The sequence below is a fragment of the Trachurus trachurus genome, assembly GCF_905171665.1.
Source record: "Trachurus trachurus genome assembly, chromosome: 6".
In the NCBI taxonomy this organism is placed as follows: Eukaryota; Metazoa; Chordata; class Actinopteri; order Carangiformes; family Carangidae; genus Trachurus; species Trachurus trachurus.
In genome coordinates, this window is record NC_139897.1 from 14,817,927 (window position 1) to 14,962,105 (window position 144,179).

The window sequence follows — 144,179 nt, forward strand, 5'->3', positions numbered from 1 at the left end:
ACCAGTCATCAACAATGAATGTCTCTGTGCCATCACATTTCAGACTTCGCCGCGTCCAGAATAAAAAGGGTTTTGGTTCACGGCTGAAACATGGTTAGATCATGTTACTGACCAAATACATTGGATATTGTCTTACAAAATGTGTTCATACTCTATAGGTCAATGTTATAATTTCAGTGACAGTAGTATTTTTTGTTTTGTTTTTTACCAACATTGTGATTAAAACAAGATTTCAGCACAGAGATTGCATTTGTCTACGTCGTATATCTTAATCTGTTCGAGACGCTGTGTAATGAGAGGAAATATAGAACTGGCCTCACACTTGATGTTGTCATATAAATATGTGACATTTCTGCTCTTTCCTTTTTTTCTCATGTAGTTACAGTTTTAAAACAGGACCTGTTCTAAAAATATAAGGCATTTGAAGTGAGTGAACTCACTTCAAAACCTGTGGTGATAATTGACCTTAGACCCATGTGTATACGTGTGAATGTAGTGTGTATAGGTTTTTTTTTTTTTTCTAAGAGTGAAGGTGTTGTATTTCTGTCAACACCAGAGCCAGCTGTGACCCTTCTCTTAGCCTGCCGATGTGTCGTCATGTCTCCACGCTCAGGGAACACTATATGATTAAGATCTGTCTGCTTTTTAGAGCTGTTTGGTGTACAGAGATCTTAGCTGACCTTGTGTAAATGCAGTTGTTGCAGAGGTGACCTGGTTGTAAATGAGGGTCATGGTTCAGGTGTTAGAGGTCACAGGAGCCAGGCCTCTCTGTGCATGAGGGCACCTTAGTGGCTGCCACTACTTCGACCCCCAAATGCTGAACGTGCATTTGATTGTGTTAGGGCCAATAACGTATGGAGCTCCAAGGCAACAGAGAGGTCACCTCTGGGCCCATTGAGATGTGAAAGGTGACAGGCAGCAGGATCTAAGCCAATAGAACTCAGAGAGCATCTGTCAGATGTATTTGACAGGACTGTTTGCTCAGCAATCAGACAGCATTCTTTTAAAGACACACAAGTCCATTATGGATGGACAGAGATATTTTTAATACTATGATACTGTGTGAGATCCACGGGCTATTTAATGTGGGGTAAATTATTTAAACAGCAATAAAACTGTTGCTAAATATACTATATCCTCTGATCAATCTTCTATTGACTTAAGCCTGGTTTCCCTCACCTAGATGTTTCAGGGAAACGCAGAGGGGCTGTTAAAGAAGTGTAAAAGACTTTCAAGGCTGCCTGTGTTTGAGAATTTCAGAGCAAAGCATCACAACGCACAGCACTTAGGCCAAATCCCAAAGGCCGTGACTGGCGCAGCGTGTCCCACATTAGCTCAACCACAGCTCACTGAAATGGACTCGCCTGAGTGGAATGAAACCCATAAGGCACCATGCACACCACGCCAGCGGCTTTATCAGACAAAGATCAATGGACGGCAGCATTCACTCTGAGCACCCAAGCTGCAAGGACAAATACAGTATCTTGGGGGGTTGTGAGAGTCATTGATAGGCTTAGGCTGTGTATGTGTACGTCTCGCCTCCTTTAATCAGGTTTCCCAACAGCAAACACTGGGCGTCAAGTGATGCGTTTCAGGCAGTGAGGCCTTTCAGGCAGGACAAAAGGTGGGAGAAGCTGTGGGACTCAGGGCCCAGCCCTCTCATTCGGTGAATGTCTCTCAGTTTTCCAGTGGAGCTCAAAAGGCCTTTGCCCTTCCAGCTGTAAAATTGGCAGACAGGGAGCCTCTGAAATCCCCTACTACTGTGAGTCCACACAAAACTGCAGCGTTTACTCTGAAGAAGCTAACCAGGCTTTAGCACAGCCCATGCCAGACTGTGGTAGGGACTGCAAACAAGGTATTTAGCATGTTGGTAGTCAAAGGGACTACATGTATAAAGTGTTGTCTTATGCAGTGTGTTGTGTTGCCATCAAAGTAAGTTGGAAAAGAGCTTGGTTAGCCATGAAAGACATTAGTGAAATTTAATAGTAATGTCAACACCCCTAATTCAAACAACTATATTTACCTTTTCTGAGAACATTTTGAAGGACTTTGTCTTTCAAAAAGAGAAGATAGAATACTTTTTTGAAGCTTTATGGAGGGTTTAGATTAGAATTTACACAAATTTTGTGTTATAAGGTATATATACGTATATATATGGTTGTATGGCCTTACTATATGACTCCAGAAAAAAAAAACCTTTAATGTATGTATTCAAAATTTCTGTTTCTTACACCTTGTGTATATGCACCATTTGCTGCCTGGACACTGCGTCAGTATAGTGATCCTTATGGCGTTAGTCATTATACATTAGAGCACTCAGTGTGAGTGCTGGAGGTCTGCATTCATCATTATTGTATCACAAGCTGGAGAACTGAACTGAACTGAAGCCACATTGCCCTCACTGGAGAAAATCATTTATTTATGAAGTGGCCTGTGACTTAAGAGGATCATGGATCTTAGCGGGATTTACAGTACATACTGTAACATAAAACAGCTGATGTGCATTTAAACAGTGTAACAGGTCATCATTACAAAGCTGTTTATTTCAGCTTCAGGAATCCATCAGGGTCCTATGATCTCATCTGATAAGTAACACTCACATGTGAGCCAACATCAGACTCTTGTTGCCCTCTGTGTTTTCATATGCTTTGATACTTTAACAAGTCTTCATAATACAGATTGAAGTGTTATTTTAGGCTATGAGCAAGAATGCTAAAGTAGTTTATCTTAACAGTGGGATGTTTTAATATTATCAAGCATTTAATCGCCTAGTATGAAAGTTGCATATATATCTGAAAATAAGTTATGTCAAATTGAATTGCTGTTGAGAATATATTACAATTACTTTATTTTGGTATAAAACCTCCCATGGTAATAGTTAATAGTTACCCAACTGACAGTTTTATATAGCATCATATAAGCTTAGATAAAACGTACTGTGAATGTTTGTTCATTACTTCTTATTATTCCTATATTCGTAGTTAGGGGCATCAGATTGTAAAGCAGCCTTTAAAATTGACACCATGGAGAGAAAATACAGCAAAATGACTACTAATTAGAATAGTAGGTGGTCTTTTCTAACCTTTCATGAAATTGGCTAACGACAAGGTTACGACAGAGGCACCAGGACACTTTGAAGGAAGACAGTAGCGGAGATGTGCAGTTGACACAGAGCATATCAGCCAGGGCCTGGCCATGTTGTTTACATGATTCATAGGACTCGCTGCTCATCACGGCCTGTGGCAGACTGTCAGGAAAAGAGAGAAAGGATTGTAACTTTGGCCCTATTGTTTAACAGCTCCCAAAGACGGAGGACACAGAAATTATTCTGAAGAGCAGGAGGCACACGGTGGAAAATGACCTTTAACTGCACTTCCTTAGCTGAATCTCATCCAATTAGAGCACTGTATATTTTCCCTAATAGCAGCTGATGAGGCAGGGCGTATGAGCGAGCACGCCCGACCGGCGTTGCTATGCAGCGAGATGGCTGCTTAGCACCAGAGGAGCGCTAGGGAATAAGTGAGCAGAGAGCTTTAATTTGATAGGGTTAGAATCCTGCAGGCTCCAGGGTCGTGGGTCACCAGGAGCTCGTCTCACACTGAATATGAAGAAATCAGAAGTAAATTGCTTACATCTGCTGCCAGTGGCTGTGAAGGCTGTGATTGGCTCCCAGAGGTGTGCACTATCTAACGCAGGCAGCGGAAGGGGGCCTTGGTGCAAAGAAGGCTTGTAATTGGAGTAATTCTGCATTAATAGATGTTAAAAATCCTCCAAGCAGCTGGTTTGAAAAGCAGTGCCTTCATGAAATGTTCCAGGATCACGGGGTGTTTTTCCTTTCTTTTCTTTTTTTTTTCTTTATTTAATCTCCGTTCTTCTTCTTCTTCTTCTTCCTCCTCTCCTTAAAATGTCTGCACTACATTGCAATCACAGCAGCCAGCTGTAAATGCTCAGTCTCCCTGATGAAGGCAATGATGGTCATGTCAGGCAGGAGAGGAGATAAATAAGGTAAACAAAAGTGCCATGTGAAAATTACAATCCATCAACATTGTCCACAGCCTGGAATGAGAGGAAATAGCTTGTAATATTACTGCCAATGAATAATGTTATATCAGGTCAAAGTTTGAGATGCTCTATATTGCATCCACAATGTTTCCAGCTATAGATTCCATAGCAGCTATCTGGTTTGTTTGTCTTGTATTCCTTGTGATTACTGCAGAGCTATTTCACCATGCCACAAAAACTGTACATTTTCTCTTGTCAGTGTGACTCTGTCTAGTGGTTCATGTTTCTCATCACAGCCCCTACTTTGGGACTGTGTCCAACAGAAAATGGGACAGGCTGTGAATTATCACAAATGCTCTGGCAAATGACACTTCATTGGAAGGTCTTTGTCACCAATTATGTGTCTATTAAGAAACAGTCAATCAGTCAATGTGCAAATAGCTAACCCTCCAAGGGCTCAGCTATTGACAGGATGTTGTCAATAGTCCATCTGATATGATTTAGCTGTGGAGAAACTATGCGCTCACCACAGAAGCTTGACAATCCCAGACGACCGTTTGGAGGCTAACTTTTACTCCGACTAGTTTATTGACCAACAATTATTTTAATGAGCCTTTTTAATGGAAATGTATTATTCACATTGGATTTTCTGAGCAGCTTGCTGCGTGTGTGTGTGTGTGTGTGAACCTTTTGATTACAAGGTCCTCAGTACATCAAGCATAGGTCATTTCTTTGCCTAGCAAAATAAAAGTTTCCATTTCACATCAAGAGCAGCACATTTTTGTGTTATGTAACACAAATGAGCCACTTTCCTCTCATCTTGTGGCCTCCAGCATATTATGCAGCAGCCACATTTGACTAAACCAAAACACAAATTGGATGTCTGGCAGACTAATTTGATTTCCCAAAAACCCTGAAACTGAAACCCTGCTAGTTACCTCAAATGATGGACACTAATATTGTGTTTTCAGCATGTAACTGCAGCTCGACAGACTATCCCATCCCAATCAAAACAGTTGCTTCCCAAATGTTATTACATTATGTTGCCATTTTCAGATAAATGACTGTAAAACAGCTCTGCCTCACCATTGATGTCCATTCACAAACACATTACATTTACTGCCTTACTCTGGTTTCATAGAGTCCCACTGTCATATTAAAGTAACTTATATACTTTAGATAATATGCTACAACATCGCTACTGTGGATTGTAAAACCACAATACACACAGCAGCAGCGGCATGGAAGCTAACACTTTTTGATCATGTAAACTCAGAATGCAAAATCCCTGAATCCCTGCCTTACCATGAGCAAAAGTATGTTTTCTGTGTAGAAGGCGTCATACTGCTCTGAAAGCTGTCATCTGACATGTTGAAATGGGGGGTGGGGGGCTGCCTTCATATAGGCACTGAGAGATGTTGGCTGCTGCTTTCAGACACTCTGCCCGTCAAGGACTGGCTGGATTGTCAGTAAGCAAATTATGAAATAAATGAAAAAATCTGTGGCATTGCGCTTAAACCAGTCAGCTGGTTACAGTTGCATTCACTCTCATCCTGACACAGCCTTGTGGATAATCAAACGTACTGTAGCAGCTGAACATGGCCATGGGCCATGCACTGATACTATACCTCAAATACAGTTATTCCTTGCCATAAAATGCATATGATTTGCCTCAGCTATTGCCATTAGGTAGATAAGTGCATCTTTTCAATTTCCCCCAAGCTCACAGGAGACTCTTTACATCCAGGATAGATCAGACTGGCAGTGAACGAGCTGAGCACCTGATAGTCCTCAACTATCCACCATAATTACCGTGACAGACTCACTTAAGCTTCTCCTCCATCTAGCAGCATTACTGACATGGATATATCTCAGAATTCTTGTTGTGCATAATGGTCATACAGTGCCGGAAAAAGCAGAGAGGTGACTCTGTCTACAGTTTAGACCTTGTTCTTGTAATGAAAGGTGTCAGAGGAACATAGGTGGGCTGAATTCATTCCACTGGGACACTGCTTAAAGACTGTCAGGGATTAGATTAATTAGTTATAGGGTGTACAGGGAGTCAAGTATATTGACATCACTTTTTCATGTCTTTTTGTACATAAACAGGTTTTAAAAGACATACATATAAAATGAAAATTAAACCAAATGAGGAGTTAACTTCAAAAGAAGCTGACTATCCACCTCCCCAGGAGACTTTCAAAAATATTCCCCTTTCCAACATTTATTTTTGCACTTAACATTTTGTCTCAACAAGCCAAAGACTCAAATGATGCGATCCCTTTGATTCCTTTATTTTCTGGCACATTTGAATAATAATTATCATTTCCTTGTTTCTGATATGATTAGTGGGGGAAAAAATAAACAGATAATCATTAAAAGCTGAGTGGTCTCCTGCTCATAAATCAGTGGTGGGTGTTCCAGCTGAGGTAGCTCAATAAGCTTTCCCTTAAACATTGGCTCATGGTAATGGGAATATCTGAGGGTCAATCGGGGTTAGGCAGTCTTCCTCAACAGGAAATGAGCTTTTGGTGGGCTGTGTTCCCAAGGTAATGAGCAATGTGTGTGTGTGTGTGTGTGTGTGTGTGTGTGTTTAATCTTAGCTAATATTGTTATAATAACTGGATAAATGATTAAAAACAAGCAAATGGCAACACTCCGAAGACCACCAATGCAACTTGAGTTTGTTGCAGTATTTTACAACTTATAACCGAACAGCAGAGCTACATTGTGGCGACACCAAACACTCTCAATAAGATCTGTTTTCTTGGATTAAAGGTTATTGCTACATTACTTTTAAAAACTCCTGCACCTCCGGTTAACTTCCTCATCACATAGCTGCATGCATGTTTTACCCTCCTTTAATTCTTTGCACAGGCTACAGTCATTTTTTCCCCCCACAAGTGAGCCATCAAATCTTTGTTCTTTTCATCTGCTGTAAGGTCATTATTACCTCGAATCTGCCGGGAAGCAGCAGCGGTGAGGGGGTATGAAATTCATGTCCTAATATGTAAATTAATTCATGAATGCTCCATATTGTATAACCACATGCATCTGGCATGATTGGGCAGTGTGGGACAAACTGTCCTCAGCCAAGGCTTTTTGCTACTCAGCAAAAGCTAACGTTGAGGAATGGAGCCGTGTTCACAATTACCGTGATAAAAGGTGAGCAGGGGGGGAATAAATTGTGAAATTAGAACTTCTGTATGCAGGGCAAAAAAAGAAAGAAAGCAAAAAAAAAGAAAATAGAATGGGGAAAAAAAATCCCTATATAAAATACAATACAGACCTAGCCCTGAAATCACAGAACAAATGCATCAAATAAATACTTTATTCATGTGGAGCTAATTTCACCCTGCCATTTTGATCACGTCATTCCCTCTGGAAAATTGCAATTAAGTTTGGAGAGATAAAACATGCCAACTACTCTGCATTTCAAGGTTTGATTGGCCTATCAGCTAGTCAGTATGCCGCCATGGTTTTCATCACTGTTAATTGATCCTTTCTTTAATTAATCTGGAAAGGAAAGCCCATATCTCTATCCTGTCTGATCGTCCCCTCTGTCTGTCATAACACAATAAAGGCCCTATCCTACTGCTAGTAACTCTGCCTTAGCCTCTCCCTCTGGCTCTTGGCCAAATGGACTATTTATGGTGCACCTATCTAACGACAAGCCTGCTGTATGGAGTTCAATGGCTGGGTTCATTAACAGTGCTTTACCCAGCTACTTCTAATTTGCATGCACTGACACCTTGCTTTTAATATGGATGTGAAGGTTAGTGTTCAGGCCAAGACACTTCCTCAACTATCACTGGTCTAAATATTGTTCTTCCAGCTTCTTGCCCCCCTCCCAGCACCACTAATACCGCCATGTTTTCCCTCTGATTCAATTATACCCCCCCCCCCTCCCCTTTTTTTTCATGCTTTGTTCCTCTGCTGGCATTCGTCATGTATGTTAGCATACATGATTTTAGCATACCCCACTGCCACATGTAATAAAACTTTGATTCACATGAATGAGGGCAGTTAATTTCTTTAATTTCTTTGATTCTGAGGAAAGCAATGGGCAACGACAACATCATACAACAGCATAAGTTATACAAGTATCATTTGTGTAACAAAATTGTGTAATAAAATGAACAAATCAGTGCCTTCACATCAGTGTATTAAGAACTCATTGTATTCATGTCTTAGCAAGAAAGGTTTCTATACGTCTTTGTTTGAGTAGCATGGGGTGTGGTCCTCAGTCAGGAGGATACCTCAAGACTTTTAGAAAATACTTTCTTTATCCATCGAAAAAAAAAGTCTCTGCCCCCTCTTTTGTGTATTTTAACAGATGGCCTGTGATTCTGACAGCTCTACCTGCTGTAATGGTTGCCTCTAGGAGGTGTGAAACAAGGTCTTAACACTTGGCTTTTCACTATGAATGTGTGGTTCTTTCTGTGCTCACAGTTAAAGTTACAATTGGACCATAAAGCGTTTTTCCCCAACAGACTGTAAAGAAATGGATGGGAGGCAGCTGAGAAATGAACATGTGAGTATCTGTTTCTGTCTAATTAAATCCACAGAACAGCCTCAAGCCTTCCTCTGCCAAGACTGGATTCAGACAACTTGCAGATACTGTAGCCACCTTCTGTGGTAGCACACTGCCACCTATTGTTCAAAGCACTCATGTCTGACTCTGAAACCTTTGTCTACCTTCTCTCTTGATTGCTGAAAAGACAAGTTAGCTGGTAACAGATAACTGATGATAGTGACATCAGTCATCTGCTGGGATAAAACAGTCTTTTAAGATCACATATCTCTTTTGAAGGCTTCTTTATTACTATTTGTACAACACATAGGGTACCTCTAATGGCACAAATCATCTGAGCAGGAGAGTAATGCAACCCCAGCTCTTATGTGTTATCATTGTGAAATGTGTTTTCTTAGTGTTGGATTCTGCAAAGGCCCATTTGTTGTTGTTGCTCTTGAGAACAAAGCAAAAGAAGAAGTGGCAGCTGGAGGAGCAATTTTTGTCCATCAAGGGCTATTGAGAGTTCAATTATTTATCTTGTGAAGTGTTCCAAGGATGTGGTCAGCTCATCAGGGTTATAATGCATGGAGTGAGAGGACATGTGCATGGAGCAAAGGGAGGAGGATGTTGTTATAGTCTGAAAAAAGTTAGCTAAAGCTTGTTTCCAGATACCAGCACTCCCACGCTCTCTGAAGCTGATGAGGAAGTCTTTAGAAACGGACATTGTTCCTATCTCTGCTGGTGAGGAGGACAACTCAGCCAATGTTCAGCACATTACAAAGTATGACAACAACAAGTAGAAACAGGAGAGAATGAGTTAATTTCTCCTTTGATAATATTTATTTCTTGCGAGTGTACAAAGTGGAACTCAAGGTCACGCCTGCTGGCCACTTGCACACTGCAACACACAGTTTGTCCTTCAGGAAAATGCAGTGGGAGTCTTCATGACGTTATATGTGTACAGTACATAAAGTGTGAGGAATTCTTGTCTTCTCTTCTCTCAGTAAAGTATCTGTGAGTTCTCCAGGGCCATGTGAATGTTAAGGAAGTCTTTATCTGAACAAAATTAACGTTAAGAAAATTCAAATCAATCAAAATGTTTTAAAGCAAAAAATGAATGTTATTTTGTGTCTGGTACTGATTTCTTTTTTTTCTTTCTTTCCTTTCCTTTCCTTTTTTTTTTTTTTTTTTTTTTTTACACTTGAGCTATAAATTTCAGTGAAATAAAGAATGAATGAGCAGTTTTGGACTCAGAATAGGAGGAAAATCCCTGCTAGCAGCCCCTAGAGGCCAACTTGGTACACATTGAATGACCTGAAGTCAGTGTTTCCATTCTTTGAAGGACTTGATCTGGTCAACAGGGCAGAAGTGAGTGCATTCTTAACCACTGTAGCATTCCTATTCAAATATTTGTAGAGTGTGCTATTATCAAGGGAAAATTTACCATCTACACTTTAAGCCAAGGATCCCTGGGTAGTATTTTTTTCAAGCAAAGATACTTGCAGAGAGGTTGGCAGAAAAGGGAAAACATATTGTGTCCATAAGAAAAGTTTTTAGTCTGTCTTGTGACATTCACCATGACATAGTGTAAAAATATAGCATGTGTCACTGATATCATACTATCATAGTGAGCAGGTTTGCATGGACTTATGTGAAGCTACGTATATACTGTATCAACTGTAATATGATGCTGTATTTGCATCTCTTACAGAGAGAACAACACTTTGAGCTCTGATTAAACAAATGGTTACTCACAAACCTCACAATACCAGTCCATCGGCCAGACTCTGTGATGCACCAGACCTTCTGGCTCCTCACATCAAAGAGAGAGAAAAGCAGTTTCAAACCCCCCAACACAACATGTCTCTCAGACTCCTCGTCTTCAATTGTTTAATTTAAATGTCAGAACTTGTACAAAAACTTTCGAAAAAAATGTCCAATTCTGTTGTTACCCAAATGCATTTGAGGAAAAACAAACCAGAGCTGAGATCCGGTGAATATCATAAGACTGTTACGACAGTGCCCGCGGCAAAATCCATCACTAGTTTATCCCCCCAAAAAACTGGATCACTTTCAGAATTCCTGCTAATGTTCATCCATTTCTCCCAGTCAAATGGACTCTGGAGAAGTGACTGATTTTACACTGAACTCAATAATCCAAAGACTGTGCTGCTTCAGTCATGGAGCTCCACTGTGCGTATGTTAACACCATTAAATCACCTCAAATGTCTACATGATTCAATCTTTTTCACAGTGGACGACAACTGAATTGAATTTCCCCAAAGTGGCTGTCCATTTCCTGTCTGTGTGTGACGAGTGGCTATGGTTGCTGGGGAATTCGGACCCACTCTCACATTCACTTAACTCCCATATCACATTTAGCGCAAAACATCTGCCTGTCCATTTTTCAAAACTAAAACTAAAAAAAAAAAAAAAAAAAACGTTACATGAGAATCCACCTGAATGTATGAGATTCAAGTATTTCAGATTTTAAACTTTAATTCACTGGGACGCTTTCTTTCTTTTATGAAACCTTTATTTATTTATTTCCAGCTAAGTGCGGATATTCCGGATAGATATGGGTATTCTTTTTCATTTGTGCAAGGATATCTTTTCTGTGTCTCAACAGTAGACCATATTCAGCTCCTAAATTTTGGCACTGAAGCCAGATGAGGCCCTGGCCTTGTACAAGCCTGTCAGTGGCACTCTATAGCACAGCGGCTTTTAGTGGCCGTGACTCTATGACCTGCTTTCCCGCTCCATCGTGAATAGCTGCTGGCACTTCTCCCCAGCCTGTCTAGATGAGGAGCAAGTTTAAAGAGATACATTTTTTTCCCCCTTTTTTTTCCTGGTAACATTACATTTTTGCTTTGATTATATTATTACACTATATGCCTTGTTCGCACAGTTCTTTACAGTTTGACAACGCCCTCGAGGTCAGGTATGAGAATAACAAAAAGGAACTTCCCTCTGTCTTCCACAAGTCTGTATAGTTGTGCATAGTTTGCATTTGTTCATGCAAATAAGCAGCAGAAATTTGAACAAAACAGAACAGAACAGCAAAATCAGAGAAACATTGCCATAAGATGATTTCGCAGGGTGTTTTCCACTTAACAACCTTTATAATTAGCAAAGGCACTGAGAAAAGAAATAACATAAAGACATTGTATCGCTGTGTGACATTGCTGTTCCCAGTAGCATTTAATAAAGCACACGCTGTTGCACTGTTTTTATTTTGTTGTAACAATTCAGCTTGTGAAGTCTCAACTCTCTAATCAATTGTGAGATAAAACCTTCCACCATGAATGCAGCTGAAGACAGGCTGAGACAGACAATACACACACAGTCTGGGGAACACTGATTTCCTCTGACGGACTGGGCCTGTTTGCTACCTGCTTAATCCCCAGCATTTTAAAACTGTGTTTGGAATAAACGGACTAAAGGGAATAGAGCACCTAAGAGCTCAAGAAATGGAGAGCTCTGTTGGCTTGATTGGCAGGCCTTGTCAGTAAGTCTCTTCCAGTAAGAGGCACCTGCCTCAGTCCTGGTGGGATCCCGGCTCCAAAGTGAAGCGCAGAAAGGCATTGTCTTAATTATCCCCCCTACCCAACCCGCATCCCCCACTCCCCCCAACTACATCTCAACAAGGAGGAGGGGAGAAAAAAAAACACAATTAATGGTAAGCGTTTAGGGGAGAGAGATTATTTACTGGGGCCCATCCAGTGGAGACAGACACTCAGTGGTCCTGAGAGACAAGCATGTCCATCAGCTTGGGGAAGCCAAGCAATCCAATTAACGTAGAGATCTTTCAGGCGGTCAGCGCTAACTGGCGGTGTTCATCACCCAACAATAGCATTGCCTTAATAGTTTATAATTTAATTCCAGAGTCTTTTGAGGGTAAAAATGCATATTTTGATCGTAAGAGGTGCAAAATATGCAAGGTCATCTGTTGAAATCACAACAAGAGGAAGTGTAAAATGGAGCAGAACACATCAGTTACACTGGCATATTCATGAGATTAAGTTCCGAGGAAGAAGTGATGTTTTTGACAACGTGCATGGAGCGTAACAGACTGGAGTCAGTAGATATGTACTGTAAGTGTTACCAGTCGTTACTCATCTGCACTGAAGGCTGACCACTCGGCTATGAACAAGGGGATTCTCATTAAGACAACAAAAGGCATGTGAGGATGTGACAGCAGGAAAATTCCTGTGCTCTCTCTGGTATGCAAGCTTCACCACAGACCCTCCAGGCTGAGGCAAAAAAAAAAAAAAAAAGATTGCTGCAATTCAAAGAACAGGACTTTACTTTGAGAGAGGCAAACCAAATGAGAGTCTGGGCCTTGGGTCCCCAGGTCACCTAGCAGGTGGGAATGAGATGAAGCAGAGTAGGGGGAAAAAACAGGATGGCAGAGTGGGGACATCACATCTGGGCTGAATTAGGAAAGTAATACGGTGGGCCCAGGAAAGTGTTTGAGGATCTGGGAGGCAGATCTCCTTTCCCTAGGAACAGCAGGTTAGTATGTCAGCGGGGAGTCCAGATGAGAATGATTAGAGCTGGCCTTTGAGGAGCAGGTGCCTCTTCTACCTCTGCTGCCTCGCTCTGAATGGACTGTCATTAATCTTACATTGTCATAAAGCATTTACGCAGATGATACTTTATGAGCTTGTCAAATTCCACCTTGTATGTGGTTTGTTTAAAATGTAGACATTTTTTTTGCGCGCATATGGATCATTACAGAGAGGTGCTTCATTATGAGCCTTGAAGTTGAGACTGGAATCTGCTGGTGCACCATGATGGAAGAAAGACGGAAACAGGGCCTCATAATCACTGTAAGTGGATTACCTCACCTAACATTACATCATGGCTGAATTTGTGAACACATTATTTGACAATATCGCAATTAAAATCATGTGGCCTGCAGATTCAACATTGCCTGACTAGTTTGCTTCCAGCTATTGAAATTGAGAAACATCCAGTGACAAAATGCTCTATGAAGCCAAGAGTAACAACAATGTCTCCTTAATAGTCTCATTATTTCCCCTATGGCTCTATCATACTCACTGTCTCTCTCTGTTCCCACAGTCCTCCTGCTCTGTATAGCAGGGACAGACACATTTGAGAATTGATTCAGCGCTACATTAAGTAATCTAGTAATCATTTACACCAACTGTTTTTGGAGAAGCATATTAAACAGGCATTAATGTCACTATGAGGAGAATGGAGCCGTGTGGGTGCGCTGGCTGATTTGGACGGCCCACGTTGGGGTTTTGCTCTCGGTTTACCTCCTCGAGCTGTACAATGAAGTGGAAGATCTCCTTTTTCACGCCACCACTTCCACCCCATTTCTTTGCATTTCATTGTTATCCCCTATCTCCAAAACAATTCAGTCAGTCATGAAGCTCTACCCAAAAGAGCAAAGCATGCATCTGCACGCAGGCGAGTGGGAAGAGCAGCTGTGGACGCAGACCACTGCATGAGAACTACAGTGTAGGTGTTTGTCAACATAAAAGGCTCTGGACAGACAGAGATTCTCTTTCACTGTTTTTGATCCGCAGTGGAGCACTGGGTTGTTTTTCATTCCACCTCAAGACTGCGTGCGTATTCAGCACATTCAACTCCACTTAAGCATTGTGACAGTGAAGCAGTGGTGATATAGTTGACTGGATTATGGGGCTTTTATTGTTTGATAAATTCTCCATGATATATTTTACTAGTTTTTCAAAAGAGGATTTTAAAACAGACCACACAAACCTGTAATGTGCATGAAACCGTATAGTACTTTGATAAGAACTGTACGGTTTAAAGCTGTGAGCTATCTTAAACCTCAAACCCTGGACAAAGACAGGGATCTAAGCCAAAAGCAGTCCGGTTTGAGCAGCTTCATAGACTTGCCTGGAGTGCATTGTGCAGATTTTGGGGTGTAAAAACCCACAATGCTAAATTTTCACTTTACAACTGTATTGTCATAAACCAAAGGTGTTGTATTGTTATGGAGGATTTGAGAACATTTCTCTCTGTAAGATATAAAGTAATAAAAATAGACAGGTGATCAACATTTAAAAAAAAAAGGTTTACTTAATAAGATGATTGAATGATGATAAAACCATAAGAAGCTAAATATATGTCTTCATTTAACTACAACTGAAATAATATTGAACATTTCAATCATTTTCAATTTGGATATCCTGACCCTAAAAATGTACACGTGGGATATTTGAATTAATATTTGCTTTGCTTGTCAGAAAGAGAAGAAGCCTATATCTAACTTTTAAAAAGTATATTTGATATGATTCTGCTGCCCAAAACTTTTGCTTGCTTTCTCACCCTCTTGCGTAGGTTTAGGATTGAGGTGTGGGTGGCTGCAGATCAGTAATGATTTACAAATAATAAGTAGAGGAATGAACAAATCAATAAATCAGTAGAGCTCTGGATATTTGTGAGGCAACATTATTTCTTTATTTATCTGGCTGTTTTATTTGTTTTCAGCTCTCCAAGGCAGGAGCAGGAATCCCAAATTATCCAGGGGGTTAGGGGGCGCAGTGCCCCTGAGCCCTGAGCCCCATAGCGGAGGTAACGTATTCAATGGCCTGGGGCGAGTGGAAGAGAGGAGCGGCCCTGCTGCATACTGATGGCAGGGAGAGAAGCCAGTAATTGGAGCTGCAGAGGAGAGGGGAGAGGAGGGCAAGCACTGGGAGATGATGGCTTTGTTTTCTCTCTTCCTGTCTGTGCTGCTCAAACTCCTCCCCCCAGACCTCTCTCTCCCTCACACTCACTAAGTAGAGATATGGAGAAATTGAATAGAGATACTTGCTAATTGGTCTCTTGCTGCTTGCTTAAAGGACCATAGACATTCTTTTTCATTGAAACTAATAAACTATGTCTGTCCATGTGTGTGTGTAATGTATGTTTGTGTGTGTGTGTGTAGTATTACATGAACCACTCTGTTGTTCTAATGGAGGAAAGAAGAAGGTGTGAAAGATTGCTATTACAGTAGGTTTCAGAACGGTTGTTATTGTTATTGAGACTAAAAAGAGAAGCTGCTCAGTAAAATGAGCAGGTCCTTTAAAAAAAAAAATCTAAGAGCATTTATAAAACCATATCAAAGCTAGACTAGATCATTTCCTGCATTATTTCTGTCTCTTGCCGTAAAACACACGCATTACGTCCATGAAAGCCAATTTAAAGCCAGTGCTGCCTGATATGATGTAAATTGGTAAATACTATTTTAATCAGAGCATATCGCAGGTAATTAGGAAAATTACTTTGACAAACAGTTTGAAGCTGGTGTAAGAGCTCAAGCCAACATTGCAATCAGGCTCATTGCTTATGGTGGTGCTCCCTCATGTGGGTACGGGACGCTGAGAAGGCTGTTCCATACATCACAGAGGATCACAATCAAATCAGGACGGAGAAAGTGGTTTGTGGAAGCGCATGTCTTGCCTAAATATTTCCAAAACTGGCGCGTTATCCCAACGGCATCCTCTGCTGACACAGTTAAATGATATGAAATCTACTGGCAAGTGGCCTAAAAGATGGAGGAGGAAGGAGGAGGAGGAAGGAGTTCAAGTCACTGCTGTTGGCCAGTCTCCCCTTAACAGGTTGAAGCCCACAGGTCACCAGAAGGACATAAGCAAGTGGAGCTTTCATTTCCTGTCAAAGAGAGATGCTTTCCGAGGCATGAGTCGCAGGCTAATTGGGCCCCGGTGGGTGACACTGCAGCATCATAAATAAAACAAACAGTTGTGGTGTTTCTGCCACTGGACTCTTTAAACCTTCATCACAGAGCAAGCGGTTCCGATGAAACACCCAGCCTAATTACTCTGGTACGGGGCTGTTATCTTTTCTGCCTTGCTGTAATTGATCCTTTTTTTCCGTATGCATTTATGTTTTTAATCAGAAATGAGAGCATGCTTTGCCTGAGAGCTTGAAGACCTTGTAGGAGCCGATAATTAGCCGCTCTAGTTAATGGGCCTGACTGTGCTTCGTGTGCTACATGACTCTCTGGTGTCATAATGTGGCAGAGCTTGGAGGAGACAGTGCTCAGGGGTGATACACATGTGATTAGTCTCCTCACTTCGCCGCAGCCCTCTTCACACCTTGGGTTCGCAGTCAGCACCACAAAACTCTCACTAATCAAGTTTGCTCTTTGTGAACCGCAGACCGATCCATGACCAGTGTTAGGGTTTAATCATTGTTTTTAATTCTCTTGAAAGGAAGAGAAATACCGAAACATGCAAATAGTGTCTATCAGTTTTCAAAGTATGAGCGGTAATACTTCAAGAGCTCCAGATAAAAGTAATGTGGCCACTTTATGTGTGCTGCATTTGTGTGTTTGTATAGTGGCACATATGCTAATTTGGATAAATATACAAGTTGCCCTGGGCCATGAATTATAAAACGGGCTAATAATAATACACTTAGAGTCCCTTGCATCTTTTAAATTCACATTGGATCAAAATACATCAGCTCCCCAATTGTCATGTTGTGCATTCTTCATTCTGCTGGGCTTGCTGGAAATTTCACTTTGTTATTCAGCCAGTGGCTCCTTCCTTGGGACCATATATTCATATTCATTCAGAACCTATAGAATGTGTCAAATAGAGGTGTCCTAATTGTGTCCTTGATGAAAGGCTATTAATATTGAACACTTTCACATTCACCCATGTGCCAGCATGGAGGAAATGTGTTTTCCCCTTCTTTCACGGAGACAAAAAGCAGATCTGTTCATATCTCTAATGATACCTGATTCCCCAGGGGTTAGTGGCGAGACTTGCTGTGGCTTCAGCAGATTCATCAAACAAAATATGGTGCTCTTTCCTCAGGAGGCTCAGAGTCACATTGCGTTATATCACTGTTAATTAGAATGAAATATGCAGTTCAATTATTCTTTGTATTGTTTCCTGACGCGTGTGCTCGTGCTAACTATAGAGCACTGATGTAACACCAAATGTTAGAAAGCTTAACACTTTATTTCCTCTCTATTTTTTCAGAGCCACAGTGGAGTTTTTTTTCTTTCTTTTTTTCCTCCTACTGTTTATCCGTTCTCCAACAAACTATGCCTGTAACTATTCCCCACAGTGGTTATAAAAACAAAGAATTTGAAGGTTCTTGTTCTCATAAGCAGTACTGTCATGACTGTGGCAGGCGTAGGCCTGATTGGCTGGGTGGCCCGTGGTGTCTGTTCCCATGTGACATTGTTTTTGAGTTAGGCAGGAGCTGTCCTGTGGCCGGTGTCAGAACCCAACAACCTCTGATCCTGGAACAGCACCTGTCAGGCCTGCACCTGTAACTCTGAGACCTTGTGTCCCCCACCTCATCCACAACGCAGGGTTGCACTCAGACATGCTTTGCATCTCGCCCGGCTCTCATTGGCCCAAGCAATACTCCTGAGACTGGGCATGATCCCAGCTGTTGTCTTCATTTTAATGCACTCTGAATAATATTAAAGCAGAATCAGTTGAATTTATTAATGCAGCTTGCCCCTTAGAGAGATGCTTTTAAAGGCCAATGATTTAATTTCAGCTCTTAAAGGCCATCTTCTATTCTTGATGCTATAAAGAATTATGGCTTTTGCCATGTCTTAACACCAGCGTGTTCTGTGGCCCGCCAAATGAATTATTAGTAAACTGGAGCTACTGAAAACAGCTGCTATTAGCGACCATTTTTCTCTCTGTTGTTATCTCAGTCATATTCCCACCCCTATTCCCAGAGACAACATCAATCCTGGTTACCATGATTTATATCATCGGGAGAGACTAAAGCAATGTGCCGACTGGTTAAGTTACAAGCCACAAAAGCAGACTAGCGGGTCATTTTAAAAGCTCCCCATGCAGCTTCCTCAGGTATATGTGCTCATATAGATAAAACACTCAGTTAACAGTTGCGAACTCAGCTTGGTCTGTTATTTGTTTCCACTGAGCTGATGCCTGGCAAATCCTGCTCTTTATTGGTGTCAGGGTTCTGTCTGGAGGCAGACCATAACCTCTGCACCTTTAATTTGGGCTAGTTGGGACTTGGAGCGCAGCCACTGATCTCCGTGACCCGCTTCTCAGGTGGTACAAGCAGACCAAATAACACATGCATAAGCGCTTTAACACATGTAAGTCAACTATGAGTTGTGCTTTTGTTACTTTGTCCTACTGTGCGCATTATGTCTCTCAGAGAGGAGGTCAGAGAACCTTAACAGCACTGCACATGTAACAATTACCAAGGAGGTGCTGAGAATAGTGGCTTATTCAAATGAGGAGAGCTCTTTTTTTGCTATGCATCCCCTTGTAAAGCAGCACAGAACTGCAACAGAGAAAGGGTGCACTGTTCTCTCTCTCCGCACTCGGTAGTTTGACGCCCGCTCCGGGGCTGAACATCAGAGGAGCGGCTGCTGAAAAAACAGGTTGTATGGGTCCTTGCACACAGCCTGCCTGTGGTGCTGCCTGAAGGACTGCCATGGAAACAAGGAGTGTGACAGGCTCTGGGGGGATCCGCCACAGCTGCAGGCACTTCCTTTTTGACAGCCTGATGAAGACATCACTGCCACACCATGCACAACAACAACAACTACTGGAGAAAAAAATGTGATCAGACAATGTTAACTGCTGTGTGGCTCAAATGTTCATTAGCAAGCTTGTAAAACATCCAGGGATTTTCCCCACTGCATTCACGGGCCCATATTGCACAGTGACTTCCGCAACTGAGATTCATAGCCTTCCCTGGAGAAAACACACGGACAAATAATTCTTTAAATATGATTACACCTCTTTGAAAAGGGGCGTATTTTTGTTTGTGTGTGTGTGGATAGTACAAGTGTGCGCTGGTGCATGCAGCGCCAAATCAACAATTGTTGTAACCCTGTCAGACTCCTCTCTATGATCCATTGACTATGAATGATACAGGGAACATACAAGTGCACAACCTCAGTGCCACAGATTCAAAGATTTGACAGCTTGGAGGCAGGCAACCGTGGTCCCATATGACCCATCGTAATGTCACTGGCAGCATTTTCCTCAATAATATGTATTCCCCCATGACAAGATATTATTTCAACTTAAAAACTGCTATTCACCAAAGTGGGTATTTTGGTTCAAATGGGCGCTACGTGTCCACTAATTGCCAGGATCTTATTCACATATGATCTATCAGAGATTTAAATGGTGCAGCAGTTTGGTTGTTTGCAGAAATGTCGATTAAAAGTACCCTGGGAGTATGGCTTAATTGGTTTCACCTCTTGGGGACACTTCATCAGGCCTTGCCAGTGATCTGCTTGTACCCTCCACCTCCCCTCCTTCTTCAGCTCTGCTCTCCTCTCCCAGCACAGCCAAAACCAGAACCCCCCTCTCGTCCCCACCTCCTCCTCAACCCCAATGGGGCCAAGAATGTAGGAGGGTTTCAGCCAGTGTGTGGGATTTAGCTCGTCAGAAGCTCAGGGTCACCTCCACACCCTCTCACTTTGAAATGGACCCCTGGTGGCAGCTCCTGGGAGAGCCCAGTGATGTCTCTATCAGGCTGTCAAAAGAGATAGCCCGGGGCTCCACCAGGTCCCCCTGAGCCAATCAAACTCTTCACAAAGCACAGATGGATGCTCTTTCACCAGCATGCTACTGCTTAGGAGGGGAGTGGGAGGGTTTGGGAGGGGGTTTGGTGGGGGGGACACCCGGCCGTGATGCTCAGTCCCCCAGTCGGTTAGAACAAACTGCCATTGCTGGGGTCCAAGCATCAGTTCAGCCTACCCTCAGTTCTGACTATGTATATTTTAGACAGCAGGAGCCTACTCACTATTTGTCTACTATCAGAAAAAAAAAAAAAGCTGGTAAAGGAGGAAATTATTTTAGCAATGAGCTGAAATTGGTGCAATATGATCCAAAATTGCTTTATCAGGTAAATATCAATGACTGATTTGTTTTTGGCACATAAACTAAATATGGTTGAGAAAATTGATGGGGGGTTTTCTACTTCGCTCTACTTGGAAAAACTATTGTGAAGAGACAGATGGAAAAACCAGTGTGTGTGTGTGTGTAACCATTAGGTAGGCCAGGTGATTTTAGTGTAAATGTAAAGCACAAAGTGCTGAGGATGGAGAGAGTACTCTCTGTGAGATGAGCTTTTTCTCTCTCATCTGGACCCTGTTATTGTGAGAAGGCAACAAAGCAATGCATTAGGAAGCACACTGGAGCCACACAGCTTTGATGTGAGCTCGGTAACCAAGGCGCAGCGGTGGCCGGTGTGTGAGCTCTGTTCCAATGGCTGTGTTGTGTAATCAGATGTGTTTACTGTGTATTCAAGTAAAGAAGTGGTGTAATCCATCCTCACTAGAGTGCAGTTATTGCAAAAACACAGGCAAAAACAAGAGCTCAAACTGATCAAGATTCTTTATTCAGGATTCGTGCAAATGCTCCATTTGATGATGCAGACATGATACTGAGTAAAAATAAACTCTCATATTAATCTGGCTAACATGGCATAAAAACATAGAAACTGTATCTAAAAAATTAAGTCTGCCAGAGATAATACACATATAGTAGATAAATATATATTTGTATCTGAGATTAAAATGTAGAAAGCTGACAGCGTATATTCTATATACAATAAAGTCTTACAGCACCACTCAGTCTCTGTCCCAATATAATAAATGTGCAATAAAATACATTAATTGACGCTGATTATTTCAATATCTGTGACATGAATGACCTTTTACCTTTAACTATATTAATACATGGATAAAGAAAAAACATTGGCATGGTTTGTTTTCCATGAACTGTTATGCTTGCATTAACTTTACCTTTAGGCAAATTTCTCAGTTTCATCAAAGTCAAAAAAGGTAAAACAGTGGAAGTCTAAGGTAAACCAAACCCGACGCTTTTCATTCCTTTTCAAAATTATACCCAAAGATGAAGGCTGAGCCTTGCAGCGTTCTCTTTTCTTTACCTCCCGGCTTGTGATTGACAGCACCATGTGCTGCCCTCCTAGCTGCTGCAGTTCACAGCCCCTGTCAGGGGAGTGGCAAACACACAGGCCAGAGAGCGGCTGGCTGCCCCTCAGCAGCAGGGGGCAGCGTTAGGGTGGTATGGTGGGGTGCACGGGGTTATGGGCTCTGGTAGTGCTGGAGCATTGTTGTCAGGTAGACTGTGCCGTACCACATTCAAAGGGAGACCAGTCTTTCATCCAGTGCGTCCGCGGAGCCTACTTCTTCTTCCGCGGCTGACTCTGGCTGGTGGGCGCTTTCAGTGCGCTGTACTGCACCTGTAAAAACAAACATGAGTTTGGTCAGAGGCAGGTAATCCGAGCTCAGTGGAGCGCACGGTAATGGCTCCCCTGAGGAGAGCTGGTGCAGGGGAAAGCGAGGCGGGCTCGCCTGTAATGAATCATTTTTTAAACACAGGAGCAGAGGGGATTAATCACAGGGAGGAAGGATTTGAAAAGTCAAGGGTTTCGTACCAGTGTACGCCCCCCTCATTCTGCACCACAATCACAATATTAGAAACAGACATCAACTGTTGAGATGACCTGCCAGGCCAGTGAGGGAGCTACAAACTGCATAATCATTCACTGTAAGTTATGTCCCCTGAAGAAGAACTTTGTGAAAGCCTGAGAATAGTATAAAGTGAGTGTTGTTTAAGTTGAGAAGTTACCAACATCGGCTGATGTGGAACTTTCTTCGTGGCTTTCTTGACCCTTGGTGTGACTGATTTCTTCAGGCAAAACAAGGCCTGATATGACATTTGAACTTGCAACTTTGTTTTTTTCTGCCAGTTACATATGTAGAATTAAGCTCAATATTGATTCACTCATGTTTCAGACTTTCTCTGAGAAATTCCATGATGTTCAAAAGGATTTACTAAATAAATTCATGTTGTAAAATCATGTTCTCTTTGACATTAAAAAAAATATCCAGTGCCCTGTTTTCTTCTGCTTTTTTTTTTGTTTCAAAATTGCCACCATAATCTAAAGAAGACTGATCATAGGCTAAACTGAAAAGGAGAGGAGCTGGAATTTGAAAACTTGCTTTTGAAGCAGGCTTGCTGAGCTCAAACAATACGGTGAATCTTTTGAATAAAGGTAAGAACTCTATGCTAATTAGCTGGTCTCCATTATTAGAATGGGAGATGGAATGTGGGAACAAAGTGACTGCCTCCTGCATCAGAACATGAAACTGTCCTCAGAACTGACAGATGCTTCTTATTTCGGGACAGACACAGCGTTGTCAGAAGTCCCCGTTTGAGGCAGACTTTGTAGATGTGCACAGGCACTAATTGCCAAGTCACATTTGCAAGAAAGACAGGAGTCAATTTTCAGCCTTTGTGGTGTTTCTGTGTCCACACCTATCTGAGGATTGAAGTTCTAAGTCAACAAAAACAAAATATGTGGTCTATTGTTTTGGGTCTCCTGTGTATATGATGTTAAGGTTATTTTTCTCAGTACATAATGAAACATACTTATGATGAATCTTAAGGGTGTTTTGTTTTTTATGATTGGAGCTATTTTCAAGATGTAGTTTCTCTTTTAAACCGGGCTAAAAAGTATTGTTTCCATGGGATTTGAAAGTGAGTCATTTTCAAAGCTCAAACATTGTATCCCAATGGGGGAAGAAGACATACAAAGGATTCGGAATCAAAATGTATTCACCACCTTGTTTTGCCAACTCAGTCAGCCAAATCTCAAACAACACAGGCTCCCTCCAACATCACAGAGAAGTCAGCAATGGCTTGCTGCAGGAGGACATCAAGGGTGCAGCACAGAAACAGACTGGGGTGAGAGTGTCTTTCCAGATCCAGACTGTCAGGATTTCTCACTGAATTCTGTCTGGCGAGTTACCTGCGAGATGAAGGCTCTGTGTGGCACTTCATTTCCTGGCCAAGCAAAAAAAAAATCTCAGCGAGAGAACGGCGCTCACCCAGCACCACTTACAAAACCCTGACAGCTCTCCTCAGCCCTGTGATGTAAATGCAAATGACATATCAGCCATGGCTAATATGTAATCACATATGGCACCCAGCAAGACGACTGGGGCTCACGACTACATTAATTGACTCTACCACCCTGAAGTGACTGAGGCCACATCAGAGTTTCCGCGCTGACACAACAGCCAGAGACGTCAGGAGCCCTCTGCCAGCCCTCGGCCAATCACCAGCTTTAATGTCACAGCGCTTCAATCAGACGGGACAAAATTGCTAATAACCGACGAGGCTGCAGCAATATGGCTGAGGACAGATCTGAACATCTCCTTACTCATGCACCATGGCGACTACATGGAGCTCCACCGAGGAATAATTGGGCCAGGGCCGCTTTAAAGGCGAGAGTCCATTAATAATCAAACAAAGCCAGAGGATATATTTCCGCAACACTTGGGAATTCTGGTACAGCAAATAATGCAGACATCTTCAGGGAATTCCCTCCCTATCTGTATGTAAAACTGGACCCTTACCTTTTCAACATCAGAAGGCACCCTCTTGAGGAAATCCAGTATTTCATTACTGTCAATAGTATATGGGTTGCGCAGCTTCTTGGTAAATTTGTTAACGCCTGTGAAAACAAGAACACATTAATAAATAAAGGTGTCATAGCAACTGGCATATTTTTACACTGCTGTACAGTGTGAAAAATATCAATAATAATAATAAAAAGAATTGTGTAATCCTATCTACTGTATGCGCAAAATGTAGAGCCCACCAACATGTCAGTCATTGCACTGCATGATGCAGTTTCAGCTGATCCCTTTCAGCCAAAGTGGACTCAAGCATGTGTCAATAAAATGGTGACAAGTATGGATAAGGCAGTACTTAATCAATATGTTGCTATAATTTGAACAACAGGCTAGAGTTTCATTGCAACTTCTCCTGACTTTTGTGTGCTTCAATCTGATCATTTCCAGCATATCTATATTTACTTTGCACATGGCTACATACCACAGAGATAGAAATATCTCTGGGGTCTTGTAATGGGACCATTATATTCACAGCTTGGTACTGCCTGTACCTCAACATGCAGACAAAGAACCTAAGGACTTAAATATGTGCAAGCAACTTGAAAGGCCTGCCTTGCAACCACAGAGATGGGGGTTAACTGGGGAGGCAGTGGAGTGTCTCAGACTGTGTGTTTTTTGTTTGATATGATGGTTTTTTGGTATTGATTGTGTTGAAGGCAGTGTGGAAGTACAGTGGTTGTGGGCTTACAGCTGGAGGAGGAGAGCCTGTTAAGGGCAGCATATCTCCCTGACCACTGAGATGACTGTCTATTCTGTATGACTACAGCAGATAATGAGAGGCTAGACCAGGAGCCTACAGACTGCCCAAGGACATCATGTATTATATACAGCTTGCTGCTCTACCTCTGCTTTGTTTTCACACAAACCCTAGGCCTTGCCTCTGCCGGGCTCTGCTACATCAGCCCACACTGAGCAAAGCAAACCTCTGCAGCTGTCTGATCTGTGCATCTGCAGAGGTGTAGGGATGGCAGAGTTCTTAAATTACTGTACTTCATTAAATCTTGGATATGCAGTTAGGAAGAGTGAATAAGAGTTGTCTTTTACAACAGTGGAGTGGACATTGATTTTTATGCCATTTGTCGGGATGTTTTGCTCAGTAATAAAGGCTCAAGCAAGAAAAAGACAGTTGTTAAAATTGCTTTTGTTATTTTCCCCAATACACTTATATGTATACATATATAAAAGGACTTTTCTGTAAACAGTTTTACAGTATGAATTAAATTGTGCTTTTTTTACTCGAGAGAAGAAGAGTAGAACTTACCCCATATAAGCACAAGAAATCGCAGCGGGATAAAATACAACACTGCTGTTGACACAAACAGCATCAAGCAGGCCAGGCATGACATGAAGGGGACAGACCAGTTGAAGATGCTGTAAAAACATACAATAATGTCAGATTAATGTTTAGATATATTGAAACTATTATATTTATAATCCAAATAAACTGATAATCAGGTCAATTTTGGAAGACGAATGGAAGTGGCTGAATTACTTCTTGATTCGCTCTCCAATGTTTGCAAGTTCCTCCAAAACATTCTGGACGACCAGCACCACTTCCTGCACCATATGTATCTTATCCATCAAGCCCTTTTTTGCGCTCTCCTGAAAAAAAAATGAAAAAGAAAGAAACAAAAAATGCACAGACACTGATGAGGTACACTGTATGTCAATTGTTGGGCAGAGTAGACAAAGACCAGTTTATCTCTGCTATGCTATTATGTGTGATTTATCTATTGAATGGCCCATAATGAGCAAACACTGTACATCTTCAGTCTATGCTTTTGAAGATGAGACAGACTCAGTGCTCAGAAGCTGTTATGTGGATGGGTGAGAGATTTCAGCTTTTGTCTGCCACACACAATAGAGCTGTTGCACAAGTGCAGCACAATCAAGACTCTCTGGTAGATGAAAAGTACACAAAATGGCTATCCGCAATCAGGCAGACTAGACAACCGAGACAAGAAGTGCAGGGGCCTCACAACTTAGGAGAGATTCCATTCTAGCAGCCGACACCGGACAAGTTTGAACATGTTTTTACAAATCTGTCAGGTCTGGCTTTCTAACCTACTCCAACACTTTCTCTGCATGAGAAAAACCACTAGATCTTGACTTAGGACACCAGTCCGATGTGTGCTCATTCACTCTTTCACTCACATGGGTTCTGACCGCTAATAACATATTATTTGCTTTAAATGCACTACGGTAGTAATGACTGAGTCTGGCAAAGCAATAAGTCAACATAGGAGGGGGCTGGACGGTTGGTTTTCTCAAAAGAAAGTGATCACATCAAGACCAGAAATAACGAGTGTGAAGCCTTCCAGAGGCAGAGGAGTGACTAGAGATAACACGACTAACACAAGCTAAAGAGGGCTGAGAAGCCTCACATCAAAAGGAGGAAATAATGACAGGAATGATGACAGAGAGGAGGGTGGGAGAGGAAGAGTGAGACAGGGAACGAGAGTGTTGGGGGGAGGGCGCTCTGATGGACCCTAACAGGAGGCTTGAGGATGTCTATATGTTTATGTTACAAGTCAGCCAAAGCCGCAGCCTGTGTGCATTGACAGGGTCCAGACAGAATGCCTTTATCAGAGCTTCATGAGGCAGCCCCTGGGAACACACTGTCTGCCAGCACAGAGAGACTCCCCACTGTCAGGCCCGCTCTCCTCCACAAAAGGCGCAGGAAGAGAGCAATTCCCACACTAGTAGAGCCTCCCCCACTGGGCTCAGATCTGGACAGACACTGGAGGCTGAGCACTGTCCAAAAAAGGAAGAACTATCACAAATATGCTTTCTTTGAGATTAACATCTCATGGTCTCATCATGGGGAAAGAGGACTATCTGTGTGTACGCATCATCCCTCTCCGCTCCACTGCATCGGGGGGCTGAGTAAAAAACCTTCCTGTGTATTCTTTACTCCACATCAGGTGTTAATTGATCTTGTTATGCTAACTTTATTTCGTAGACTGGAAACACTGCTAAAAGCTATTATGATCTGCGTCCGTGAGCTACTTACGGCCCCACAGAGCCACGCTTTGAGTTTCATCTGTTAAGCTCAAACTCCTTTTCATATTTCCATTTAAAATTGCTTCAGTGACTCAATTACATGATTTAGAATTCAAACCTAATAAGAGATATAACTGCTGTGGATACAGTTGCAAGGTAAATTTAGCCAGAAACACAGCTCCAGCAGGAAAAAAAGAGAAGCTGTACTGGCTTTCATTCCTAAAAGGAAAAACAGACAAATAGATGTACTCTGAAGTATGCATCAAGAGACAGAGCTCTCGTGATTATCATTATTCAACCGCTTTAAGATTCTTGAAATCCTCCATCTCCTTAGCGACCAAAACTGAAGTCCTCCCTACATTAATCATCTGATGATATTCTTTATCTTTGTTCATTCCTCTTTTCAGTATGTACATGAGCGCAGAGACAACAAAAATAAATAAAAGATCTTCTTCTGAAATGGAAAAGGATGGGTAAACTAGGGACAGACTAAATGAATCCTAAATGTCTACTGATTAGAAAACCTGTGTGAAATCATATTCTCATTTCAGATAAAATTGTAAAAGCTTCCTTTTAAGGTGCAGTAATGGAGAACCAATTTGATCTCCTGCACAAAGGTAAACATACTCTCCCAGACATGTGGGGTGTTATCAAAGACTGGAAAAAGCTCATTTAGCATCATTTTAATTAGAATAAACGGTGCCAAATTTGAATTCTCAGACTGAATATTTTCCTAGTGACTTTTCTGACAAAGATAAGAAGTGCATCTAAATGAAAAACACCTGTGTTCCTGGCAAATCATCTCATATGGAGCTAAAATGAGCTAACAAACAATTTGTGGGGATAAGATGCACACAAAAAAAGCTTCTCCTCAGGCTTTAAAGTGTTTGTGGGTTAGTGCGCGGTGGTTCTCATGAAGCGCATCACAGATCATGACATGGGCAGTCTGTCTGACTGGTGTGTTCAAGGAGACCCGGCGGTAACTGTGGACTATCGGGTGAGAGATGGAGTTACCCCCACCCCCCTTCCAGCCCATTCTAGCACCCCCACAACCACCTCCTCATCCTCCCTGCGGCTCCCCTGGGCCAGTCTCTAGGAGCAAGTCAACCCCAGACCAGCACTGCCAGCCAGGGGGCAATAAGAGGGCTGTTTCATCTCCCATGTTCATTTCTATTGGAGATCTATGGACTTGTTTTGCCTCTCTCTGTTTCTTTATGTTACGATTAAATATTGTCTATCTGCACAATTGATACCTAAGGCCAAAGGGAAGTCACTTTGCCCACACATAATTTGTAAGCTGTCTCTTTCCCTGAGGACAGATTTGTTCACAGGCAGAGAATCTGTTCTGTATTATCCTGCTGTAACACTGCCTTGCCTTTCGTCTCTCTTTAACGTCATGCCTTCACATTCTTGCTGCTCTGTCTGAGGTTTACATATTTCCTTCCTCAAGGGGAAAAAAGGGGGATAAAAACATATTTGAGTGGTAATCATAACCTTCTCAGAGGGAAAAGCCTTTATTCACATGTTAGAGGAGAGACGAGGGGGGAGGAAGCAAAGGCTTTGAAGTCATCAAATTTAACACTGATCACTCTTTAACCCCAAATATTTTTAAAGAAGACTTTGATAGGAGGTGTAAAGCTACACTGCTTGATCTAACTGCATGATATCACATTCAAGTGACAGCAAGACCATAACAAGACTTTCAAATAAGCCACTTTAAATTAAAGCTGACAGCTTAAAACAAACATGGCTGAGTGCTTAATTAGTAAATGAAAGGAGATATTTCATTTCCTCTAAGTGTGAAAGGGCTTAGGAGTCTCATGGAAAACCTTTCAAAAAGCTTAAAGAGGCGAAGGCAGAGTTCGGAAACACATGCAGCATATTGAGAAAATCTTAAAACTCTCTGAAGACACTGGTTTTACTTAAACCACAGGAAAAAAAAATCAAACATCCCCGTGTTGAGATTTTAAGGTAAAGACAGATGAAGCACTGACATTGAATTTAATGTGATTGTGAGCATGAATTTTCTGCATCGCTGTTTGTTTAGGCACCAGTTCTCCTGCTAGTGTTCCTAGCAGTGATAGCAAGTGCAGCTTCCCACTTTGTGTGTGCAGACATATCATGCGAGTTTCATCTGCGAATTAGCCCATCCTTTCAGACAGGATTTGGTGGATGTGCCTGTGTTTTTAAAAGAAGCTGGCTTTTTTTCATAGCCCCAGGTCACCACAACAGAATATATTGAGCGCATTATGGATATGAATCCTGGGCCTAGACACGCAGCACAAGGGTCATTGCTTGGAGGCTTTGTGTTAGTTCCACACTTCATTGCCATAAAGCAATAATACACATCCCTGTTAACTCTTCCTTCTTTACAGAAAACAGTGGGATGAGTGTAATTGAATATTATTTGCTGTGGGGAAGTATAATTTTCAGGCTACTTAAAGATTTCCTGTTGTTTTTGTTTTTCAAGAGACACCAGAGAGATGTATTAATAAACATTATCATTTATGATTTCTCACAAACGTACAAGTAAAAATGACTGATAACCTTTGGGGCGGAGCATTCGGTTTCTGTTGTAGTGTTGTACTTTGTTCATTTGTTCTGCTAGTATAAGGTCATTCTCAACATAACTATACCATTTAGACAATGATGGCAGAGTAAAAAAAACCTACCGATTCAATCCCCAACAGCTGTGCAAAATCTAATTGATGGTGCTGCCGCTGTTTAAATTTGATTTATAGATTTTCAAAGGGCTGCAGTATCTCAGACGAGTGCATTTGAAGAGTGACACTGAATACCCAGAGGATCAGAATAAAGAGCTACATGCTACAACACTTTCAAAGATGTTGCCCTCATTTGGGATGCAGGAAAAATATTTCTATTCTTAGTTAGAAAAGAACTTGTGAGAGGAAACTGTCAGTGGGACTATGCTAAAATATTGACTAAAACCTGTATGGCTCTTTGGTCGAATATTTTCTGTTTTCAAAGAAGCATTTGTTCATGTGTATCAGAAACAGAGCTAGTTGCTCAACCAGGAATCTGTAGTATCCTGCAGCATGCAGAGATTGCCATGTGTTTAATTCAACCTTGGTTATTCATAAAAGAAATATAAGCTCTGATAAGTCTAAAAACCACAGAGTAATGTCACAGTTAGATGTTAGAACAGCCAGTGTTTATGGCAATGCGTAAAAGATATATCTGTATTTAGAGTGAAGCCTACGATGTGATAAAATTCCACCAGAACATATTATCCCATAAAATGTTAGAAAGAGACAAGATAAAATACCTTCTCGTCTTCCTCTTCGTCGTCACCCATGCTCATGTTCACCTAAGAGAAAATAAAGGGTAGAGGGTGATTTCAAACGAACGGGACATGTGGGCACTGGAGCATTTTTAACAAACACCTAGTAATGAAATTTTCTTTGAGTACATTCACCCCTATTGGGAGAGGCTTGTTTCCATAGAGACTGCATCACAGGGGTGACCTCACACAAAAGCAGAGGTGAAAGAGGGCCTTCTTCACAAGAGCACTGTCACACCAAAGCAATCTCATTTCTCCACAACATAAGCACACAGAAAAACAGAAAGAGGAAAGGGAAAAAAAAACACATTTAATTTGGATGCTGTTGCCTAGATCACTTTATATCAAGTCATCCCTGACCCCACTGTGGTGCACGCTGTGACATTGCCTGGGAACAGAGCTGTGTCATTGCCAGCTAGAGGGTCACAGAGGGGTGACAGAGTCTCCACACTGGATATGAGGGTGAGTCTGGGCTTTAACATTGCCTAGGGACGGCATCTTTTCCAGCAGCCATAAACACAATCACTGGGCCGAGGATGTTGCTTTGGGGAGGGTGTGTGAACAGGCCAGGCCCCTGGCTGGCCAGTGAGAAGGCTTACAACACAGTGAAATTGGGGGGCAGTCAGAAGTGTGAACAGTATTAACCTTCACAGACATGTGTAGGGCAAACATAATTTCCATAACAGTAGACAGAGAGGGGATAGTGGTATATGGTGGAAACAACTATAGTCGTGCCTTTTCAGATGTGGTGAGGGTATATCAACAGACTACAGGCTGTATATACATTTACCATGATTTAATTTCAGCTGCTTCTTTCTGCTCAGTGTTTTATTAGGCCTCTAGAGAGCCAACAGAAACTTGTCTAACTAGCTATAAAACACAAGAAGATACCACGTTTGACTGTACTATAGAGCTGTACTTTATAGAACAACCCCTGTATTTGTTGCAGTTGCGACAGTGGTTAATTGATATTACTATAACAATGCAGTTCACCAAATGTTTGCGAGCAGCATTTCATTCCATACCAACACAGGTAGGTTAACATATAGATTGAATTTGCACCAGAACAGCACGCATCTACGGATCTGTATGAATGAACTCTGAGGAGTTCAGAGTCTTCATCACTCACCAGGTCCTGGTTGGAGTTGGCCTTCCCTGCAGTGAGCTGGAAGTAGTTCCAGCCGACGAGCAGAAGCAGGAAGAGGGGCAGCATGAAAAGCTCCCAGTGCCACACCGTCACGAGGAAGATCTGAGGAGACAGGACATGACAGTATAACGCACCACACTATAGCACCGTCACCCAGCTTTCAAATCTCAGCAGGCCTGTTCCCAAAAACAAAATATATGACAGATTTAACCACGTCCTAAATCTCATGAAAAGCAAGCATGTAAAGCCTCTGTGATTTACAGCCAATGGCAACAGATTTTACTCTCAGTGGTTTTAAAGTAACAGACATTCAGGGACAACTTTTAATATCTTGAAATCCTATTTATATATACCAATAATACTGTGCTGGCAGAGAGCCTTACTGCTCAAAAGAAAGTATGACATGGATAGGCATGGTATGCTGTCTTTTAACTAGCACATCAAATCCTCTTAAGATTCGGAGGCAGCGAGGCTCTCTGACGAGGCACATATGGCAACTGGAGAAGCATTTGCAACATTTACCCCCTCCGTGGAGATGATACTGAGAAAAGCCAAGACCCCTGGTAGAAATAAGATGGATCACACTGAATGAGTAATCCCTCATAATTCTGTAAAGGAGTGGTGCTAAGCACGTTGCACAACACCCACTGCATTTCACAGCAGAGCACTAATTGGACGGCTGCATTTAAACCCATTTAGTGACAGCCTAATGAGTCTGTTTCCAACTGAAATTATCAGGAATGTGTGAGGAGGATCACACCAGCAGGTTGACAGGGATGAAATAAAATGTCCCTGACAGCAAGTTGAATCTTAAAATCTATTATAGTATGATTATGCGCCAATACACCCAACATATGTTCAACTTTTATTTTCACAATATAAATTTTTCCTCATATTTTATATTGAACATTCTCCATAATTAAAGCACCAATTGTAACAGTTAGATTTATTGTGCTAAACTTCTACTACTACTACTTTTTTTTTTTTTTTTTTACAAAGTTTATTTCAAAACATTGGATATAACTGATGCTGACCCCACACAATGGTTGCTCTGTGCAGTCTGGGCTCAAAGAGCTGCAGGCTGGTTAAAGTACGAACAATATGTTCGAGTTAAGCCCGAGACAGGATGTGAAGCACTGGGGCCTTCGGGCCTCAATAGCAGGCCTGTAAACAGCAGACTGCTCCTGTCATAGCAACCACACAGAGACCATGCATGTTGCTCTGGGGGCCAGTCTACCTACCGCCACACCAGGCCTAGGTTAAAACGGCCACCAGAGAACGTGAACCATGAGTAATGCAGACACCACTGTGGCCCTTAGGCTTCACCGCTGTACCGCTTATTATCACCCCATACGACCTGGGAGATGGTGGGCGAGCCGAAGCGTCATGCAGAAACACAGCGGGATGACCAGGATGCGCGGAAATGAACAATATGAACAATATGTTTTTATGAGCGCTCGTTTGAATTACGTATACGGCGACAAACTAGAGCTGGTGGGGGATATGAAAGGTAAACAATGAATATGCATAAGGTGCAGAGGTATCTGCAGTACATCTCCTCCCTGTTATGAATAACCTACGTCATGTGTTGTCACCTCAGTTCCCATGAGGCGATTCTAAAGCGACGCTCCCCTCACCCCAGAGGAATTCAGCTGGCTGGTGGACAGGTAGCTTGTCATATACCCAGCATTCTCATAAAAAAGGAAAAAGAAAGGTGGGGGAAATGTGCCTGGAAACTGACATGAGCCCAGCAGGAATGTTGAACCTCCTTGCCCTCCCTGCAAAAGCTGCTACATTAACCACTAAAGTCTAATTGCTTGGTCTCTGTCTTCCTGTGCAAGTCAACAGAGGGAGCCAATTCATTTCCGCCCAGGGAGCCGGCAGAGAGAATCTGTCACAGGTATTCATAATCGCCCACTAATGCAAATTTCTGCTCACCACGTTCTGGCTCAGTGGACAAGATAAAAGCCTACAGAAATACAATGCCTTGTGTCTAAACTGAGTGCTTAAATGAGGGTATAAACCAAAACTGTCAGAAATATCTTCTCAATTCCTCCCTCATGGTATGTCAGCCCATGTGTTCAGGATTTACATGCTTTTTTAACTGGGGAAAACCTCTCAGATTCCTTCACTCAGGTGCACAAACTGAGACTTTGCCGTCAGATATCCCACAGTAATGAGCAGAGGCAGGGCTATACCTTCCCCTTGTCTCTTCACATTCTCTAGAGTTTCTGTGAAACGGAGACAGAACTAATTCCCCCACTAAGTGGTTTATGTTTTATAAGCAAGCAGTTGAGTGATTAAAGGACATGTTGGACAAAGTGCAACCTTCCAGGCGCAAGTGTAAATTTGTAAAATAACTAACTAAATAAATAAATAAAAATAACCCACATTTTAATTGCCATCAAACATGAGCTCCATTTCAGTCTAAAGGGCCAGTCTGCATATTTTTTCATCCTTTCGGCAAATTACGCATAAGTAAAACCTTTTTAAACTCGGCAGTGCTAATATGTTGCTCAAGCAGTGAAGCAGTCATTTATTTAACCAAAAAGGACATAAAACAGCAAACAAACGCAATGGAGGTAATAATTAATGATATACCTGAGCATTTAGGTTTACACACAACAGAGGTGGATAACAAACGACTTGTAATTGAACAAGTGTTAGTATGTATGTCTGGAAGGAGTGTCTCTAATGTAGGAAACCTCCCTTGACAAACACCCTTTAGCTGAAAAATGCCTGTATGATTATGCACTGGGTGCCTGGGGAGAAAAAAAGAGAATGAATTAATAAAACTATTAGCACACGGTGGAGTAGATGATGGAGATGCACTCTCCTTAGCCACCTGTAAGCGCTTGGAGAAGGGGGCAACCCTGGGCAGAGCAATTCTGCCAGCAGGGTTAAGAACAGCCTGACAGATTTGTTTTATAGTGCCATTAATATGATTCCACTAAATGCATTCTGCGCCTTCTCATGCAGATCCCCTGGCCAGCAGAATCCAGCACCTAATAATAAAGCACTCAGCGATTAAAAGTGTGAATAAAATAACTTAAAGCTGAGCAAGCATGGCAGCTCCCACCACCCACACTCTCCCAGGAGATGGAGAAGGGATCGTAGCAGGAACAAAGGGACAAAGACACCCTCTATAAGAGTTTCTACCATCCTGTAAATTGATTAAGAGAGGAGGGGGTGGCCCAGTCTACCAACCCAAACTACTGACTGGCAGACGTACCACCAGACTGCAAGGCTGCCAAATGCTCCCCTTATACACCACAGCAGACAACAGGCTATAAATACAGGCGTCACATCAGTATAACACACATAATACTGTTGATGAGCCAAATTAGTGTAATGTCACAGCACATGGGACCATACAGTATAATTACTGTTGCTGTAAAAAAAAAAAAAAAACCTCCGCAAACTAAAAACACCCTTTACACTGTTTGATTTTTGTTTTTTTAAACATGGTAGGTTTAAAAAATACCCTTATTTTTAAGTTTTATGTACCATCCCAAAAACATGGGAGATTTAATCTTGGCTGTATCTTCACTATTTCTCTTCAGTTGCACTCCACTTGGAAAGCTAAACAAAGCGAGAAGAACGCCAGCCAGCATTATGAGGGTCAGTCATGGGGGCTGTGGACAGATGCCAGATTACGTGAACATATACTGAAAGAATTTAACAAGACTGACTTCAGGCTGCAGGGTGTGTGTGTGTGTGTGTGTGTGTGTGTGTGTGTGTGTGTGTGTGTGTGTGTGTGTGTGTGTGTGTGTGTGTGTGTGTGTGTGTCTGTGTGTATTTACGCCAGAAGACAGAAAAAGGACATATTTCATGTGCGTGAGTATGTGCAAGTATGGGCTATACAAATATTAAGACAATAAATTAAAATTATTATTATTTTAAAAAATGGATGGGAGTCTCTGTAGAACCTTTAATAGACTTTCCTGTGATAGAGATGTTCTTTTTCTGGGTGAAATCAAGGGCAGTGAAATTAATCTGCATTACTTCCTCAATTAAAATACAAAAAAGAGATTAATAATGAATCAAAAGCAGAAGTAGCAGCTCAGCTCACGCAGGTTTTTTTTTTTTTTTTTCCGCCAGGCTGAAACGTAGTCTGGCTGAGGGCTTATGTAGGGGACAGGAGCGGCAGGCTTTAAAGTAGCTGTAAACGCAGAGCAATGAGACATGTAATTTGTGTTGAGCTTGGGCCAGTGTGGGGACAGGCTTTCAGGGGGTGTCGGAGGCAGAGGAAGCACAGATAAGATTTCTCTTCGGGGCAGGTAGAGTGTGTGGGCAGCCATAGTGCTCTGAGCTAACGCTGAATAAATATTTCACATACGCTCAGCTCAAGTCTTATCGACTGGGGAGAGAGGGAGAGAGGAAGAGAGGAAGAGGGGGAGAAAGAGAGAGAGAGAGAGAGAGAGAGAGTGAGAGAGGCTACATTCGAGAGAGAGCAATAAAATGGGAAATTTCATGTCCCTCTTCAGCCGGTTGAAATCGGTTGCAACAGTTCTGGAGTGTGACACAATTTACAATTCAATTTTGAGATCAAACATGGATATACTAACTTTGATATTTACTGTACTTTACTAACTCAAGTTAAGAGGTTAGTTTTCCACTTTGTTTAAAATTACTACTATTACTCTAACCCTTACCCTAACCCTACAAACTTTAGTAATAAAACCATAAAATAAAATATAACCACAAACAATTTATGGTATGAAGAAATCTGAAACAAACAAAAAAATCTATAACAATAATAATAAAAAATAATATATCATGGTGTTGTGTAGTATAATTCCAGCTAATTCAGGATAAGACATTTTTTTAAATTTGTAAATGAAAGGTCAGCCATAGCAAAATGATAAGCAAATGCCACAGCTCATAAGGACGCCTGCACAGCACAGTGTAATAGTGATAGCAGCTCTTTATCAAAGCACTGAGGAAGACCAGCCATGCAGGGCGAAGCATTAGCATTTGCTCGCAGGGCCAGCGCTGGCCGTTGTCTCCCCGCCTGTCTGACACATGCCAGGGCCAGAGCAGCACCAGTTCGAGGCTGGAGCGGGGCAGTCGGCGGGGGCCCCGTGGTGCCTGTCAGTGGTGGCTACACTGACCCCACACTCCGGCACTGGCCACTAGTGTTTAATCCGTGTCGGGAGCGTTAACACTGAGCGACCTCCTGGGTGACAGATCTGCCATGCGAGCCTTTTCCCCTGAGGAGGTGGGGAGGGAGTGGCATGGACTCTCTCTCCCTGTCAGCTCGGCTCACACGCACGTTAACGCAGTGGGGCCAAGACTGGCGCCGGAACAGCCACACACAGGGGCGGACAGGTCGCCGCCTCAGCTGCCTGGGGAGTGGTGTCCTCTGTGACTGGGAAGGTGGCGAGTATGTTAAAGGCAGTCATTACGATACAGCGCACACAATGGGGTTAAACGCAGAGCACACTTCATCTAGGCTGGGAACACGCATAATATATAACAACAAAGTAGAACAGATGCACAGATAAAACCCTGTCATCTTAGGTGTCAACGCGCTCATTTAGTGCAGTGTGCAAAATATTAATCTGAAGACACGACTTAACCTGTTCGTACTTAAAATTTACTTTAAGCTGTTTAATAATGTTAAGTAATAATGATGAATTTGGTTAGTTTAAATTGAATAAAATGTGTTCTCAAAACTGAAACCCATGTCCTAAAACAAATCAAAATGGGAACAATTTCACAGCCCTAATGAAGTGAAAATTAGCACTGAAAGCTTATTAATCCCACTAATAAGGGGACATGTTTCAAGGTTACACGTTGCATTCAGCCGGCCTCAAGAGCTGTCAACTGACACAAATCCATTCAGGGCAGCTAAATAATAATACTGTGTGAAATCAGGAGGCACTGCTCAGCAGCTTGCGAGTAGTTATAGCCTATCATTTAATAATTAATAGATCTCAGATTCAGACCCATGAATACACAGATCGCCATCAGTGCCATCATTTTTTCCCCTCCTAGACACATTCCCACTGCGCAGTCTGTGAGAACTCCCACAGCCATAGCGATGGAGAGTGTAACCCCCATGAGACTGAAGAAACCCACTCCTTTAAGGCCTCCAACTTTTTCAAACAGAGAGAAAACAGATGCAAAGCAGAAGCAAGTAGACAATTCACAGGCTTGCACAGTCCTCTCGCTGTTCTCACAAAAGCTCGGCCACACTGCAATGCAGTAAACCACAAATGGGCAGATCCAAGACTCACAAAGCATCTCATTTTCAGGGACAGTGTTAACAAGAACAATTATGACAACTCTGATTATAGCTTTGATCTCGGCTGGGCTGGTGTTCTGGTTAATGGCCCCGACTGCTGTGGCTCCACACAGGTGGTCTCTGGAGACCTCTGGAGCCAGATCTGACCCTGTCCTGCCCTCATCTGGGGAGACGGTGATTCTATCAGCCCCCAAAAAGCGCCCGTTGCAGCTGCCAAGTGTGTTTACAGCTGCACCGCATCAAACATTCATCAAATGCCATCTTTACAGTGTGTGATGTGAGGCAATCAGCATTTCACAGGCTGTCAAATGATGTCTAAAGCGGGTGCTACCTGGCAGTGTCAAAAAGAAATACTCACATAAGGTATACAGGTTTCTTTCTAGTCTAACTCCTGACAGATGAGGTACCTCATATGTTAAAATATTAATTCTACTTAAATACTTAAAGCGGTCTAATGACAGCAAAGCTCAAAATCAGCTTTCAAGTGTAAATGATCTTTTTTCTTTTTTTTAACTTTCATCCATTTCATCTAAATCAAAATTGTTCTCAACTTTAAACTTCTGAAACAGATTAATTTGGCTGGATAATACATGCTCATTTAGCTTCTCTCCTTTTTTCTTTCCTTTTTTTCTTTTTTTTTTTGGTAGAAGAAACTTGTTTCTCTTAGTCTAATGCACAGAACGGAGGATTTCACTCCAAGTTGTTCCCACGAATGGCTCCTGTTGGGAAAAGTAACTGATCTCCTTAGCGCCTCCATTCATCTTTCCAGCAGTGCTGTAGCTCCATCTACAGGTCTTATTCTTGTGTGCAGCAAAGAACTCTGGGTGACCCCTCTGCAGTCACTGCTGATGTATAGCACATTCATCTCGCTCAGTCTTAGTGAAAAGCACATCTAAAGGCCGTTATTTTATGAAGATTTTAGCTGTCACATTTTCTCTCTCTCAGAGAAAGGAACATGCTGTTGTCAAACTCTTGAAAAGCGCAGATCCTAGGCTCATTACTGTAGCATAAACAAGCTGAGGGAGAAAAAAATCCAAATTTCTTGTTTGTATTTCCGTTCACTGATGAAAATGTTTATGAGGATTTGCCAGAACTTTGTTTAAATGCGTGAGAAAGATTTTTTTTTCTTTTTCAGTTTTTTTTTGTTACATTACCTAATTAGACTCTATTTTAAAACTACAACTCAATAGGGGAGGGGTGTGGGGTGTGTGTAGGGGGACTGAAGGCAACTTCAAACAGTATGGACAGTGCTGATGAGAATGCACAATCTGAACAGGTAACCTCCTGCACTCGCAAACGGTGACAATAAATGCAAGTGTTTCCATTTCCATTCCCTACAGAGTTTCCTCTCACACAGTAACATTCAGTGTAGCATAAAAACTAAATAACCCATCAATCTGTAAATGCTCAATTTATATGTTCCTGGATGTGCAGCTTTCCGATTGCCATTCATGAGGGAAAAGTTATTTTGGTATGAACAAACAAGACTTCTTCCTCTACTTAAAAAAAAGAGAAAGAAAGAAAGAAAACAAAACTACAAAAAAATCCCTCATTTTTCCCACATTGCCATTCACTAACGTGAACCAGAGTTGTGATCCCTCATGCAAAATTTGAATACCTTACACACCACACACCAACAACCACTTCATAATACATACATGAATCTACATAAACAGGATAAAAATGTAGACTCCATGCTGTGTGGAGGTCAGAAAATTGGCCTGTGGGACTGAGTGATATAATGGCTAAGTATTCCTGGTAAAGCACTACGCGAGCATCCCGCAGTCCCAGTAGAAACCACAACAGCGGTAATGCATTACAGGATGTATATGGTGTAAAAGGGTAAGACTGGTCTGCTTGCTTGATAAATAATGTATTGTAATGTATATTAAAGCTAGACCCACCACTGCAGCATTTCCTGCCGGCATACCCTGAGAAGCCCTGCGCTGCCTGCCACTATGGAAAAGAGCAGAGACTATTGGTATAATTATGCACATCTGAGAGGCAAGCAGAGGCCATCTGTCAATGTCTGAATCAGTTACCTTATTACCACTGCCTAAAGATATAAAGATAGGAGTGGGAGCTGCTTTCATTAAGGCACATGGTGGCATGCTGCTTTAGACAGCTCCGAACACTAACTTAATTGCAAATGATGACTTGGAGGAGGAGGAGGTGCTGTACAGGGGCTGGCCCTGGAGTGGGCAGGGGCACAAGTGTGGTTGGTGGCATGGCACCGGGCTTGTAATGACAGCCAGTCAAGACTGCGTTGTTGACTGTCAGACAGTAGTGTAAGTTCAGAGTTTATCCTGTTAATAGCAATTACATGCAATATTTACATGTGATTTGCATGTTTCACTGTGCTTCCAGCTTGTTGAGAATATAATAAACCATTGAAAAAAAAAAAAAAAAAAACTTTTCACTCGTTGAACTCTCAGTCTGCCGGTGAGTGGGTGATGAATGCACAGTGGCAGATTCACTTTGTTTGGGCGATCCTCACCACGCACCTTCGACACTTAGACTATTTGAAGCACACCTCGTTGCAGACAAAGGCATACTCCGACTACTCTGTTACTGTCTGCCTTTTAAAAATATCAACCACTATGCTGGTGTTAGTGTTTGAAAAGAGAGCTGTTGTTTCAAAGAAAAGGACAAAAGCAGCTACAGTAAATGTCACGAGAATTACCATTTCACTGTCAGGGAGCGCGTGACACACAAGTGACAAATATAAGACACTATGCTACAGTAACAACGATGATCATGATGAAAACAGTGCGTGTGTGAGTCTTCCTCTTTCATTCTACGATCTCCATTTGTGCGCTGCACTCCTAAACAGCAGGTGGAGTAGAAGTGGAAATGAAAGATTAGAGTGTGCCACCACACACTCCCATCGCCTGCGGAGGATCTAATTATAGGTGGAAGAAGATGGCCCCATCCCGCTGACCTGTCCCCTGTCAGCCTGCCTATCCTCCTGCCCATAACCCTGCCTCCAAGTCTCTCGCTATCTACCTTCATAGACCCCGCTCTTACTGAACTGTCTTCCTCTTTTCTGCGCTCCAACTTTCTTTCCCAGATAGCAGCCTGCCTCCCACTCTATCCTTATACAATCGCCTGCATTGTTCTCCGTCTTCCTGTCTGTGTGTCCGCCTGCCTGTCTGCGTGCCGCGCTGTTCTAAAGGCTGTGATACATTGAGCCTGGCCATTGCCTGGGGGGATTTGCACCTCAGGATCAGTGAGAAGGGCTTATAGAATACACCAGGTATGAATTGCATGTCATCCTGAGACAGCGCAGACAGAAGAAAGGCAGTGAAAGGAGAGTTCTTCACACACCCTGTCTGTGACCGCTTCCTCACCCTGACACGGTGCTGGCAGGGCTTTCATAGCAAGTGTACTCTCTTAATCATGACATTACATGTGCTGTACTGAGGGGGATTCACAGGGTGATTTAAGATTATTTAAGCTTAGGACCTTAGATCACATACCCTCATTAAAAACAGCTAAACAGAGACATTTAAACAAGGTTCAAATCTCGGAGGCAGACTGTCACTCCTCCACCCAAGGAAGCTGAGACTGTGATCCTCCTTACACCGTCCCCCGGGTTAGAAGGCTTTGCTAAGAAGTCAGATGTACAAACGCCCAAACCCCATCCCTTCAAATACACTCTAATGTCATCAGAAGTGAAGGAAAGCCAAGTGGGGTTTGATTTAAAGGATAAGGCACATCCATCACATACACATGGGATAAAAACAGAAGGCAGCCATTGTTTTTCATGGGAAAAAGACAAGCAGCGAGAGAAAACGGCTAAACCAAAGATTCTCCTCAACATCTAATTCACATAAAATGAAAGAGTTAAAACTGTGCTCCAGTGAAATGGGACAAAACTTGTTCGCCCCAAGGCTTAAAGAGAGTTCATTAACGTGAGGCAATGACTTACCAGAAAGGCTATTAAACTCCGTTGCCTGCTCTCCCATTGAAAACAGCTTTTAATGTACTGTAACGTGTACAGAACTGCTGTGCTGATTTTTCGAACCCGATATATATTCCGGGCAAGAACCTAATGGGAAATAATTGGAACAAAACAGCGGTTAGTATCATTTGATACTGGACATAATGTTTATGACTTTGCAATGAGGTTGAATCAGCTTTACAATGCATTATTTGCTACTTGTGAAGTTGGACGTTTAAAGCCAATTAGACTAATTAGCTTGACTATGACCGATCCAAACTGTGACCATGTGTAGCTTTGTTGTGGCTACTTTATTAGTGGGATGTGAGGGGAACCTTCTGGCAGGCGCTTTTTGTTCCAACTGCTAAATTCTGCTGAAAAACATCAATAGAGATAACCTTTTTAGAGAACTTCAGGTTTTCCTCCATTAATTTTTCCTCTTTCGGTTGGAAGCTTCTGATGCCGGCCCTGACCTGGGACAATGACAGAAAAAATATATAATGCTGCAGTTTAACTACGATATGATCAAGAGTCTTATCACCACTATAACAAACTTGACCCCATTTAGTGTGATCCTTACTTTGTTAAAGATAACGTCCAGCACCAGTGTGATGCTTCCTTTGGATGCACTTCCCAACTTTTCCTTCTTTAAGAGCAGACATATCTCCTGCCCATTCTGAACCTTTGAGAGTGTAACAATACATTCATCTTAACAATCTATAATATTGAAATTAATTTATATTTTGTATATATATCAGAGGTATAAATATATAATAAGATAAAAAAAAAACACACTGTCAGCAATGGAATAGCCACTTTCCCCAAAAAGCTTGGGGCTTTGTCTCCATTTTCTTCAAGGACAGTCACCTCTAGCACATCATGAATGTCCTTAATAGGCCTGTAACATAAGAGTTACACAAATGTTATTAGTATGAAAATATACAACACAAAATAGAACAGATGTCCTAATTTTCCTCCAGATGTCTTACTTACAATGTAAAGGCTTTGTACCACTCTGGATTAAGGGTCTTGTAGACTGTGTGAGTTTGAAGTTTGCTGTTACCAAGCTCAATAACACACAAGGGGTTACTTTTTCCTGCAAGTAAAAAAATATTTTTTAATTGACACAAACATGAAAGGGGACAAAGAAGTGGATTGTTGTTGGAAATTACCATTGAGCTCTGTTGATGGAAGATCATTTGCCTTCAAAACCTTGACCTGAAGGAGGCCGACCTCTCCCATAAATTTGTGTGAGTGTTTTAAGCCCTGAAAAAGAAATACTCTGATTAATTTTTTTTCTCAAAACACCTTGAGTATGGTTAATAAATGTTCCCTATAATTGCATCCTTTTTGCCACACTTTTTAGCAGAATAACATTAAAGTTGTTGAAGATCTGTCCATCAGCACTTCATACAATCCATGTGACATATTTGTAGTCCATCTCTAGACTTGGGAAATTTCTTTTTTAGATTAAAAAAATAAACTAAACGAAAAAAAACAGAAAAAAAACAGACTTACAAACTTCTTCACTATTGCATCTTTCTCATCAGGATTCTCCAAGGGAGCTGTTCCAACATCAGAGATGGAGACTCCCCAGCAGGGCCTCAGGGTGATCAGAAACATTAAACTGCCCTTTCCTGGATCTAGCACATGGGTGTAGAGCTGCCTCTCATTAGGTGAAACTCTTGATAGGTCGATCTCAAACCTGAGACACAAAAGGAAAATCACTCCATTGAAACACATAAGATCGCCTCTTTCTGTGAAGGAGACAAAATTAACACTGCCCAAGAAATACTCACATTCCCCATGATTCCTCCCCCTTCCTCCCCCTCTTTGAGCACACCTCCACCTGCAAAGGTTCCTGGTTATCTTCGAACTGATTGAAGTCAAACTGTTCTCTCCACTGGGGATTGGCCTGAATGCAAAGGTTCTGAGGGCAGTAAAGACACAGATTCAGCACATACAGTAATGTGGAAACACACACACACACACACACACACACACACACACACACACACACACACACACACACACACACACACACTCACACTTTGACGCAATGTCTGGTTTAATGCATTATCAGACTGAGCAGCTCCTGCATGACAGGTGGATTAAGTCTTCATTCAGTCCAACCAGAACAAGGCAGGAGAGGAGAAAGAGAGGCGTGTTGTGTTTATGTGTCTCTATTTGTGTGTGCTTGTATGTGTACACCTCAGTAGCCACTCTGGGATTGTAAACACTGACAGCTTCCAATTAGAATCAGCTTTGTTCAACAAACAAACAAGCAGGGAGGAAAGCAGAGAGGTTTACAAAGAAATGACACGACAACACAAGACAAGTGCACCATAGAATCATCAGGGGGGAGGCCAACAAGTACAGGTAGATGAACAGGGCATGCTGGGTATGCAAATGAAGGCAATGAAGCCCAGCACCTGAAGCACAGGGAGAAGTGAGTGGCAGCCTTGCCCAGTCTAATGAGCTGCCTCCGCCATGGCCCAGTGAGCCAAGGTGGAGGTGAGTCACTGACAGGCACCTGCTGAGAGAGAGAAGCAGGGAAGTAAGAGATAGGGGCTGGGAAGAAACACTTGAAGTATAAAGAGCAGACATTAAAGAGACAGAGGAGCATGAGAGAAAGCAGTGTAGGAGAAGTGCGAAAAGAGAGAGACTTTTTAGAAAACAAGTCCAACCTTGCTCTTGTACTTCTGAACACCAAGGCGGAAGCGGACATAAATGTCATCGTGGCCGTACTGCGGCATGTCCAGTCCCTCCACCAAGGTGATACGGAACACCCCACACCACATCTGGTTCTTCTGCTGGGTCCTCAGTGCTGCTGGTTCAGCTGACCGCTGGGATGGTGTGGCCTGGTTCTGCTGCGGGGCAAAGATACACACAGACAGTTAGGGTGTTTCTTTTTCTTTTTTTCTTTAGCACCATGTGCGTGGAGACTCCAGTGCGTTCCCCTCTGTTTACCTGCTCCTGCCTCAGCCTGGCACCTCATCATGTTCACAGAGTGCATGAAAGTAGGACAAAGGTTTACACTATACAGCACATCTCTGTTGGAGCACATTAGCACATCTCTACTGACAGGCAAGCCACACCACGGAGGCTCCTGGAGAGAGAGGAAGAGAGGGACGTCAGCAAGCAGCCAGATGTCCCTGGCTGTGACAGTCCCACTCATCACTGGCTCCCAGACTGAGTGTGGGGAGGCAGGACACTTGGCATACTGCACCAGAGACAGCAGGCAGCAGTGAGTAATGATGCAAACCCCACAGCTCTCTCATCAGCAAATTATGCATACATGCAGTATGTATGGCCAGCATCAGAGTTTACTGCGTGTTGGCTAATTCATTGGATTCTAATTTAACCAATGAAATAACAAATCTTTTCCTCTATCGCGAAGCCATGAAACTAAAAAGATGTTGTGCATTAGAGAACTCTGGAAATCAAGGACAAGCACAGCAAATAATCCACTTCTCCTGCCGTGTGTCACAGAGGGAGTGAGAAAGAGAGGCCTTGATGTGTTTCCATGTAAGAGTTCCCGTGAGGCCATGCGGTGATAGGCCAGGGCTGTAAAAACAAACAGCAGAGAGGTTGTGTAGGGCTGACTGTAATTAAAGAGCAGGACCGTAATCTGCTCTAGCCTCTTTGATTGCCCAGCTCCTTCAGCTGCCCCAGCGACGCTGCTTCAAACAGCCCCACTACAACTCCCCTGCCACTCCGGCCCCTCCTCCTCACTACGGGGTCACAACCCACATTGCCACCCAATCCGAAGGGGATCAAAGCACATCTCAGGGACCTGAATTAACATGGAATACCACAGGCACAGCCCTATAAATATCAGCCCCTTCAAAAGAAGAGGAACAGAGGGAGTGGAGGAGCGATATAAAACAGGCCTCAGCCAAGTCATCCCAAGTGTTTATCTTGGACACATTTCTATCTCAGCGGCCAATAAAACAATTCCACTTAACTGTAAGTGGCCCCTAAAGAGAATCTATTCCTGGTCCTAAAAGGGCTGTGCGATTGCTTCCATATGGTGGGACAGCATGGGGACAAGCACGATGAGCTCAGACCCTGGACCATTTGGCTAGTACCTCAGCACTGTCCATCCACAGCTGTGATATTACATCCTAACATCTGGGTTATTGCCCGCTATGCCTGGGAATTATCAGCCTTGCCGATCTTAGGCATCCCACACTGGCAACATGCCTCGAACAGCAGAGCCCCCCACCCCCCCTCCTCCTCCTCCCACTTCTACCATACGCCCCCCTCCTGTTTGAAACACTATCACACAGCAGAGTTTTACTTCGGCACTTGCCATTCCCTGTCTCTGTGGTGGTAACACAGAGGGAGAAAACGATGTTCTAAAAGAGGGGGAGTAGAGCCGCAAGAGCTGGGTATTCAGCACTTCCAGGATAGGTGTTAAATGCAATAAGATATTGTATGTTTGTCAAAAATGAAATGGGAAAAAAATGGCATTGTTACATTGTTAAATTAGCACTGTGATTTAGGCAGCGGAACGTTGTTCGGAGTCCCATCACACATTTCTGTCTCCCTTTGAGTATCTTTAACCATCTGTAGTGGATAACCTACAATGTGTATGAAAATGGCTTAATTCCTTTGTCATCTAATTTCAAAATGAGATTGTCTACTGGACCATCAAGAGACTGAACAGTGGCAGATGCAGTGACTACATAGGTGTGAATATAAACCCACTCGCTGCAGTGTGAGTCCCAGACAGCCACCCTCCTATTTCACTCTGAATCTAATTACAGCTGCAATATATTGAAAGCCACTTGAGAAGAGATGGAACTTTGTTTACTACAAAACCAAATACTGCTGTATAATACTCATCTAAGGGCTTTTTTATGACAACATATTCAGTCAATACTATTATTTTGGGTTTGATCAGAATGTAATATTGTCCCACACTTTTTCGCAGCAAATGATACCACTGAAAATAATATGCATTGCAAAAAAGGTTCACTATAAAACCACAAAAGAAATAGGCTATTCTGAAACCAAGGTTACACACAAAAGCCTGAGTCCACAGCATACACCTCATTCTTTGTTGCACTATAGTACAGTGAGCTACTGCCCCCTAGTGCTTTTGATCAGGATAGCTGCAAGCTCTGGGCTGTAAAATACACAAGTTGAATGCAATGCTAATAGCTTTCTGGGTATGATTTAGATATTCAAGTTAATAAAATAAATGTAATGATATCACAATCCATACCTTATTTTTCTTTTGTGGCCATCTCTATAAAAAGAAAATAATTATGAGAATCAGTGCAAAGAATTAAGAAACTGTGGACAAATATAATGGCATTGAAAATACTTTGCATGTTAGAAATACTCTTACAGGGCTTCTCTTGATGGTGGCATCTCTGAACATTAAGCAGACTTCAACAATAATTACTCCCATGTCATCTTCTTTACTTTTTGGATCATCAAGACGCAACTCCATTTCATAGGTTCTGATAAAGAGCAGAGAGGCAATGAAGATTGAAGCAGATAAAAACTGATGGTCACTTCTGAATATTTCAATGATGATCTATTCCTTGGAATATAAGAAAATATCTATATTACTCACTTGTACAAATCAAGATCTTTCAGGGGAATGGTGCCGGAACCCATGAACTCGTCAGCGGTCCGATTTTTATCATAGACCTGCAATGACATTACAAAAATAACTTACATTGCAGTGATGGCTCCTGTATTAGGAAGATGATAAAAAAAAGGAGAAGAAAAAAAAAAAGCTTACTCGAACTTCCACATCGTGCTCTCGATTTTGCAGAGGATAAGAGAAGGACTCGTTCCAACGTGGGTTCAGGTTTTTATACACCACTTTGCTCTTATAGAACTGTTTTCCTTCCAGCTTGAATTTCACGTAAGGATCACTAGTACCTAAAATTCACATATAAATAAGGGGAAATCAGCAACAGTGTGTCAACATAAAGTAACAGTAAAATCAAGGTGTAAAAACACTGCTTTCATAGCAATCCACGGCGAAAAGGATTTCTTTGATGCAAAGTATGTTTACTTTGTGTGGAACATATTATCACTTTAGAAATGTACACTGTGGATAAAAACACACACATACACACACACCCTTCCCCCATGCTGGTTGTGTGAGAGACTGAAATATGTGAGGAGGAGGCGCACCCCACACATTGCAAAAACAGAGGGATGTAGCTGTTTAATTGTGAAAGAGTAGAAACACTCGCCAGCATGAGGCAACCAGAAACCAAAATCTAGAAGCAACCAGTGTTAATCTCTCAAGCCTGTTAAGAAAGTCTGTTTGTGAGTGGGGTGGGGGTATGGGACTTCTTTGTTTCTGCAATTGCATGCAGATTGGCCAAAAAATGAAAGCCAGTCCCATGCCTTCATTTGTATAGGGGAATAAAGGGGTGCTTGAGAGAGCCTGCAGGGAAGCTTGAATCACATGACAAAGGCCCTGTGGGGATGGGCTGTCAGGCCTGTCAGCTCCCCACTCCAAATGAACATCTCGCAAAGGCAGGCAGGACCCACAGCAGCTCCACCCTGCCAGCCTGTGACAGGGAAACCTCCAGGCAACTTGACAGGAGGAGAATGTGGCAGCTAGCAAGGAGAAAAGCTCTGGCATGACTGAGAACGGTGACGATGGAAATTAATGGGGAAAAAAGGGGAGAACAAAAACCAAGGAGTGGGGGCCGGTGGCGTGGGTCCTTTCAGAATATGTAATGACAATGTATGCCATTGGTGGGCCTTTGGCACCGTGTTGATTGTTGGGCAAACAGTGGAAAGACAGGGGGCGTGTGGGGATTGCATCATCATGGTGCCATCTTGTCAAGGAAAGTAAGGTCTCAACTAGCAGGGAATAGGCCACTGGGTTTGGAGGGTGCCCTGCCACCATGCAGGAGAAAAACAGTTAAGCATCATATAAAAAAAAAGAAAGAAAAAAAAAAGGGGGTATAATACCTGCCAAGCCAAGGGTTTATATTTTAAACTACCTCATGGCTTTGAAATACATTTCAAGTTTCTGCAATGTAAACTATATTTAGTTTAAATAATTAAGTAAAATAATATAAATTTCTTTTTTTTAAATCATTAAAAAATTAAATATACAGTCAGTTAATAATCATAGATAATGAGACCACACTTAATCAATTAATTTACTCATGTGTTGTAGTCCCATTTATGCCCACTTGATGTCATTGCTTTCCCAAAGTAAACTCCACAGAGCCTCAGGGAAGGGTCATGTTGCATGTGAATTTGTGATTCACGGTGTCAGTCTTTCTCTCACAGATCAATATGATTGTTACTGGTATCCAAAATCTCAACAGGCAACACTGATTGATTTTATACCTGAATGTGTGAATAAATAATCATAAACAGTATAGCCTCATTTTCAATAATAAAAACCTAAAGAAATTTGTGAGCCATATGACATTAAGAGATACGAGTATGTCAATGTCAATTAAATTCACAACAAAATTTACCACCAATAATCCATGGCATACTGTTTTAAAATAAGCCGTTTAAACAGACGATAGTACCAGTGGTTTCTTGTAAGGAGTACCGATTGCTTTATCCCGGTCTGTCTTTTTTCATACTGGTCTGACAGCATACTTCTAATTTTTTTTCTGTCTGCATACACCACTTGACAAGAGACATCATCCTAACAAGTAAACAGGAGCATTAACTGAACGTGTCTCATCTTGCCTTTATACACAATAACACATTTTCCATTCACTACTTTCCAAAGTCTGATTGGTTCATAAACACAACAAGATTAACAAGATGTATACGTACATGCAGTGCTTCATCAAGGGTGAACCCTTGCTACAAGTGAACACACAAAGAACTGTGTGTTTTTAGGATGCACAAGAAGTTAAATACATTTTGGCATCTCTTGATATGTACCAATTCATCAAAAAAAACACCCTACAGTTAAGACAACAGTGTGACGTTGGCTTATAAAGAGATTGCATTTATCCTCTTAAGATCCCAGTGAGATCACTACTTCGTCTTTCAGGCTTTGAAAAGCCACTATACATCACCTGCGTGCTGTTGACCTACCAGAGCGCTTGTCCCTGATGACCAGGTTCTTTCCCTGCTTTAAGTTGATGTTCAGGAGGTATTTCTGGAGCGGGAAAGGTGCTTGAACCTCGGACCCTGCTGACATAACCTGTGGAGAGCCATTCACATTTATATGCTTTCTCAGATGCTTGCTTTACTTCAATGGGCATAGTAGTCCAGTAAGTACTCACAGAGATGTCTGAAGGATCCTGCACATTTTCTTCAAAGAAGTCATACATTTCGCTGCTCATCTACATAGAAAAAGGTTGGAATGACATTTTATAAAAACATCATCTGACTGCAAACATTTACAAGAGTACAGTGAAGCTGAGATGGCCAGGTTACTTGTAGTTTTCTTCTTCTTTTTTTTTTTTACATTGACGTTCCCTCTGACTAAGGAGAATGTCATTTAGGGACAATGTGTCTGCGGTGTGTAAATAATGTTAACATGAGAAAGAAGTGAGAAATGTGCAGTAATGTGAGATGTGAACATTTTTTATAAAGTTATGCATGCATTGTGTCCAACTTGTAACACTGGTTCTCAACTGGTTTCTATATCTAAGAGTCATCTAGAACAGACTTAGTTTCAGTTATAAACAGGAACTGTCAAATCCAAGATAGCCACCATTTAACATTTGACACTAACTTTATTTTTTGATATTTTGCACAAGTGAACTGATTGATTACTATCATAAAGTATATGCTTACACATAAAAAATGAATATCTACTTTGTGCAAGTCACCATTTTATAAAGTGAGGACACCTCTTAGCATAACATCTTGTGTGAAGTGTGTGAAGGAACTAACCAAGCCACTTGAAAGTAAAATGAAAGCATTTAAGTGAATGTGAGAAATGTTGAAATACATTTTGTTACTCAAAGTACTAACTGGCAGTGTTGCTTAATGGTACATTTTTAAAAGAATATGTGTTTTTATTTATAATGCCCGACTGCATACTTTTATCAAATTAGTTTCAACTCTCTATGTGCACTGTCTGTGACTGGATCAGTTTAGATCAGTGTTATTTCTCACTATACTAGAAAATCACTAAAAGACTATGCATATTTAAAATGACAAATCTACAGTGCATGTAAACTTTAAATAGAAATCCTCTGTAGTTAAATAAGCGTAATGAAACTGACCTCTAGGTCTTCCAGGCCCTCTTCATTCTGAGCTTCAAGTAGAGCCTCTTCTGTGTAGAACTGTCTCATCATAAAGGGCGAAAAGGGCTCACGGTCCGGTTCCTCCGGGTCTGTCGACCAGGGCATGTTGACTTGCTCCTCGCTGGGGGTACCACAGGCAGAATCCATTGAGGTACCATCACCACTCTCCAATGGAGTACCCAGGGAATCCAATGTCAAGGAAATGCTATCGGGAACAAGAGCATTTTTTCTGCGGGCTGGAGGTGATCCTTTATCAGATGACGACTTTCTCTGTTCAAATGATGGGATCCTCCTTTCTATGTTTGGCTTCACTTGATCTCCCAATGAGCTTGCTCTGGCCACTGCTCCTGCAAGAACGTCTGAGACCAATCTATCCTCTCCAGTGAGACTCTCTCTTTTTATCAGGTCTGGTATTGGTGAAGAAACTTGTGTGTTTGTAGAAACAGATCTTGGGGCAGGAACAGGGTCAAGGGTAAATGTTGGTACATTTCCCTGGCCTCTCTTATCCACTTGTGCATACAAGGCTCCTGGGGTTGGGTTCATCTGGTCCTCTGAGCCTTGATCTACCACATCATCAGTTTCCTCACGGAGCGTCGTCGACTCGTTAGGAACACTAAACCTAGTGAAAGCAGCTGAGTGATCTTTATGAAGCCTGGCTGATTCAGGAATTGTTTCATATAGTCTGTCTGCGAAATGTAGTCCATCGCCACCACTGGCATTAGAATCAGTATCACTCAGACGGGAAGAGAGACCAAAAGAGTCGGTATCTGTAGGAAAGGCTTCACCTGGCACCAAATTAAGGTCTGGTACAGAAATACTGCGTCGACTGGCCAGATTCCTCCCCTGCTTGGCAAGTGCCTTCTTACCAGGCTTCTTTAGGTGTGGAAACTTTGTCTTCATACGCAAATTCTCCAAGAAAGTCTTTTTCTTACCCTCCATCTTGAGTGATACCTTTCAGGTTGGAAAAAAAAAGTAATGTCCTTTGTTTTACAAATCAGGGTGCAACAAGGTGTCCTAAGAACTGTTCAGACTCAGTCAAGGGTTAATACAACAACAGCCAAATTTAGAATGTGACTATTGACATATCTACAAAAATGTTGGAAACAAACACAATTAGCTCTGAGCAAAAAGTATTAAACCTCTGCCAAACCTGCCAAAGTGATTACAACATTATTAGCCATGGAAGTAATCAGCATTGTCATAGTAAATGCTTATCATTCATGTTAAGGCTTGATGTCTGATCTTATTTTAACAATTCTGAATAAACTATTTCACCATAGTGACCATACATGACCTCACATCTTGGATCATCTCAATCCAACTTAGTCAAAGAAAACATTGTGCCTTACCTGTTCAGTTGACCTCTGCTGAAAAGCTTGACAGAGAAACAAGCTGATTCGCTTTCCACCAAGAGCAGCAGTAAATTATCCAACAAGCAGCTCAGCCATCCTAGCTATGATGAGAAAGAGGAAGAAGTCCAAAGCTCTTCAAAAGACAACTGAGTTACCTTTCCTGCTTGGGAGCAGCTTTGAAGAGAAGTGATTGGTGGAGAGGCCAAGCTGCGTTAAACTAGCCATACCAGTCTCACCGGGTCAGTTTCAACGACTATGATAATGCCAGTACATGATGTGTTGAGCCCTGCCCAGGTCTACCATGACGGATGGAGTGACAACAGTACAGTATGACAAGTTATGTGAGGTAAGAGTAACCAGATGACAAATGTCCAGGAAACTAAGACACTGTAACAACAGATTAAATAGACACTGAGTCAATGAAACTATGATGAAAACGTTGCTCACAATCCAGTTTTGTCAGTCTGTTTTTTGTTGATTTGAATATTTGACTGTTTATTTGCATTTGTTAGGCTATTTGCTTGTTTTAAGACTTGCATACACGTACACTTCCTCTAATATGGGTTCTCTTATAGGTCCAAGTATTTGAAAATGTACTTAATGCCATAATCTAGCCTAATTCTACAATACAACTGTCCTTCATATCTGTCCAAAACAGTCCCAAAATACTGCTGATGGATTCGGCAACATGACTGTGGCATATGAAATGCGAAATGATGAAATGATCTGTTCATCTTATCTCATCCCTCATCTTCAGCACGGATCTGGCACTCAGTGGCATCCTTGTCATACCAAACTCCATTTCTTTCACACAGCCACATATTTGTTTACAGTGGAACAAGGTTTAGCCTAAGCTCGTCAAAAGTGAGCATTTGTGTTTGTAAAGTATAAACTATAGCTGTGTGTCCACACATAGAAGCCACCCACTGGTGTTCACTCTCCCTCTCCTTGTCTGCGCCTAACGGCGGAGACTACAGTATATGACAACAGATGTGTTTGAGTTTGGACTGAGTCTTGTTCAATATTTGCTAATGTCTTAAGGAGATCAGGCCCACATGAAAGAACCCCAACTTGGCTCCTAGTTGAAAGGCAGGGCGAGGGATCTGAACAGGGCAAGCCCCTATGGCAGGTGGCCTGTCGCCCTCCTTCTCACACAACTCAAACATCCCAAAACCCCGCATGGTTACTCTAAACATGCATACTGGACCTGTTCCAGGTTGCAGCACAGCTGGTCTGATGGACAGGAATCCAAGAACATGCACTTGGGGACACACATAAAGAGTGATGCACATGCATGTCTACAGAGTGAATACATGATGGACTATTGAACTAGTCAGCTGACCTTTACCCGCTGTTCGTCTAGCAGTGTTTTATGATTTGCTACTCAGTTAATGGCAGAATAAAAAGGTATCCTACACATATGTGTGTTGCAACACAACAGTAAAGAAAACATAAATTAATTCAACTTTGACAAACAACTTTAAGTACCTAGTAAACCTAATATTTTACCGGGAGGAAACTTTTTTTTTTTAAAGTTAGCTTAATGATGGGGAATTTTCTCTAGCTAGCTGTGCTTCATATTTGGACGTAGGCTTTTATTCAACTGCTTTAAGAAACTCATACAATTGAATTCGGTAAATGTAAATGTAAATGTACTGTATAGTACACACTCCCCTATTGAAATGCCGTTAAATGAAAGGACTAAGTTTTATTCCCAAACGGAAAAAGCTACTCACCTAGGCCTACAAGTAACTCACAAGTAGCTCACTTCTGAAGTGATGGAACTTACTTTGTGTTCCTGATTCCCTGTGGATGTATATTGCCTTTATATACTGTAGGCAATATCTGACAGGTCCAGCCAGCTATTTTGTAGCTACCTGTTGTTTTCCCCACACAGTTGTTAGCTTCAGTCGTTGACTGATTCACCTGAGTTTAGCCACCAAGGTATCAGCTCATTGTGTTACAGTGCCTCCTGCTGGTGACACCCTGGAACTACACTGATGCCTCCTGCATGGTTTGCATTTTGTTCTGTAGAAATAATCTTATCACATAACCTTTCAGTTCAACTGAAGGCTAAGGCTAAGCACCAGTAATGGTAACATATATAAAATATTTTAATATTCCTGATATTCTGACTGGAGTTGTGTAATTAGGCTAGTGCTTTTACTTCTGCTTCTTTAATAGACCAGTGTGCTCTTATGAAACAAGTTCCGAGCATTTATCTGACCTCTGATCTCAGCCATTGAATCATGACATGTAGCCTCTGTTTATTTTTTCATATTATTTCATGAATAGGAATTTCTTTGTATGTCTGACAATCTTCTTATATAAGTCAAAGGAGTCGAAGATTTTAACAGGATTATCCTGTTTATCTCAGCAGGTTATGGCAGCGTCCTCAGGCTGGGTACCAACTGATCTACGCAGTCAACAAAATGCATTTTTTGAAGTGAAATTCAAAGATGAGTAGACATTGAGTTCAGATTGAGCATACACTGAGGTGTTTAATAAAGTTGACAGTTTCTACTGTTTGGGACTTCACATGAGAACAAATTCTATGTAAGAGTTGTTTACTTCATTTTATACAGAATAAGAGAGATAACCTAAATTACACATTAAAAGCCAATATTTGTACTTTTGTGAAGTATACAAATTTTGTACAACAATATCTAGCATAGTATCTTATTTGTTTAATAAAAAGTTCACTTGAATATTTATTGAATGATGAAAATAAAATAACACATTCAAGGGAAATAAAATGTAGATTAACTTAAAATCTCTTTCAATTTTGAAACAAATAATTTCATTATTGGCAACAAAGTCCAGCTTGTGCCGCCAAACGGTCTGAGCATCCAAACCGAAAACAGCTTCTTTAGTTAAGTGAACTATCAACTACAAACACTTACCAAACACGTAGTTCTGTTTATAAAAGCCATGAAGCAAAGCAGTGTACTCTTGCACAGCAAAGTGAAGAAAGTCTTCTACAAAGGTTCATTGATTACCCTTTCCTTTCACATTCATCAGTTGTGCACAACTTGGACATTGACCCAAAGAGCAAAGTCTATCACAGTGCATTCCCCATGCATTTTCTTGTGTGAGTCTTTTCTGAGAAGAGGCAGGTCTGGTCAAGTTTGAGTGATATCTGCATTTTTGTTTTGTTTTTTTCTTTAACTGAGAGAAAATAAAAGTGGTGTAATTCTTCTTTGGGATAAGGCATTTCCTCACTGTGCATATATAGACAAACTACAAAATTCCCTGATATGTTATCAAGTGCTAAAGTATGTGCTCAACTACGAGGTGATGCTGCCAAGACAGGCAGACAATTTTTGTTGTAGTCATATATTATTGCTATTTCCACCTGCTGTGTCATACTAGATAACATTATGAACTACTATACATCATGTAATGTCTACTAATGTATATGAATATGAAAAGACTGCCCTGGGGGGGATCCAAATCAATCAGTTTAATAAAATGTATCATATGCATCTTGACGATCGGGCACTTCAGGATAAGAGGCAAACAGTCTCTTCCTTTATTGATTATATGTGACCTGTAATGACATCATATTCAGTGTATGTCATGTGAATTGAGGTTAAAACTGCATAGATCATATGGGCTTATACTGAGAACTAGTGTGGAGTTGACGATGGGGGTGGGGGTGGGGAGTGGGGTGGGTGCTTGGACAGAAACCTCAGAAACACACACAAGATATGTCATGGCAAATGCAGAGCGATAACTTCACTTGTACAGCAAACTTCTCATACAAATGTGTGCAATCCAGCAGTGAGATTGAAGTCAATGACTTGCATTGTTGTTGTTGTTGTTGTTGTTGTAAATGATTTAGCTGCTGAATTATTTGCTTCTGTGATGGAGAAGAAAACAAGTCACAGCCTCTTTTCCCTCTCTGCAACGCGCGATGACTGAGGCATCAGCCTCGTGCTGCAACACCTTTCACATACATGACTTTAGCGCCTTCAAATTTTCACTTTTCTGGCTCCTAAGGTTCCTAGGCCTACAGTACTCCTACAAGTTATAGGGCATTGATATAAGATACAATTTCTGTAGCCAATTAAGGAAACACATGAGTATTTTTGTACATAATTATGACTGACATTTCAAGTAGACTGCGATATTTACAACCACATGTGGGCACAGGCAAGTTTTGTGTGAAGGTCAGCAGCCACTTTTCCATGTGTGTGTCCTCTGCTTAAATTCCATTAAACCAGTGACAGGATAGTGGAAATGGCCAGAGAAATGGCATGTCTTTCAGTTGAGCTACATGCAATAACAATAGATAATTCTTCAATGTGGGGCTGGGACCTTGGGATTGAATGTTGGCAGTGTATTCCGCAGCTGCTGGTACACAACTAACACGAGCTAACACAATAGGAGGGAAGAAACCCTATTTCCCCTAGCCTTGTGATCATCCTTCACAAATATGAAAATAGTGGAACTTCAACCTCACAGCATTATTATTACAATGTCTTAAGGACAAACAGTCACCACTAATAGAGAAAGAAAAAAAAAACAAATCGACCATCTGGAACTGAAACACACAGGAGATTATGTTGATAATTCAATTTAGAAGAGATGACAGTAAAATGAACACAATAGCAAATATGGACCAGTGAATGATCTACGTTTTTTTTAAGGGTCTACTCTTGTAAACTTGGCTGTAATCCACAAAAATATACTTTTCTTGAAAACAGCGATCGTGCAGTACTTTCAGTACGCACTCACACCCTGGTGATATATATTAAAGTCACTATTTACACAACAAAAGAAAATGTTTGGCTCAAATTTTCAATTATACAAACAGAACAGCAAATGTTCATGGCTTTAGATATCAATTCATGATCTGGTTTACACGACTTTACACTGTTTGTAATAAAGCACAATAAAAAATAAACCTATGGCGAGAGAAATGGTGCATTTGAGTGAACTGTTAGGAAAACCATAGCAACTGTACAAAACAACACAAAAGAACAGCTTTGGCTTATATTACTGATGAACTGTTAGCAAATGTGAACGTGTTGATTTTCTCACCAGTTCAACTGGATAGGTTCGCATTATCATAATTGCACATTTATATATCCTACTCTTTTAAATTAGAAAATGTCATTATTGCGATAAATTCTGTTGCCATTTTGTTTTTTTTTACCTCCCCAACAGCATTGTTTCGTTGATTCACTAAAGTAGTCTCAACTGTTGTTCTTTGTATGACCAAAATTCCTGTATAGCACTCATTAACCTCATGCTGTCTGTTTCTCCTGATCAACTGAATTAATAAATTACAAGAGGCCACTTGAGACAAAGGTCTTGTATGGTTACAGCATGATTTGAAAAGATAGTTCTTGCAGTGAATGTCATATGTAAGGGTCCTCAGCCTGAAAGCAACACAACTTTCTCTGATTGTTTGCAACATGCGAGCACAACAGCAAAACAGCAACTACATGTAAGTGTCTGACTAGACCAGTGACTACAATAATCTACTGCCTATTGTTTAACATTTTTCTTTCTTCTTCTTCAGCAAAAGTCATCTGAATTGCACCAAGTACCTGATACCACCTGCTTGTGCATATAATTCAGTCCAGCTAACCGACTTTTTTTTTTTTTTAATCTCACTGTATCAGTTTGAGAATTGACTTTAGATATGTCCTGACATGTCTTTTTACATTACATCTCAGCCTTACAAATTGAAATGGAGTTGAATAACTGTATCATAATGATAGCTCTAAGGACCCTTCTCTTTCTTTTATCGCCATGTCTAACCCCTCCCTCTCTGACTGGCTGGTGACTGGAGGCTTGATCGGGGCTCTTTATGTCACCCATGTGTCCATGCGCAAGCGCTTGACCGAGGGGCTCTCCCTGTCCTCAGAGCCAGCAGGGGGTCTTCCCAGCCCTAGCGGGGAGTGGAAGTCTGGCCGGTGGTCTTCACGATCGCTGCCGTCATATGAGCTACAAGAGGAGCTGAGGCTGTCGGCAGGTGAGCGTCCCAGAACTTCCTGTCGGCTGGACCCTTGCTGCGGCTGTTGAGGGGGGAAGCCGGACGGGGTTACGCGCTCCCGTGGCGGCGAAATGGGCTCAGACTTGATGTTTATGCTCTGGCTGGTGTTGATGGATAGGTTGGAGCCCTGAGGTAGGTGACCTCCACCACTGCAGGAAAGACAAGCAGGGTATTTTATGTTCAGAACAAAAAATGAGACAACAAATGTGAGGTGCAACAATGTGAAAAAGCCAGAAATATGTAGATGTGTGATTCAGCATAATATCACAGAGCGCAGTGGGTGTTGCTTTTATGTGAGGGCGTCTGGAGAGTGTGCTTTTGTTTGGAAGTGTGTTACTCACACCAAAGAATTAAGAGCTGCCTGGCCCAGTTGATGCTGTTGCCATGCCGACATGGAGCCCAGTGAGAGCCCAGGAGAGCTGAAGCCCTGTAGGGAAGAGATCTCTGCACTGCTCAGGGAGTACTCTGTAAAAACAAAAGCAGCCACACACAGTGAGAACTCACTCACATTTCAGCTAGAGCGCTGACAAAAGAGCAGGAACCAACAGCGTGTAGTGCAAACAGTCGCAGCTAAGGCGGTTGGTTTCAGTCTGAGGGGAGAGCAAGGCCAGACTCACCAGCAGGGTTGTAGGAGGTGGGCATGCCTGAGTAGACCAGGCCCTGTGGGGGTAAGCTGGGGGTGGTGACAGACACTACCGGAGTGGCCAGTGGCTGACTGGAGCTGCTTATCCTCTGGGTGTTCTGCAAAACACATAAAGGAACAATGAAAGTGAGCGTCACACTCATAATGCTAAACAACATATGAATTCTCTGTGATTTAGAGCCTACACATTTTTACGTTGTGGTAATCATGGATGTGAGTGTAATAATAAAAGCTGCCACAAGGTGGTGGTAAAGCTTTACAACAGTCAATAGTCTGATCCTTCTACTGTAATTCAGTATTTACTGTATGTTTTGAACAAGATAAAAAAAAAAGAGAGAATGAAAATAATGACATATCAAACTATCAATAAGTGTTTTTTTTATGTTTCTTACAGGGTATTTATGACATTTATTCAAATTCTGCTCACAAAAAGTATGTACAGGCTACATTTGCTGACTGAATGTGTACCAAAAACTGAAGATATACCTCAGAGTTTACCACACATCAAAAGTGGTCAGCATGGGCTTTGAAATGACTCGGTGGATTTCAGCAGTTACAATTAATAATTAATTAATTCCATCACTTTACGCTGGACAAGTGTCAGATGCAGTCAGTGCAAAACTCACAAGAACTGACATGCAACTATGGGCACAACAAATTATTAATCAGATTTATTAGAATCTGCTTAATGAGTTGTACTTTGTTAGTCATGAAAAAATGCTTTTATAGCAATAGTGCAGAAGTGAGACAATTCAAAGAGATTCAAGAGATCTTTCTTTTTTTTTTAAACTGCAAATCAAGGACTCTTAATTGAGAGCATGTTAAAAGATAACACAAATAACACATTTCAATTCCTAGGGTGACGTACAGTAGAGCTCCAGAGCTTCAGTGGTTTATTAGTGCACCGACTGGCATGCAGTCCACAACAACACACCTACAGAGCTCAGTGTGGTCATGCAGCAAACTATGCAGTGAGCTACCAATGCACACACTCCAACTACACTCATCAAATGCTGAGAACAATACCATAACAGACCCTCAGAATATAATGTAACAAGCATGTGTGCAGCTGCCACCAGTTACGTCTGAAGCAGAATTGCATCATAATCTAGTTGATGGCTTCCTTGCATTGTTCCAACACTCTCCAGCCAGATGACTTCACCAAACCCAAGTATCTCACAGAATGATATCATTTAAGATGATGTCATCTTCTCTTCCTTGGAAAAAATATAAATGACTTTACTGATTTAACGCAACACTCTTCAAATCCTCAAACTTTTCACATTCCGACTACAGTGTTATAATTCAAAAAAATTAAAGACTGATTTGTGCTTAGCTGTTTGTCTCTCTATTCTTCTCTCTCTCATGCACACGCTCATGCACACTAAGACACACACACACACACACTACTGGTGGTATATGACTAACACTGACGTGTTGGGAATAGAGGAGCCAATTTAACAGGCTCAGGCAATTTTCACAGGCCAAACCCAAAACATGCAGTGACAAAACGTTTTGTCTTTTTTTTTTCATTATTATTATTTCTGGCAGTTCTTAGAGCCAATCTCCGCTTTGAGCACTGCCTTTAGTCTAGCATGTGTGATTACCGGAAGCATGTTCACATTTCAGCCATTTGCCCAGGCATTTGTCAAAACTCACCAAATCCATTTCCTCCTCCTCCGACTGCCCTCAACAGAAGAAAAGAAGAGAGGCAGAGTTACAGGAAAGAAGCAGAGCAACTGTAAATCGCTCTGGAAAAAAGTGCCAGCTATCCAGATTTTACTGTAGAGGGGACAATAGGGGACACAAAAGTGTGGATGACTTCTGCAGTCATTGTAAAATCACACTCATTTTGTGTCTACAGTCTGTTCAAATACTCTTGAACCATTTTGTCCAGAGCATAGGGGTCCGATTAACACTGAAGTATGTGGCCACAATCTTCCAACAGTGTGGGGATGTGACATTTTGTGTATCTTGCAAATGATGAAGCAGTTAATTCCTGGACAAAAGCCAGTGAGGTTAAGAGCTTAGAGTACACTAAGGCTGAAAAATTGTTCTGGACATTTGACTAATGCTCACCTGATTGTGAACATGACACTGCAATCACCTCATAATAACCAGCAATTGCAGATAAAGTCTGTCCTCTGGTACCGATGATGACTGCAGAGCACTGTGCATTTCAAATCCTCTCTGTGCTGTGGGAAGGACCAGAAGCCCATCTTCCATCTTTCCCGTGCTGTGGGACATACTGCGACCAGACCAGGGCTGTCTTAATACCCACACTCAATCAATAGAGGCAGGAAGACACGACAAGGGCGACAAGATATTATCTGGCTCACACCCTGGGCCCCATGATTAAGTCTTCATCTACACTCTGTCACACTGAGATGTGATTAATTTAATACCATTATGTCCTAATGACAGGCTGTCTGCAGACCTGCCACAGCCAGCACCAAACTGCTTCCATGGCTCAGACAGAACAGAACCGACCTCCCACCCCTGCCTAACTGGTTTCAGACCTCTTACAACGCAACCTGTCCTGCTCCACTGACTTCACATGCCGACACGGTGACACACGGTTGTTCAAACACTGATCCAGGCTAGTCGAGGCTCGGCAAAAAGGAGGAGCACCCACAGTAACCTGAGGTTTATTTACCAAACACAATCATTTTCCTGGCGTGGCTCCTGTTGCTGACAACACCGGCAACATGCACATGTATTTCTGGCCGGTGGCTGAAAATCCCCCACTTACAGCATTTTCTGATTGTTGATTTATGACCGCCAGAATCTGGTTTAGCCTCAGGTGTTTACTGTGGTCAGAGCGCTCTGCTTATTCATTATTAGAATTAGAGAAAAGCCCATCCAAAATGGGAATAACAGCGCTAGAGTTATGACACCTGGGCTGCAGATTGCTGAAGAATGCAGCACAAGTGGGAACGGCTGCTCACACGAGGCCTGCACACTGTGAGACAGTTTCACTTGGCAGACAAACATAGTCCTCGGTGAGGTGACAACCTCAGTAGCACAGCATGCTACACTGAAGTGACAACATCAAAAATGTATGTTGGTAAAATCCTGCAAAGAATTCAGCTCTAAATGTCTAGATAAAGACACTAAACACGGCTCCAGTTTACCCTGCAGCAGAGCAACTTAAAGGACCTTTGGTTGGTGATGTGTGCAGTGGCGTGCTCTGTACTCACCAGTGGGGGCATCATCCCTTTGCTCGATGGAGGGATAACAACCCTTAGGTCTGGCTTACGGCTTCCCATTCCCATGTTCCCTCCAGGGGGTGGTGGAGACTTGGTGGGCATGACTTTACCCAGGCCATTGCCGCTGGGTGTGCTGAGGAGGCCCGGAGAGCCCCTAGGGTTAACAAAACCGTTCCCTGCAGAGGCACAAAGCGACAGAAACACATCATCAAACCATTGACTGTGACTGACAACACTCCCAGTCATCAAGCAAACCTCTCACTCCGTGTTGTTTCCAGCATGCTGCAGCACGCAGTGTTAAGTGTTTCCAACCCTCTGGGAAGTTTTAATAGACTTGGATAATTATCCTGCACATTTACAAAAATAAAATGTCCATTTCAAAATTGATGAGCCTTTTATTTTTATTGTAAATGATTACATCAAAGTCAATTCTTTGTATCTTGGGATGAGGAGCAGTTCACTGACAAATGTACTGTGACTGCTTAAAAGAAATAGCTGAAGCCATTACAGTTGAATAAAAACAATAAAAAATAGATGTGGTGTTTTTCTTCTAATTGAGCACACAAACAACAGCAAAGTGCTTAGACTCTCCCTTCAACTTTCACACCTTGATGTGCATGGCCATTAGTCATTTCCTCTTTTATTTTTTTTGAGAAAGTGAGTAAAATTGCCCACCAACTTATTTTAAGAGCCTCCACACACCCAAACCCCCGAGAAAAACATCTAATGAAAAGGATGAGTGTCATGTTGGTGTGGACAGTTTATTAAAATTCAGTTGGCCCATGCACTGTTTTTATTTCTTTTAATACTGGTTTCAGAAAAAAAAAAGATTTATTCTTCCTGGTTTGTCAACCAAGCAAATTTACATTAGGTGAGTCCAAGTAAAAACTATACAAACTCAAAATAAAAAACTGAAAAATGTGTAGAAAACAAGGGGAAGAGCAAATGAATGGTATCTAACACTGCATCAACAGATCAGTAACACTTCAACAAGTTGCTGACTTCTCCATTGTGTTCAGTGTATCCCAGTGAAACACAAAGTGTGCACAACGAGTAGGCTCTTGCGTAGGAACATAATGGAACAATAGCCCCTCTGACTGCAGATAAGAACAGCAACAATTCACGGTCAAATAAACAGTAATGACACCTACAATAGTATCTCACAGCTGAATCAACAGTATATACAAGCAGCTATCGCCATCAGCTCTGGCTTTGATCATTACAAGACTTGGCTGCAGCAAGAAAACAGTGTTTACAGATTTAGCAGAGTAAATGTCCAAGGCCCTAAAAATAGCAAACCTGATTATAAGCAGTGAAGATGTCATTCTGTGAGAATGAGATGTTAGTGTAAATCGAAGTTGATGTAAAGGAATGGGTTGCAGCGTGGCAATTTGGCAAATGAAGGGCTTTCTGAGTAAGCTGTGATATTTTACTTTAAGATGCTGCCTGAAACATGAAGCTGTTGTTGAGAAAAAACAGGACAAAAGAAACACAGCACAGATACTTTTTTTTGATTTCCCAACAAGTGCGCAGCCAACATTGACGATGGCTGCATTCCACTGTTGTCGTAAGCCACGCCATTGTCTAGCCTGCACTGTATAAAGGCCACAAAACTGGTCAGCCTCAATATAACACTGTACATTATGTTATGAAATAATAATGCCCTGTGTGAAAGGGCCCATAGTTAGCTATCAGAGTTTTCACTTCTGTTCCTTGCCATTACGTAACAAAACATTTCACAGTAAAACATATACAAAACGAAAAGAAAGACATCATTTGTAAGACTATATGTAAATGTTTAAAAACAGAAATTTAATCAATTGTGGACTGAAAGCAAAGGCATGCTATAACCATGATGTTTGTCCTTAAAAGGTCATTGTTCCCTCATGTCCCTGGGTTTTTCCAAGTTAACAAACTAACTTAGTGTGAATGTATGTGAGTATCCAACATGTGTCTCCCACATTGATGTCCAACTGGCCATTTCCTGTTATTTATATAGGCTTGCACATGTTTCTGGAACCTGCATTGTTAATAGTCCTTTATTGTATTTTCTGTTTCTTTTCTAAAATTAAAATACTACAGTCATATTAGGGCTGTCAACTTGCCATGTTAATGCATGCAATTAATCTGGAAACAACAACATGTTTAAAAAAAAAAAAAAAAGCACAATTAATCACATCAGACTAGCTGTAAACTGTCCCAGCAAGTGTTTCCTGTGGCCTGTCAGATGCACGGCAGCTTCTCTCCATTCACGAGAAACAAGGAAACCTTGTGATGTGTTTCCTTTATGGAGGATGAGGTGTGCAGTCGGCTACATAGGCATTTGTTTAATACACTAATCAAAATATAGTGCTAAGTAACTGCTAAATAAACAACTATGATGTGAAAGTACAGGTAATGTTAGTCTATATGATATATTTAGCATTTTAATCGCGACTAATAACAGAGTATCGTTAGGATTCATTTGTAATTACGTTTTTTAATCATTTGACAGCCCATAGTCATATAAATTGTAGTGGATTCTATACCAACACACGCTGGGCTGATAGCAGCATGACACACTGGACACCGTGCCAGTTCATCACAAGGCAAAGACAAAATGACAAGACAGTCGGCGTTGTCTTTATTGGCTAATTTAGACTTGGATTAACCCACCTGACTCGCATATCTTTGGAATGTGTCTCTGATTACAACTTCACATGTCTGTGGATCACTAAATCCCCACACTTCTTTCAAATAATTGCCAAGATGGAAACACATGTCCGAGCAAATACTTAGACCACAAAGTTAATTCTGAGCCAAGATATCAGCCACAGATTAAGACCCAGCCTTTCAGTGGGGACATTACAGTGGGCTTTTCTGATGTCTGCCCTCATTCTATATTCAGACTTGTCTAACAGATTGGTTGTGCCAATAAATCCTCTCTGGCTGAAAATTGTGCATGTTGAAAGCTGTTTGGTTTCTGTTCATTGTCCTGAATTATTAACACAGTATAAGGCATTACATAAGGCCCCGTGTTTACAACTGAAACATTCAGTTCTCATTTTAGGTTCAAGGGAAGAAAACAAAGTGACTTATTGTGCCCAACCCTCCCACATGTGCCAGGTTCAGGCAAAAGAGAAAATGCCTTGATGAATGAGAAGGAAACAATAAATGTGAATAATAAAGAAAGATAATCATTTTCTAATAGTAGATGTGCAGCTTTATTGCTTTGTTTTCAGAAAAATAAGCCTGAGTAGGAGGTGGAGAGGGTAATTTCTTAAGTCTGTATACTAATATTAGTCAGGCAAATTACTGTACGTGCCCCCACCCCCCACCCCACGTTTCTCCTAGAAACTTGTGACAGGCAAAAACTAGCAGACTTTTCACATTATTGCGTTTTTTTTTATTTTTTTTATTGTTGTTTTTATCAAGCTTGGAATGATTCATCACGATCCTCCAACTTTTGAGTTGAGGGTTCATGTTCAATTAACTTTGGCATGAAAAATCACAAATTACAGTAAAAGAAAATTACTCTCTGAAAGTAAAGTTTGCACCAACACAAACTTGGTGCAGCCACAGTTCTATTCATTCCATTGCCAGATGTGTTCTGCCGAACATACAAACATGCTTTGTAATTGTGTTTCAAACGCTTGCAGTGCCCCAGTATTAATGAAGGGATGTGTACAGCTTGCAGACATATTGCATAACAGAGAGCACACTCTCTAAATCCTCCCCGTTCACCACAACTTCCATTCTTAATGCTCACCAGTCAAGGACTAGAGCTTGTAATTAGGTGTAATTGTCTGAGTTGTTCAGAGAACAGATCTATTACAGAACTGCACATAGAAGTAACAGCAGCTGTTGAGCCATTATCTGAATCAGACATTAGATAAGAACAACTATAGGCTGGTTATTTCACAGAGAACAGGGCAATTTGTTTGCTTGAGAAATCTTTCCGGTAGACTACTGCTCAGTGTTACATCAACTTGCTCTCAATCAAGGCTTCACGATTTATTTAAAACTAAATAATCACTCTTCCAAATCCCACATATAAAACAGTTGTCCGTCGCTCTTAACCAAGACTCGGAGGGTGTGAGGGACAGTTAGTTTTTTTTTTTTCCTATTTGTCACTATTCCACTCAACTTTGCAGCACATGAGCTCAGTCTTCTCTCCGCGATGACACCGTCGAGCAGGAGAGAAGATGTCACACAGCACATCTTCCATCTGGCCACTTTGAGAGGCTTCTGCTGTGGTCATAGTTGCTACTTGTGAAAAATCAGAACTATGTCAGGAATGGTCATCTGACAGCAAGCCTGGAGAGGTTTCTCCTCCCTGTAGTCACTGCTCTTCCACACACTTGGTACAAACAACAGCTGCAGCATGCTCACACCATGCCAAATGCTGACGCCCCCCTGACAGAACTCTACCCTGACCACGGGACCACACCCAAAACTTAAAACTGCGCCCTCTTAAAAATGCTGACTGTAAACCAATCTGCGGTGGTCTTAATACTGTCTAATCAATGCCTAATCGAATATCGACCTTAATCCCATACTTTGGCGCTCCTCTGCTTGTAATTATCGTGTGCCATACATAACTCGCAACATCTTTTTGAACATCTTTGAGTTTTACCAGAAATACTACATGGAACACAAGCGAGCCAAGTGACAAGGAAAGAGTTAAACTCCACCTGCCTCAGCCTCTCACACAGCACATTGCAGCCATGACAGGCTGTCCGGTCATTGTGTACCGAGGACTTAGTGGGATGTCATGGCCCGAATACCTACAGGGTTATGCTGGTCTAGGCATCTTACAGACCCTCACCAGCCTTATAAGGCCTGCCAGGGTAATGGTGGGGAAACAGATGCACCTGTCAATAGAGGGAAGGAAAAAAGGAGTAGGCAAGGCTACACGGAGGTGACGAGTTTAAAGGAAACGCTGGGTTTATTTATCTGCCAAAGTCAGTTTGACAGTTAATTATCTCACCTGGTTACCCCCTTTCAAGGACACACACGCCACACTGTGTGAATACTACTGAGCTGTTTCCCATCTCTCAGACATGCATATCATACATTTCCTCTGTTGAAACGAGCATCACATGGTTTCCCCTTTGCATGCAGTGAAAATATAGTCAGGCAAAAGTACTATCAGTCAATGATAGTGACAACTATCTTGAACCAATCACAGATGGATATACACAACCATCCAGCACGCGTGCTAAGCAGGAGGCCTATTGGGCAGAGCTACAGAGAGCTAATGAATCTCTCCGGGAGGACTTACCCGCTGGGCTGGAGCCCACACCACTTGGCACTGAAAGGTCTGTGGTATCCAGCATGCCACCTAATGAGATGCACAGAGTGATATGATTAACCATCTGCATCCTTGTGCAAGCTAGTAGAGCATGTGATGGAGATGCCAGACCAGACATGAAAATGTCATGTAGATCTGTCTTCACTGCACACAAAAGGGAAACAACCTGCTCCAATCAGGCGTTCTCATGGTGGGGAAATATTCACCTTAAGATCATGGGTGGGCAAAATCAACTATGATATGCACTATGATAATCCACTTCAACAAGCAACCTTAAGTCAGGGAACGACGAGTGGTGGTGTCTCTTAGGTAAAGTACTGTAAGTAGACACTTTCAAGAGATTCACTTAAAAATCAAAGCACACAATGCAAGTGCGAACCGTAAAAAGAGAAGGAAAAAAACAGATACCTTGCAGCAAAAATTCAACAGAGGAGATATTTTGCAAAACAACTATTAAGTTAACCCCCTGCGAATGGGTAGGTGTCAACCAATTGTGGTTAAATGTGAATGAGGCATTTCACACCTTGTTGCATGAACGTTTATCGTATGCAGTGCAGATGAATCTTGCAAAAGCCATCTGGACTAACTGAGTCAGACCAGTCATACAAGTACTAGCGTAGACTGACATCATTTTTCCACAATGCTGAGACAGTAAAAGGTGTGATGATGAGCATTTCTGGGGGTGTGAAAAAAAACATGTATCACACAAATATGTCACCTTTACATCCAATAGCATTTTGGAAAAACAGTGTATACCCTACTGTATTAGAGCCACACACAAAAAAAACAACTCTGAAATTATAATAAGGAATGGTTAAGCGTTGTGGGGAACTACACTGTTCTATTTTAGCAGTGAGCTAGATTTCATTACTTTTATATCTTTTATTTCATTAGGTAAAAGTCCCAATGAGATGCTAAAAATATTCTTTTCAAGAGTGACCTGGCCAAGAGAGAGCAGCATTAAAACTGTTATAACAATAAACACAAACAATAAAAACAGACAAATGCAACTATCAGACACTACAGAGTGAACACAAATCCAGTTTATGTGCAACACTTAAACAATTTCAGTGAAAATTTAAGAGCAATCACACTGAGTCAGAGTACTAATTTCTTGACCTTTTACTGTTTTCCACATAGTCATCAGCTTTGACAACATTAACTTTGTTCTAAGGAACAACAATTGTAGAATATGAGAGCGAAAAGGAGATTGATGCCAAACCTGAGCCTGAGTATGAGCTAAGTACGAAGCTGGAGATAAGAGGCGTTGAGCGTAGCAAAGGTCTAAATGCAAAGTTAAGCACATGATGACCCCCTGGTTGGCCATTGTCAGTTTTAACGCTGTCAGAATAATTAGAGAGATGCTCTGATCACAAGAGAAGTACTCTGATTCCAGTTGGTCTGGATCATCTTCATAATCACTGACCAGCTTATTGCCACTAACCTGCACTTCCTGCACTGGTGGGCCTCTGGGGGCCTCCACTGGAGCCCACGTTTCTGTGCAGAGAGGACTGTGGAGGGGACAGCATCCCACTATCACTCAGAGAGGCTGAAGCTGCCGCCAGGGACTGGCTGCCCAGAGTCCCTCCTGGCTGGTACATGGCATTAGGATTGGATACAGGCACTGCCACATGCATGGAGAAGTTCTGCTGAGGCAATGCTGTGGGCTAGAGGAGGGAGACACACACAAACACATTGAAAATCCAAGGTCTGGTTATGAGTACGATGGGTCAGTGGTTGTCATGGCATCATTAACAAAGAGCTCCCTTGAGGGTCAGCTTCAATAAACTACTAAATTCGCTTAATAGTCAGGCAGTGTGGACTTGAGTGCAAAAAAGGATTTACTATAGTTGTCAACAGAATATGTTCAGAAATACTAGTGAGCGACACCATACAACCATCAAAAAAGTTTATTCTCATTAACATTGTACATAGAATACACACAAATCTTCAGTGCTACCACAGTGCACACAAAACACAAAACAAAAACCCAAAAAACATGCATTCAGGTGGTCACTTTGGCATTGCAGCAGTCAGCACTACAGATGTACTTGTGCCTTTTGAAACACCACTGTCTAATGTCATTCTCAGTATGACAGAGAACAGGTAGTGGGGGATTCACAACAGCACGAATTGTGACTCACTTGCATTTACCTACAAAAGTGCTGACTGTGCAAAGCACAAGTGAGAATGATAGGTGGTAGTGAGAACGTTTCATCATAGCATTATCCAGTGAGCCAGTCGGTTGTTATCATTAGTTTGTTAATGGCAAAGTGATGCTCTTCAAGTCAGGAACATAGAGAAAATGACTGCTTAGTAAGCACTATGTTCTTGCACATTTCTAATATTGTCACGCATGATAAGATCACAAAAGATTTGTGGTGTTTTAGAGGGTGAGCCAGTGTGGTACTTGATGAAGGGGAGGGAAGATGCCAAATGACAGTGTGATGCTAGTAGTGAGCTCTGAGAACACTTTGTGGCTGGAACTGCTCAGTGGTAAGAGATGTTTTATGTGAGAATACAGTCAGAGGTAATGGAAAGGTTTGAAAGAAAGATTGTAAAGATTATTTAAAAAAGAAAAAAGAAAAAAAAATGATTTTTGATTATTTTTATTCATTTTGTAGAGGGTTGAGATGAAAACGACCCACCCCTACATCACGGAATCTGCGGATCTCCATCATAAACACTAAGTGATACATGAGTAAGTATTTACTTTCTCGTTCCAGATGTGTTTAAATAGCAACTGTTGTTTTATTTATGATAACATAACCATGATACTATAGGGCTATAATCTTTCTAGCAGAAGGATGCAACATTTCACCTGTAAATGAAATGTGATCTTATCAGGGTGTGCCAAAATATCAGTTGCAGAACAAATCAACATAAGAAACAAATGCACACCCAGTGAAGTGGGTATTAATCTTAAGCTGGAGTAGTTCTGAAAGAAGTTGATAGAAGTTCTGGGGTAGGATAACAAAAAGAGGAAATAGTTAAATGAAAAAAAAAAGAGTGAAAATCCTTTGTGCCACAAAGCCAAGCAAAAACGGTGCATTTACAGTACTTACGATTTTATGATTTCTCATCATATTATCAAACTCCTCATTAATTTTTTTATACTTTTCTTCTGTGTGAGGAGTGAGGACATATGAGGCATCAGGGTCCGGGCTATCACAACCTCTGTGTTCTTTCTTGTTTAGCGCCTGTAGTGAACATCAACATAAAGACAGGAATCAACACAAAATAGCAGGGGACAAAGGAAGTACTTACACCACAGCGCTTGTACATTAAATCACTCTCTTCGCTTAGTTTGCCGAAATGGTCGTCCATGAGGGGGCTGTGCCCAAAACAGTCATCAGGATCAGGACTAGCACAGTCATTATGGCCTTTGTTTCTCAATTTCTGAAATGAAATTGCACAGTTGAAAAGAAACAGTATACAAGATGTGGCTTTGTGTTTTTGCTGCTTGTTAACTATACATTTCTATCTGAAAAACATGTACTAAAAAAAAACAAAAAAACTGTTGCTGTCATCCTTTTTATTAATGTTTGTCCTTCATGTTTTTCATTTTGCTACAGCAATACTAGGCTAAACTATAGTTCAATACAAGTTCTCTGGAACAAGGGGAAACTGAAATGTCACTCCATATCCTTTTACCCTTCAGAAGTGTTCGGAGAAACAAAATATTGTCCTCCTCCCTTTTCCTCTCTTTCTCTCTCCCCCCTCAAACCCTCTCCCTGCCTCTGTCCCTCTTGCTGCAAGTGTGTGTTTGCATTTTTCATTATATTTCAGTTATCATAAGCTACCCAGCTGGAAGAAACCCCAACATAAGAAGATTCTACAGCAGGGCATTTTAGCTTGTCCCAGACTGTAATTCAGTATGGTTGTCACTCATGGGATCTTATCAAAGTTAATGCATGTGGAGAATAAAATGGATTATCAAATGTGGTCAAAATGCCTATTTGAGCATGAAATTGAGCAATTATTGTAAAAGCAAAGAGCTCATAAGTACATAGGGTTGTGTGTTGTGGTGTTATAAAGAGCCCATTCTAACTTCAGGGGAGAAAAAAAAAAAAACACATGTCATACTACGAAACAAATACATGCAGCACTGTGCTTCTCATTTTGCTCACTTTCATACAGGCTCTTCTCTGCTCCTCATTACAGCTCTGAATAGCGGTGTTAACAAGACTGGCTGACAGCATGTGACAGCTTGTGATATCAAGGCAGTGTTCATCAAAACATGATTTATGTGTGGCTCTCAAGGTTTCTGTATCAGGCCGCTGCAGGTCCGCAGCAGCGCCCTGCCCTGTCTGTGGGCTGCCTCGGAGGCCTCGTGTCTACAGGAAGGTCGCTGACTCCTGTGGATGTAGGGGTCAAAGTGTGAGCCACTGGAGTTGCCTACACACACTAATGAGACCTTACTCTCTTGTTTCTGGTCTTCATCACCCAACAAAGTGGAAAATGTGTGTGCATGTGTGTGTGTGAGCGTGTGTGAGAGAGAGAGAGAGAAAAACAGAAACTGTAAGAGTAGGAGTGTGTGCGGTGCATATGTGCAATGTCTGTGTGTTGGTTGTGAGTGAGTGTGACTGTGTGCGTGTGTTTTGTCTGTAAGTATTTGTGTGTATGTGTGTGTGGCGAGGGGGGTCGGTGGGGGTATTTCTACAGCTGCTACATCCTCTGACAGCGGTGTGACAGTACGTTTAGGTCTGTGCAGACAATGTGGCTAACCCAGCACTGCTCACCACAACCTCAGTGTAAGTCACATTTCCTAAAACCTGTGCCATGGCATACGAGACTCCTGCATATCACATCATTGCTCATTAAAAACCAGACCTCACTCCACTTGCATGGAGATTGTGAATGTTGTAGTGTGTGCATTTTAGACACAGAAAACCGTGTTAATCTGCCTCGTTCAAGCAGCAAAGTGACGCGGTACACAGTTGAAACACCGAGAAGGAAGTTCAGAAAAGCACCCACATTTCTTCAAACATAAGTGTTCACAATGCCCAGAGGACAGTGAGAAAAGGAGGGAGAGAAGTCTTCTGGATAATGAATGGCCAGCATTGTACCACGGACGCATTACTGTTTGGTGTGGTACAGAGCAGTGGCATTCTTCTCATTCTAAGAAAACGCCTTGCTGGTTCATTTCCTGTTTACTGAACGAACCCTCTTTAGTTAGGGTCCTGAAAGGCCTGTGTTTACTGGGGTTAAACTATGCACTTTCTCAATCAGTGAGCCAAAGATCTGATCTCAACCTGCAAATTTAAGTTCCAACCTGCTCATTATGTGAATATCTTGGTCGGAGCGGTCAGGCACGGCTGTGCGAGATGGGCAGGGCTGCTCTACTTTCACAACAAGCCTGGCCAGCCTTCAGTACGCCGCACCCACTCGCCCAAGCCATTTAGGGAAGGATTGCAGCAGCGTGGTGGGTGACCAAATAGCAGTGGCAGCAATGGCAAGCGGCACACAAATCTATTCCATGATACATGACAGGAATTATGGCAGCATATATTATCTTCAAAACGATGCACTAGAGCTGGGATGAAAGGTGCTATGCATGCACAACATTTGGTGTGCGAGAGTTAATCAGCTCTGTGGAATTCTAATGTATATAACACCGAAGGCCTGGGAAAGCATGGCTGTAATTCTCTCTTAAATGGCTTGGCATGTTTTGGGTGTCCCACTGACGCTGCCCACAGCTCCCAGTAAATGGATCACTAAATCAGCACATGGCCAAACAGGTGTCCCTCTTCCAAACACCTGTCAAGACCTGGCTCCCCATGCCGGCCAATCAGAGGCAGCCGCGCAGAGACATGGCCGTAGAAGGGACCACATGTAGCCCTGAAGGCCACCCGACCCCGGCTCAACTTTGCTCTTATATGTCGATGCAGCAGGCTGCTCCAGAGACTACAGTGTTCTGACCTAGAAAAGGGAAACTTACTAGACAAATCAGCTCGCATTAGAGAAAAAAGAAGAGGTAACTTCTTTTTGAATTATGAATAGGTTGATGAAAGCTGTTTCAAAATGTCCCTCAAATGTTGAATCAAGCTGTGGGGTTTGTCTTTTTGAAAAGTTAAGTTGGCTGCATGTGAATACAGCTGAGGTTGGAATTTTTCAGTAGCATTTCTGATGAAAGACATGGGCTGTTTTGTTGCGGTAGGGGGGGCTGCAGAGAGTATAGACAAGCAAACTTCTGTAATCTATTCACAGGGCCCTGAGAGGCTCACAAAGATGAGTGGGACGAAGGCCAGCTGCTATTTTCTCACAGCAGTCCAAACCTGTATTGATAGAAATTTGGCTCTTCAAATAAAAAAATGAAGCTCAGAGTGGCTGACGTCAAACCAAATAGACACTATTGTCTGCTTCAGATGTCAGTTTGCTTGTCTGATACTTCAACTTCTCTTAAAGAAACATTTTCCATTGCAGGAGGCCTTGAAGCTTCCTTGTCCACTAGAAAACATCTCCACCTGAGCCCTGACAACTAACCTAGCTGTAACCATGGGGAGCATTCAGCACAGTAATTGCTTATCCCGGTTTGCAGTATAGTGTATGTTCAGAGCAGAGGGCTGTAGTGTTGTGAAAGACCTTGCATACCACATGTGAATTCTTGTTAAAATAAAATACTGCACAATGGCTACCGTAAGAACATATTTATGGTTCTTCCTTTACGTTATCCTCCCCTCAACTCTGGACCTTAGACTTATGTTTCAGCACTATATTCGCTCTTTTTATTTCAAAATTGACACTAACACTATTGAATGGATTTAAAAATAAAACTCCGACCATTGCATAAGCCACCTACATCACCTGTTTCTTGAGAAGCACTTTCAGTGAAATGGGCCCGAGCAATTTACTCTGCTGCTGTGAGTCTTGGAAAACCATTTCACTCTGATGTTCTCCCTCTCTCTTGTGTCAAGAGAGCTTTCTGCATTTAACTTATTCATGTACTGTACAGTACTGTACGTGAATAGAAGGCAGGGTGAAAGGAGAAAGATAGTAGTTAGGTATAAAAGCTGAAGTTCAAAATTGTGGGGGAGATGGCTGAAAGGAAGGCATGAAGAGGCTGTTTCTATGGTCTCCTCTATTGTGCCTGAATCACAGCAAAAGGCTATACTTACAGTGGCTTTCGCTTCTAGTGGAGCACCACCTGACCTGTGACTGGTGCAACGCAGCTCGGATTACATGCCCACCCCTTCGACAGCAAGACAGTTTGTAGCATAACGGCAAATACAGCAAGAAATTACACAAAATGTTCCAAAAGCGGAGTAGATCATGAATGTTTAATGCATGTTGTGTTTGTTCCATCCTTCCCTAAAGTACACACAAGCTATATTTTAACCTGCCTTTTTCTTTTTTTTCTGAAGTGGCCTCCCCTCACCTCATTTCAGCCGGGTGTCCCATCCTCTCACCCTGCAGTGCTGTGAATCAGCCCTTGTGCCCACCACTACACTAAGCAAGGTGGCGTGCTAATCCTCATGACATCACTATTGTGTCCAGGCCGTTCCGTCTAATGTGCTTATCAAAGGGCTTCTTTGAGTGTGAACGCACTAAGAAATCAGCACGGGGAGGCGGCTGATAGGAAGGCTTTTATCTGCTGAGGAATATTTCTGCTCTTATATAACATCTTAAGAGACTTTCACTAACATCATGTTCCCTTTCCCCTGTGGTGCTGTAGTCTTCACTTGAGGGGAATAAAAGCCTCTTTTTGTTGGTCTTTAGGCACTGTATGCCATGGCCCATGCAACACTGGGTTACTGTAACATACGAAGCCCCTCTCCTCTCTCCCTTTTCCCACCACATATTGTGAGTTGGGGGGAGAGAGGGGGCTATTAGATAAGGAGACCTCTGTAATTCCCAGACATATCTTGTTTAATCTCATGACCATTACACATTACTGAGTGGACTGATATCAGGATATGAGGCTGGATTCATGTCCTTCCTTTGGCTCACTCCATTGTCTAGTTACTCAGTGGACAGGAAGAGCAGCGGGAGGGGGGCGAGCTCTCAACTCGGCCGTCTGCAATTTATTTTCATATTGTTGTCTTGCAGCTGTTAGAAAAACAATATACATAGTGGGTTTCAATTCCACCTGACATCACAGTGACAATGGCCAGAGCAGGACAGTGGTGGGATCTCAGAGTCAGTGGGCCATTAATCCAAAGTGAGTCATGCGGACTAAATCTAAAGCAGCCATAGATACATATGTAGCAAATTTAGAATTTTCTGTCTTGAATACTGCAAATGATCACCTGCATATGACTGACTAGATTGCCAATTAAATATAGCCCATCCATTTTACTGAATAAGAGGCAATTGCAAGTGCAGTGAGCAGTCCCTTCAGAGCTTTCTGCTCTGAGACTGTGGTGAATGACTGATGTGACAAAGCTATTAGCTGCCGCAGTCAGAGAACAGTCTCAATCAGTGGACTGCATATTTTCAGTATAGACATGAGGGAATTAAACTACAAATTGAGGATAAAGGCAAACCAATGTCATCATTATCTACAGATTGAAAAGAATGAGAACACGCTCTCTGTTCCCACTCCCACATAAAGAAAAGGTGGCACAGATTAGGGGAATGATCAGAAGGAATTACAATCAAGACAAAAACATTAACATACAGATTATTGAAAATCTTTCAGAGTGTTTCTACTCGAGCTCTCTCTCTCTGTCTCGCTCTCTCTCTCTCTGGTCATTGAGTGGATCATTAGCTGTCAGGGCCCTTGAAACCATACCCCCAACCCTGAACTCCCATTCCTGCTCGCCTCTAAAATATTCATAAGGACAATTAGGAGTTCCGATAAGGCGAGTACGGAGGGCTGGGGGGCGTGCGGCAGAGAGGGCAGGATGTGCCAGCAGGACGTCTGTTCTGCAACACTCTATACCCAGACCACAGACCTGTCCTCATCAATCTGAGACACAGCAGCCTCCCTCTTTGCCCCCAGTCAGGCCCGGCAGCCAGTGGAAGGTGGCACGGTGCCAGCTAACCCCAAGTCCCCCACCCCCACCGCTCCCAGCAGGCTTTGCTCTGTCCTCGCCCCTGGGCAGGAGGGGTTGGCCGCACAGCATGCACAGTGGGAGGAGGGGGGCACAAGGGCAAGCTGATTGTTGCACGAGCTAACTCACAGAAGCCGCCGTGCACAAAAGCGAGGTCTCATTTCAGCCACTCAGCCCGCAAGGTCACTGAAGAACACAGAGGGTGGACTCACAGCTTGTGGTTCTAATGATCTTTAACGTAACTAGTATCACCGTTGCTCTGTAACTAGATCAAACCAAATTGGGTCAGCCCATTGTTTGACCTATTTCATGTGGTTCAAACCACAGTTTATGACAGGTTCGTGTCGTGGTTTAAGCTCAATTTGAGAGGGACACATGACGGACATAGTGTTACCAGGTTTATGCCGCCCAGCACATCTTATCTTTACCGTTACTTTTGTGATTATCACTGAATTAATTAGCTTCATCTGTCACCCAGAAAAGTAAATTTAGCTACAGTCCTCATGACATTACTTTTGTGTTACACCCAGTGATTCTGCTAATTCACTCAAGTTCATTAGTCAGTAATATAAACTAAGCAGAAATCACTTGCATGGACATACTGAGTGAGTGATAAGTGTGTAACTGGTGTGTGGCCAACTACACATTTTGTAAATATGTTGAGGTTCAAGTTCAAGAAGATAATGGTTGAAATACATGTAGCAGGCAAATAGATGCCAAAACTGTTCAGCAACATAACATATAACAAGCATAAAATATGAAAACAAAGACAACTGATTAAATAAATCTAATTGGATAACTTGAAGAATGTTAATGTTTAATCTGTGTAAGAATATTTGTAGATGGCAAACTATAAACATCTGTTTTATTTTCTGTTGATATGCAGACAAGTGATATGTCAGTGATCTTCTTTTCTGTGGCTGAGGCTGATGCATGGAGAACTGCCTGAGCCTTATTCATGTCTTGTCTCTTACTGAAAGGTTAAGACATGTTAACTTGCTTTCATGCTGGATACAGGGCGAAAGCAATGCATGTCCACACAAATCAGACATACAGTGTCTGCACTGTCTGCATTACTAACCTTCCAAACAAACTTAACCATCGAAGTAATGGTCAAGAGATTCTGTAAAAGTTTGACATTTCATGAACATCGTAAGAAACCAGCAGCATCGAAGTTAAATGTGTGTGTGTGTGTGTGTGTGTGTGTGTGTGTGTGTGTGTGTGTGTGTGTGTGTGTGTGTGTGTGTGTGTGTGTGTGTGTGTGTGTGTGTATTATATAGATATACATATACTTAAATAAATAGTCACAGAAATCCTTTTTTCTCGCTCTCTAGTGAGTTAACATCAGTGTTTTATTGCAGATTTTGATATTGCATATCTAATTTTAGGATGGAGTATTAACCCATTAGTGTCTGAGGAAACTATTGTTTAGAAGAGAGCACTGTGGCCTGTGGTATTTTGTTGTTGTCTCCTTTTATTATATGCTCTTTAAGAGACCCTTAGCTTGAAATGAGACATATGCAATGTAGTTGAGAGGGTGGAAAAAAGCACTGACGTCAATGAAGCACGACATGTGCCAAAAGCAAAAATCTCTTAGCAGTTACCTGGTAACAAGCATCACACACTGGAGAGCAGAGACATAATAAAACAATGAGATGTAATACATGATGGATTTCAAATGCACAGAAAAACCAGTACTTGTGTATGAAAAGTCTGGTCTTGCCACAGTGGCTGAAACAGTATTAATGGTTCTGTTGCGAGCAACATGCTGGGTTTCAAAGTGCCTCTTTTTATAGGACAAGGACTCCTTTTCCTCTGGGCTTTTAGTGAAAAAGGGTCACCAGTCCTCTTTTGTAGTTTTCTGAGTGTAATGAAACAGTTGTGGTAATGTTCATGTGAGTATAGGGCAGACTATTCTGTAATATGTGTCCTCTGCTATAGAAACAGATACATTACACAGTAATATGCTCCTGCTTTGCCTTTGATTTTCAAACTTTGAAAATGTGGTTTGATTACTATTATCAAACTGGCCATAGCCAGTATCCCAAAACTTTAGGGCTTGAGGGTAAATATCCCCAGTTTATTCATATTCATGTTAGCATCTGGGTGCATTGATGGAAACATCCATTCTGCAATAAACAACTAATTGCATATATGTTTAATCTTGTCTCTCGAGTCACTGTGGTTTCTCTATGTCACTGAAAAACCTCATGCTATACCTGTACGTAGCATTATTGCTCTATTTTCACTACAACATTAGTGAGTTCTTATTTATTTTTATCCTGTCCTACTGCACTAGTCTGAAATAGATGTTGGTGCCGGATGAAGGACCAGCATGTTTGTTTTGACTAGCACAAGTTAACTCTCGACCTGACTTGGCTAGAAACACAGGCCCAAAGGTTAAGTGCCAGCTCTCAGGTATATGAAGCCATTTGAGAGCACAGGAAATAGGAAGGCGCTTGTCTTCACAACACGCCATGTTTATATGAGCGGCAAACAAAGAGGCGGTAATAGGATTTCAGAAACACACATTAATGCTGCCCATTCTGTTACTTTACCATCCTCTCCACAGACACCAGATTGACAGACAGGCTCTGTATTTACATAAGCAACACACATAAGATACTTAAGAGGAAACATATTCCTTATGGCAAAGCAGTACCACAGATACTGTGCATATCCATTGATTAAAAAAAGTTCCAAAATATAATATCATCATACTTGAAGTAATCTCCAGTAGTGTGAGTGACCTACAGTCAAAATAAAAATATAGAAAATCATTTTATTATCACTCCAATAAATCACAGAAGCCCAAAAGCGCACATACTGTTTTTTCTGTAATATTAAAAATGGCCTGGCAGAAAATTTCACATATATTGAAAAGCAGTGGAAAATCAACATCAACCCAATAAGTCTATGTCAATAGCAATGACATTTGGTTTAGCTTAAAAAGGGGATATCTCATCACTGCAGCTCTGTGGTGAAATACCAAAAAGGGAGAATAGTAATATGATGATGGCTCAGTCAGAGCGAAGTGAAGAGCTGGTGAAGATCTGCAGGTGGATGGAAAGTAGCATAGAGGTCTGACAGTGAAATGATTGAGTCTACATATTTGATTAATGAGTGCACAAGGAGTAACGATCATTTTTGTGTTTGATTTGCCACTTTGCACCGCATTTAAAGCAAATTTGGTAAATATTAAATTTGTACTATCCAGTATTTGATCTTTTCCTTTTTCAGAATCTGCTCTGGATTCTGATTTTGGTGATATATTTAGACTGCTGCTCTCCCTTTACAAACCACTGCAAGTAGACCAGCAAATGATAGATAATGATGTAGATAATTATACACAAACACTGAGCAATTTGTCCAGTCAGACAATAAAGAATTATGGATATTTCCAACTAGAATAATGACTTGTCAAAAGCATGATCTTGCCGGCATACAGAATGTTTAATTAACTTGCTATTCTACTTTTTTCCAAATGACACTTCACTTGCATTTCAAAAGAAAATGTGGAAATAAAAGAGAGGCATGTTTCTCTGAAGAACTGATCTAACAATCAAAAAAACTTAAGTACAGTGGCAATATCTCTCAACTCTTAAGTTCAACATTCTGGCTTCAATTCACCACCTCATTACCTGTGTCACCAATATCCCCTACCTCCAAAATGTCTGCATGCAGTGTTTCCACATAGGTGAAAAAAAAAGAAAAGTGTGGTTGCAAAGGAACTGATGTCACTGACAGCAACGTCAGTTTCCTCAGAATATACACATAGCAGAAAATAGCACACATGAACCCAGGACAAAGTACTTTCCCTGGTCTCATATAACAATAATAACCCATTGTACAGCTCAAACTCAACAACTATTGTACAAATGACTTTTATCTTTACTTATCCAGCCATTTTCCTTTAATATGAGATGTCTCATATTGCATGAACACTGCATCAAAAATAAGACTGCATCAACTGTGAAAAAGTGGGATGTATGTTGGCGACATCATCAAATCTAAAACTCACAGCAACTTCTAGATACATCAGAAATAAACTACAAACACTTGTCAACAACTGAACCTAAATAAGACTCTGTAGCACATGATTCACTTAATGATCAGGTGTTCTGACACACACGCCTTCTTCAGAGTCAAACAACAATGGCGTCGTTTTGAACAAAATGTAAATAACCTACTCAAAACAAATAACAGCCTCTTGCTGTCTACTAACGGTGGGAGCTGATCAATCAGTGAGGCAATATCGATATAAAATTAAAAGTTCACAAAACTGAACTTAAACCAAGAAAAAATGGACTGCTGAGTTAGAATTGACTTTATGATATAGTTGTAGACTTTACTGGTTTACTGTATCTTCTACCAATATGTTTTTATTTTTCTTTCAAATTTCTATACAGTAAATGGTACTGTGAGTTTTGACCTATTTACAACAAAGTTCTACTACATATACGTTTTACATTATCTTTCATGCTAGTTTCATATATTTAATGAAATTTCAGTTTAGAGTGACAATCAAGAGATTCATAAATGGCTGACACCACTGCATTTAGAAGATGAACTTGAACTTGTATAATGTGCATGATACATGGCAAATGAGTTTGTATACAAAATGACTGGTAATGTAGGCGGAGCAATTCATATATAATTAAGACACCAACTTCATATTGAATTGTCATGCTGCCTCTTGCCTACCTGTTTGGGGAGTAGTATTCTTGAAAACATTCTTGTGATTTGCATTTAATTGTGAGCTAATGAGATAAATGGCAAACATCTTCATGTTTCAATCACATACCAAACTTTCTACTGGTTAATTAATGCTGCGTTCATAACAACTCGGAGGTCGGGATTCCCAACTCGGAAATTTCCGACTTCCGACATCATTGCGTTCATGCTGCAGGAACTCGGGAGAAAAAAAACATGGATACCTGAAGGAAGTTTGGCATATTGTGGCTCATAGCTGAATACGAAAAATAAATGCAGCAGTAAATTATGTTTATTTTGGAGGAGAGGAGACGCCGCAGACGAGTGCACATATAACGTTATAGCCTTGATAACAGTTAAACGTTATTTCCGTCACATACGAGGAACACAATTTCACACCATACAACAATCAAAGCTTAATACGTAATTCATATAGGCTACTGCAATAATACACAAAAATATGCATTAAAACCTCAACAAATAACTTAAAATGTCTAAATTCTAACCGTTTAAGACGAAGGCTGCCATGTTTTCATGTTGTCGTGACGTCAAGTCGGAAAGTCGGAGCTCTGATATGATACCCGAGTTCCCGACCTGTTATTTCCGAGTTCGACGCCGTTCAATTCATTTTTTACAACTCGGAGCTCGTTTTTTTCCGACTTCCGAGTTGTCTTGAACGCAGCATAAAACATTTAAATGATAGTGACTCATATTTTTATCAAATTACCTTTACACTGCAACTATCACATCAGCGATTTGTCATTTTTGTATGAATCCAATTGAATTAATTAGTCTGATAGTTAATGTTTTCTGTAAGTTGCATTTCTCTGTGTGCCAGCCAGAGCCTCATTTGAACGTCCTTTTATGTTTTTGTGTCACAATTATAAATACACACTCAGGACAATCTGCTTTTGGAGTATGTCTCTCCAGTGTGCTTTGATATTCAAGGATTTGCGCTTTCTGTTAAAACCAACACAAACAAGCTGCATAACACAATATCCTCGACAGACTTCAGAGTTGAAAAAAGTACTGATCTGCTAGATATTTGCATGGCTCATCTCTCAGAGGCATATTTGATCAGATATTCAGCTGATGGAGGATTAGATGTAGATTTCAAATGCAAATTCAGTTTTTGTACATGTACACTTAATGTATACAGTATCAACCATATTATCTTTGTAAAAAATTAAACCGTTGTCTTCAGATACTGTATCAGTGAAGTAAATCTTTTGTTGCTCCGTATTAATATGAGGAATATCAACCTTTGATCTCTAACCCAGCCTTTTGTATGCCCAAAGATAAAAGGCCGTATTTCCAATTGCACTTATCAGTGTCTATTTTAAGAAATGTGTGTTAGAGTGAGAGGCCTCTTTGAGAAAAATTAAATTTGACTATTCTCTTAGTATGATCAAATAAAGGATCGGATTCACTGAATGAAGGTTTGGGACATTTTTCTGTGCATTTTGTTCATGCTCTTTCATCTCTCCCCCAACTCCAACCCCATTCCCCTGCTTCCATTTCCAGTGAGCCACCAGCAGGAGGATAATTGATCAATCATGCTAATTGAAGAGTCTGGACAGCTAGCCCACCATAACAGATGTGCCAATTTGCATTCATTAAGATAGAAATGAGTCTTAATCACTGCTCAGCCTTTGATTGACAACATAAACATCCCCTGTCTGAAACTCCTGGTGCCCATTCAGCCCTCAGCTTTTTAAGTGATTTATTTTATAACTGGTGATAAAATTATTTTTTCCATTGAGTTGTGCATCACAAAAAATGCACTTTTGATGTGCAGTGGCTTAAGCTTAATGCATTGATTGTCTCCATTGGTAAAAAAAATACAAAAATAAAAAATAAATTCAGAATATGGGATATAATGACGGAGTGAGCCCTTAGTTGTGTATGTGGCTTTTGTCGATGTAAAATCTGCAAGGAGCAGAAACAAAAAATGGATGAAAACACAGGGTTTGACATTCAGAAATGGTCAAGATTTACATCTTATTGAATGATTAATACAGCTCCATTGATTCCTAAAGCTGATAGTGATCAAAAAATAAAATTACCTAATAATTTTATGCTCATTTCCTTTTACTGTAGTGGTCTTGTGACAGGGGGACTGTTCCCTCATAAATAGACGGGCAAACTCTCCGCTTTCGTTGACTCACAGTAACAATGGCCAACCCTCTATATAATGAGGAAGATAAGCAGAATTTCCCTATGAATGATATCCAGTTGTTTACGCTCACAAATCATCAGGGTAAAGGGCATAAAAAAGGAGCAGTGAAGCGTCACTCCTTTGCATATGGTGCATTTACAATTACAAAAACGAAGGGCTGGTTTTTTGACTAAAATTGCATTCTCAAATTGGGTTAAAGCCTATTCACAACCCTGATTTTACAAGATTACAGCTAAGTGTTGGCTTAATGTTGATTCCGTGTGCCTGAAAAACCAGATTAATCCTAATCTGTATTATATATCTTAATTGTATTGAATTGCTCAAAGAGAGGACACATAAATGCCAAATGATGCCTGTGAAGTTACGATCTGATTTCAAGGTTTCTCCTGGAGACACAGGGCTCTTTCTGTGTGCAGGAAAACAGTGTGAGGTTATAGTGGAGCATAAGCAAAATCTCATTAGCTCCACTAGCGGAGAGGGGAGGAAGAGTAAATATTATTAGATTAATCTAATGACTAACAGCAGCGTTTTCATTTGTGGTATAAACAGAATTCGATAGGAAGCACGATAGAAACAACGCCATGAAACCTTCAGTCATGAATACTCTCGGTTGGTTCACAATAACACAACCCTGTTGGATATCTACATTTGTTTCCGAGGGAAATTGACTGTATGTCGATGTGTATGATTTTAAGAGGAAGGCAGGATTAAAATTATGTTGATACACTAAATGTGGGAACTTTTTTCTATCAGTTAGAACTGCAAATGTCGCTGGTTTCAACAGTTAGCCTACCTTGAGTGCTGTGATTCTTGATCATATAATTTTGAAATTATTCATTATTGGAATAAATGTGTGTGAATGGGTGAATGCAATGTACTGTGAAGCACTTTGGGTATCGTTCAGGTATAGTAAAGCGCTATATAAATACAGACCATAACCATTACCATAAAAATAAATTATAATATATACATTAACACTGTTTAAAAATGTTTAAAAATTAAAAAAAAAAAAAAAAAAAAAAAACACCTAGAAATAAATGCATGAAAGAAGAGATTTCATACATCAGTTCACCTGTCTCCTGGAGCGTTGGTAAGGTTAAGACCATCAACACATGCAAACACACACACATACCGACGCACACGTAGAGGAAAAATCTGAGCCTACTGCTCTGCTTTGGACTGCGAGCCAAGTTTGAGACAAAGTCCATAGCCCTCCACTGGGTTATCAAACTGTGGCCCAGGCATGCATCCATCTGTGGAAAACATGGAGACTGTTCTCCCACACTGCACAGCTCAGCCTTTATCTACAGATGGTACTACTGAGCAGGAATGTGACCTTTGATTTAGTTTCTCACATGGAACGAGCTTCCACAATGAAAAGTGGGAGAGGGTTTTTCTGGCCTCCCAAATCAGAGAGATGAGCACATGATTGTTTGCATGGCAAAGATTGGTTTAACACAATTTAAAAATTTAGATAAGTGTCTAGTGTAAGTGTCCTCATGTGAGGCGGATTTCACTAGATGAATGGGGGAGGGGTGGATTCTTCCCATCATTACAAATGCATCAGCTCCTCTGTGTAGTGCACGGGGATCTGTGCAGATGGGAAAAACCGACAGAAGTAGTCAACAAAACAGTCGAGATTACGTCTTTCTACGATCAAATCATAGTTTCCACAGTTTATCAACCACCTTTAACACCGGCTCTCTGGCCAAATGAATAGAGGGGTTATCTGGTGATGCTGTGAAGTGGACTGGGTAGGTTACTTCTGCTCTGCTTCTTCACTTCTGAACCTTGTCCACATAGCCAGCAGGCAGAGGGGGATTTGTGCAGAGCTGTAAAGATGCTGGCCGAGTGAGCAGGGACAACGGTGGCTTGTTGTCGCCCTTTGTGCAGAGGGGCAGCTTCCTTGAGAGTAGCCAGAAGGGGCTAAGTGGCAAATCAGCATGGGACCACATTATGCACGATGTACACTGCGATCATTACACCATGCCTTCGACATAAATGCACATACAGTAGGAAGACCCATGGATACAGTGTATGTGATATAACAGCCTGAGGGGATTGGTCCCGCTGATGGACAGTGAATAGCACTGTAATATTTCTGAGTTTGGGGTGTTGTTGTTGTGTTTGCAGCAAAGTCTTGTTTAAAATAAGACAGCTTCCAGAGTCACGGCAAAAACAAATTTGTGGTCACCGTTACGTAAGGAAGGAATGTATCCATGTATTTTTTATGCAGGTGAGCCCCTGCTCTGCTCTGAGGGCCCCTGATGGAGGAGTGACTGCATGAGTCTACTGAATGCCAAAGCACTCTTCTGCAGCTCTGCCAAGCAGGTAATTCACAAGCAGCAGCAGCATGAATAAAAGATAATGGGCCACAGCTGACTCCTTTATGCTGCATGTAATTTCAATCTAGGATTCTTGAAAATTTTCAATCTCATCTTAAACCTTTAATGTCTCTTATTTGAGGAGCTGTATTAAAAAAGGCTGTATGTTGTAGTGGACAGGTGGCAATAAAAAAAAAAACCTGGAGTTGCAATGCAGCAGTCTGCATCGTCAAGTAAAAACACCTTAAATAAAAGCTATAAAATGAATAGGCAACTTTATTCCAGCAGTGTTAAGATGTTATCAGTGGGCATTTACACATTGACGTTGTATGTGCAGGGTGTCAATTATCCAGAAAGAAGGTACCTGCCTCTTACAGCAGATCTTGAATAAGCTGAAAAACCACACATGGGCCACTGAAAGATGCTTGGACCAGAATGTATCACTAATCATTCTCATTTACTTTGGCTTTTTACACTTTTGGCTGGCTATTCTGTATGCTGGCATAACAAGTGGCTTACTCTTCCGCTAGTCGCCGGGCATGCAGAAGCTGCCAGGAAACCCAAGTGCTCATTGAGTTTTATAGAGCAGCGTGGAATGCACTAAACACTGTATTTTCACAGAAAAAATACTGCAGCAATAGTCGGGTGATCGTCTGTAATGAGGAAGAACCAGAGAACTGAGCCCCTACAGGTACAATATCTATGGGAAACAGGGTCACCATGGTGGTCAGCGGCGACATGTGCATGCTATAGCACAGAGATAGTTTCTCCACGTCAGTTGATGGGCACGAGAGCAGCTGGACTTATCAGTGAGCGCAGACCTCCTGTGTCCTATCTGAATAGTTACTAGAAGGAAACTGTTACTTGTTCCTCACTCTTGTATGTCTGTTTTTCTTACAGCATGTCTCAGAGCTTCTGAGGCTAATTATACTTTATGGTCTGAAGCCAGTACAATTACATAAGGAGTTGTGTGTTAATTGTGATTTAAGTTGGGTAATAAAAAAGAAAATGAATATGTGATCAAAGAAGTTTTTCTTCACAAAGTAAGAAAGGAGCACTCACTCACCTCTACAATGTCAGAGTTGGTTCTGCTCTCGTGGGGCTCATTGTACTCTGTGTATTTCAGCAACACTTTGTCCATGTCTGTGCTGGCGTACTGGAACAGTTTGTTAGAGCTGTTGAAAATGATGAGGGCTATCTCACAGTCACATAGTACACTCAGCTCATAGGCCTTTTTCATCAAGCCAAACTTCCTCTTTGTGAAGGTAACCTGAGGAACACACAGAAAACAAAACCATCCATTAGAGAGGCAAACAGTTTCTCTGAATTCAAGAGATCAAAGTGAAGAGAACCAAGTACAACATTTTGTACATCTACACACAATTTGCACAGCTATAAATGTTATTTTAGCTTTGTTGTTTCAAAAGTAAGTAGTGGTTTATTTAGCCTACTCCATGCTGGTGTATAGACAGTGCTGCACTCTAATTTACTAAGATAAAGACAAAAGTACCATCAGTTAAGGGAAAATACAGTTATGTATCATGGAATTATTAATTCTATTGTATTGTGGTTTTGTTTTGTTTTCTACTGTTGTGTTAAAACAACTTTAAAATATTGTAGTTGGAGGGGGTGTGGAGCAAATTTCATATACTGTCATCCATAGCAATGCAAAATATTTTATTGAGTGATTATGTTTTTTATGATTATATCTAATCTCAGTCTGCAAAGTTCTGCAGTGCACCAATGTTACGGTGTAAAAAGTACCTCATTCACAAAACCTTTTTGTTTAGAGATTTGAATTTAATCTAGAGCGCATAGTTCTACTTGGGTTTTAAAAGCTTTGGAAAATAAAAAAGTCTCATCTGGAGTACGTATACCATAGTCTGAGCCAGGAAAATAACAGTATTAACAACAATGTTACTGTAACCAAGGTGACAGATAACAAGATAATTCCTCCTTTAGGAATGATTGCAATAACACAGTGTATGTCTGAAATGTCTAGTTATCAGGCCAGAGGTCAGGGTTAGAGGCACGAGTCAGCGAGCTGAGTCAGAGCTTTGGCAACAACAGGGGTCCATACATTACTGTAGCCCCTGACTCCATATACGGAAAGCTATCTCTGTAGTGCAGCATAAGCCTTGTAACATGAGTCCTCAGATGGGACTTGGGGTCATACATCACTCCAATGGTAACGCAAGCCCTCTCCGCAAAGTGACTTTATGTCCTGCATCTCTGCAGCTCTGTGTCTGTGGTTGCCTAAGACCCATACACACACACATGTCATTATGTTGCTCCACCTCTTTACAGTGCTACACTCATTTCTCAAGCAAAAAAACATGATTCACCAGGAGTGAGGATAGAAAGGCAGCTGTTTTCTCCTTTGGTTTCCAAATGGTTGTTTGCAGAAAATAGTTTTAAGTATGTACATTTGAAACCATGGCTTCAGATTTATGTTTTTTTTTCCTTTATTGCATGTTTCTTGTCAAATGTGTATTGTACAATGCTGCTTGTGAATGTGCTGGTAAAAACTGTGTTTAAAGCCACAGAGAATTGCATGTGCCTGTGTTCGCCATCATTGTCACTGACCTACTAAGAGAGGAGTTGAGCAGATGAGCTGGCTTTGTTCAACTTTAATTGGTCACAGCTTGCGGCTATACCCTCATTTTAACTGGTATAATGCAGTATAATCTTATGTGTTGCATAGAGTCTGTGTAACCGCTCAGGCAGTGGGGTCAGTCCAACTGTGATAAATGAATTTCAAATTTTTCTCACTACAGGTAATTACACAGGACCATTATTCCCACTCCAGACACAGAGAGACCTGTCCTCGTGTCAGTTTCTATTTAGTGCATCCATGTTAGTTGAGCTTACATGACAAACCGTATTCTGAGATGACATTTCATGAAATGACAAGGTTCGAATACTGCAGCGGCTGAAACAACTCGCATGCTTCCTTGAAAATCCAAACACAAAGCTATTGAGTAAGTTTGGCTGAACAGAACCTCACGTTGTGTGGGTGTCATTGTGATGGGTTTTTTTCAAGGTGGATTAGAGGCAGGAAAGAAGATAAAGCATGTGACCAGTCCCAGGTCTGTTTCTACCCAGTTAAAGCACCTGCTTTTCTGACCAGCTGATGCCAGTCTCCACTGACAAAACACCAAGGCTGCCTGCTTGCCCATTCAACTGCTTGCGTATTTGTTTGTTTGCCTAACCAACTGGAAAGCAGGGACTGTCATGTGGGAAAATGATTAACAAATTGTATGCTCTTTAGCAGATGAATGTGGCTGTTAAGCCATGGAGATGTCACCTTTCAGCAGGAAGCCCAGGATGAGACGCTGAGCGAGGACTTTGTTCCACCTGGATGCATGGCAGAGTGCTGAGTGCAGGGCTGCTGACCCAGGCACCGCTTCATTTCAACCTCAGCAGCAGCACTGAAACTCGGTCCTTGCCCCAGCCACATACACAGTATTTCTACAGTACAGCCAGCTGCTGCACACAACACCATTAAAAGGTGACGACCACATTACTCATTTGTACTTATACAGTTACATTTTATAGGGAGAGAATGAGGCTATTTTGAGCAATTCTGCACTTAGGATATCTCTATGAAGTCTAGATATGACACAAAACAGCTCTGGTTATAAAAAAAAAAACACAACACATACTAATATAACCTCCATCCACCCCCATCTTCTCTGGGGTGACTGGTGAGACAGTGGAAAACCACAGACATCCTTGAGGTCAAGTGGGAGGTTCACTGGCAAAGCTTTCCTATGGTTCACCGAGTCAAAGACACCCACAAAGACACTTAATGTGGTTACAAAAATTTGAGTCGCTCCTATAGTAAGATGTGGTACGTGTAGTCTAGCCCCTTGACTAATTCATGTACATGACAGGATCATAAAACTGTGTTGTACTGCACACTGTACCGATGCATCTCAGAGCTGCTCTGAGGCATCAAATGACAGAGCCAAAGAGATTTAAACTTCCAATTTCATAGAGAAATCCCAACATCCTCTCATTTTGATAAGGTCATTATAACAGTTCACACAATATCACACAGATCAGTAACTGTACTAGCATTTCATCTAGACTGTGGCAAGCTGAAGACTCTGACCTTTTCAGATGCTCCCACAATCTCAAGATGAAGAGGAAATTACTGCTCTCCATTCAGACTTTCTGAGTTTCTGACCTCTTCCGAGGTACCCCCACGATCCTGACACTTCAGCTGTAATTGAGCTTGGTGATTCAGTTCTTATGTGCATATTTTTAAAGCACAATAGATTTGAGTTTGATGTGTTCGTGAGCAAGCGGGGCTCTAAAATGTCTAAATGTGTAAAGATGCTACTGTAAAAATATAGCTGAGAATGATGCTGCAGCAGGGATTCACCTTCTTCCCCTAAATAAAAGTGGTTACTGATGGGAATCTGCCTTAACTGGAAATGAGAAAAAATAGTTAACATAAACAGTATCAAGTAAGTTCTTCTTCTGAGAAAACAGGGCCAGTGATATGCATCTCTTTGATATCAAATATTCAGAAACCAGTTAGGTTGGTAAACTAAAATGTAGTTACTTGCAACCCTCTGTTTATGTGTAAAAACTGCTGTCTGTCTTGACTCCTGAGATGAATGCACCTTAAACCTAAAAGCACCAACCTGTCAGCCATGCCTTTACTGCTATATACAATTTTTGTTTTATTGTTCTCCTTTACTAGACAGAGCCTGCCACAGAAAACTGTATAGTATATAATAGCATATGCTACAACAAACCCTGACACACACATCCACACAAGAGTTGATGTGTCAATCAAAGGGTCTATCAATGTCTATCCTCAGGCAGAGGTGCCAAGATGACAAACAAGACATCTGGGACTGAGAGTGCAGCTGTGACTGGGGCATGGCAGGAGATGCCTGACTCACTAACACCTTCGGAGGGGTGAGGAGCTAGCGGCCTTATTAGAACCTCATGCCACCTCTGACGGCCCACGTGGCAGACATGAGAGCGAGCTTGAGAGACAGGGAGGTCTGGCACCAGCTGGCAGAGTGACCCGGGCCCTGTGGCTGCTGCCCTGGCTATGCAGTGCCAGAGTGTGCGGGCCTGGGAGACAGGCCAGGGCCACCGCGACTGTCTGCCTGGATCATCTCTCACTGGGAGAGAGGACAGCCCCAGGATCCCCATGTGGACAAGTGAGGGCGCATAGGCATCATCCACTGGGTGGGATTGACCTTGAAGCCTACAGTAGCTGTGACTGATCCTGTTTCATGGAGAGGATGACATGCTAGTTAACAAAACATAAGTAGATTTACAAGAAATATCTCAGATCGATAGTAAGAATGGTGCGGTTTGACAACAATTGGCTTGTTCAATTTGTTAAGAGTGATGCATTACAAGGTAAAACCTCTGCGTAGCACTCTCAGTGTAGCTTTATGGAAACTATGCATCATCATGAACAATGATAATATATACCTGGCTGTGACATTTAACAGTGTCCCTCCGTTCTTTCCATTGTCTATCAACAAGCTGATTACCTGTCAAAAACATAATGAGGACCGCTCAGAACTTCAGGAATGGCTGAAGATTTTTTTTTAAAAGTGGGCGGTATCTGCTGTGTTACTCCCTGGAGAGAAAGCGAAAGAGAGAAAGCTGCTCCGTGCCTACGGGCGTTCGACGTGCCAGCACAAAATCCAAAATGAGCCACAGCAAGGGCAGGCAACCCTCCACCCAGCAGCAAAATCATCAAACTTTTAATGACTTGGGCAATTACCCCCAGTGAGCTTGCTTAATGGCATCCAGAGGACGTCACTAGACACCGCTCGCGAGGCTACACCAGACTTTCCCCCTACACTAACTTACAAGACCATCATTCCTCCTGTAGATCCACACACGCATACCATGACAGCTGCTCCGAGAAGTGGGTAAAAGGCCCTGCGTATGCTCACTGAGTGCCACTGGCTCTGTTATTTTGTGCGGTTCATGAGTTTCAAACCTGTCAAGTCCAAACACAACAGATGCTCCTCTCTTTGTGGAATCTCACTGGTCCATCTGAGTCCACTGTTGGAATCTGTGTGTGTGTGTTTGTGTGTGTGATGATGGAGATTAGTGAGAGTGTTTGAGTCTGTATCTATCCGTCTTGGTCACAAAAAGTAAGAATTACTGTGAATGTAAAAAATACTGTAAATGAGGAGAATCAGCCAGAGGCGGTGTTGCTGTCTGGTTTTTATCCAGCAATTCATCAGTCTGATGTGTTCTTCTAGGGACCATCCCTTAATATAAAGAGGCTATGGCACAGGAACTGACTCCTACCTCCAGTATCCATGACAGGACCTCTGTCGCCCTTCATGTCTCATTCAACCAGAGACCCACACAACGGTGCGAACATACAGCTGCACACAAAGGTCATACTTAGACATCATGTACAGTGTTTTATTCATTGTCTCATCGAATGTCATTTTCTTCTCCTCCTCTGAATTATAAGACTTGCCTGTCAGTATAGATTGTAGGTAAGGACTTGAAGGAAAATAAAAAATATCAGCCAAGTTCACTGCCTGTCTCAACTCTGCACTCACAATTCCTGATAGATTGTGCAATTACAGACCTTTGCAGCCTGTGCCACACTCCATGTTATAAATCCTGAAAGGTTAACAGCCTCACTAAAGCACTTGCAGTGATAATACAAGGGAGCCCCCACTGTCCCAACACAACATCCTGTATAGCAATATTATCTAATTAGCCCACTTAGGGGCTTCGTTCATTTTGATGCTACGAGTGTGGATAGCCAATAGCAGAGTGGCATAGATAAAGATTCAAATTGTCTTCCAACAGTTGGGACCATATGCTAATGGCTATTCCCCCTCGGGTTCGAAGCACACCCCAGGGAGGTGGCACTGTGTGCTTCATGGAGAGAAAGATACACACGCATACATCACTTTACACCAAAGCTTTATTTTAGCACAGTGGCCTATTGTCATAGCAGGCTCTCTGCTGAGCCAGCGAAAAACCAACTAAGTGTGAGCTGAAACGCCTGCGTTCTGCTGATAAACTTTCCTACAAATTATACAGTGAGACATTTCAAATCTGATGCAAACACTAGACTTTTGGAGACACATTAATAATAAGCAATGTCTCTCTCTGCAGCTCAACTTTGCTGGGAAACAAAAGGGCTAAATATCTTCCCTGAATCCCTCACTACCTTAATATATCCTTGGGGGAAAAAAACGTACTCACCTAGAGATTAGTTGACAAACTCTGTTCATGTGATACCCCACCGCCACCCCCTACCCCTACAAGATGCTGGTCATTGTATGAACTGTAGATCACACCAAGTGGTTCCTGGATCCCACTCAAAGCCAGGTGTTATACTGACAACTGGCCCACAGTGAAGATTGTTGTTTCACACTTGGCTGAACTTACCGGCCTAATAGTAACAGATAGAGACACATTCAGAGTACTGATTGGATAGTAGACTATCATGCTAATACCCAGAAGAGGAAGCACTCCTGTACCTCTATTATATTTTTGTGTGCACAGCAGAAAGTTGTTCCACCTGTGAAGAAATGCAAATTATATTTTCGAGGACTAAACACGTTTGCGTTCTACATGGATATGGAAAAGCTATGTATCTACATTAATTGGTATAATTTGTCAAATGCTGCACTCATGGTTCCCCAACTTAGCTCTTAAATCAAAGACGACAAACCTAAAAAAGGAAAGGGACCCAGCCTTCCTGCTATAGATATCTAAGTCTGTTATTCTTGTTTCAAACAGACCCAGGCTGTTTTCTACAGTGTTTTGCTGTTTAGGAGTTTATATTTAACGTGAGCAGACAGAGTGAATTCCAGTTCTCTCCCTCTCTGTGGCTAGCCAGGACCAGTGTAGCCAAGGCAGAGAAGGGTGCTGTGTGTCCTGCTGACCCACCCTGCAAATGAGAGGGTGCTGTGGTGCAGTGGCTGCTCCTAATTACTACCAAACAGCTGCAAACACATAGTACTACAGCGAAAGGGGCCCAGCCATACTGCCAGGCCAAGGGGACAAGCCCTACAGTGTGGGGAGGCCACAGGCGGCTCGCTGTGCTCCTCGCTACCCTCAGTTCACTCCCACGCCATGAGGCCCCCGCTGCAGCCCGGCGCTCCTGCTGCCTCATCAACTTCTCTGGCTGAAATTGCAGGGTGGCAGGGGAATCATGTCTGTAAATACGACCGCACTGACAAAGAAATGTCATGGTCCCTGTTCAGCTGGCCGGGACTTTAGGGAGGGAGGTATGTCTGTTTAGATCCATGCACACCATGACAGCTGCTGAACTCTGGTCCAAGGGTGGAAGGAAAATAGAGGAAGGAGTGTAACCTTCATACAGGTACAGGACAGATTTTATTTTTCTGAGGCGTAGATGTTAAGTAAATACAGTAACATCTTGTAAAATAAGTTTGGTGAATACATGATGAACCTGATGTTTATATATAATATATGCATGACTATAATTGATTTGAACCTCTGACAGATAGATAGGACAGACAGATTCTGAGTGAGGAAAAATGTTGACACTCACCTGCCTGTTCCTCTCATCCATGATCCTGGTGATCTGTATCTTCTTCCGCCCCATGGCTGCGTCCTTTCCGGTCTCTCTGACACCTCGACAATATCAGAAAAACAACGAGCTTTCTTCCGCTCCACGCTCCTAGCACATCGTGTAACGGTCTCTCTTCTTGTATACGCTCTTTCACTCTTCTCAATGCACTCTTTTGCTCTTCGGCAGACCACACCACAATCTGCGAGACAACCAAAAGAGAGAGTGAGAGAGAGAAAGAGAGAGAGAGAGGGAGAAAAACAGAAAGTTAACTTGATACTCAACAATGTCTCCTTAGGCACTTCAAAGCACCGCAGGGCTCTGTGTTGTGTTCTCAAGCACATTCAGAAAGTATGAGATCCACATGGCGTGCCCTTATCTCCTCAGCTGCTGCACTTAAACCACAGCTGAAGTCAATGAAAGACGGCCTCGCGCTTTAAGGGCAGCAGCGAGTCACAAAGACAAGTTGTATTGTCAACCGTACCATGAATCCAAACCATCAAGACACTTTTACTACTATTTGATCGCCCTAAATGCTGTGTTAGAAGCTTACATTTAAATACAGATCAAACAAACAAGATATAACTTGTTAATTGGCAAGCTGTAGGGGAGCTGGCAGGAGGATTTGGTTTCCTCACTCCTCCTGAGCTGACCCACTCTGATGCCAGCTTTGCTCTTAAGATGATTAAGAGAGCACCCAGTCTGGGGTTGACAGTGGCTGAAATCTCCTGGGCTGGTGGAGAAGCCTTCGGGGATGTGGAGGATGGTGGGTGGTGGGGGCGGGGGTAGGGGGAGGGGGTTGTATATTCCCACATGAGCTTGTAACCTGGCCGGTGGTTCAGACCGCACTGCTCCCCAGAGAACATCTAACTGTGTCCTGTCTCTGTTTCTCTGCAGGAAGAGATATAGCCCCCCTCCCTGGGGGTGGTGCATCCATCACTTACAACCAGCAAATAGAAAATGTCTAAACAACTGCACTTCCCCTATGGCTATGTATGTAGAAAGGTTAACAACTCAGGCCATTAGATGCAGTCAGCAGTTGTGAGGCGAGGAAGCCAGAGGCCGAATTGGCAGTGAAAATGAAAATGACCAGTTCCAGTGGCACACAGTCATTATGGGTTACAGATGGACTGGCATTATGGTGTCTGGCTGTCTGAATCGGGGCTCCACTGTAGGCAAACTTGACTGAGATCACCTCACTAACTACCCACGCACCGCCGTCTGAGCCAGGAAAGTAACCGCCTGAACCCCCACAAAGAATTTCCCCTAACCACATGGAGAATGACGGTGCTCTTGTTCATTCACCATTTCACACACACACACACACACACTGACAAAGCACTGTTGAAATTAAAGGAAAGACAGGTTGAAGTCGGGCTCAGCCCCCCCAAAAAACATACCTGGGCACCCATGAAATAAACTGTGCAAGTTATAAAAAGTGATTATTTAATGTCCATTCACAGTTTTTTTAAATTGATAAAAATGAAAAATAATATAATATGGTCTAGCTCATTTTATTATTTAACAGTGAAAGAGTTCAGACATTCTAGCTCATATGAACGCATGCGCACTCTCCTGCCTGTCTTTATGAAGAGGAGCTGTCACTGTGGGACAATTCAAGTCTACAGGCATATTAGACTGTGTCTTGACATTTTCTCTTACGCAGATACAAAATGACAAGCCGAGGGTGGGCTCAGACTGCAGGTGTGCCGAGCTCCCAACTTAAGCGTCCACATTCATCAAAAGTAAGTCGAAAGCTAAAACACAAGGCTGACAAAATCTTATTTTCAGGATTTAATCTAATAGCCCATTTAATACAGTAATATCACAACATGCTCCGCTGAAGATGGAATAATGCAATTTCAATCTCCAGAACTAAGTGGGAAATTTTCAGCTGGCACCACTACCCAGATAAACATGTCAGAAGATTTTCAGATCACAAAGTAGAACAATGTCTGTACTGTGGCAGAGTACATGTTTGTGCCTGATACTCTGACTTCTCCTGAGCACTAGAACGGGACAGAGTATCTGTTTATGGTCTAAATCATGTGCTCTTTCTGTGTGTGTGTGTGTGTGTGGCTGTGTGTGTGTAAAAAGTTTCCAGACAAAGAAATAAACATAAAAAGAAAAAAGGAAAAAAAACTTTGCCTGGAAGCAGGAGCAGGACGACTTGAGGCTACGAGGCCACATCAATAAAGACGTACAGCCACATGGTTGATACTTATACTTGTGTATTCAGGGCTTCTGTGAAAAAAAACACCACATCACTAACTCCACAAATAATGACAGCAAGAAAAATATTTTACGTCATTAACCTCGTTGTACTGTAGCGCTCGGGTCACATCACTGGTAAACTGGAAATAAAACAACACAACTGCATGAGCTACATTGTCTAACAGGTCGGTTTTCATTTGGTTAAAAAAGGAGGGACAACGTGTAATTATGCTAAGGGTAGCTTTTTCCATGTGGACGCACAGAGGACAGCGAGTGCAGTGTCACATCTGAACATCTCTGATCACAGCATGCTCGGGGCTTTTTGTAAGGCCTGTGCTGCTCACAACATCAGTACAACAATCATCTGTTAAACTTGATGTCGTTGGGTGTCTCATAAACCTTAGTTCACATACACTGTCTCTTAATAAATTCCACACAGATGGGTTTTACAAATTGTACGGAAATCAGATTGGTGATCAGTAACAGCCAACAACATTTGCAAACATACAAAGCAGCACAATGTGCACAATACTCTATAAAAAGACCTTCATGCGATACATACACCTGGTCCACGCTGATATAAACTAGTCCAGCACTTCTGAAAGATGCTTACCAAACATTTGTAACACCTAAAATCAATGTGCAGAGAATATGTCGCCATAGGAACAACTGTATCAGCTTGACAGAAAGTCAATATGACATGTCTAACATAACAAGTCCATGCCTCACTGTTGAACACGCGCACAGACGCAGACAGAGGTTTTGGGATATGCTTTATCTCGAGTAAGTAGTTACACTAAGCGTAACAGTCACTTCTAACCGTAGCTGCACTGATCCTCCGTGTCGAGGTGTGAGACTGGTCAACTGACAGGAGAGCCGGTCTGCCTCCTCCTCCTCCTCCTGCGGAGACAATGGGAGGCTTGGTGACAGCCGAGGCCCATTCACAATCAATAAAACATGCTCAATTCCCAGTGTAATTACTGGAACCAGCATCTCCTCCTCCCTCCTCTCTGCTTGTAAGCCTGTGTTCACTCCACACAAAGTTGAGGCAACACTCCCACCACTGATGTCCTATATAAAAGGCAACATAAAATTACATAGTAAAATCATGTTACATGGGTTCACCTAATGAACAGAAAAAGGAGGCCAGCGTTATTCTCTGGGTTTGTAATGTGATAACACTGTGTCGGCGGAATCTATACCACCATAATCTTTTCCAGTCGACATCTCAAGATGAAATCTAATATATTAAAGTTGAGTCAAACATTCATCCTGTCTGACTTGCTTTAGAGAAGCATCCACGATGTGAGGCGAGCGTGCCTCGGCTGCTTTGAAGGTGATGGACAGCAGCCAAAGTCTTGAGCACAGCCGTGACAGTTGCGCTTCCTGTGCAAGGCAGCGTTAGCCTCAGTATCCTACCACAAGCCGTGTGGGCAGACAAGACTCAACTTCCTGCCCCTCCACTTCCTGTTATTCAGGACCCTTCTACATGCCCTCCGTGGAGGGAGGGAGAGGGGGGAGAGGGGGGAGAGGGGGGAGGGCGGTCAGGGGGGACTTGGGCCGAGATGGAGAAGTGGGAGAAAGGGAGTTGACCACCTTGGGGACAACCTTCCCCTCTGATCCTTCCCCTTATTACCATCCTGACTGGAAGTGTAAGACTAAACAACAACAAAGGACTCATCTCTTTTGGCTTCGCTCTGTGTGTGCTTATCATGTTTACTGGAAGGATCATTACACAGGCTGGACAATGTGCACACGCTGCTTTCAGCCACTCACTTTACAATTAGTAGGCAGAGAGAGACCTTTCCTTGTTATTCAAACACTCCATCGGTTACATAAGAGTGAATCACAGCTCTCACAGCACGAGTTAATATAAATTGAAACAACACGATTATGACAGAACTACGTTTTTCCGATAGGATGCAACAGCCTCGCGCGGTAATCTGATGCGCGGCGATATGATATGGGGATTCTGTGAAATAATCCATGACGACGTTCTTAAGTGTATCGAACCCAAAGTGTCAACGCTGTAGCTGGGTTGTGATTAGCCTCCGGCGAAACTAGAGACATAAAGCAAAAAGCACAGCCTAAATCCACAGTTTTACCAATTTGTTTCAATGGAGCCTTGACACCAGCACAGTAGGAAATGAACATCCACCTCTTTGTTCTTGCTTTCATCAGAAGGTGCTGTACCTGTAAATGGGGCTGTTGGCCTGAGGGGAGTGGAGGCAAGCCAGCCCTCTCACACTCTCTCCCTCTTGCCTTTTGTGAGAGTGCGCTTATCTCCCTCTCCAGCAGTGAAAGGCAGGATTGTGGCCCCGGCAGCATCACTAGTGTTAATGTCTCCTGATGCTAATCTGACACACAGCTGATCTTTCAACAAGCACTTTTTCCATCGCCTCTTTTCAACTGTCCCCCTCTATTTAAAAATGTCTTTCTTTCCTTTTTTTTCTTGTGATTTCTTTCTTTCATTTTCTCTTTCTCTCTTTCTTTGAACTCATGTTATACATTCCCGCACCTCAGTTTCCAAGGCAACTAATGAGATATAATTAATAAGAACCATCGGAAGAACAAAAAAAGAAAAAAAAAGTGAAAAAGGAGGAGGCTTTGAGAAATGTACAGTGGAGAGAGGTGGGGCCGGTCTGCAAATCATGGACTTTCTGCAGCACTTCCTCTTCTTCTGTAAAGCATTGCTGCAGGTGACATTTCTCATAACCAAGGGTGATTTAAATAACATTTCAAGGAAAAGCCTAGATGATTCTGATATGAGTATTTTGAAGGTTTTAAAGGAAAACTATTACATAGTCTGCAGATAAGAAAAGCCTGCAGGTCAAAATCTCCAGACTGTAAAGATTTAGGACAAATCTTAAACAGGTTGCTTACAGATTTAAAGCCATGTAAGACTGAGAAGGTCATCCAGCATCTTGTCTTCAGCAATTTGCTTCCTCTACATATTAAATCAGTCTGAATGAAACTCAATCAAGAAAGGTATAAAAACGCATTGTTCTAAAGGAGACAGTGACCTGCGCAGTGAGGACAGCCACAAAGCCAGCATTAAGAGTCTGCACTAAAATGGCAGCCAAGCAGGCATGAGAGTGGTTAATCTGCCCTGATGACTGGTAGCTCAGTCCAACTCTCCGATGACCCAGCTGTAATCCCACATTGGATCAATGCAAGTTCAAACAATCCTCCATGCTGCTAGCACCTTGCTCGGGTTGGGGGGATGGTACTGTAAGACAGGGACCAGGAGACAGAAAGCTACTTATCACCTCCAAAATGACATCAAAAGGAAAGAAAACCCCACAGGATGAACCTGTTCTCATAGAGAAAACGTTGACACCGTGGGCCACGCCATACAGCCGACTGAATGGAAATGATGTCACTTTTCAGATAAATGCCGGACAATGTATCCAATCTACAAAAATCTGAATGATGATGAGAGGATATAACAACCAATAACCAAAGGACATCATATGCTGACAGCATTACCAGACAGACATCCTCCATCTCACTCTCACACTACTGTCAGGGGATCAGAGGACTATGCAAGGTGACTTTGACTAAGTGCCTTGGGGTTTCATGAGAAAACGCCATTGACATTACATTAATTTCATGTCTCTTTTTTAACTGACTTAGTGCCACTGAGTCCCTGATAGCACGAGGAGAAGAAAAAAATGAAATAGACGTTTTGCCTTCGCTTTAAGGCACATGCGGTGGGGATTTAGAGGCCAGGAAGACAACAGTGACAAATAGGTGACATGATCAGCTACCAACTTTTTCCTCACTTCAAAAGTCATTCGACAGAGGGACAAGACCTTCGCTCAGCAGAGCAGGATAAATGTTAGTCAGAAACTTTCCACTGCACTTCACGTGTGTTTGGGTTTGATAGCAGGTGTGTGCATGTGTGTGTGTGTATGTGTGTGTGTAGAGACAGAACGAAAAACAAGAGAGTAAGGGAGGGAGAGTCAGACACAGTCAGAGCGGGAGAGAAAAGACAGTATGACTGTGTTAACTATGTTGAAAGATGTAAAGGAAACAAGACTAAAAGAAGCACCCCGCGCCCATCCCATCCCACCTCTGTGGTAGTGTGCGGCAGCAGCGTTGTAACATAATTACTGCTGGGACACTTCTATTCCCAATGATCCATTTGCGTCAGTCAGGTTTTCGAGCCCAGCCAATGAATGGATTCTCAGTTTCTCAAGGATAAAGAGATGACCCTCTCCTAGCAGTTATATCCATTTCATGTAGAAAAGCTACTCTCCTCCTCAAGGTAAATCCCTTGATGCATATTTGAGTGAAACTTTTATGAACAAAGAAAATAATGATGAACTTCCTTGATGCAAGGGTAGGGTGATGAATTATGTCTCATTAAAAATGGATGTGCTTGGCAGCTGAGGACTTATAGACACATGGTCCTGTTTATCTTTATTAGAAAAACACAAATATGCAACTTATAATGTGTAACACTGTTTTGAATGCATCTCCAAAATATGAAAAGACACTTACAGTACAAATATGTCATCCGCTCCCCTAACTAGTATTTTTTTTAAACCTGTTTCAAGTTGTGCCAGCAATGACACAGCTGTTCACTTATATCTTTTTTAAAATTAATTATTACAATTAGAACAGATTAATGTTTCTTTCCATGGTGGTACATTTTCATAGTTTCAGGTTTTGCTCATGTTTTTTTTTTTTTTTTTTTTTTAAGAGCAAGAATATATGTCAATTCCATCTAGGTGAATGATTATAGTTGCATCTTGAAAAACAGCTAAAAGATTTTTCTTTCTTTATGCATAATATTTTGTCGTTCAGTCTGAGATAAATCTTTTATTACCTCCACAAAAGCTGCTAATAGATCTGGGTGGTTTTAATCACAAGGCAAGGCAAGGCAAGGCAATTTTATTTGTATAGCCCGTTTTTACAAACAGTTTGTCTCAATGGCATCGTAACAACATCCTCTGTCCTTAGACCCTCACATCGACTGAGGAAAAACTCCATGGAAAACCTTTTTAACAGGGAAAAATCGGAGAAACCTCAGGGTGAGCAACAGAGGAGGGATCCCTCACCCAGGACGGACAGACCCTAGATGTTGTTGTTACAGACAAGACAGTTTACAGTTTATGTCACAGAATGTGCGAAATATGGAAATGGGGGTCTCTATAGATTGGAATATAAAATTCCATAAAATTGGAAATATATGTTAAGACTAGCATTCCTCATTATTCATCACTGTGACTTGACAAACTTCTTGATTATTTTAACCTTTTGACCCTTGGAAATAAATTCTAATCATCAGCCTAACTACAGTATGTCATACTACATCTTTAAAATGCAATGGACACACTAATGGATAACTACTCACTTCATATTAACGCCATTGGTTTAACAAACTATGTCTCTGAGCAAAAAACCCTCCATCACCGACATTCCTTATGACAGTATGTCACTTTAACAAGTCAGTGTCTTGACATGGCACAACATCAGTAAATTGAGGACTCTTTATGGATGAACACTTCCCATCTCACATTATGCTCCAACCGATTAAGTTACATTTGAGTGGGTTACTCATTTTCACAATATCAACATTGTTTATTGCCTTTTTTTGAGAAAAACTCTTCTCCCTTCTGTATTTCTAACACTTGTACACCAACACACAAAAACACATGCACAAAAAAAAGAAAAGAAACAAATGCATGCATGAGAAATTTGCACAGTATTATTGTGCGATGCTGTAGTCTGATATGGTGTGGTGGCGTGTGTCCATTTGCATGGTTGTCTATCATTAGATGGACTTCTCACCAGGGAATAATAATAATGCCAACACCATAGGGACCAACAATACCCCCCTCCTTCCCACCCTTCCACCCTCCCAGGAACCCTGCGAGTTGTGTTAACTGCCATGGCAGCCTTTTGATGTAGCGCAGACTGCAACTCAGAAATGGTAAACAGCGAAGATGAACCGAGATCTTCCTCCAGGGGGAATCCACAGTGTAAGGATATTAGGGACGTCATGCATAATGTGTCTCAGCAGTAGTACATTTACCCGCTCCCGACACATCTTTGGAAACACCGAGGATCCAGATTAGACACTGAGATTCCAGATATTCAATTCCCTCCCAGTGTTTGATGATCAGCAGGAAGATTTCCCTGAATAAATAGCGCACGAAAAACAACAGTTTTTGCCACACATACATGTAGTCTATATTGTTTAGGATTATAGTCACTGTCTGCCCTTAGAGAAAGTCTGGTTTTAATGGAAAAAAAATTAAAAAGCTCTGAATAAATATTTGATTTTCTCTTCCCATTTTTATCTTCCACTCGATGCCTCTTTCCCACAGTGTTCCATTACATAAAAGGTTTATGCAATCTGAGCAGTGAGGATGGCCATGAGTCATAACAACAGTGAAAGGAGCTAGCTAAAGTAGCATTGATTTTTTTTTCTCCTTACAATCTCATGTTATGTTATTTCACGTCATGTAAACATTTCAAATAAGGAAAGTTCTCACCCATTTCTGACAACACCGTGTGACACATGGAGGCTGGAAGTGGCAGGAAAATGTATGGGTGTGTTAAAATGTTTGCCATGGGGTTTTATGTTATTAGGTTTCTGTGACACACTAGAAGAACGTTTTCGCTTTGAGTACTCAGTGAACCCTTTGATTCTTCTTTGTGAATGATTCGCCTTAACAGTAAAGAGCAGTTTTAACAGCAGTCTATCCTTGAATGCCCTGTTTTCCGAATCATTTCTTTACTGCCACTAAAGCTCTGTAAATTGACTTCAATCTGAAAGATGAGGGGAGCGTTGTTTCCCTTGTGTCTATCTCAGTTTGAATATCTATGAACGTCAATGAACGGTATTCACTGAGCAAATAATCTACAGGGCACTTTTCTTGTCTCGCAGTTACAACCCACAGTTTCTTCCCAAATCAGATGATGTGTGCTAGCTGTCACATGAATGCTGTGTGCAAACACTGTGATAGAGAGAGAGAGGGGGGGGGAGACAGACAGAGAGAAAGAAATAGAGAGAGAGTGAGAGCGAAAGACCCCCACGGGCCCCGCTGCTGCTCACCTCTCCAGGAATCTTTTCAGTCAAACTGTTCACTGATAGCCCCTGGTCTTGAGTCCCTGGGCCAATGGTTGATGATGGATGCCCCCCGCTTCCACCCCAACATACATACACCCAGCCCAACCCCCATATATGTTCTGAACACCCCTGGCAGTTGGACCAGCGACAGAGGTTGAGGGGATGAGGGAAACAAAACAAAAAAAAATCAAGAACAACACAGTCTGACATGAATAAAGGCTGGCAACAGTTCATAGTGGAAAAAAGAGACTATTTTCACCTAGATTTGCAGCCCACAGCACACAGATGGAAAGTGGACTGGGAGAAGGGGAGAGGACAGACGGGCAGACGCACAAGCAGTGGGCAGACTCGACACCTCACTCACAATCCCTGTCACACTATATAGAGAGCTGGGATCTAGGGACTGGAGATGCAATCACAATACTACTGTATATGGACGAACTTGATTGGAAAAGACTGTTTTCACTGAATTGAAAATGAATATGGCTTGAGGTTGTGAAACTGGGTCTACTCAAAGACAAAAGAGGAGTATTGTTTAGAATGCTAACTGAGCTGGAAAAGTCTAAAGATAATATCATGGTTTGTAAAAAATAAATAAAATAATAATAGTTAATTTGGCTTATACTTCCCCCGAAGTGGGCAAGGCCAAAGAAGGCATTCTTATCAATATGAATCTACAATATAAAACACAACATAGACACAACACACACACTGTCTCTAATTTACAACAGTTTAGAAACTCATGCTCTCACACAAGAACTAAAAAAAAACAAACAACATGCATAAGGCGCTGCAGTGTTCATGCTGCTAGAGCACAACCCGAACAGCAGAGAGGAAGACAACTTTGAACTGCAAGTCAGAGCCCTGCGGTGGACTGGAGCAGCTTCCAGAGAGTAGGGGGGAGGAGTGGGGGGCAGGGTCACTTCCCTTCCCTGTTCATATACGGGGCTGATGTGTGCTACGAAATAATGGGAGGAATCACATCCCCCCCAGCTGTCCTGGTTCACAGGGCTTCACAGACAGACAGAAAAACAAGGATATCGCAGGCCAGGCCTCCTTCCTGCAGCTCGGGGGGCCACGGGGCTCGACCAGCTGCAGGAGATCCAACTCTTCCTTCCAGCGGCTACTGGACTTTTAGTCAATGGGTGCACTGTGGGAGCTGTGACACCCAGGTCTCACAGCTGTATTTACTGCACCATGCCATTGATTAACACCTCTCTGCGGCCTTTACTTCTTACTATCTTGGGCAAGGCAATGATATAAATGGCGATAAAGGTTGTAATATGATGTTTCAAGTCGCTCATTTTAAGACACGGTATAAGAACGTAGTAAACAAGCCGCATCGCACAGAGCTTACCAGACTTTGAAGAAAGTTTACTGTGCACACAATTCAATTGTTTGTCTGCTCGTGATGCTTCTACTTAATCAACTCCACACAAAGCCAGAAAAGTTAAATCTCCAGTGAGAGAGCAAGATCTACAGTACGGCATCAGTAATTCAATACAGTGGGGTATATTAGCAATCATGGGAGATCTTTTGATCTAGTAAATTAGATTATAATATATTCCTTTGATTTATGTATGTCTCATTAAAATTCAGTGAAAATGCAACTCAGCAAAGAGATGTCTTTCTTAACTTCCTTTTCAACTATCAGTTTTGCTTTATGATTCAACTTAATATTATCGCCATAGTATTGTGCAGCAACATGGTCGCTCCCCTGTAGTACGTCTCGGTGCAAGCGGGTGTCTGTGTTCACGTAAACAACAACAAGAAAACAAGCTAAAAAATAAATGACTAACTAAAACCACAGGGCAACCATGTTTGGGTTATACTTCTTCTAAGAGTGGCCCACTCACTTTTTAGACGATACACAGTGTGATTCTGTGGTTTCTCGTGCGCTCCAGAAAGCCAAAGAAGGAGGAGGTGCAGCTGAGAAAGGTGCTAAAATGAATTGACATCTAAAATGACTTGTCCTCTCTCAAAGTCATCACCTTTGCTCCACCACACGCTTCCACAATCTAGTGTCGCAAACCGCACAATGTGCATGTGGTATTATTCTGCTCATTGACTCAATTAGATTAGATGGATTTGTTAAAATTTTGCTCAATAATGGCAGCTAAGAGGACAAGAATTGGTTGTGCTTTTTTTATGAATAGCAAAACAGCAACAAGTCCTCCAAGCTGAACGACCAAAGAGTTCATTTATCAACACTCTCTGATGTGACCCATAAGAACATCTGAAATATAACTCCTACTACAGTAGTCATGCTATTTCGTCAATATGGAACGAGTTATGGTTGGGTTTACCTACCAAAAACTGCTTAGCTAGGTTTAGGGAAAGGTTAGAGGATGGATAGAAGATAGAAGAAACAAGGAACAGTTTCAAACTGGAAAAGAACTGCAGCCTCCCATGTTTTCGTCCTATGTCTTTCCAACACATCCACCCCCCACAGCTTCTTGCTAATGCAGGATTTAACACTCTATATAAAATATCATCTGACTTCCTCCTTTGCTCCGGTCATAATTACTATATCCGCTAGAGGTCGCCTAACAATTAAGCGTAACTGATAGTTGTAATAAGCTGCTTTCGCAGGCGACCCATGGGGTCGTTTTTTTCCGTCCCTATTGAAGGATACTACTGCGGCGACCGTGGCAATATAGGCTAACACTGTGGTTTGTTTGTACTTTACTCACAATCACAGCCAGAGTCGCAGTCAGCGAGCAGTATGGATGTGCAGTGAGACACAGACTAGGATCATAGTGTCAAAAGCAGATTAGCAGCAGATTTAGAGTGCGGCTCTGCTTGAGGATCTTCATGTGGATTCTCCCGTGTGGTCCAGGTTGAAGAGGTGAATAGACCTCCAGTCAGGCCTTGTTTGGGAGAGCAGGGGTGACGGGAAAAGACGGTGTGGTCTTAAGCTGCTCTGCCCTGCTCAGCAGCACATGTGCTGAGTGAGCCAAACAGGGTGGCTTACCACCAGAGGTCTCAGTCAAGGGCAGGACAGTTGAAAGGTCACTGCTAGCTGTCTTGCTATACAAACGGTGCCCCAGTGAGTAATGCATTCACTCCCTGAGCTTACATCCAGGTATTAAAGGGCTTAAACAATTAGGCTACTGGAGATTTCTGACCACAAGTGAAATTCAGTTAATAACTTTTGCACTAGTTCTATCTATTGGTCTGTGAGATATCTAAAAATGGTATTTCAGTGTACTCACTAAAGATCCCTTCTACTTTGAAGTAGTAATTCAATTTAAAGAAGTAGCATTTACCACCAAAATGTTGTCTGACACACTGTGCTTGTTAACACCAAGGCCAAAGGCTCTCAATCACAACATATGAACATCCGGTTTAATATGAGAGGCACACACAAATGCCACACAGAAAGAACCCAGGATCTCCTTGCAGTGACGTTGGTTCCAGTGGTACCAAAGGCCACCGAGACACCCCCACACACCGGATATTAGCTGGTACAATTGACCCATTTACTACTAACCAAAGGCAGAAAAGAAATAAAATAAAACCGAGTCTCTCTTGACTTGAAATCAAACCAACAAAAGTTTCCTGCCTTCAATTTATAGTCTAATAACTCTTACTTCACAACTACTCTTACAGCAGAAATAATTAATGTCATATTCACATCAATATGACCATTTGTTTACCATAAAAAAAACAGCACAACACTTTTCTCTTTAGCCAGCAGGGGCGAGTCCACAGTTAACTGCAGTCTAAAACATTATCTGCCAGGCTCAAGATTCTGCATCCAACCTCCAGGTCTCACAGGAGAATGCTGGAATCTCCATATTGATGCTCCAATAAACAATGAATCATGTTACTAAGACGCCTTTGTTAGTCAAAGAGAAAGCTGGACAGTTACACTGTGACAATGAACATGCTCATGCCACTATGTTTAGATTCTTTTTAAGCATTAAGTTACCATATACAGTAGATATAGATATAACAGAAAGCATAACATAGAGTTAAAATCAACTGTATGAAAAAAAGGAGATAAAACGTTTATTAATTCAAAAGAGAAGAGTCTGTCACCTCAGTGCATGTAGTTAATTGTTGTCTGAGAACTTACAGTACCTTTCTACACCAAAACTCAGCTTCACCTAAGACTGACTTGCCAAGTGTACAGTACAAAAATATCAGCTATATCCAAATGCTCCACATCTAAGTAAAGCTAAATGATTGAAAAAAAAAGACAGATGTATAACCAAGTCAAACATTTTAAACCAATTGTTGAACAATTGTAGTATCCATAATTGGTGTAATGTTAAAGCTAAATTTGCAGTATAAAAGAACATCTCGGCTTACCAAACCATCAAAGAAACCCTATCCGCTTTATTGGACCAAGAATTTTCAGCTTCTATCGCTTATTTTTCATTCAATACATCCTTGGCTTTCAGCTCTCTGGTGTTTTGTCCTCCTTGGAAAAATGTCCTGGGAGGAGGAGATTGGAGGAGAAAGACTTTCGCTCAGTGATTCAGAGGCATCGTGTAAACGCCAGCATTCTCTTTCTGACAACCAGCGTTAATTGCAGATCCTACTCGCCCACACACTCCACATTTCTCCTGGAAGGAGAAGCTGAGACACTGATATTGAAGTGGGATGAGGAGAGCAGTAAAAGATGCTGCAGCTGCCCGTTCCTCACACCGTCACCACCTCTCATTTCTGCCTTTCCACTGAGAACTTGTGCTAAGACGCCTCACACGCACTTACGCACATTTACAGAGACACACGGGGGGGTGGCACACACACACACACACACCATGTAACAAGGCTAAAACATTTCATAAACAGTGACAGTCACCGTGGAACATCGTCCATCTATTTTGCATTACTACATCCTCCTGTGCTCCATTTAACAATACAGGGTTAAAATTCAATAGTTGTAACATCAAACCTTTCCTTGTGTGTTTTCCATCACACAAAGTAGAGAATTAGGGATCTCAGGTTAGAGCAACAGTTCAGCGTGTGATGGCTCTATCCGTGCCTTTATGGACGCCACTTTTATTCCTGTGACTAATACACAACATAAATTGTTAAAATGATATTCATTTCAGCAGCGTCGAAACAATCCCTCATCCACACATTAGACATAAGAGCTCACGTGATGTGGATCATGAGCAACAAGGCCCATTACTGCCTAGGCCCGGGGCAGCACAGAAGCTAATGACTGCAGATTGGAGGGTGCTTTATGCTTTGCTTTAGAAATCACTGGCAACCAGCTGGTATGGTAATGTACATGCTGTCAGAACAGCGGTAAAGGAAAATGGACAGTGAAAAAGTATGCTTTAATAGTGCCGCAACAACTCATGTAGCCTTTAACTATAAAATATGTCACCGGTTTAACCAGATAACAGAGGCGTACACAGTGAAGTGTTTCTCGTTGAGGTTAAATCAAAGTGCTCATTGTTTGAATAGCCTATATGTAACACAGTTCAGTCAAGGCCTAGCTTTGAATACACTGTTTGAATTTACTGGACTTCATCCATACAATAACAAAAAAAAACAACTGAACATTTTCCAAAGACTACATTCATACCAGTATTAACTTTGTGGTATTTTCCAGTTACAACTACTCCCTCTGTACAATATTAATGAGACATGTAGGGTGTAGGCATACACTAGAAACATTTGAGAAGGTCAGGTTACTGTTGGCTATTGCTCACTGTGGCCAGAGGTTAAGGTCACGAGAGACCGAGAGATTCAAAGTACCACGACACACACACACAGCACAGATCCACTCCCACAGACTCGGTAACCAAAACTGACTGTGTAACTTATCTGAAATGTACTGCGCACTGTCCTGTTGCCTGTCATTTTAAATAATGAGAAAGTGATCCAAGTGATCTTATGCTGTGAGAAGTCTGTCAAGACAAGATCGCCTCTACAACATCTCACCTTATTTCACTCGGTCGGGACAAGACCGTTTCAGCTTTAACCAGTCATTAACCCCCATTACTTCTAAATAAAGTAGACTTTTTTACTTGGTATTTGTGGAAAAATAAATGAGATACAGGACACCAAATCACAGAATAGTCTGACATATTAAAGTGCCAAATTAGAATAATTTTAAGTTTGATGTCTCCTAGGTTGAGCTGATGAGAGTTGGTTGTAGGGACCAGGCAACACTGGTGGAAAAAATAAAAATAAAGACATGCATGGCTGTAAGCAAGTGTAGTGATACCACAGTGCAGACTGGGCTGACCAGCACCATCTAGACCTCAACACTGCTAACATCAAGCAAGTATCCAAACTGACAACTGGTTTCAGAGATTAAAGTCAAAATTCAAAAAATATCCATAAGGATTATAATGTTAAATTCATAAAATACATGTTTTTGTGAAGTGGCATCACGTGCAAACATACAATTTGCTGTAAACTTGTTGTATGAGCAGGATAATGTCAGTGTGAACTGTAGCCTGCTGTTGTTGTGGTGACGGCTTAACTGTGTTATTATTACACACACATTGATTACTATTTATGATCCGAAAAACGATGCGCCCTGTTTTAACAAAAGTGCACTTCGACATCTCGCGTTTTTAACGACGTAATTCGCGGATTGAAACACGTTGAAGAAGCAAAGAGTGAAGCGCGCGCGAGCGTGTGTGTGTGTATGTGTGCGATGCCACCGGCGTGTTGAGTCCTGGCAAAAGTTTCTCGCATTCAGACTGATACAGCGCGCGTCTGGCGGCGCCCTTTAAACGGACAGCTGGACATTTTGAAGGCAGCAAAAATAAGGAAAAAAAGAAAGAAAGAAAAACGTAACACCGGTGATTTAAACATGACAAACGTGAAGTGACACGACGCGGCTTTTACAGTCCCTTGTCTCGTACTGTAGCGTATGTATGCCAGCGGAGATGGTAAACAGATAAATAGATTAATGTCTCCGACTCCCAAATCCACTCCACATCTCCCTCTTGCGCTTTTCTACTCTCACTCACGGCACCGCTGCCACACTCAACAACATTGTTTCTATTTCCGTTACTCACCTTTACTCCCAAGTCAGTCGCTGTATATAGACACTCTATATCGGTGGCTCCAGTGGATAAATGTAATTTCAGTTCACATTTACACGCTGACTGCTATTTTAGGGGGAGCTGACAAACTCAGAAAAGCCAGTCTTCCTCTTGTCAGTGAAAGACTCCTCCCCTTATCTGACGAACTGCCCCTCTCTCTCTCCCTCTCTCTCTCTCTCTCTCTCTCTCTCTCTCTCTCTCTCTCTCTCTCTCTCTCTCTCTCTCTCTCTCTCTCTCTCTCACACACACACACACGCTTACATACACACTATACACACAGTCAAAACATTGGAAAGAGTTGGGAAAAGTCCATTTATTTCCCACACTTGAAATCAATGTATAGATGCGATAATGCGAGATGTATTGGATTCCTTGCTGGTAGTTTTTGAAAAACATAACACAAAAAAAACTGTGTTTATGTCACAACTCTGTCCCAACTCGGCCCTGCTGGTGAGTCAACTACAGTGTAACACACACACACAACTTATTGAAACTTGGACAGAGCTAAAAGACACAACAAGCGAACAAAAGAAATGAAGCTGTCTTCGGAAAAAGAGTGTAATTACGTTCAAGTGTGTTTACGACTACTTTCTCAAATTGCTCGGCTCGGCCTCATCACATTAGATACATTTGACGTCATATCTCTAAGACAACAGCAATGGAATTTGGTTTGAGGGACGCGTGCGTCAGCCAATGAAAATCCTCAGCGTCTGTCGAGTGGCCAATTAGAGCAGGGGGGCGAGACCTGGCTGACTGGCATTAGAGCTCGTCACGTGTATGTGCAGGATCTGAGGAGGTGTGGTGGCCTCGCGCATCGGGACTGTCTCTACTGGCCTGTCGGAGGCAGGTGCGATAGAAAAATAGAGCACAGTTATCATTTACCCGTGTGATTATGACTGTGATATGGATGGGAAGAACATTTTACCAGGTTTATATGGGTTACCAGGGTAACAACAAAGAGCAGCATGAAGAAAGTCAGCAGTTTTAAACCTTTTTATCAAGTTAACATGGCCACCTGTTCTCACATATAGGCTACAGTAGGGCTTGTACAGTGTTGTGAAGTGTACAAAACAGGTCAACTCAAGTATTTTTTCCATTATCCGCTACTTTATGCTACAATTCAGAGGGCAATAGTAGTTTTACTGTATTAGCCTGTAAGAGCTGTAGTTTATCAACTAAATCTAAAATGATCACATAAATATGATGTAGCCTAACAATTAATATAGCATTTTGTTTGGCTGTTTCATATAAAGTGTTTAACAAAAGCTACAGCTGCTTACACATTATAAATCTAATTGTATGAGAAGCTCTTATTGCTCTTTATATTTGTTGCTACTTCTCACAAACATTTAGGCCTACTGAAGTAAAATCTGAATGCAGGACTTTTCCTTGCTATTTACACTGGATATGAGTCTATTTTCCACTGCTAGTTATTGCATTGCAGAGTGGACTATGCACAAAGTTGCATTAGAAGTTGCGCAAACCTTCACACATTAGGCTCCTCATTATCTGGAAGCAAAGGCGTGTCAATGTTGCTCTTGAATGACTCCTTCTGTATCATATTACCTTATCCTTTAGGTCACATAGACACATGACTGAAGTTTTAATGTACTAACATTTCTCTCTGTGTTGTAGAAATAGCTGCAATTTGAGATCTGCTGCAAACAGGTTCAGTGATTGAATGAAACCATGTGTGATTATTTAGGTATCCTCTCCTAATGGTATCCTGTTTCATTACTCTGCATGTTCACTAATGAAGGAGAAGGGTTTTCAGAAAGTATAGCAGCTGCTGTAGCTCATTTGTTTTAGTCTAGTAAAGTGTCATCCCCAGTGTATTACGATACCTTTTTCACTAGTTAGTCCCCGCTCCCAAAGGAAAAGATAGTGTCTGTCTAGTCTACTTCATCCCTGCTGATTGCTCGGGGCCCTGGGCCAAGAAGTTACAACTGGCCTTAATGACTCTTAACGCTGCTGTAAAACAGTTCTTACAGTAATAACCACACTTAGGTGTATAGTATAGTTGGAGTCACAATAGATTTGTTTTAAATGTCATAATCTATGACAACAAACTGCGGTGACAGTTGAATTTAAAAGGCAATTACTTGAAGTTTATTAAATTTTGTCAGACTTGTCTGCATCTCCCTGCTCTTGGCTGCTGTCCACACACTGATTCAGGTTAAGTGAGGGCATTCTTTATGCCCAGTTGCCCACATGAGGCAATATGTTAGCTCTTCCTTTAGTTTGCCTGAGCCTTGTCCCATTGTAGCTTTTCTGTGCAAATCCTGGATCCAAATAACAATATTAAAGGACCAAGGAATTCCACCTGCTAGGTTTTAACAGGCCAGCAGAGATGTAATAATCACTTCATCCATTATAATTAATGCCAGTTGCAGCTAACTGGATATTAACTAGTTAATAATGTGTAGGCCTACAACATGCCCATTTAAAGAGAAAAAAAATCTGCATTGTAAACGCTAAAGCAAAAGTGTTATTGTCCCCATGATAGCCACAGTGATGCTTGATTCCCCACTCATCTGCTTTTCACACACACCAGACCTTTTTTATTGCAGTTTAAGTTTTCATGTCTGCAGTGCCTTCCCCTTTATGTGTTGAGGAGCTTTTGAATGTTACTTTCTCTTATTGATTGTTTGTTTTTGGATAATTATTTGACTTATTATTTTCAAAACATGTCGTATGTCATATTAATTATGTTTATTATGCAGGTGGCTCAGATCGTATTCCATGAAAGCCAGAGGTGCTATTTTGATTCAGGTGCTATATTGGACACCAGCTGTGCAGCCACAAATGAGCAGAACATTTCTTTAGTTCGAACAGGTACTGTAAAACAAGATCATTTATAATGATATGATTCTCTAGTATTTTGTAATAATTGAGCAGGAAATTCTTCCTCTTTTTAAAAAATATTTTACCAAATATCTACATAAGCATAGCAGTTTTGAAATTTGAAAAATTCAACAAGATAAACTATTGATAAAACACTAAAAACACTATCTTCTCACACATGCATGTTATTCTGCTCTTCCCTGTGCCTAATACAGAGTGTTACAATAGTCGTGACAGAAAACAATTAAGATAGAAAAAGTCCCCAGCTGTTTCCTTGGAGTGTTTTCAATCAGTAAAAGTTCTGCTGTGCAGTGATTCTTTGCGAGTTCATGTTGATGCCAGCTGACAACAGTGTGGATCCAAATTGCTCTCAGCATCCCCTTTAGCAGCACTTTGTGTCAACATACACCCCTCCCATCTTCCCAAAGTGATGCCAGCAATAAAGAGAAACAGCCATGCTAGCAAAAAACACAAGCAACACTAAGGTAGTGAGTTACATCAGCTCATTAAATTTCACCTGAACACTTATGCAGCGGACTGAGTATGATGCAGTATGTGTGGGTAAAACCATTTTTCAAATTCACATAATCACACGCAAGATGTAATTTGGTATAAGATTCACAATAAAAACCTGACTCAAACCCTGTACTGTATGACATTAACATTCATTGTCATCACATTTCCATCAGGTGCAAAGAGTCAAGACCTTTTGTGACACCTGTGTCTCACCTGTTGGCTGTTGTTGCACTGACACCTTCACAGAACCTGCTGTTACAACCTTCTCCTGCGCGTCTTGACTTCCTTTATCTCTTCTTTTCGTTCTCTCTGCAACTCTTCTTCTTCTTCTTTCAGCTGCCTTTGTTTCACTCTGCCCATTGATTTACCTCAAAGCCAGACCAGCTGGCTTTGGATGCTTCCCTCCGAGCCCGACAAGGCCCTGTTCCTCCTCTTGTCCCTTGGTCTCTCTGCCGGCAGAGAGTAAGGGGGGCAGTGGTTTGAAGAGTAGGACCCCAGATGGACATAGACATGTCGGGCATGCGTTATGTGATGGGGCTTGGCTCAGGGCTCTCTGGACCAGCCACAGCTGTCAGTCATAACTCCAGAAGGTGTTGAAGATTTTTCCCTCCTTTCACAGGGGACTGGGAAGAATACACAAATGTAATTTCCTACAACATGATGCACATTTTTACACACAATTCTTGTAAGGTCATGTGTGATTCTTCACTGATGCCTCATTTATTGAAAGACATATCTGGTCATTTAGATTAAAAACACATCTTTTTTAAAACTCTGTTCATCAAATGTCCATGTGCAGTACTTTGCCTTTTTAAATTAAGGAGTAAAAGTTATTATATATGACAATGTAAGTGATGTACTTCAACAAGTTGCTGTGATATGCCAAATAACTGTTTGTTCCAGCAAGGCTTTGATTTGCGACAGCTGGCATTTCCAACATTGCACCAGACCACAAATAGACCCAGACACTCTTTCTCTCCAATTAAAAAAGGGCCTAAAACTATCGTCTCATGCAGTGAGCTTTATTAGGCTATACAAGTCAAGTTTGATCTACACTACGATAGTGAGGAAAGAAATAGGTGTTTATTTTGTAAATGAGAAAAGCACAAACAGATCACTGACTCACACAATTTTCTGGGACAGCAATCTAACCACCACGCTCTGAAATAGCATTTCATTATCTGAGGCTCATTAAAACAGTCTCTCTGAAAAGCCCTCAACACCCCTCACCAATCCGTGGCCCTCTATACGCCACACACTACACATTCAGTCACAAGACAAATCCTGCCAACAAATGCTATACTGCATTTTCAGTGACTTTTGAGATAACGACTCTGGAATATGAAGTTGGCCCAATACGCTTAAGTTTGAGTTTTTTAAATAAACACCAACCAAATGGTTTTATGAAATAAAGGTGCAAGTAACTGTCAGAGCAGAACATAAAAAATGACCAGATCTAGAAGGGTTTTTTACGACAAAGCATTTACTGTAAAAAGCATTGATTGATTTAACTTATGTCTCAAAAACTTTGCGTCCACAATGATTTCAGTCATATTGATGGTACAAAGGTCTTCCAACAAAGTTGTATCTGAGGAAAGTGCGGTGATGTGTTGGATAATCAAGATCAAGATCTAAAAATACTCTATGTCTCACAGTCTGGATCTCTTCTCTTATTACCCACTGTAATTAAAAGTAACCAGGGCCTGTCGGCTCCAAATAGCGTAGAATAGCACGCAACTGTTAATGTGAAGGAATGACACTTGTAATGAAAACCCTTGTGATACCACTTTGCTGAGTAAAGTGGAGAAGAAAACACAGAGCTATGAGAACTCCAGGTCTGGAGGAAGGTGTCCAGTTAGCTGTGGTGGTCAACTGACGTCAAATGCTCTTTGTAAATCAGGTCAATCTCAGTGTGTTTGTTATACAGGTTTAATGACGGGAGCGACTGATGTCTTTTTTTTCTCCTCTTGTTTTTATCTCACTTCTGTACAACTTTGACACCCTGCAGTAGGTTTTCATGAACGCCTGTGCTCTTCCTGTAGCAGAGAGCGACAGCACACAAAGGTCCCTGTGATGAGTTGATGATCTCTCTAGAGATTACTTCTTCTTTCTCACCTCTACTTTCTTAATGCCTTCCAGTCTGTTTAGCACACTGCCACATTCTTACCAACTGCAAGGCGGAGTAGCCCAAACAGCCCATCTTCTCTTGTTTGCTTGATGCCCCCACCCCCTTTTTTTTTACCCTGCAGATGTACAGAGATCCAGCTAATAACACAAGCTCTTTAATTATCTCCAACATTCACATGAGCCTATAGCTCCATTTATAAAAATGTAGTCTCCATCGTACTGAGCTCATTAAAAATTGAACAAGGTCAGGAATGAAACTGCTCTTACCATTATTCATTTTGCCCCTAATTTCAAGTATTATTTAATTAATCACCTGGAATGACTCCAATAATTCACAATGTCATAAGTTGGTGGTAAGCCACTAGCCAATTTCGTACCTACAAACATACATTTGTGTTGAACAAATGGGGGGGAAAACATCTGATTTCCTTCTTTTTTTAAAAGAGAACAGTAGTATAAGTAAGTATTATGTTTGTATTTGTTTATAAAAAATAAAAAAATCAAATTTATGATACTTTAATGTCTTCTGATTTTTTCAGGGGATCAAAGTTTCTTGTTTTACGATGCATAACGAACATTTCGTACTTCAGTTTTTCACTGTTGGCTAATTTCACAGATTTTCTGACTTGATGATTGCATCATAAGCAAAAACCTTGTTGTGTGTGTGTGTGTGTGTGTACGTGTGAGTTTCTGACATTGCCAAAGCCAGTCAGCAGGTGCCATCACTTCTCATTCCCACCATTTACAGTGCAAAGACATGTTGAGGACAAGCAGGATCAAGGGAGTCTGCCAAAGGGAATGTGTGGGAGAGACCACGCTAATTTCTGCCTTTCAGCCAGTTCTCCTTGGCATTTTTTGCTCTGACTCCACATCAAGTTAATGCTACTGTAATTCATTTCGTCAGACTGTAGAGCAAGAAAGCAAATGATGATCTACTCTTACTGTTTACACGTAGGAAGCATTTAGTGAACTTTTCTCCACTCTGCCCCAAATAATGTGTCCTTTTAAATCTTTTATTTTTTTAAATATGGCATACAGGTTTACTGTACATAGAAACACATTTTAGAACATTTTGCCTCATAATAACTCTTGTTTATGCTCTTGTGTTTTCTGAATTGCTGCCTTTGAACACTGAGCGCAACATTACATGCATATTCTATCACAATGCTCTATTACTGCACGGTTGATTTCTAAAAACCTACCCTATAACACAATTGTAGGTAGTAGGTGCCCAGTTCTCGCAAAGCATTATGACTCATACCAGGCGTAGAGCAGCTATCCAAGTCTAATCCACAAGAGATAATTTGGTATTCATGTTTTACAAATGTGCTTGAGAAAAATCCCTAAATCTTTTTGGCAAGTGCAGTCGAGAAAGTCGTGCAAGCATGTCATCCACCATGAATAGGCAGCGGTATGTTGAGTAAAGCGAGGCTTTGTCTCCTGAACTCGGCCTGAAAGACACTGTCATCATCAGCTTTCTTTGTTACAGACTTTGTCTTTCCAGTATTTCACTGGTTTCTCAAAAGGTAAATAGAGGCTTGACTCGGAGGGGCACATGCAGTTTTCCTACAACAGGTAATAAATTTGTGTCAGGCCTGCGCGTCACAGATTAAACATGCTTTGTTTAGGATGATTTATGAGTGCGATGTCGTGCTGGGTGCACTTGGCTGTGAGGAGCTGAGGGTTTGATGGTGGTGAGGGGGTAGCAGGTGGGGCGGTGGGTTGTTGAGTGTCAGATTTGTCTTACAGGAAGACTGATCTGTAGCTGCTCCGAGGGTGCCCACTGCAACACACACCTCTGTCATTAATCACACACAGCCTCGGAGTAGAGTGCTTTGTCTTCTCCTCCTCTCACCCCAGTGCTGCAAGCTGTCACCATACTGAGAAAAGCTTACTTCAGAACAACTAAGAAGTAAGAGAAACTGCCTGTGCCTTCTGAAACTGCAGGGTATATATGCATTCTCACAGAAAAAGATATGAAGTCGCAACACTTGAAACAGGACACATACTTGTTTTCCTCATAGTCTGGCAGCTGCTGCGTGCCAACATCTCTACCGCTCACTTAAGAAAAGAATATAAAATCTATGATCCTAGTCTCATGTCTGGACATTCCTATGCTCTGGGTTTGTCTTTAAACATTGTCTGACTAAAATGTCTGCACTAGTCTTGTATTTTATCCTTCAAAAAAGGTTACCTGGATATACAGGATTAAGATCATTCACTATCCTTGCGAAGAAACAGCTGATTCAGCAGGCAGCACAGCTAAGAGCATGTTGACTTATAATCCAAATGCAGCTGACCGCAGATGCCCTACTTTTCTACTGATCTCACACACTCACTCCTTCCGTTCTGAGCTTGAATTTGAGGTGATTAATCGGAAGATGTATTACATTTGGTATCTTCTCTGAGGGTGATTAGATTGTTTTATTTTTTTTTTTTTTACTTTCATTTCTGTAAAAATCAAGATAAGCCCATCAGTTGTTTGTCCACCACATAATTATGACCCCAAGATTTGTTTTGTTCTAGGCACACATGGCCGTAGTGATTATGACAGGTGCAAAGGGGGAAGAGCGTTGACATAGGAGCAATAAGGTCGGCATCAGAAGGAGGTTTGGGTGCACAGACAGGTCAAAAAAACACAGCAGTGCATTTGATGCAGTTTATGTTGTTTGTCCTTTCTATAGGCATTTGACAAATGGAACCATGTTGTTATTGAAAATATGACTACAAAGATCTTGTAATCTTGAGGAAGGACTTTTTGTGAACTAAATCACATTATTTTCCTAAACCTAACCAAGAAGTTAGTTATTTCTGCCAAACCCTAAGCAAGTCACGACTGTCATGGGGATAGTGGGTATGCTGCTCTTGGTACAGTTGGGTGTTTATTTTGGTAACCACTCTACCATAGGGGCACTATTTCAGGAGAGACTCCTTTGGGTCTTATCACAGGATTGAAAAAAAACAGCCATTATGGTGGTTTCAGCTGGGGGACTTGTTTTTACAATACAATATGTTATAATACACCCTCTGAACAGCGCTACATCTTCAGGGCATTATAAGCAATACACTGACTCACTATTCAGAAGTCTTGCCAGACTGGTTAGCATGCTAACTTCAGTAGAAAAAAATTTAGATGTAAGTAAAACAAGAGTTGCTGTTGCTTTTCACTACTGGAAACATCTCTCAGTTAAAATGAAGTTTGTAACTAAACTTGGAACCCTTGTTTCTTTTAGATGGGCAAGTAAACAGCTGTTAATGCTTATGTTGGCTAAGAAGCAGTTGCAAATCTATAATAAAGGTCCTTTAAAGCTGAAGGTTTAGAAAAAACAGCATCATCACATTTCATACATGGTCCGCTCCACCTCTATAGGAACAAGAGCTAGATGTAATTATATCCTGCATGATAATTTCCCCATTCATAGTTTGATGTCTTCTTGCGAAAGTCTATCAAGCTCTTGTCTTACAGAAAAGCCTCCCATATAAGTTACAGCAGTGTTTTAATGGACATCATAGGAATAATAGGCAATACTGTGGCAAGGAGAAAAGAGCCTTTATAAAATCCAGAGAGGTGAAAGAAATCCATGACAAAGAGAAGAACGTATGAGAGAATGTATAACAGCAAATGGACCTTAACCTGTATGCCATTTCTCACTTTGAACATAAAAGGTAAGGAAAATGAAATCAAAGGGATAAAAAGCAGGAGGGAAGGTCCATTCTTGAGTTAGTGATTTCAAATTTAAGTCTTAAAATGTTCAGAAGAGAGTAAAACAGACAAAGCTCAAAGCAACCCACTAGTTTTGTACATGTTCATCTGCGTGTGCGACATGCCTATCTAAGATTTGCATTAAACCGGCTCCTGATTTCGCTGTGCATTTTAATGTCGTCCCTGCCACCTCAGACTGTGAGATTTTCATGTCAAAATCTATATTTTCTTCCCACTGAAATATGGGCTGAAATTTGCCATCCACCCTTGGCATCTCATAAACAGTTAATTTCTGAATGTAACCCTAGGTGGCCAGGAAGGGGAATAACGATCTGTCAAAATACAGCTCAGGTCCACAAGGCTTGCTTTCACTCTGGAGGGCTAGATATGTGAAGTATATAATTGCATGCACTGTCTAACATTTATTACATTCAGTACACCATTGCGGTTTGTTTATCGTAACATACCAGGCAAACAGAGTTAATGTGTGCCTAAGCAAATATTTGCAGCACTATATCAAATTCAGCTACCAAATTAAAGATATCAGAGAGGCCAAATAGGGTCGCGTGTGAAATAACAGACTTGTTAGGCCATCCGCTGTTCCGTACACAGATTGCCCTATCACACGAGTGGTTGAAGTGTTTGCACACAGAGCTTTGCCGCCTGCAGGCTTATATATCACACTGTGCCTTATTAAGAGCTTTAACAAAATCTGGCTTTCACTAGCCCCCCTTAGTCACCACTCTGAGGGCAGCAGTCTTCGGGACCTCTGTTTGTACACAGCCCCGACTTAACGCCTGGTCCTCCTAAACAGATTGGGGCAATGTACCTGTGCTTGATAGATAAAAGGCAAGGATGGGGATAATATGGCTGCATTGTATAAAGTGGTCTAAAGTGATATGCCTCCTGTAAGTGGTCTAAGAGATCAGACACACTCGGCTTTATTGGATGTCATGGCCTGATGTGATTTAATTTCATTTTTCAATATAATGAACTGCCCGTTGAGATGTGCCCCACAAAATCCTTCACATTAACTGCAATAAAATTCAGAAAAAGACTTGTATTGAAAAAAAAAATTTTCCTCTCATTTAAGCCCAGACTTAACAGTAACAAGTTCTGATAACCATGAAGAGAGCATAGGGATGGTCCCATGGTACAAGTTCAGCTGTCAGAGAGACAAGTCATTTACTTCTATGCAAAAGTAATGAGCAGTGCTCCAAGAGAGTGAAGCACTGACCCATAAATTGATTATCTCCAGCTGCACAGTGACCCACTGGAATGACTTCACTGTAATCATTGAAAGTCATGATGTATGCTGGGTGTAGCCTGACTGTGTCCTATTCCTTCAGTCACTGAAATAGAGGACTCCATTTTATTATAGCATGCTGGGAATTCCCCTCCATTTCCTCGTGCTCTTGACCTCCCACCCTCCATTGTATGTGCGAGGAGAGGGTCTGAGGCCTGAGTAGCCCGTGCAGCTCTGCCAGGCTGACAGATCGGTTCGTCGTGCCCTCTGCTGCTCCGTCTGCACTGCGGCTCCATTGTTCTGCCCTCTCAGGCCGAGCCGCGGGGCAACTCCTCACCATTATGTTTGACAGACCTGCAACCCGATACCATGGCAGCAGGCGCCGGACCTAGTCCCTGTGGAACACTGATGCAGCATGTATATGTACAAGTGGGTGTGAACATGAACTTTTAATGTAATCTATACCAACAAAACAAGTTTTTGTTTTAAATAAAAGTGAGATTAACTGTTGTAAATATATGAATTAATGAGTGGCTTGTAGCAATAAGGACCATGTAAATAGTTCACTATCACACAGGAAAAATGAAGATGATCCAGGCGCACGAACAAACCCTACACTACACTGTTGTAGGATGTATATCTACAAAGGCCCAATGCTCCTATTTAGTAGCAAACTATGCGCTCGCAGTCACATCTTTACTGCAACAAGAGGAAGACTGACATCTTATCTCACCTCCACAGAGAAATGGAAAAACTGAGCCTGAAGAAGCCTATAGTGCAGACACAACACAACAGCCTATACACATCAAAGCAAGCCCCAACCAAGCTGAGCATGCCGTTGTATGTCACTGAGGAATAGTCCTCTTTTTATGTAACACACAGATGATTAAAGAGTTCAACACAGCAAGCAGACTAATGACTCCACTGGGTTGCAGGGGAACTCAGGAGAGAAGAAGGCAGGGCCTCTGGAGAATACTTGCCGAAACGGGGATAGGTTCTAAAATATACAAATTTATTCATCAGAAAGCAGTCTTTTTATGTCATCGATGTGTGCGTATGTGAGTGTGTGCAGGTGGCAAAGAGTGAATGTGAGCGAGGAAGGCAGAGGGGGAGAGAGAGAGATGAGAGAGAAAAGACATAGCTATCTGATAGTATCAGCCTCCTGTGAGCTAAAAAACATCAAGTATACAGTTACAACCACCAACACATTTTTGCAATAATGTTAGCTTCACTTTATTCTTTTTTTTCTAATGGTATAATGGATATTTTAAATATCATTAATAAGTTATTTTGTGCCATTTAACAGATTCACCGTGGAGTTTTTTCTCACTTTATCAGACAACATGATGGAAGATATAGTATGTACATACAGTACAGAGGCAGACCTTTTTTTCCTTTGGATAAACAGACACCAGTGAATCCCTCGTGAGAGGTGACAGAGTGATGAATGGTTGTAGTGTCTCTTGGACAAAGTGCAGGAATTATTGTCAGTCACTATAGGAGGGGGGATTAATGACCGCAACCCAGTGGCAAAGGGTAATCATATGAGATTAAGAGAGGAGTTATTCTCAGATATAGAAAGTGCAAAGTTTGACCCTATAATCAGGTGTAACAAGGATGAAATGAGCGCATCAGCAGCCATTCTGGTAGTACGAATGTCTCAATGCAACGCTAAGAAACTGTTCAAGTACATTTTCATGACAATGGAAAATGTAAAAAGATCTTAAAAATGACTTGTATTCAAAATTTAAAGTAGCCTATTCATCAAATATATAAAGAAATATGTATCACTATGAAACACAGTGTAAGTTATGATGTTATTCTTGTGTATTCCATATGTCTAAATACAGTATACAATATGTTTGGACAATGATGGACTACCATTAGAATTCTCCTGTGCTTTCTGCTGCTGTCAGAGACAAAGTCATGACCCTGGGTTGGCTACTAGAAAAATTGAGACAATATTTCCTTGTAATTTAATTTGTCTCAATTACAAACTTTCTTAATAGGTTATGAATGTTAGTTGTTTTTGAGCCGCAACCATCCTCCATTATGAATATGTTCTTTATTTTCTCTGAGGTCACAAACTGGCTCGATACCAACAAAGCCCTTACACTGACTCCTACCCCCAGTTCTTTTCTTGTTTGGAGTTCCTGTGTTCATTTGGGTTCATATGGTTTCCTCCCACTCTCCAGAGATCTGTCAGCTACACTGTTGCCTTATCCAAGTAAGATATTTCTTTAACATGGCAAATATTAGTGTAGCAATTTCCCAGTTGTGAGGCATTGGTACTTGCAGATCTGTATCCTGATAGTTCTCAGAGAACATCAAACCTAAAGATGACCGTTCAATGGTGGAACATGGGCTCCATAGTCCACCAATGACATGAGAAACATGAGTTTCTCTAAGTCACCATGATATGTCATCATGGATGAATTAGGTCTTTGGTCTCAACACTCCCGCCAAATTTGAAAGATAACTTCTGGATTTATTTTTCTGGAGTTATTTTAATAACATATATCCTTATATTGAAGTTCATTTTCTGCATGTGCTCTTTAAGATCATGAGAGTGGTTGAAACAGGACACATTACATGAAAAATTAAGATACTTTAAACAGATTGACAGTCGAAAAAACAGGGCCCCTGCTTGTTATGTTGGTTTGATTTGTTGTTTTGTTGTCTCCATGGATAGTATGTTGTTGTATTTCTCATGGTCTCATGTAGCTGTGTGAATATAGACCCTATTTCTGAGCAACAACAAAGCAGTGCATTGAATTTTGGGGGGATTCCATTCCCTCTCTTGTTGACATAACAGTGAGGCTGCTGCAAACCATTGTGTTCTGAGAGGAAACTTAGATTGAGGCGCTATTTTTACATGAACAGGTAGCTACCAGACTTGTAAAGAGAGTGTGTGATAAGCTGAACAAATTTTTACCAGGACACATTTTTAGAAAAAAAAAATAGGCCTACATGTTGAAAGTTGACAGTATTGTACATATGAGAGCAATTTCTAGGAGCCTATAACCAGATCTCAACCCTGAAAATGAAAAACATTCTGCTTCTAAATGTACTGTAATGCTAATGAACATGTTTTAAAAAGGCTGCCAATTTCTATTTAGCATCATGGAAAAAAACAAAGACAGAATGTGAGATAACCCATTTAAAAAGAACATCATTTCCCTCAAGTGTATTTGTAATTTCATACTATCTGATTCCGTGTAAACCCATTTCAGTTCAATCTAGGGATTGTTTACTTTCAGCTTTTATATCCACAAGAGCTTTGCTAACCCCTCTCTTTAGTTCAAGGCCTCTTTTAGAAATAGAATATAATACCCAAACACACATCATTTTCAAGGGAGGAATCGTCAGCCCTAGATGTGGCGCTGAAATAGTAAATGCAAATCCACAAAATTGGTTACTCCTCATGAGTACGATCCAGCAGGGATGACAAGATAAACAATGGTGCAGATAGTTGTTCAAACCAGCTGCACAGTGCTTTTGTTAGGATTAGCATGGTAATCTCAGGGCCGGAGAAGCTTGCTATACAGACACCTGATCAGACAGGGTGGATAAGTATTTGTTCTTCTTTCTTTACACTATTACACACAGCATTCCTCATTTTTTGCATCGATCCTTTCGTGGAGTGATTTTATTGTTTTACTTAATGCAGAGGCAGTATCCAAATGCACATTCTTTGTGATTTCGACTAACTGAGTAGCCTTGTTTCCATTATTTAGCTAGTTTTAATTTGATTTTCCAACAGACAGACATCCAGTAAGATATTCCTCTAAGTTTAAAATGTATCAGAACTACAGGCAAGATGGCAATGATGAGAGATACAATGTTGAAGACTACAACCAGGCGAAGAAAAGGGTGGAGGAAAATATAAAGGAAGAGTAAGAAAGAAAAAGAAAGAAAGCAAAACGAGAGCTTGTGTGTGTCTGGACGGGCAGAAGGCCTGCAGAGCTTGGCAGGAGTCCTGCTTCTGACAGCAGCTGCGGCCTCAGTTTTATATCTTAAGGTGGTGCCTTGACTCCACACCAGCCCTTCTATCTCCAGCTCTCATGTTTTCAATCAGAAGGGACCATAAATTATTGTCAGCAGTAATCACAGCTGTCCACTGTGGGCCTGCTAAGGGGTCCCAGCCTGTCCTGCTGCATCAAGTCACGGTGGATAGTGGCACCTCTGATACGGGCAGGGGAAAGGGCCTCCAAGGAACACACAACACAAAAGTTTAGAGAAGGAGCTGTTTATCCAAGAACCTGAAGCAGATGAAAATGATCTGCTGGAATGAAGCGATCACAGCCTGACTTAAAGGTACACCCACCTAAAAATGGCAATTCACTTTTTTAATCAAACATAACACATAAGACATACATAAGAAGTATGTACCTTGTCATTGAATAAACATAAAAATATACAGTGCATGTAGTAAATTCTGTTACTCTGAGCGCTTCAGATGAACACTCAGATGAAAGTCCCTGTGTGTTTACTTAAACAATGGAAATTTGATGACATGGGTGAGCTGTTAATCACTGAATATTAAATTTTGGGGCAACAATTCCTTTTATTCTCTAACACTGGGAAGAAATAGGAAATGACAGACTGTACATCTGTGATCAAACATGATCATTAATTGTTGCACCCTTGAAAAAAAAGAGTTTCATTTCATTCTTACCCTGAACGAAATGGGAGAATGCCTGTTAGATTTTCACTAAATGCTGGCACAGCTCTCCTCCCTAAAGTCATAAAGCAGACAAAGTGGGTTTCCCCTCTTTCTTCTGTCCGCAAAATTCATCTGGCTCTTTTGGCAAGCTGCCCGGGTAATCGTGGCACGGTCTGTGTTTTTCACGACAGCACTGTTATTTTGCTGTGAAAACTCTCAGCATGGGGTGGCACACCCACCTCTGGCAAGACACTGCTGTCAGAGCTGATCAGCAGAGAGCAGCCTTCCCTTTCAATTAGCTTTGTCTGTCTAAGAACAGGGCCAGAAGCACCAGCACACTGCCACACAGGCACCCAGCGAAGGAACAGCAAGGAGAGCAGGTGGGAGGAGAGGGGAGAGCTGGAGAAGTAAGCCCCAAAACTCCAGACAGGGACTGAAATACCCTCCACTGCTGTGCGCTAAGTCCCTCTGTACCAGAAAGGGCCCTGCCATGGCACATCACAGTAAACACAAGCAGGCTCCATGGAAACACGGCCATTTGGCACAAAAGCATGGGATGAGATATGGCACCAATGAGGCAGATAATTCCCTGAATAACTATATCTTCCCCCTCATGTGCTATTGCAGTGATGAAGAGTGAGTGTGCATGTGTGTGTGAAAGAGAGAGAAAAAGAGAGCATGCAGCGAAACAGCCTCGTCACACGTTAGCAGAGGGGTTACCTAAGAAACAACTCACTACAGCCTGTTCGGCGCTAATCAGGACACAAATTACAGGTTGTTCGGGGAGCTTATGAACCGAGTTGGAGGGGCTTGAGGAGGAGCGCTGGGAGTTAAACGAGTAAGGGTGGCAGCCATGCCCCTAGGTTGTTTATTACAAATGCCACATCCAGGTGGGATTTGCAGAGTTGCACCCTAGCCAGCATCTTTCTCTCAATGGAAAGAGCCTGAGGTGGAGAATGGTAAACATGGGCAGCTGTAACACAAGCACAAGTGTCCCAATGGGCTCGGCTGGGGATGTTTCAATAGAGAAACTGCAAGGAGGAAGAACTGTATCAATAACCTTATCAAGTCTGTGGACAGTCGCAGCATTGAAAATACTGCTTGCAGTTTCAGTCCTGGAACCATACTTTTAATATGGCCTTTTCAAACTAGATCAGAGCGATCATTTAAGTCTGACTGGATGGAAGACTTTCTTCAAAGGCCCAACTCAGGTTAAAGCAGAGCACAAGCTCAGCACCTTGAGCCTTCGCTTCCTGTTTCAGTGTTTAGTTCAGTGAAGCCAAACGTGCTGAATGAAAACCAGGCCATAAGAAATAACAGAGAGAAGAAGAAGACTGTATGGTATGCTGCTCAAATTTTCCAAGCTACAATTTTCCTCAACAGCTGAGGAGATGCTCTACTATAATGAGTATCATGTGTTTAAAGCTGTTGTGGAGAGCCATTGTACCTATAAAACCAGCAGCTCTGTAACCAGCAGACTGGAACCTGGGAAACCCATCACTTACTGGAGCTTATAAAACTTCAATGTGAGCAAAGTAAAGTGTGTGAAGTGACAAAATGTGCAAATTTGTTCATTATTTGACTTTTTGTCATCTCTCTGACGTTATTCTCCTTTAGACAAGGGTTTGAAGCTCTAGAAATCTGTCGATGATGATTGTGATAAAAAAAAAAAAAAAGAGGGCTCCATAGCAATAGCAGCTATTTGGGCAACGATATTCTATTTATTCTACTCTGTTTACAAGGTCAGTGATGCACTTCTAAGCTTCATCAGTGTGCAATGTAATACCACAGGGTAAATCTAATAAGGCAGTCATTTTCAATGTCACGGCACAAACACAGTGTTATGATTTTTAAGTGGCATGGATGAGTGTGTGCTCTTTTTTTCATTATGGGCTGGACTCTGTATCTCAGCACACTTTCAAGCAATGCCAAACCAAAAATCCAGCTGCTCTTCCATATCTCTGGTTCCATATGCATCCTGTTCAATCCATATATAACTAAGGATATGACTCTGAGTCTTTGTTCTGTTGCCATTCACAAAATATCAATACAACATTTGGTGGATACTTTCTTTTATCCTTATTTGACCAAAGCTCTTCTTTCTGATAGTGGTTGGAAATATGAACATAAATGAAACATTTGTGTATCAGTAGAGTTTACATCAACTATCTGTTGTTCAGATGCCACATATGAATAGTTTATTTTATTTAAAAGTGTGCTGAAAGAATAATTTCAACTCCAACTCCTTTGTTTATGTTTGAGTGTCTTGCAGCTGCTATACTTAAGCTGTACACGTTGTACTTTCTGGGGATATGTGGAGAAAATATAAGAATTTAGCAAAGGACCGGTAGGACTCTAAGTACAGAGGGAAGGACAACATCCTCTCTCGCCTCTCCAGCTGATGTGTGGGACGGGGGCCCCTTCGGTGAGCGCTGTTGTCAGCCGAGACAAACTGCAGCTCCTGGGAGTGCCCCAGATCTGACAGAAACCTCCCCCTCCATCAGTCACATCATCTGAGTCAGTGAAGGAGTCTGCGCCCTGCTCGCGGTCACACTAACCAGGAGACACAAGCTGTTCCTCTCCAGGTGCTCATTAATGCACTTGTCCTTGATACCTCCACTATACAACAACACAAAGACAAACACGAGCCTGCCGTGTTCTAATTACACTTGCGCACACACACTCACAGGGATCGGGCATCATGCATTTCACTAAGAGACTTGTAAATGTCAAACAACAGCAGACGGCCCTTTACTTCCCTCTCCTGCTGTTGTTGTTCTTGTCTCTTTTTTCCTTTTTTTGGGGACGGTGTTGGTGGGGGTTTGGAGAGGGGTACACATTGATAGGGACTCATGTGAGGCATAGAGAGACAGAGAGATGTAGTGCTATGTAAAGAGGGTTCAAGCCTTTGAAGTGGGGTACGTTGGGGAGAGCTGATAGGAGAGCCAGTACTGGAGTGGAGAGCCGGGCTGGAGGAATTCATCAAGCTTCCTCGGCAATTAGCATATGGGCCTAATTATCATATGAAACCAATCCTCCATAACCAGCCTCTGCCTCCAATATGACTCTCTATCCTTCTACATTATCACCCATCCCACTGAAAAATGGTGAGCATGAATGACCCTGGTATTGTCTTATACCTCTCCTCTCCAAGGCCTGCTTGAATAACTACCATACCTCCAATGTTCCTTTTTTCCATTATGCAGTTAAGCCAGACAGTTAATTATCCAGGAGCAGGGAGGCCGGGTCTCTTTGCTGGCTGCGATAACGATATGCTTTGCTGGGCAGAGAATGAAGAGGGCCAGCCCATAGGGAGCCCTGCTGATGTCAGGCAATCTTTCAAAAAAAGGCCCAGGCAATTAGATGCACCAGTGCTACCAGGGATGACTAGTGTTATTGAGGATACTGGCTAGCTTCTCTAATGGGGGTATTTAGGGCAATTATGATAAAGATGTCAGGGCGACCTCCCTGCGACTGCTGCTTTTACAAGGGGTGCCTCTAAGTGCAAGATCACAGAGCAGAAATAAGGAGTGACTAAAGATGTGGCCAGTCCCGTGTGGAAATCTTGCCACCAGCAGTACTGCACTTAAGTCCTGTCTCATGTGGAAAACACTGTCTAGAGGTGCTAAATGGGCTAATCTGCCCTCAGAGTTGAGTTTTTATGGGAATTTTGGAGTCTATTATGACAGTCTCAAGAAAATAAACACTCTAGTGCTCAATTAAAGAGTAAAGTCTGCCCGATTTGTTTCCATTTAGCATCATAAGGATTCAGCACATCTGGCCCAGGGAGAGTACTGTTATTATTTAATGGACGAGGGAAGCTTACCATCTGTAAGGTAGTGGAGACCCACAAAGGGGCCTTTCATGTGGCTACTTTTGTCCACTGAATTGTTTCCACACACACGTTTACCTCAGTCATCACCTTTCCACAACGGGCATCCCACCACCTCACATCAAAGTTACAACTCAGGGACATAACCAACAGCTACTGGTCACCCCACACACCTATAACAAGCCAGCCCAACTGCGATGTTAGCATATGCCATCCACATGGCTGGCATGACACTAAACACATACTGACTAATGTTTGAAGTAGGTTCAAAGAGACAAAAGCAGAGGGAAAGTGCAATGTGGAAGCAGCATGTATCCTCTTTCCCCCTTTTAAAACAGCAAAACAGCTGGTCATGTTCTTACAAAGTACTCAGTACATTTCCATGATTGTTTTTATACTGTGTCTGTGGATAATGCACCATGATATTCCTCTCTTTGTAATAACCTCTCTGGATATATATTAGGCAGTCAGGAAACAGCAATCCCACTCTACAGATGAAGAAAAGCTCTCCATTGAAGCACATTCCAAAAGTAAGTGTTTTTTTTCTGGCGTAGTTCATGGAACAGAGCCATACACTCGTCAGGAGAGACTGGGGAGATTAGATATTGAGTTTAATGCAATAAAATCCTCGAAGTACACTGAGCCTTTCATTATGATACTGTAATGAAGGAGTTCTGCGAGAGAAAATTAACCATCCAAGAGAAATGTAAACCCTTAATAAAGGCCAAATCTGTGTGGCATTATCAGACTGTATGTCTGTCTATTCATCTACCACATATATTAACTATATCAAATGACATTCATGTTCCCTAGAAGATTAATTTTACTATGGTATTTTTTTATTTTCGTAAAGTATATCAGTGGCTATAAGGTGGATTGCCAAAAACAAAGGTGCAGATATTGTTGTCAGTATGAAATGCAAGAGCTTTAAATTCCCCCTGCATTAGTTCAATATTTTTTGTTTATAACTACGAATTCTTAGATTGTTTGTGTTTATCCCCAATTTGCAAACCCTAGCATGCTGATACGCTGAACTAAGATAGTGAATGGGTAAATGCCAGCATATGTTAGGATGCTAATGTAAGCATTTACACATTGCTGTGCCTGCAGGTTACTAGCATGTTTAAAAACAGCTGCAATTTATCCTTATGCTTTTCATCTCTCTCATTCCCCCTTCCATTGTGAGCATAACATTTATTTACTGTGTGCAAGTTGTGTTGCTGAAAGTACCACAACTAGGCTACCAAAAAAAAAAGGTTGGAATTTGCTCATGAAACATGTGCTCCCTTCCCTGTGAAATGAAAGACAAACACAATAAGGCAGCGTTCAAGAGTTAAACAGCAGTCACATATACTGTATATAAATAATAAATATCATCATGATCTCCTACAATGACCTGATTATCTTCTTTTTTCCCAATTCACATTACAATCTTTCATCTTACACTGGCTGTTTTTTTGTTATTTGTCTGCTTCTACACCTTAAGCAAATGGGCATGGGGGGCCTCTCAAGCCAATCAATCAGGCCAGGTTTGCCCTTCTGAAACAACAAGCCCCCATCGTAGCCAGCCATCAGTCATGGCCCACCTCTGGTTGTCCTCTTGCCTATTTTCACAGCATCTCTTTCACTCCGCTGCTAACATGACTTATTATGTTTTCCAATTTGATTCCCCTTGATGTTTGCTCTCTAACTCTCTCACTGTCTGTGTTACAATCCCTTCTGCCGCTTTTTCCATCATAGTAGCTGGAGAATGAGCTCCAAATGTTTGGCAGCGCGTCAAAAGCAAGCAGAGGGAACCTGTAGACAAGAGAGATGGCTTTGAAATGTGATCTTAATTTTCTGGCTATTTACCCTTTATCAAGAATATTTATCATGAAAAGGAGTCTGTTTGGTTTGGATAATTACAAAGAAGTGTGTGAAGATGGCTTAATTGTTTTGCACGGTCAGCATAGTTATCTTGGCAAGTTAAAGATTTCCATGCACCATTATGCACAAAGTCAGTTTAAAAGGAGAGGATGCTTATTATAACCAATTGCAACATGTCAAAATACAATTTAAAATGCCAATATTGTACAGAGATATATCATCTTCTTATAAGGCTTCATTTCTGTGTAATAACACTGAAAAATTATCAAAGCTTTCCCCAAAATCATGTGATATATGCTTCCACTATATTGGGTCATCTTGAAGGCTTCTGTGCAGCACTTTGAACACAGCTAAGAGGTCCATTTAAAACATCAGTTAAACATCAACACAGTTTCTCAGCCTGAGTGATTACACAAGTGTTTGTCTCTCTCTATCGTTTGCTGTGGATTGGTGTTGATTGGTGAGGTGAGTTTGTGAGGAGCTTCTACACTTGTCACAGGTGTAGAGAGATGAGTTAAGGAACGTGCCTTGCCATAATGAACCTAAATCATCCAGAAAATTACCGAAAAAGTTCATAAATCAAAGCCTTCCAGACAACTATTCCATCAAAAGGAAAACATAACTTTACAAATTGCCGACGTCTCAGTCATTTAGATCCATTCTCTTAATGCAAATGGATAATTAGAGCCCTGTATAAGATCTGGACAGAGGACCAGCATGACTTGCTGTGTGTACACAAATCGCAGCTGTAGTGATGGATGGTGGGCTCCACAGAGTACTGTTTTGTGATGTAGAGAGGAAGAGATCCCACTGTGACTTCCATCCACCATCGCGCACACAAACCCCTCAAAACACCACATGTATCACTGTCTGCAGATGCTAAAATGAGGATGTGCGACAAAGGAGTTGTTTGAGAGAGTAGGTGTACACGAAAAGTGTGTGTATTGTGTGTGTGATTGCATAATCAAGAACACATAACAGCTCACTTATCTGATTACATCAGAGACACAACAGGAGTGAAAATCAGTCACCTTTGCTACACCAGCACTCCTCCTTTTTCCGCTTTCGCTTTACATTGGTGGTCAACAGGAGGATAACAAAAGAAAAAGCAGAGAAAGTGAGCAAGAACAAGAAACCCGCCATCCTTCCAGGAAGGACCCTGAAGGGTTTGGGGCCCTGAAAAATAAGGCTAATTTGAAGGTCATTTAAAGAGCGCGAGGCGGTGCTGCTCAGGAGGGGGGCCTCGGAACAAGTGCAGGGGGAGCGGCTTGGGTTGCACCACTGTGAGATAGGCGCTCCGACGCTCTCCCTGGTGCTCTTCATCAATCTCCCCCATCCACTGAGAGCCTCCTCTGACCCACATAGCAGCCAGAGGGAGGGGGGGGGGGGGGGGGTGCCTTTCTTTCATTATTGATACCACTGCATCATACAACCTGCACTTACCTGAACCAAGTCAGCAGAGGAGCTACAAAGGTCACAGAACCACAGGCAGACATTTAGCCTCTCATTCCAACCCTCATTCACATTCACGGCTAAAGGTAGGTGAACCCCTGCACACACACACACACACACACACACACACACACACACACACACACACACACACACACACACACACACACACACACACACACACACACACACACACACACACACACACACACACACACACAGCTCTCCATTTTGATACTCCTATTGTTTGAACCATGCATTCTGGAAGCATTTTCTATTGTGGTTTGGTCAAGTCTTAACTTTGAGCAGGAGGGATCAATTTCTCTAGCAGTCAGCATACAGCTTTACGTAAGTGCATTGAGTGTAGAAAAAGTCCCATACCTTCTACTTTTTTTTCATTATGACAATACAAAACAAAACAAAACAATCTGTAACATCAGTGACTGACAGATTGGGTTTTAGGTGTGAATTTTAAAGCACGATTGTAAAATCTAATGTTCATATAAATGCTGACTTTCTTTTGGACAGAGAGGTTCTGTGTTTCTCCTTCTTTTTCCTGGACAGATGCCACATACTTTACACGTGTAATTAGAGAAACTATAGTAAAATGTATTTATGCTGGATACCTCTGTAGCATGAGTGCCATTAACTGTGAATTGCTGCGATCTGAGTGTTGCAGATTTCCCCTGATTAACACTAAGGTGACTAGGAATGAGAGACTGGACCACAGCATACCAGGGAGGAGGAGGAGGAGGAGCTGCACCATTTGGATTTAGAGGGTGTGGAGAAACCCCTCTGCATCATTTTGGAAATGCCTGGCGATCAGTTGCTGATTTTACACCTAAAGCTTGGTTGCTGGGCCATTGGAAGAGGATGAAACTCTGCCATACCGTATCTACCCCTTCACAATACCACTAAAACTGCAATTATGAAGGAATGTACTTGCTGTCAGCTCACAAAACACAGTTGTTGGTTTAAAGCGCCATTGTCTAAACAAAAAACGGCAATATCACCTCCAAAGCTCTCCGTAATCTTTGATTTTGACATTGAATAGAAAGAAGAGAAGAAGCTTTCGTGGTGAAACAATAGTAGATTTGTCTCCTGCGTATGCCTCAAATTAGGCCAAGGTTTGGGTAAGGATAAACACAAGTTTAAGCCAGTCTAAGTCTTTGCCATAGAAGGGAACAATTCACATTTGAATACGACACTATTGTTCAACAAAGCATTGGCATGGAACAACACTGCTGGATGGAAAGGCAGCTTATCTTATCGCACTGTAACTATCATGTCTTTGCTATGGACAGCTTCAGTCTGTTCAATGGAAGGGGTGCCTGGCTTAAGTGTCTGGCTTTGTTTCTACCTCTTAACAGTGGCATTACTTGCACAAATACTTTGATTACAGTACTGAAACACATTTCTTATGTTGCGAATAACGTGCTTTATCTGAAGTCTAGCAGCTGTGAAGACATTAGCATTTTTGCTGTGAGTCAGAATAGGATAGCTTTGTTGAAGTGCTAAAACCACTCATGCAATTTAACAGCAAAAGAAAGGTGCCAGTTTTTTCCCAAATTTGGAATTTCTGTTTCATACACATTGTGTTATATTTTATTAGGTCCAGATCTGCTGCCACAACCAGCATAGGAATAGTTTTTTATTTATTTTAACGATCCAGAACACAATATATATACAGTATGTCATAATAAATAAACCCTACTCAACTGTTTCTCACTTTAAACATTTGTTGTTATGTATTTGTTGTGACACCGGCTTAAGTTCGTCACTGAGGGGGGCGGGGAGGGGGGTATCTGTGGGTTAACTATCACAGGAAGTGGGAACAGCTGTATAAAAGCTAGGTGCTTGTGGTTATAACAAATAACTGTGACATACCTGATGAACCTGAGTAATATAAGAATGATGATGGAATTAGACGGTAAAAAGAGTTGAGTTTGTACGCATTCACTGTAAATCGGATCCATAAATTGTTTGGTATAGTTATGCAACGCTGTTCAGTCATTCTTACAGTTGAAGGTTATAACATCTTTTCAGTTGCTCTGTTAGCTGAGTGCTGAATAACAACAAATGATCTCTTTATGCAATGGCAACAAGAGTTCCAGTGAGTGCAGAGATGCATAACATTTTCTATTATTTCATTGAGCAAAATCTATATGAAATTGAAGTAATATGAAAAGCACTTTTTATGACTTCAAATTGTGATGATTAATGACAATTAGATCAAGGAATAAAAATGTAAATTGTATCGTGCATTTCTTTTCATTCTGATTCGGTTCAACAAGGAGAATCTTTCTACAAGTTATATCAATCATGCAGCATGTCTTTCCTGCAGAGGCAGAGGACAGTGTGGTTTGTTACCCTGTTGGTCTGTAACCGCACTGTTGTGTAGCAAAAGTTCAGCATACACCTTGAGGTATCACACATCATCTCTCTGTGCAGCTGGATGCAAGACATAGTTCATGAAAGATTATATGATTCTTTTTTTTTTTTCTTTATTTCTTTATTCATCAATCGCTAAAAATCTACTGTGCGCCGAGCAGCTATTATCCAACCTGTAAACTTAGTGTTTTGGGCTGATGCCCTCTTCCAACAGACACTGAGGTTTGCTGATTTCATCAAAAGCTTTGGTTTCATACAAGTGAAGCTGACAAGGTTGTCATGAGCCTCTTAAACTGTGAACAGGAAGGGCAAGTGCCACAGTGCTTAAGGGCAGATTTCTACGGTCGAGTGTCTTGACAGATGAAAACAGAGTAATTGCAAGCACAAGACTTAGCTCAGGCAGTGGATGTTATCCTAAGCTCAGAAAATGTATTAAAAAAACTCATGTACTGCGTTGTGTTTAAGGGCTAGCAATTTGGCCATAATGCATCGTGTATCATAGGAAGAAACCATTATTCGGAATCAAACACCCTGAGCCATTATATATTTAAAAGAAAATTTACTGGCACCATGTTTATGCCTATCACTGAAATGGCCTCAATAAAGTTATTCACCATTAATGTTTGCTGGAATGGGTCCATGGAAAATGGAGAACTTTGAAAGTCTGGGGTGTAAAGGGTAAACATACATTAAATAAAATGTTTTTCTTCCGTTGCCTGCATGGTCTGTAACTAAACCTACAGTATGCATAGCTGAACCAGGAAGTTCTGTGTCTGACACACATCAACTCCAAAGAACATACACAAGACACAAAATGTCCACAAAGGTGTGTTAATACCTGCAATATGGTCATAATTCTCAGCAGTTTTTTCAAAGAGAGGAAGTGTGGGATCAGTGGAGGGGTCATTAAAAAAGTGTAAAAACAAACAAGACATGGACTGAGATAATACAGTACATCACTCAAAAAATAAAATAAAAAAAATAAATTGTGTTTTGTCTTCCTCAGAATATCTACTTTGGAATGTGTTCATCCAATGCAAAAATGTCCAAATGTCCACAAACATAAGGAATATTACAGATCTAGGAAGTGTTAACTCATTAGTCTTAAGTACAAAATGAGGTGACACAGCAATGGTGTGTAAAAAAAAAAAAAAAAAAAAACAGATTGCAGTTTAGATAACAGCTTAAAATTATAAACGTAACTCTTTCAATAATTAGTCCATTTGCACTGTATACCACAGGTTTGCTTAGCAACCTCACAGTGTGATTGGAATAAGACAAGAGGAATGATTAGAAGTGTTTGAATGGAGTTTGGCAAGGGTGAGAAATTTTAAGCGCTCACCCTCCACCTCTCGCTTGTCATCCACCCCCGCGCACTCTCCTGAATGTCTACACATACACACAAACACACAGATGTCAGGAGGGTCTGAGTGACTCTACCCCTGTCACTGGGTGCCTGCTGTGAAAACAGCACCACCCCTCCCCTTCCCACCTCCTCTCCTCACCCCCTCCCCTCTCTCCCTCTTCTCTGGACGCTAGCCTGACATACCAGACCTTGTTCGTTAGTGCATATTTTTACCCACCGTTACTAAATTAGGAAGCCAGAGGGAGCAAATGGAGTGTGGCTGCCAAGGCAGAAGAAGAAGGGTCTGATCAGGCCTGGGTTTGCTGAGGGCCCATGCCAACCCTACCAGCTTCATTAAGAGCCACTTGGGTTTCAGAAATAGAAGCCCAACAGGGACCAGGGCCAAACAGAGCCATGAACGGCCAGCCAAAAACTCACGGGACAAACAAACAAATAAACGGGTTGTCTCATGGTCTGCCAGAATCAACCGGCAGCAATCATCCCAAGGAGCCATAAGAAGTTATCTTAGGCAGTATTGCACACAAAATGTGCTCTGCCCCAAGTTTAAAAGTGGTGACAGTACACATACTGCCAGCCCGATACAGAATAAATTAACCTAGAAAGCTGTCTCCAGAGACCAATTTCTCAAAGCAGCCACAGAGACGTTACTTCTTGTTTATTTTGCATGGATTTTGGGCACTGATGTAAGAAAGGATATTTTCACAAGGGAATGTACATTTCCTCTTTTCACTACTGGCATATAGATTTAACGCGTATGAAATACAGAAAAATTTGGAGCACAGGTATCCCTTACCTGTATTTTTAAGTACGTTTTACTTATATTCTCTGTTCATCCTCATCAACATTCACCATTAAACTCTACACATGGAAAAATGGCTTAGCATGGTACAGGTCTGAAATAGATTGGAAACCTCTTGTTACATTTTTAAATAACTTCTATAATGGTAATTTTAACACGTTTTATTTTTACATAAACATATAGTCAAGATTGAAAAAATACTGCAGGACAATGTGTTCCTTCACACAGTAAAATGGTGGGTTACAAACCATGGAGGAATGTCTTTCAGGTTCATTGTTTACTTTCTCATCTGAGTGACACCTCTCAACCTGTGCACTACAGTGACTTCAGTCCATTTAACATCCACTCATTAAAACTAATGAGCTATTAGAAGCTGACTTTGAACAACTTTAAGGTCAATGTTGCCACATCCATGCAGCTTAATATCCAATAAGGACACACAGTATAGGATGGTTTTCACTTACTGACAGTGACACTGTTCTTTTGATGATAAGACCGATATGGTCATAACAAAGGCATTGGGATATCAACAGTAGCATCTGCAGGTAAACACATTAGTGTTTACAATTCACAAGCAACATTGCTGAAGAACTAAAAAGACATAAAATAAATGGTGTGATAAATGCTGAAGATGTAGTACTGAAAAAGAAATGAGGCCCCCTCCCAGGTTTAACATTTCAAAGTGTGAATGCCCTTAGGAGAGGCCAAAACCCAAGCCATCACTTCTTAAACGAGCACAACAGTATTATAATAGCCTATTCCCTTGAGCAGAACTGTAAAATCTGCATTATAGCTGGGGGACTGTATATTTGTGTTACTATATTGACATCTTGTGGAGAAATCAGAATACTACAGCTCATGTGTTCAAAAAAAGGTCAACATGTTGCACAATACCATGACTGAGATGTGAAAAATTAAAATTGATTTAAAATGATCCCTCCTGTTTATGACACTTAATTTTGAGAGGTATTATAGAGAGATGTGCCTTGAGGAGAAACAATTATCAGGAAAAAGGAAAACAAAAACAAAAAAACATTCGCAACAATTGTATACCAAGTTCAAACCCACTAATTTAACCAGTTAAAATTTTTGGCCACAATTATTTTTGAAAAATTACAGTGGAATTATCTCTTAATTATTAGCCTATTTGTTTATTTTAAGTGTTTTCAATCATTTTGACTCTAGCAATGAATGAAATGGCTTTCACTGTGCTTTATTCCTCCTCATTAAACCGGTCCTGCACGCCCCCAAAGGTGTTTTCAATTACTCTCCCTAATTAGACTTCGCAATATGCTAGGAATTCCTGAATGTCACCAAACCCTGTTGATAGCTTTTAGAAGGTGAAAAATAATAGTGATATTGGTGTTAAGGAAATAATTGTCTCACCTTTACAGGTGTGTAAAGCTAACAGCTGTGAACAAGCCCCATGTGTAAGAAGTCAGGGAAATCTAATCAGGCAGCATAATTCAGTAGAAACACTGCCCCCTGTTTGCGGCCTATACAGTCCCAATATCTCATCCTGTCCAGAGTTGAATATTGGCCACAAGTGTTATTGCAGGATATTTTGTCACACTGGAATTTGCCAGTTTGGAAATTAGAAAAATACTCAACAAATATACCCTGCTTGGCAGTTTTGCCCTTTTGGGGCACCAGGAGGGTTTTCTAGCCTATGTGCGTGTCTACATTTGGACTTACCCAGAAAATGCCCACATAGGCTCTATGTGGGTTAGCCCATGCTAACCCACAACTGCTGTTGGGCCCCATCTTTCTGGGAAGCCCACACTCAGCGCATACCGTGGGGTGTGCTACTTGGGGCCCACAGAGGGACCCACACGTGCTCCACATTTTCTGCCCATAATGGAGCCCACAGTGGGCTACCCGCAGTGGGCCTAATTTTCTGCCCGCAGTAGCACCAAATCCGAAATGGGAATGGGTAAGCCTGGTTAAATTCTGCTATAGGCCTAATTAACGTCTCTTGAATTGTAAGCAAGTGGAAACTCACCTTATATCACCCATTGGTTTGTGACCTGCCATTTTGATGTATGGATGTTTGTTTGTTTTTTTTAAGCCTGGCATTTGGCAGTGGGCATTTGGCAGTGGACGTAGCCATCTTGGTCCTGTTGGAGACGGGGAAAAAAGCATATTGGTAGAGCCAGGAGTTACACCTACAAACCCTACAAAACACACAGCCAACACAGCTAAGTCTGCTAAATGTAACCTTGGAAGAAATTGCATTGTAGCTGAGCTCGCTGTGTAGGCTATAAGCCAGCTAAGAGTAGGCCTGTTGCTAGTGTACATATTGACCCATCACAATGGTAGCTTGGAATTGATGAATGATAGCATGGCTACAAATCAACCACCTAAAAGTCAAGTCACCTATACAACCATACAACAGTGGTTCCCAACCACAGGAGCATTATTTGATAGGATGTTATTGGACTATCAAAATATGCTACCCCTTTAGATGAATGCATAGAGTAGCGGGAGCATTATTTGATAGGATGTTATTGGACTATCAAAATTTGCTACAAAATATGAAACTGGACCATCTTATTTATTTAAATAGTTTTAAAAACTTGCTATCTAATGTTCTGCCTGTATGTAATTGTGGATTATGATTTGATGTATTTGTATATTGTATAACTGTGTGTTTTTGTAATCAGGGCGTCATTGAAAAAGAGAGCTCGCTCTCAATTGGCCTTCCCTGAATAAATAAAGGTGAAATGAAATGAATAGAGTAGCGGGAGCATTATTTGATAGGATGTTATTGGACTATCAAAATATGCTACCCCTTTAGATGAATGCATAGAGTAGCAGGAGCATTATTTGATAGGATGTTATTGGACTATCAAAATTTGCTACAAAATATGAAACTGGACCATCTTATTTCTTTAAATAGTTTTAAAAACTTGCTATCTAATGTTCTGCCTGTATGTAATTGTGGATTATGATTTGATGTATTTGTATATTGTATAACTGTGTGTTTTTGTAATCAGGGCGTCATTGAAAAAGAGAGCTCGCTCTCAATTGACCTTCCCTGAATAAATAAAGGTGAAATGAAATGAATAGAGTAGCGGGAGCATTATTTGATAGGATGTTATTGGACTCAAAATATGTTACCCCTGAAATATTGAATTAAAATATTAAAATGGTATGTCTATATATGCTGCCATTCATCCTACAGTGGCAGTGAGGTGATCAGTCTAGTCTTACATGAATGCATAGTAGCAGCCGGAGCATTATTTGATAGGGTGTTATTGGACTATCAAAATATGCTACCCCTTGAATTCATAGAGTAGCGAGAGTATTATTTGACAGGATGTTATATGACTATCAAAATGTGCTACCCCTTTACAGGAATGCATAGAGTAGCAGCATTATTTCATAGGATGTATGCTACCCCTTTACATGAATGCATAGAGTAGCGGGAGCATTATTTGATAGGGTGTTATTGGACTATCAAAATATGCTCCACCAATATGCCTGGTGATTTTTTTTGTATTAATCATTAATATCTTTAATCAATAGCTTCACTGTTATACAGAATTGAGACTCCAAAATCACCACACACACCAAGTGTAGTGTAGCCTACCATACTGACCGGAAATACAGTATTTACTTACCACCTTGTAAATGTTTCCAGTCCTAACCCTGCAGTGTGCTGGCGTGCCCCTATAGCTATGTAGCCTATCCCTTGTTGACAATCACTGATAGACAACCTACCTGGATACAGTAGGTAAAATATTTGCCAAAGAAAGTAGCCTAATGTAGCCTACTTAGAACAATTTCTTTCCTTGACAATCCGCTTATTCCACAAACCCTGTCTGTCAATACAAAGGCTACATTTAACTTAAACATTTAACTTTAGTCTTTGTAAATTTCAAGCAGGCATTTGTGAATAATTCTCCGTAGCTTGTTTGCTTGTGCATTTTCATTACACACTGTTCAGTGGTAAACTATCTGAACGAAAACCGGGTAGCCTATCACTCGGCCACTTTCGGAAAAACTCGGGATCGCCTACTCATGACGTCATTTTTGCTTTTCAAAGTAAGAGCACGTATCCAAAATTTTCCCCCAAAATATTCAGCGATATTAACTCGTGGCCTACTACGTTGACGGTTGTAGAATATAAAATGGCATGACCCACAAGGTCGTAGTGCTAGTAGCCTATACCTTTTTGGTGTTGATATTCGTTCTGTTTAAAAAATAAAAAAATAAAAATAAAAATCCAGTTTATTGTTAATAGGTTCATCTAACATTAATTAGCCTACTAAGCTGACACTTGTTGGCAGTATAGGTGATGAGAGCAGGGTGTTTATGCCGACTAACTTTTAAGACCTTACAGAAATAAATGATTATAAAAAAAGAAGAAGAAAATAAATGGTAAAACAAATGGCACCCATTCTCTCTCTTGCTACATCATAGCCTATGGTTTTGAAATGTTGTTCCGTTACAATCATGATCAAAACATAGCCTAAAGCTTAATATCCCAAAAGAAAATTAACTTAGGCCTAAATGTTTCAGCTGTTGGTTGCGACTAATTGCTACATTTTAAACATTAAACGCCGACTAAAAGAAAAGAGAAGAAAATAAAAAATAAAATAAAAAAGGGTTAAAAAGGGCGTTTCTTCTTAATTTTCTCTCTTTTTTTCATTTGTTGACATATCTTAGACTCAGGGCTGAGTGTTTTCCAAGAACACAGCGCGTGGTTCTTGAACGCATCCCACTTACACAACACTTTCCCAGCGATGGCTCCTGTAGTTCGTTGCAGAATCGCTCTGGTTTGTTGGTCCGTACAACTTCAGGACGCTCGCTCCCGTAAAAGGCATGCTTGTTTGATGTATAATACACCACACAAGTTATGTGTTTCGGTTTTTTAAAGCCCATTGTCCAAATAAAGGCAACAGCAGTTTAGTTAACCAGTCTACGTAGCGCTGGAGGGTAAACGCGTCGCTTAGTGTAACCAAGGAAACACAAACGCAGCGTTCAGTATCAGAACTGATAATGGCTCGATTTCATCAATAGCCCTTCGGAATCGTGTCGCTTTTATGACTTTCCTCTTACGATGGCTGACGACGGTCACAAAATGGCAACAAGGCGACCTGGTTCTTCCGAGTCTCACACTGAGTAAGGGATTTTATCTTCTCACCATTGTTTACGCTAAAACTCTCCAGTCCTATTTCCCATGACAAAAGTATTTTCCTCACAAATGTGCTTGCCTTTTTTTCAAAACTGTTACCCTGTTTGACCAAACTTGTAAACAGGTCCCCTGAAAGCATGGGAAGCACTGACAGGGGTGTGGATGGGTCCCCTAACTGCAGCTCAAATATGCTGCTAAGTCCCTCAAAAACAGGATATTCTAAGAGGGATATTATGATGATGCCTCCAGAGGAAAAACTCAAGCACTTTGACAGCCAAGCTCAGGCCCATGAGGACAACCAAGAGGTGGGTTTAGTGTAAGCTCCTGTGACAAATTAATAGGGTATTCATTGTTAATAGTTTGTAATTAGTCTGCACAGAAGATGTGCATTCACAACATGTCACATTGCACAAATCATATGCACGCTGCTTAGTGTCACTTATAATTATCACTGTTTACATGCACATTAGTATCCTGGTTTTGATTGAAGTCATGCTGGTGTTTATATGGAGCACAAGAAACTGGATTATTCACACCCCTTTATAAACATAATCAGCTCCATCATTTTTTCTGATCATCTATAGTTCCTCAACATCTCAGCCACTGCTTTAGCCTACTAACTGAGGACAATCAGAAACGTAAGGCGTTTACATGTCCACTGTTCAGTTTCCTCTCATATTCAGGTTAAGACTGTATCATTATCTGCGCAACAAATATAGGCTACTCATAAAAAAACTCATCCTGCATTAGTAAAAAAAAACAGTTTTCTTCAAACAGCTTTCTTTGTCTGACTAGATAATCAAAATCCAATTCAGTTCAAACTATAGTAGTGTACCCTCATCTAAGAAACTGGAACCAGGGGATAGCCTACTTGCTATTTTTGCTTGGTAAATGACATAAACCTAACACGTTTGTTGTGGATACATTTTTTTTGTACTCATAGAGTATTAAAATTCACTTCTCTTGGTATGGCATGTTGTATTTGATGCATGTGCACTGAGCTATCATAATACGTGATACTCACAGTTACTTTATTTTCACAGTTTGATGCTTGTATCGAGGACCTGGTGCGTTGTGTGGCTCTGACATGGCTGGTCTATGGGGAGGGACATCTGAAACTAGCCCAGGCCCACATCAGACTGGCAAAAGCATATTTCAAGCTCAAAGGTAATTTTAGAAAGACAATACTGTAAGAAGTTATTAACAGACAATTTCACACTAACCCTTTGAGGGATCCGTCTACAATTCACACACCTACTGCTTTACCTCTTTTTTAATTGATAATTGATAATTGATTTTTTTTTTAACTATACAGGCTGGGGGCTGCAGGCCTTGGAGCACTGTGTCCTGGCCAGAGAGCTGCTGTCTGTCTGCTCCTCCTCCATCTCCTCCTTCAGAGGTGAAAAGCATGAGGTGCTAACATGTCTCTTGAGTATACACCTCACACAGGGAGGAGCTGCACTGCTTACAGCCAAATATCCTTTCCATGATATGTTTGATACGAACATATGAGTCTGAACAGAAATCAACACAAAATTGCAAAGTGAAAATGTCCTTGACTCTTTTCCACTCTTGAGGAGGCAGAATCCTCTTTTCTGGAGGCAGAGCATGTTCTTAAGGAGCTTCATCGACATGGTGCCATTGACCAGGAAGAGATGATAAAGACTAAACTGGAAATCTTCACTGGCCTTTGCAGGTTGAGTAGTAAAAAAAAATATTTTTGTGATACTTCTGTAATCTTTTAGTAGCTAGTAGTAGACCTACACACAAA

At 41.5% G+C, this 144,179-nt stretch overlaps 3 protein-coding genes across 15 annotated transcripts in view; 1 reads left to right on the plus strand and 2 right to left on the minus strand.

The window, feature by feature from the left end:
- Positions 1 to 21,694: 21,694 nt before the first annotated feature.
- mctp2a (multiple C2 domains, transmembrane 2a) lies at positions 21,695 to 51,800 on the minus strand (the record flags this gene model as incomplete). The annotated part of the gene is made up of 23 exons (XM_083973528.1): positions 21,695 to 21,754; positions 23,937 to 24,034; positions 25,258 to 25,367; positions 25,489 to 25,598; positions 30,286 to 30,327; positions 31,430 to 31,549; positions 41,629 to 41,748; positions 42,039 to 42,113; positions 42,221 to 42,322; positions 42,436 to 42,538; positions 42,634 to 42,736; positions 42,813 to 42,906; positions 43,159 to 43,345; positions 43,440 to 43,570; positions 44,328 to 44,510; positions 46,874 to 46,897; positions 47,000 to 47,114; positions 47,231 to 47,307; positions 47,402 to 47,544; positions 49,699 to 49,804; positions 49,890 to 49,949; positions 50,841 to 51,066; positions 51,382 to 51,800. 23 exons carry the CDS (start codon positions 51,798 to 51,800, stop codon positions 21,695 to 21,697), a joined length of 2,808 nt encoding a protein of 935 aa, XP_083829654.1.
- Positions 51,801 to 54,892: 3,092 nt separating this feature from the next.
- mef2aa (myocyte enhancer factor 2aa) lies at positions 54,893 to 114,299 on the minus strand. 13 transcript variants are annotated; one of them, XM_083973652.1, is made up of 12 exons: positions 114,034 to 114,299; positions 94,120 to 94,339; positions 86,644 to 86,847; positions 70,633 to 70,764; positions 70,431 to 70,565; positions 68,810 to 69,032; positions 67,336 to 67,395; positions 62,064 to 62,248; positions 60,523 to 60,546; positions 58,838 to 58,961; positions 58,562 to 58,685; positions 54,893 to 58,369 (listed from the first exon to the last, which is right to left on the minus strand). In XM_083973652.1, exons 2-12 carry the CDS (start codon positions 94,171 to 94,173, stop codon positions 58,033 to 58,035), a joined length of 1,602 nt encoding a protein of 533 aa, XP_083829778.1. In that variant the 5' UTR covers positions 94,174 to 94,339; positions 114,034 to 114,299; the 3' UTR covers positions 54,893 to 58,032. The 13 variants fall into 13 exon arrangements, with proteins under 13 accessions (XP_083829778.1, XP_083829783.1, XP_083829787.1 ...); XM_083973657.1 differs by lacking the exon at positions 114,034 to 114,299 and adding an exon at positions 110,434 to 110,586; XM_083973661.1 differs by lacking the exon at positions 70,633 to 70,764.
- Positions 114,300 to 142,545: 28,246 nt separating this feature from the next.
- ttc23 (tetratricopeptide repeat domain 23) overlaps positions 142,546 to 144,179 on the plus strand; it is a gene marked incomplete at its 5' end in the record, with an annotated part of 11,134 nt that continues 9,500 nt past the window's right edge. The window contains 4 exons of the mRNA XM_083973529.1: positions 142,546 to 142,713; positions 143,452 to 143,575; positions 143,724 to 143,901; positions 143,979 to 144,104. Of these exons, the coding sequence (XP_083829655.1) occupies positions 142,546 to 142,713; positions 143,452 to 143,575; positions 143,724 to 143,901; positions 143,979 to 144,104 (596 nt within the window). The remainder of the gene's footprint in view (positions 142,714 to 143,451; positions 143,576 to 143,723; positions 143,902 to 143,978; positions 144,105 to 144,179) is intronic.

Excerpts from the sequence above, each read along its gene's own strand:
- mef2aa (XM_083973652.1), bottom strand. The coding sequence starts at position 94,173 with ATGGGGCGGAAGAAGATACAGATCACCAGGATCATGGATGAGAGGAAC. Across the intron at positions 67,396-68,809 it reads CACCAGTGCAGGAAGTGCAG|GTGGCATGCTGGATACCACA; the intron begins GTTAGTGGCAAT and ends GCATCTCATTAG. Across the intron at positions 58,686-58,837 it reads CACCTCCTACAACCCTGCTG|AGTACTCCCTGAGCAGTGCA; the intron begins GTGAGTCTGGCC and ends TTGTTTTTACAG.